The 141,987-nt window shown below is 48.8% G+C and overlaps 3 protein-coding genes and 1 non-coding gene across 4 annotated transcripts; all 4 read right to left on the bottom strand.

Annotated features, from left to right (window-relative positions):
* Positions 1-61: 61 nt before the first annotated feature.
* Positions 62-11,635, bottom strand: PSTK (phosphoseryl-tRNA kinase). The gene is given in 7 exon segments (XM_049764505.1): positions 62-233; positions 236-264; positions 3,135-3,228; positions 4,108-4,183; positions 6,310-6,508; positions 7,688-7,979; positions 11,377-11,635. Coding segments are annotated over 7 exon segments (1,077 nt in total). The 5' UTR covers positions 11,593-11,635; the 3' UTR covers position 62.
* An 11,635-nt stretch (positions 11,636-23,270) lies between these two features.
* Positions 23,271-33,148, bottom strand: C17H10orf88 (chromosome 17 C10orf88 homolog). The gene is made up of 7 exons (XM_049790450.1): positions 33,144-33,148; positions 30,741-31,037; positions 30,406-30,609; positions 28,464-28,536; positions 27,455-27,661; positions 26,045-26,433; positions 23,271-25,017 (listed from the first exon to the last, which is right to left on the bottom strand). The coding sequence occupies exons 1-7, from the start codon at positions 33,146-33,148 to the stop codon at positions 24,783-24,785; spliced, it is 1,410 nt and encodes a 469-aa protein (XP_049646407.1). The 3' UTR covers positions 23,271-24,782.
* Positions 33,149-42,425: 9,277 nt separating this feature from the next.
* LOC125995296 (U6 spliceosomal RNA) lies at positions 42,426-42,532 on the bottom strand. The gene has a single exon (XR_007490842.1). It is a non-coding gene; the product is annotated as a U6 spliceosomal RNA (small nuclear RNA).
* Positions 42,533-43,829: 1,297 nt separating this feature from the next.
* Positions 43,830-125,614, bottom strand: LOC126033477 (deleted in malignant brain tumors 1 protein-like). Its single transcript, XM_049790449.1, has 42 exons — positions 125,551-125,614; positions 120,304-120,433; positions 118,970-119,247; positions 114,762-114,926; positions 105,074-105,128; positions 103,538-104,247; positions 100,645-100,707; positions 99,728-100,048; positions 96,369-96,686; positions 96,229-96,258; positions 95,059-95,100; positions 93,427-93,574; positions 92,366-92,556; positions 91,291-91,320; positions 90,079-90,120; positions 89,214-89,531; positions 87,089-87,406; positions 84,166-84,216; positions 82,350-82,754; positions 81,011-81,053; positions 78,337-78,671; positions 76,586-76,612; positions 76,009-76,162; positions 73,717-73,775; positions 73,558-73,641; positions 72,385-72,696; positions 72,211-72,214; positions 71,222-71,328; positions 69,694-69,999; positions 64,490-64,573; positions 64,103-64,407; positions 62,974-63,049; positions 62,191-62,505; positions 57,589-57,672; positions 56,993-57,046; positions 55,972-56,076; positions 55,823-55,855; positions 55,679-55,717; positions 51,122-51,433; positions 48,394-48,569; positions 46,551-46,906; positions 43,830-44,109 (listed from the first exon to the last, which is right to left on the bottom strand). Exons 1-42 carry the CDS (start codon positions 125,612-125,614, stop codon positions 43,830-43,832), a joined length of 7,329 nt encoding a protein of 2,442 aa, XP_049646406.1.
* Between the last annotated feature and the right edge of the window lie 16,373 nt (positions 125,615-141,987).

Raw genomic sequence — 141,987 nt, 5'->3', positions numbered from 1 at the left:
TTAATACAAGTTTTCTTAATCTACAAAGTATCCCAAACCCAGCCATTTGGAGATTCTGAAGTTTAGTGATTCTTTGGAATATATTTGTGTACAATGTTATTTTTCTCATCACTAAAGCAGGAGATGAGGTTGGATGAAGGAGTAGTTAAAGGACAGCACAGGTATTTCTTATTTCCTTGTCTTAGATCTTCCAAAAACTCTGCTTTGAGCTTGTTAAGGTCTTCGGCCCAGAACACTTCAAGTTGGAAGGAGACACTTGTTCATCTGAAATGAAAAGATTAGTGACTAATGTTTGAGCGAGTCAAGTCAAGCTGAGCTGTCTAAGAACATCAGGAATGACTTCATAACTTCATGCAAACCAGCCACATCCTGTGAATCCCACCTGAGCAGCCAGCAGCTCTGTGGGAAGAAGTGACATGAGTGCGGACAAGCAAACGGCCGAGGCATTCTAATAACTGAACACAGGAAAGGTGGGAACAAAAGACAGGCCTGAAAGATGAACTTTCTGATCTTGAATCTATAATGAGGCCAAAAAATAATTCAAAATCACACTTGGGTTTTGCAGTGAGCCATGTCTAGAACTAACTACAGGCACAAGATCTGGCTTTTAAAAAGCTAATATGTAATTCACTTTCCATAAGCTTATTCCAACAAAACCATTAATCAGCTATTTTGGTCTACTGTGCAGTACATATGGCTGTCACCGCAGTCAATTTAAGGACACTGTCATGTCACCTGAACCCGTACCCAGCACACCCTCCTGTGCTAACCTTGGGTGATACCCTAGCCCTCAATGTTGAAATCCTGAAGGCTCCAAAATTCGTAGGTTTTTGTTTTGTTTTGGGGGCACACCCAATGGTGCTTAGGGGTTCCTCCTGGCTCTGTACTCAGGAATCACTCCTGGCAGGCTCCGGAGACCATATGGGATGCTGGGTATGGAACCTTGGTTGGCTGTGTGCCAGGCAAGTGCTTTCTTGCTGTACTATCGCTTTGGTTCAAACTGCAAAGTCTTAAGCCCCCGAACCCCCCAATCTTCAAAGAGAAAAGTTCTGGGAAAAAATTTTAAGACATTTATTTTGTGTTTGGGAGCCAAAAAAATTCTGCTATACAATTGCAAGGTCTGGAAAGATACAGTACAGCAGGCAGAGTGCTTGCCTGGCACATGGGTGACCTATATTCCATTCCTGCACCACATATGGTCCACCAAACACTGCCAGGAGTAAACCTGAGCACTGTGGGATGTGATCTGAGTCAACACCCCACCCCAACTTACATGTGAGTCAGCTTAAAAGCAGTTTGGTACACACTGTTTTCCTAATGTTCTGGGGGCTCTGTTAAGGTGCCAATTAGCACCAAACAGGGAGTGGGAAGCAGAGACTAGAATCAGGGAAACAGTCCTAGCAACACTGCACACCGAGATCCCAGCCTTTCAATTGATTTGGATAAAAATGTTACTTAATCTGTTCAGAAACTTTTTCCCCTTTTGTAAAATCACACTGAGTCAGAAACACAACAAAAGGGTTAAGACAACTGAGTTTGCATTCAGATGACCTTGGTTCTACCTCATGGTCCCTTAGCATCACCAGGAGTGAACCCTGAGCAGAGTCAGCTGTGGCTGCAAGCCCCTACCCCCATCTCCACACACCAAAAAAATAAAAGGTGGGGGTGGAGGAGGCCAGAGTGATAGTACAGCAGGAAGGGCATTTGCCTTGCACACAACCAACCCTGGTTGGACCCCTGGCGTTCCCTGAGCCCTCCAGGAATGATTCGTGAGTGCAGAGTCAGAAGTAACCCCTGTACATTGTGGGGTGTGGGCCAAAAACAAAATAAACATATCAAATATGTCCCCTAGAGCCTCAGCACTGCCCAAAGGGTTGCCCAGATAGATAACTGCCTGGCTTCATTCAATTTGATTTTTTTTGTTTGTTTTTTTTTTTTTGGGGGTCACACCTGGCTGTCTGCTCAGAAATAGCTCCTGGCGGGGCAGGGTGGTGGCGCTAGAGGTAAGGTGCCTGCCTTGCCTGCGCTAGCCTAGGATGGACCGCGGTTCGATTCCCCGGCATCCCATATCGTCCCCCAAGCCAGGAGCGACTTCTGAGCGCATAGCGAGGAGTAACCCCTGAGCGTCAAATGGGTGTGGCCCAAAAACCAAAAAAAAAAAAAAAAAAGAAATAGCTCCTGGCAGGCACGGGGGACCATATGGGACAGCGGGATTCCAATCAACCACCTTAGGTCCTGCAGGCAAACGCCGCTGTGCTATCTCTCCGGGCCCCCCGTCAATTTGATTTTTATTCCTTGTCTGCCTCTGCTGGAAACAGTGACTCCACTAAGTTTGACATGGCACTGCTCACCTAGAGGTGCTGAGGTGGCAGTGGGGGTGGGGGTGTGCAAGGCCACACCAGGTGGTACTGGCTGGCGGGGTCATACAGTGTCAGCGTTTGAGCCCAGGCCTCTAAACAATGTTCGTGTCCCTGAGTGCTAAGTCCCCAATTCCCCCACGCCCTTTTTTGGTTTTTGGTCTGGGCCACACCAGGCTATGCTCTGGGGTAACTCATGGCAGTGCCATGAGGGAATTCAAAGCCAGCTCAGCTGTGGCTAGCAAGACAAGCCCCATCCCCACTGTGTTCTCCGGCCGTTGGTCCCACTGACCCACACAGTCATCTTTCTCAAGAATAAGGCCCGAAAAATGAGAGCACAGCAGGTAGGGCATTTGCCTTGCATGTGGCCAGCCTGGGTTTGATCCCTGGCATTCCATATGGTCCCTGGAACCTGCCAGGAGTGATTTCTGAGTACTCTGACCAATGTGGCCCAATTCCTGCCCCCCCCCCTAAAAAAAAGCCCAGGACAGGATAGAAGTGTCTCTAACCACCTGAAGGGGTACCAGGAGCTCTCAGAACTATTCAATCTGTGGGCTCAGGCACCCAAGCTGCAACTTAACCACCTCATACCCAGTGCACTAAGGGTTTATTCCTGGCACTGCTCAGGAATGACTCCTGGCTCTGCACTCAAGGATCACTTCTGGTGGTGCTCAGAGGATCATATGTGGTACCAGGGACTGAATCCAGGTTAGCCCTATGCAAAGCAAATGCCCTACAAGTTGCATTATTTCTCAGGCCCCTCAACCCTGAATGTACCTTTTGCTGCCTTCATTGTCTGCGAGACAATCCTTCGGAGAATTTGATCAGTTTGATGGAAGACGTTGTTTGAACAAATGATTCTGTCTGTTTCCTAAACAATAAAGACATTTGTGACTGATGAGTTTAAAGGGAGGGAACATGTATTGAAGAAATAAAACGGAAAAGAATGGGGCAGAGCTATAGTATAGCAGAGAGGGTGTATGCCTTGCATGTGGCTGACCGGGTTCCATCCCCGGCATCCCATATGGTCCTCAGAGCCTGTGAAGGAAAAGGAAGGGAAGGGTAGGGTTGTGGTTTGTTTTGTTTTGTTTTTTTGGGTCAGACCCAGTGACACTTGGAACACTCCTGGTTCTGTGCTCATAAGTTGCTCCTGGCAGGCATAGGGGACCATATGGGATGCTGGGAATCGAACTACCATCTATCTGTTCCAATCAGCTGCGTGCAAGGCAAACGCCCTACCACCATACTATCTCTCCAGCCCCAAGAAAAGATTTTTATCCAGTTTTCCTCTATTACTCTGGAGAGCGTGATGGGGCCACGTGTGTAGTCCTGGGGTCCACCTGCATATGCACCTTTCAGGTCGCTCTCGGTAGAACTTGGAAGACCACGATACTTGGTTCCTGTATAAAAAGCATGCATCCAGGCTGCTCAGCACCCTGCCTGGCCACCTGAGGAGAATCTAAGTGTGATATACCCAGCTGTAAATTGGGGTTCATGGTAGTGGGGAGCTCCTGGAAAACAAAAGTCTCCTCAGTGTCTGCTGTTGCCATTCCAAGCTCTGCTACCTTCATGTTCACATGACAGCAATATGCTGCAGGTCTAGTGGGGGTTTCTCCTGCACCCCACTGCACCCCAGTCTGAGGCTGATGAGATATAGAGGCAGAGACAGTTTCTTGGTCCTCCTTCTGCCCATTTCTCATGTGGCTCCCCAGCAAGGATTTCCGGCTGTCCTCCGCTCTGCTGTACCCACCTTCTGTTCTGCTTGGTCGTCCATGGCCTTCACAGGATGGTCCAGGGTGTCGAGCAGGAACTCAGTCAGCCTCTGGCTTTAAGAGAAAGTGGCTCTGAGTGGAAGCTCACTGCAAAGAGCTGCTTCCACAGTGCTGGCGTATCTGGAATCCATCACTACAGGAGGGAATCTCAGTGCCCATATCTAAAAGAAGAACAGCTGGAACCCACCTCTGCTTGCAAAATCCAGATAAGTTATCAACAAGACAATCGTCGTCCACTGGGAAACTATAAGTTTCCCAAGACTCAAAATCTTTTGTTGTTTTGTTTTTTGGGAGACTGTACCCAGTAGTGCTCAGGAGCTACTCCAGATCAGTGCTCAGATGTTACTCAGCTTGGTGCCTGGAAGACTGTGCTCTCTCTTCAGCTCTCATAAGCTCTGAGAGGACACGTAGTCTTTACTTTTTTGTCTTCAATTCAGATACTGGACAGAAGTGGACAAAGTTCCTGACTGGTCAAGGGGCCTTGAGGGGTCAGAGACTCCTGGGCCTCTATCTAAAGAGATGTTTTGAGCAGCTTTTCTTTCTTTCTTTCTTTCTTTTCTTTTCTTTTTTCTTTCTTTTCTTTTCTTTTCTTTTCTTTTCTTTCTTTCTTTCTTTCTTTCTTTCTTTCTTTCTTTCTTTCTTTCTTTCTTTCTTCTTTTCTTTCTTTCTTTCTTTCTTTCTTTTCTTTCTTTCTTTCTTCTTTCTTCTTCTTCTTTCTTTCTTTCTTTCTTTCTTCTTTCTTTCTTTCTTTCTTCCTTCCTTCCTTCCTTCCCTTCCTTCCTTCCTTCCTTCCCTTCCTTCCTTCCTTCCTTCCTTCCCTTCCTTCCTTCCTTCCTTCCTTCCTTCCTTCCTTCCTTCCTTCCTTCCTTCCTTCCTTCCTTTCTTTCTTTCTTTCTTTCTTTCTTTCTCTCTCTCTTTCTTCTTTCTTCCTTCCTTCCTTCCTCCCTCCCTCCCTCCCTCCTCCCTCCTTTCTTTCTTTCTTTTCTTTCTTCTTTCTTTCTTTCTTTCTTTCTTTCTTCTTTCTTTCTTTCTTTCTTTCTTTCTTTCTTTCTTTCTTCTTTCTTTCTTTCTTTCTTTCTTTCTTTTCTTTCTTTCTTTCTTTCTTTCTTTCCTCCCCTCCCTCCCTCCCTCCCTCCCCCCCCCCTCCCTCCTCCCTCTCTTTCTTTCTTTCTTTCTTTCTTTTTTCTTTCTTTTTCTTCTTTCTCTTTCTTTCTTTCTTTTTCTTTCTTTCTTTCTTTCTTTCTTTCAGTGTGGTTTTTGGGCCACACCCTGTGACACTCAGGTGTTACTCCTAGCTATATGCTCAGAAATCGCTCCTGGCTTGGGGGACCAGGTGAGATGCCAGGGGATCGAACTGCAGTCTGTCCTAGGTCAGACGTGTGCAAGGAAACTCCTTGCCGCTGCGCCACTGCTCAAGCTTCTTTTTCTTTTGTTTCTGTTTTTGGACCACACCTTGCAATAGATGTTCAGGGCTGACTCCTGGCTCTGCACTCAGTTTATTCCTGGTGGAGCTCAGGGAACCATTTGAGATGCCAAAAATGGAACCTGGATCAGCAGTGTGCAAAGCAAATGTCCTCCTGGCAGGACTATCTCTCCGGGGCCCTCCTGGCACCTTTTTTTTCTATAAGAAAGTGACTTTTGGGGACAGAGATAACAGAGTAGGGAGGGTGTTTGCCTTATATGTGCCGACCTAGATTCGATCCCAGCTCCAATATGGTCACTGAGTCTGCCAGGTGTGATTACTAAGTGCAGAGCCAGGAGTAACCCCTGAGCACTGCCAGGTGTGGCCCAAAATAAAAAAAGAAAATAAAAAAGAAGAAAGTGAATTTTGTGGCCAGAGAGATAGCATGGTGGGGAGGGTGTTTGCCTTGCACGCAGCCAACCAGGTTTAGTCCCTGGCATCCTATATGGTTCCTGAGTCTGTGGCCCAAAAAACAAAAACAAGACAAAACAAAACAAAAAGGAATAAAGTGGCTTTCTTGGAGACATAAGAGATGGCTGGGCAGGTTGAGCATAGCCTTCACACTAGACAGGACTGGTTCGATCCCTGGCACCGCCTGATCCCCCTGAGCCCTACACAGGGAGTCACAAGTGGGAAGGAAACTTCCTATCCCTGGATCTGGTGAGCACTAGAAAGCCAGCATTGGGGTGGGGCACCAAGAGCACTGTGGAGTGAGTACCTGTCATAGGACGCACACATGGTGCTTGGGATCGTGAGGCTGTGATGCTCCCACGAGTTCTTCTCGGGATTGGGCTTCTCCAGCTTCTCTGCCATCTGGCTCAGGATTCCAGCAGGCACAGGCCGAGCTCTCCGTGCATTTCGTGCCAAGCACATGTCCAGGGGACAGTCGAAGAAGAGCTGGCAAAAGCCTAAGGAATCTGCATGCCAGGGGACAGGGAGACAGGTATCATCCCCCCACACACATACCATGAGCAGAGGGCAGAAGGTCCCAGCAGTGAAGAGATAAAAACAAAGCTACAAGGTCTGGGGAGCCAGAACAAGAACACAGCGGGGAGGGTATTTGCCTTGTATGTAGCCGACCCAGGTTCAATCCTTAGCATCCTTTTATTTATTTATTTTTATTGTTTTTTGTTTTTTGGGCCACACCAAGTGACGCTCAGGAGTTTCTCCTGTCTGTGCACTCAGAAATCACTCCTGGCTTGTGGGACATTGGGGATGCCAAGTATCAAACCAGGTCCGTCCTGGGTCAGCCGCGTGCAAGGCAAATGGCCTACCACTACACTGTCACTCTGGCCCGATCTATCCCCAGCATCTTATATGGTCCCCGAGCCTGCCAGAAGTGATTCCTGAGCACAGAGCCAAGAGTAACCCCTGAGCTCCACTGAATGTGACTCAAAAACCAAAACGCATCAGAGCAATAGCACAGAGATAGGGTGTGTGCTTTGCATGCAGCTGATCTGGGACAGACCCGGATTTGATCCCCAGCATCCCGTATGGTCCCCCAGCCTGCCAGGAGCTATTTCTGAGTGCAGAGCCAGTAGTAGCCCCTGAGCACCTCTGGGTGTGGCACAATTCCCCCCCCCCCAAAAAAAACCAAAACAACAAAAGCTGGGAATAATCCATATTTTGTGGGTTTTCCTGTTTGTCTTGGGGCCACACCTGGCATGTTCTGGGGTTACTATTACTCCAGTCCTTGTGGCTATCCAGCTTTGAGAATGAAGTAAATCCTGTATTCAGAGTGATAATACACCAGGAGGGGCATTTGCTTTAGTAAACATACAGCCATTGGCACCCCACATGGTCCTCCAACTTCAGCCCCACTAGGAGTAATACTTCAGCACAGCTAGGTTTGTAGCACATTAGGAGTCTCCTAACCCAATCAACTCTCCCTAGGAGACAGAAGTGATTTCGATCAGCAAATAGACATATCTATGTGTCAGGAAAATCAAGGGCATTGCTTGATATCTGAATTTGCTTTGGGGCCCATACCTGGTGGTAATTGGAGGGATAGGGCCAACCAAGGGGTGTAAGAATCAATGCTCCATCCCTCTGCCCCAGACCCCCAGCCCCGGGAAGAGAAGGAAAAGGCCCCTCACATCTCCGAGCCAGCTGGTAGATCTCATATCTCATGCTCTGGTAGTAGAAGTTGTCGTCTAGAATCAGCAACAAGGGGCCTGTCACAGCAGCTGGGGTGAAGGGCCAGCGGGTCGGGATGTCTGGCGTGGCAGCGGAAAGCAGGTCCTGAGTCTTTAAGCATGTGACAAACTTGCTCCACATGGTGTCAGTACTCTGGGGAGGGGCAGCCAATGGGGCCCCAGCAACAGCGGCGTCCAGGAGGGACTCCAGGTATGACAGCAGCTCCCGACGACACAGTTTCCACGGGGCTAGCTGCAGCATATAAAGCAGCAGGTCAACACAGGGCCCTGGGCAGTAGGGCCATCACATCACGACACCCCCCCCTACCCTTAACTATGTTCCTCCATAACATCGATCCATTGGGGTTTTGTTTGATTTTGCACCATACCTGGCTGTGCTAGCACTTACTCCTAGCTCAGGGATTGCTCCTGGAGGGCTTGGGGAATGCTGTGGGGTGCCATGGATGAAAGGTGGGCCTGCTGCAGGGGCCTGGAAGGCACTCTACCCACTGTACTCTTTCTCTGGCTCTAGCACTGATTCTTTGGTCTCTAAACATGACTCCTTTTATCTTGCCTCCATGTACTGAAATGTACTGCTTCCACTTCTCTTCCTTGGCGTATTCCTGCCTAACTTCACAGAAGCAGCTACTGAAGACTCTGCAAGATCCCCTGGGCCTCTCATGACCCCCTGTTTTCTCCACACAGGCCATTCACCCTGATCTAGTTCCAATCAGAGATCAGAGCAGGAGTTCATGCTACAGCTCACAATATGCCCCAAACATTCCAAGGGTCTAGTTTCTAAGAAGCTCCAGAAACAGACCTTCCTTTCATCCATGAATAAATGGCTAGAGAGGGGAGGAAACTAATCCTGACAAAAGAAAGAAGAAGCAAAAATCAATATCCCATCAAAACACAACAGAGCTAAGATATATGGGTGCTGGTTTCCTTGGAAATGGAGAAAAGGACTGGATCAGCCCAAAGGGAAAGAAGAAAGGACCTGAAGCTAACATGAGGGTTGGGAAGAAGAGAGGGAAGAGAAAGGGGAGGTGGATGTGGGAAAAGAAAAGCAACAGTTTTGCACACTGACAGTATCGTAGCCAATGAGGTTTATCTGAGACACCATTATTGCTAAAAGAAAAGCAACAGCTTGCACTGCTCAGCTGAATGCTGAGGGAACTCGGAGGGGAGACACAGGCAGGAAATCGTTCCCTCTCTTTCCTATCCACACATTACCAAGACACTGAGTAACATTCAACAAACACATCTGCTCACTCCAAGAAAAGAAAAAGTCCTACAGCTAACTCATGAGCAGGCCTTTGTTTGCAGGGAGAAAGTGAAAAAACTAACAATGAAAGTGGGAGAGAATGAGTTGTGGGGTGAGAGGGAGAAAGAAAGAGAACAGTAGGGAAGGTACTCATCTGAAATCCATCCACCCTGATTCTATTCTGGGCCCAAATAGGGTCCCGTGCCCTGCCCCATATGGTGTTGGTCCTCTGGGGAGGCAGCCAGAGTGGTCCCATTGGCAGCAGCATCCAGGAGGGACTCTAGGTGTGACAGCAGCTCCCAATGGCACAGCTTCCACAGGGCTGGCTGTGGCACACAGGGCAGTAGGTGAGCACCAACTGAACACAGTTGGCTGGGAGTCCCAAAGCAGAACCAAACAAACAAAAAAATGAGGCACTGAGCTGTGAGTACAATCATGTATCAGCAACTTTCAGTTTTTACCCAAGCGGGGAAACACTCTGACACAGATTAATCTGCAGCAACCCAGATCCTCGTGCTATATCTCACAACTGACCAAGGATGAGAAAAGTTGGGCCTTTACTGTCTAGACACAACACATTTTCTGCTATAGAAGACGCACCTGATCATTAGACTCATAGTTGTTGTTTTTTGACTTGGTTTTTGGGCCACACCCGGTGACACTCGGGTGTGTGACTAGCGCTCAGAAATTGCTCCTGGCTTGGGGAACCATATAGGATACTGGGGAATAGAACCACAATCCGTCCTAGGCTAGCGTGGGCAAGGCATACACACCTTGCCACTTGTGCCACTGCTCCGGCCCCTAGACGAACATAGTTTTTAGATGAGAAAAACAAGAGACATCAGGAGAGAGCGCCTGGGAACAACGAGCCTGCAAGGCTAAAGTATATATACAATATGCTTGTCCACAGCTGGTTAAACATTTATCAAACTTTTTTTTTACATCAGAAAATAAAAAACATTTCTTAAAATACTTTTTCATTTCGTAAATATATGAAAAAAAAGTCACAGCAGCAATCAAACAATAGCTCTATATGTGATGGTGAAAGTGCGTTAACCTGATTGCTCATACTATGTGGAAACGTGGTGGAGCTTGTAAATCCAGGTCAGCCATGAACAAGGCAAACCCTTTCTGCTGTACTATCTCTCCCAACTCTTCCCTTCTCTTCCTGTCCCTTCCCATTCCTCCCTTCCTCCTTTCTTTCCTTTCTTCCTTCCATTTTTGGGCCACACCCAGTGGCACTCAGGGATTACTCCTGGTTCTGTGCTCAGAAATCGCTCCTAGAGGCACTCAGGGGTTACTCCTAGCTCTGTGCTTAGAAATTGCTCCTGGAAGGTTCGAGGATGGAACCTGGGTCCACCCTGGGTCGGCAGCATGAAAAGCATGCAAGGCAAATGTGCTATCACTCTGGCCCCATGAATTTAACTTTTTTCTTAAAAATTTTTCTTGGGCTGGAGAGATAGCACGGAGGTAAGGCATTTGCTTTGCATGCAGAAGGACGGTGGTTTGAATCCTGGCATCCCATATGGATCCCCGAGCCTGCCGATGGGTGAAACTCCCCTAGTCCCTCCCCCCAAAAAAGTGTTCTCCAGGGGCCGGAGTGACAGCGGTAGAGCGTTTGCCTTGCACGCGGCTGACCCAGGACGGAACTGGGTTCAATCCCCGGGGTCCTATATGGTCCCCCAAAGCCAGGAACGATTTCTGAGCACAGAGCCAGGAGTAACCCCTGAGCGTCACTGGGTGTGGCCCAAAACAAAACAAAAAGAAATAAACAAAAAAGACGTAATACTCATGGGACTTGAGTGACAGCACAACGGTGGGGCATTTGCCTTGCACACAACTGACCAGGGTTCCATCTCCGGCACTCTGTAGTGCCCCGAGCCTGCCAGAGTGACCCCCTGAGCGAAGGGCCAGGAGTAAACACTGCCTGGTGGACCCCAAAACAACAACAAAGTGTTTTCCAAATTCTCACCAAAACCTGGGTTCTTTGGCGGCTTAATGTACAACCAGTTGCGTGGAAATTCTGGGGAACGTCCGTGCCTCTCCTAGCCCACCTGACACTCCCTTTACAGAATCGACAACACATTTGCCCCAACTAGACAGATCCCAGTTTTCATGGGTTCAGTGATATTTGTCTGTTTGGTTGGTTTTTGGGTCACACCAGCAGCGTTCAGGGATTCCCTCCTGGCTCTACGCTCAGAAATCGCTCCTGGCAGGCTCGGGGGACCATAAGGGATGCCGGGATTCGAACCACCGTCCTTCTGCATGCAAGACAAACGCCCCACCTCCGTGCTATTAGCTTTGCCTCTAGTCCCAGGGAGGAATTTCGCCCCCCAGGAGGGCGTGGCTTGTACCTTTCATCAGGTCCCGCCCCTTCCGCACTGACCAATGGCCGCGCGCCCTCCTCTTCCGGGAACGCGTCCGGCATGACGTCATCGTAGGCGACGACGCCGACGGCCCAGCCTAGCTCCTCCCGGAGCCGGTGGCCGAGGGCGCGCGCGCAAGTTGATTTTCCTGACGCGGGGAGGCCGCATAGGACGCAGAGCCCCAGCTTCCGCGGCTCCTCGCCGCGCACTCCTCTGCCATTCTCCCCGGATCGCATGCTGTCCAGCGAGGACCCAGGTCGCGCCGCCGGCCACTTGCCTATGGCGCCGTTGCCTGCCTGGCGCGCACGCGCACTCTTCCGGGCCCGCAGCGCCCCCTGGCGTCCCGAGGGAGAACTGGCGATGCCGAGGCCGTGCGGGCCGCTGGGGGTCTCCTTGGAGTCCAGATGTTGCGCGTTGTTGGCGCTGTCCAAGGTGGAGAGTTTATCTGTGGTTCATCACGCTCCTCCCCCAGGAACGCAATTGCCCGCCTTTGGAATTTGCAGCTGGGCTTTGTAACCCTGAAGTCCCTCCCGTCCCCGAAACAATCCCAGAAAAGACTTTTTTTTTTTTTAAACCCTAGCTGTCTAGCAGCTCCAGGAGGACAAAGGAGAGGATAAAGTTCACCTCTCTCCTCGCAGTACGAGATGGAGGGAGTTTAGTCAATACTAGGCGCACCCCAACACCTTTAGAGGTGTTGGCAGCAGGCGGGCAGAGATAAGGCCAGGAAGGAAACATCTTGTGCATGCTTCAGAGAACGGGAGAAATTGTGGGTTTTGTTTGTTTTGTTTTATTTTTTTGGATTTTGGGTCACACCCGGCAGCGCTCAGGAGTTACTCCTGGCTCTATGCTTAGAAATCATTCCTGGCAGGCTCGGGGGACCAAATGGGATGCTGGGATTCGAACCACGGTCCTTCTGCATGCAAGACAAATGCCTTATCTCCATGCTATCTCTCTGGCCCCGTTGTTATTTATAAAAGGGCCTGAGCGATAGTATAGTGGGGTCATTTGCCCTTGCACGCAGCTGACCCGAATTCGATTCCCAGCCCAGCGAGAAATGACTCCCTGAGCACTGACAGGCACTAAAGGACCCTAAAGTTAACCAAAAACCAAGTAAACTATTGACTTAGAGCAGGGGTCCTCAAACTTTTTAAACGGGATCAGTTCACTGCCTCTGGTTGTTGGAGGACCGGACTATCATAGTTTAAAAAAACAATCAATGAACAATAGATGATCCCTGTCTGAAACTGAGAGGGAGTTGTGCTACTGCGCACACCCCACACAGCCGCACTGCAGGCCAGGACTAGTTGGCGGCTAAGCAGGACAGGCAGCAGTGGCAAAAACACCTGCTTCTGATAAATGTCCTTGGTGGGCCGCATGTGGCTCGTGGGCCATAGTTTGAGGACACCTGATTTAGAATTTAGATGTCTGCATGGTTTTCATGTTTAGGTTCAGAGGTGATTTTGGGTGTCCTTCTGCAAACACCTACCCTTATGTTAGGGAGATTCTGTGGCCCAGAAAAAGACTCTACTGGGCCCGGAGAGATAGCACAGCGGTGTTTGCCTTGCAAGCAGCCGATCCAGAACCAAAGGTGGTTGGTTCAAATCCCGGTGTCCCATATGGTCCCCCGTGCCTGCCAGGGGCTATTTCTGAGCAGACAGCTAGGAGTAATCCCTGAGCACTGCCGGGTGTGGCTCAAAAACCAAAAAGAAAAAAGAAAAAGAAAAAGACTCTACTGTGATGGAGCAGTTACTGAATGTGGCTCTGAAATCCACTGGGTGGCAGCATAGAACATTGTTTAAGTTTCCTGAAACTATGGCCCTCAGATCATATGCGCATCGCCAAGGACACTTATCTGGCCTGCCTTGTGTTTTTGCTGCCACTGTCTGCCCTGCTTAGCAGTCAACTCACCCCCAGTCCACAGTGAGCATGTGTTGAATGTCACACTCTGACTCCCTGTCTCTTGACTCCTCCTCTCAGACTCAGGCAGGAGTCCTCAAACTACAGCCCAAGGGCCACTATTGTTTATTGGGCCACATTCTACGGCACTCAGGATTACTCCTGGCTCTGCGCTCAGAAATTGTTCCTGGCAGACTGGAGGGGGCCCAATATGGGATGCCGGGGTTAGAATCTGGGTTTGTCCCTGGTTGGCCATGTGCAAGGCAAACATCCTACCCCTGTGCTATTTCTCTGGCCCAGTTTTGTGTTTTAACTGTAGTCCGGCCCTCCAACAATCTGAGGGATAATGAACTGACTCCCTGCTTAAAAATTTTGAGGACTCCTGGTGTAGAGTACCAGAGTAAACATATTGGATACCTTGATCTAATAATAGAACCAGAGCACACTTGGGCATGTGAGCTTATATTTTGCTCCCTACATGCATTTCCCACCCTGTGTCAGAGCTCCCTACTTCAGCCTGCTGGAAAGACTACTCTTACTGTATTTACAGTGTCCCTCTTCCCACTTGGCACCCCAGAAATAACTATTTCACAGTGCACATCTGTCCAGTGTTCTGCTCTCCACAGGCTGCCTATTTATGCACATAGATGAGAGGAGGTGGGAAAAGTTCTCATAACTAGTCCTTTATCCCACCTGTCCTCAGTGTTTGAGGTAAAGTCAAAATCTTTGAGTCACATACATGTCAAAAATGGGTGATGGCAATGAGGGCAGAGGAGTGGGGTGGGGGGCACCAGTAGTAAGGGGAAAGAGTGGCCGGATAAAGGCAGAGGGATTGGGTGTATGAGGTCTGGGAAGACCCAGTGGCAGCAGGGCCTCACTGGGTTTGGACCTGGGCTGTAGGGCACTGCTATCTGAAGCCTCTCCTTTACCTCCACATCTAGTGCCTCTGAAATTCCTGTTTTTGCTGCCTTCACTCATTTCTGGACCTGACAAAGTCACTTTAATGAGAACAGCATCTAGGGGCTGGAGTGAAAGCACAGTGAGAGGGAGGGCACATACTGCATGGGATCAGCCTGGGTTTGATCCCTGGTATCCCATATGTTCCCCTGAGCCAGGAGAAGTGAGTTAGAGCTAGGAATCAGCCCTGAGCACCACTGGGTGTGATCCAACCCCCAGAAAGAACAGCTGCATCCATTGTTTTGAAATACAGAATTTCAGGTTTAATTTTATGTTTCACACCCTCGGTAGGGCCATTGAATATACAGTAATACCTAGGTACCCAAATACATTAATACTTGCTACCCAGATACATTAATATTTGGGGGATACACTGATTACTCCTGGCTCTGTGCTCAGGGTTCACTCTTTATGGGGCTCAGGGACCATACGTGGCGCTGGGGTTGAAGCAGGTGAGTGGCATGCAGGGCCAGTGCTACCTGCTGTGCTCCCACTCCGGTCCCAAGAGGAGCCCCGGGAGTGGTCCCTGGCACCATCATGAGTCATCCTGAGCACAAAGTCTTGAGTCACCCTCAGCATTTTTCGATATAGTCCTGATACACCTTTTCTCGGTCTTTGGTAGTAAAAACAAGTCGTTATTAGCAGATTGTCTTCGTGGATTTCTGTGGCCGAGGCTAATTTGGGACCAGTCGGGCATCTGTTGGTGTCTTTACTTACAGGGTAAAGCCTGATACCCTGATTTTATACCCCTGGGCTTGAGCCACCTTAGTCTGTTCAACATTTAGCCAGTTCCCAGCCTCTTCTTCTGGTACAGGTGTTGAAGCATGTTCTGGACAAACCCAGACTGTTTCCCTGTTGGGTTACACCTTATTTTACCTAAAATGAAGTTTATCCCTGGTTTCTTTGTATCTGTTTACAACTTGGTTTCACCCAAAACAAAGATTGACTTACTTGTAAACTTGGGTTTACAACTTGGGTTTTGTGTTTTAACTATAGTTCGGCCCTCCAACAATCTGAGGGATAATGAACTGACACCCTGTTTAAAAAATTTGAGGGGGGCTGGAGAGATAGCATGGAGGTAAGGCGTTTGCCTTTCATGCAAGAGGTCATCGGTTCGAATCCCAGCGTCCCATATGGTCCCCCGTGCCTGCCAGGAGCAATTTCTGAGCATGGAGCCAGGAGTAACCCCTGAGCACTGCCGGTTGTGACCCAAAAACCACAAAAAAAAAAAAAAAAAAAAAAAAAAAAAAAAAATTTGAGGACTCCTGGTGTAGAGTACCAGAGTAAACATATTGGATACCTTTGATCTAATAATAGAACCAGAGCACTTGGGCATGTGAACTTGTATTTTGCTCCCTACATGCATTTCCCACCCTGTGCCAGGGTGATCTCTGTACTCAATATAAACAGCAGTTCTGGCAGGCAAAGGATGCTCCATAATAGGGAGAAAACTGCCAGACTACACGTGTTTCACCCTCAGCTTGGTTTGGATTATTTCATGTCCACCCTGATTCAGACTCATTCACCTGGGCTTGGATATATGGTGTGTGGGGTGATTTTACATTTTCCCTTTGCCTCAAATGCTCACCACACTTGTTATTATCTAGTGACCTTGAGCCCATGTGTGACAATGACGGTGGAAAGAGACCTTAAGCCCTGCTCCTTCAGGTGCTCAGGGAAGAGCCTGGGTCGAGCCGAGGCCCAGGCCCAGGCCCACCAGTCCTGTCCAAAGTACCTGGCTCTATAACTCAGGGGGCTTGTGTGTCCAAGCACTGTGGGGGTGAGGGGGAAGGGCCACACCCAGACTTGAGACACATCTCGTGTGGGGCTGGCCCTCTTGGCCCCCAGGGCTGCCTTTGCCCTGACTTGGGTCACCACTACTTGCAGGGTGGAGCAGCAGCCTGGGAACACAATGACAGAGCTGGATTGACTCAGCCCAGTGAGTCCGAGGCCTATCCCCCCATTAGTGGAGACTTTTCTGGGGTGTGGGGATTGTGAGGTGCTCAGGACCCCCCCCCCCACATTTGAGCTGTGGAGATCAAGGGGGTTGTGGCTCCAAGTCTTCCAGAAACTATAGTTTCTGGTGATGGGCAAAATATTTGCATTTAAGTATAAAGGCCTCAACCTGCAGTGGGTTTAGCATTTGTCTTGCATGTGGCCAATCTGCTTTGATCCCGGGTTCCCCAGATTATCTCTCTAAAACTACCAGGAGTGACCAAAAAACAAAAGCCTTGTTTCTTGAACTATTAGAGCCGAAACTAATTTTTGTCAGTATTTAAGATGGAGAGGGACTTTTTTCGTACATTGACAGTTTTAGGGAGTTTTGTTCTAAAATAGGGACTCATGAGAGACCTTATGTTCATTGGTGAGTCACTTGGCAGCTGTGCAGGAGTTGGTGTGTATTCCCCAGCTCCTACCAGGTCCCTGAGCACCTCCTGGGCATGGTCCTGCTTGCAGCCAGGCCCTCTGGCAGTGGCCAGCTGTGGTCCAGAAGGCCCTCCTCATGAGCCCCCCCACTGTCCCCCATATCCCCAAAGTGACTGGTGAGTCACTACAGTGCTACAGTGAGCCTATAGCCTGGGTTTGCTCAGCTGAGATTGGGCTTCCTATTGGGATGTCTGAAAAGAGTTGGTGCTGGGGGGCAAAGGGGTGGCACCACGGGGTCCCTCTTCACAGAGTATAAAGCCAGCCCACTACCACCTGCCTCCTTTCTGACACCCGATGCCCTCATGCCATGGACCCCAGGTCAGGTCCCCAGGACTGCACAGGGTCCTCCAACAGGGAGTCTTCCAGCACCAGGAGTAAGCCTTGGGCTCTGGCAGATGTGCCACAGACCCTGCCACTAGGCACCCCAGAGAGGGGCTAGGGAATCGGTTCAGGCATCTGAGTGTAGGTTTCATGGGGGTCTTGCCCCAACACCTCAGGGAACTCTGAGCACTGTTGTAATGGAGCAACAAACTAGGAACATCTCTGAGCAGTGCCCGCCAGGCCTCAAACCCGAGATATCAACAACCGTAATACAAACATGTCACCAAAATCAGGAGGTTTGCCCATGGCTGAAGGGCTCTGAGAAGGTCCAGGCATCTGCTCTCCTCTGTTCTGACCCCCACACTCATGCATCTGTTGCCCCCAAGCCCCAAACACTTTTTCCCTTGCAACCTGGAGCTTGGCTACTCGCCCTTCTTGGGAAGGAGCAGCAATAGCAGACTCGGGGCCTGAGATTCAGCCCCAGTGAGACAGTCTGGGAGAGACAGGTGGCATCTGTGCCCCTGGACGTGCCTCTAAGGGACCAGGTGAAGGTCCTGAGCTCCCACTCTGCCAACCCTGCCAGGCAGTGAGCCAAAGGAGTTTGTGTCGATCTGAGAACTGGAGCTTCAGGCCACCGTCTGTTGTATCCTTCATTACTGAAACTGTGACTCGGCCTGAGACTGACAGGGCAGCTCGGGAACTTCTGACAGCAGCAGGGACCTGTGCTCTGATGTCACAATCTGGCCTGGAACTCAGAACTGGGACGGGCTGTTCCTGGGGAGTACGGCCATACCCCCTCCGCTTCCTCTCTCCAGCTTCCAGCTTGAGCTGACCTCTCTAACGCCTGTTCGTCACTGTGACAGCTGTGCAGATGGTCCTGGCTTGGCCTAGGTGAGTGGGTCCTAGCTCCAGTGGGCCCTGGGGTCCTGGGTTTGCTGGGGTAAATGGGTCCTGGGGTCTCGGCTCAATTGGAGAAGTGAGTCCTAGCTCGAGTAGGTCCTAGGGTCCTGGGTCAGCCCAAGTAAGTGTGTCCTGGGGTTCTAGGTTGGCCCAAGGGAATTGGCTCTGCCTCCCTTGCCTGGCTACACAGCCCCATTTCAGACCAGGCAATTTGAGGGACAAAGATTACATAGGCAACGAGCGGCAAGGCTTCCCAAGGAGCTGCACCACAAGTCTTGGCTCTTTACTTGTGATCTCTGAGCCCTGGGATTGGGCAGGATTGGCAGGATCCACTAGATATTTGATGTTGGGCCACACCCAGGGGTACTCAGGGGTGACTCCTGGTGAGTCTTTGGAGACCAGATGGGGTGCCAGGGATCAAGCCTGGGCTAACCATGTGCACAGCCAGCAGCTTCTCCACTTCTCTTTGGTCTCTCCAGCAGGTCTTCAAACAGGGAGAGATGATAACTGTTTTGAGGGAGAACTAGAAACTGTCCCTGAGAGACAGTCCAGGGATGAAAGCACTTGCTTTGGGATTGGAGCGATAGTACAGCAGGGAGGGCATGAAGCCAACCTGGCTTTGATCCCTGGCATCCATAGGGTTCCCCAAACCTGCCAGGAGTAATTTCTGAGCACAGAGCCTAGAGTAACCATTGAGCACCACTGAGTGTGGCCCCCAAACCAAGAAAACAAAAGTGCTTGTCTTGCCCATGGCCAACCCTTTTTCCACCCCAGTATCTCATACTGTCCCCTGAGCCCTACCAGTAGTGCCTCCTTGAGCACAAAGCCAGGGATAAGCCCTAATCACTGGCTGGACCATCCTTCCCCTCAAAAAGGGGAAATAAAAGCAGTCCTGGAATATCACAGAAGGGGTGTGCAGGTAAGTTGGGCTTTCTTTTGGACATTTCTCAAAAAAGCACATGAATTAGTGGGACTCAGTTCTGCCTTTGAGGATTTGATCCCTGGGGTTGAGCCTTTCCCTCGCCTCCAGGCCCCTTCCTGCTGGCCAAAGGGAACATTCTGGTTCTATTGGACTCCCTCGGTCCCATCCTCCACAAACATGGTAGGGGATGAAGGTAACCTGAGATGTGGGGGGTCCTTCCTCCACAGGTGTGTGTCACAATGCTGGACTTTAAGATCGTAATTGCCATCGGAGCATGCCTCCTCTTCGCCCTGTTTGCGCTGCTGCTCGTGGTCATCTGCCTTTACTGCAAAGTGTCCAGAGCACTGAGGTGAGTACCAGACCCCATGAATGGCCGCCTCCTGCCCCTCCCCCCACCGTGGGACTATGACAGGCCCCGACACTAGGGGGTGCTGAGTTGTGTGCAGGACTCAGACCACCTGCCATGGAGGGGTGAAGGTCAGACCAGAGTGAGAGAGATTTAGGGGAACAATCTTCCCTGAGGATGACAATTGTTGGGTTCTAGGACTGAGAACCTGAGTAGGAAGGTGAATCCCAGAAGCAGGGTCAGGCTTTCTGGGGCTCAGGAAGGGCTCAGCCTATCCCGTGATTCCCTGTCCCCGACTTGCCATCACATCCAGCCTTCTTGGGAGGGTCCGTGGGGACCTGGGGCCGGGCCCCACTTTCTGGGGTGTCCTTGTGGGACGGGGTGAAAGGCTGACAGTCCGCCTGTCTCATCAAGGCCGCCAGCGGAAGAGGCGATCCTGGCCCCCACCTGCTACCCCACGGCCTCCCTCCCGGACTGCAGCCTCCCCAACTGCAACCTCCCCAACTGCAACCTTCCCAACTGCAACCTTCCCAACTGCAACCTACCCACCTGCAACCTTCCCACCTGCGAACTTTCTACCTGCGAACTTTCTACCTGCGAACTTTCTACCTGCGACATTCCTGACTGTGACCTCCCAGACGGTGACCTACCGGACGGAGACCTACCGGACTGTGACCTTTCTACCTGCAACCTCCCGGATTGCAACCCTCCGGACTGCGACCTTTCCAACTGCGACCTCCCGGACTGTACTGTCCCCTGTACCGTCCCGGACTGCAATCCGTGTACCGTCCCGGACTGCAACCCGTGTACCATCCCGGACTGCAGCCCGTGTACCGTCCCAGACTGCAACCCGTGCACCGTCCCGGACTGCAACCCGTGTACCATCCCGGACTGCAACCCGTGCACCGTCCCGGACTGCAACCCTTGTACCGTTCCGGATTGCAACGCGTGTACTGTCCCGAACTACAGCGACTGCACCATCCCGACCTGCAACACGTGTGGCGTCCCGAACTGCACCGGGTGTAACGAGTGTACCGTCTACGGGGACATGGACCCGCTGCTGCCCTGCGTGTGCAATGCCAACGAAGGTCTCTGACCAGCCCGAGTTCCTGCCAGTGCCTGCCAGTTCCCGCGTGTCCTCATAGTCTCTGTTCCCCTGACCCTTTCCTGAGCAAGTGATGGTCTTAAGCACCCAGTGTTGTGGCTGCTGGCATGAGCGCTCAGGGATGGGGGTGTGCAGCACAGGGGTTGTGGGGTGCTCTACCAGACAGTCAACCTCATCTGTGGAGCTTGGTGCCAGGAGCTTCAACAGACACCCACAGAGGTGCCCAGCAGCAGGTGGGCCACTCAGGGATGGGGACAGAGAATAAAGATAGTTAAGAACTACTTTGGGACCCACCTCATTGGTACTGGGGCCACTGGGGGTTTGCAGGCGGGGGGCTCTTCCCTGCAGCCCAGTTTTGTCTGAATTTGGAGGGGCAGGGGGGTGGGGCTCACTTCTGGCTCTGTGCTCTCTGCCCATATGTAGTGCCAGGGATAGAGGACGGTTGTCCACTTTCGAGGTGAGCCTTGCAAGCATCTACCTCAACCCCTGGATCCTCAGGTGGAGAGGCAGACACTTTTGTTCAGTTTGGGGTCACAGGCTGTCTAACACCATATGGGCAGCCACTCTTCACCTGCTGGTTTCAACCAGGCCTTTGGGCTTCCAGATGAGTCTGAAGAGGAGGGACTCAGTGCTGGCTACCTCTACAGCTATTGGGGCCCCATGGGGAGCCCTGGATTCTCCACTGGCTGCAGTAGCTCTGTAGCATCCGTAGATAGGGAAGAGTGCATGTGAGCAGCTGAGCCCTGTGCACGTTTGCCCACCTCAGGGATGGACTGGCCTCTGCACCCCAGCACCAAATGAAACACCAATTTCTTCAAGTGCCCGTGGCTTCTCTGCAGAACACCCAGTTCCTAGCAGACACTCAATGGCTCAGAGTCGGGCCGGGGATTGGGAAAAAGGACATTTTCTCTACCTCCCCAAAGCTGGAGGCCAGGAGGGCCAGGACTCAGTGTAGGGTACAGCAGGTGGTCACTGAGCAAGGCCCAGAGCCTGCACTGTCCTAGCTGGAGAGTGAGTGTGGGTGTTGCCCATTGATTTGTTTCCCTGTTCTTCAGAAAAGTCCTGACTCAAAAAATGGATGCACTTCTGGGCATGGCGTGGGAGTGAGACTGGCAGCTGGTCGTGGGGGCTTGCGGGAGCACTGAGGGAGAGTTCACTGAAGGCTCAGACTTAGGGGTCTGGAGAACAACATTCCCACCCAAGTAGCTGACCCCTGCAAGGCTGCTGTGGGCCTGTGCCAACCTGTGTGGTTCTACATAGACCAACTGGGTCCATATGGGTCCATGTGGGTCTCTGTGGGCATATGCGAGCCCGTGTGGGCACTCAGGACAGACACAGTCACAATTTGCTCTTGGCTTGACTCTGGAGAAAGTTCTTGCTTGGCCTTTCAGACTTAACCAGACTGCAGTCAAGTTGGGGGTTGGGAGAAGATCTTGGCAAGCAGGATCCCCTGCCTTCCTCCTTCCCAGCAAATCCATCTTTGGTGCGAGGTCAACTCTTGAGGCCATACAGAGGGTGGGGATTCCTTCCAGGACAGCAAATTTCTGAACCAGCATCCCATAGGCCACTGTCCTTCAGAGGGACAGGGAGGAACTGGCATCCACAGGACCCAGGACCAAATGCTTGCGCTGGCTGGGAGGAAGGCAAGTGAAGGTAGTCACAGGCCTTGGGGCTGAGTTAAGAGCTCTCCCAGTTTTGTGGTTGGGCAGCTGCCAGATTGTTCTGAGCCTAAAGCACCAAACAGCGAGGGTCTGTTCCAGTTCATTTCCTTGAGCTGAACTCATCGCTTGTCATCAGACATCACAGCTCCTGTTTCTTAGACCTTTGGGCCTCGTTCCTTCACCTACTCTGGTTTTCAGGTCTTTGACCTGATTGTGGCCTCCTAGTGGGGCCACCTGGTCCTCAGGCCTCCTTCCTGTTCTCAGGCACCAGGTGGGCCAGGCTCAGCCTCAACCTCTGTAGAGACAAGCCTCTTTGCTGATCAAATGTACCCAGTTGGCCTGTTTCTCAATGAATAGGCTTTCATGAAAGTCTCTTGTGAACAGCAGCATTGTCAGTCATGTGGGACACTCTGGAGTACTTCCAGATCAAGAACAGCACTCCAGATCAAGAACAGCAGCTCAGGGAAGTGGGAGGCAGACTCAGTCTGGGGGACCCAGCCAAGGGCAAGGGAGACAGGGGAGATGTCTGGGCTGCAGTTTCCTGACTTCCCTTTGAGAAATGTTTCATTCCAAGCCCTGGTTCCTTGTCTATGAAAGGGATAATATGCACCCCTGGTGGGGGTAATGTTGGGGATGCATGATGGATGGAAAGGTGGTTATCCACTGTCACCCCAGGAACACTGCCATTTTTTGTTTGTTTGTTTGTTTCTGGACCACACCCAGCAGTGCACAGGGATTACTCCTGACAGGTTCAGAGGACCAGGTGGGATACCAGGGATCAAACCTGGGTCAGTTGCATGCAAGTGCCTTATCTGCTATGCTATTACTCCAGCCCCTCAAGCTTTTTTTCTTTAAAAAGTTGGAGAGGGGGTAAATCCAGTGGTCCTCAGGGCTTACTCCTGGCTCTGTATACATGGATAACTCCTGGCAAGGTTCAGGGTACCACTCAAGGTGCTGGGGATCACAATTGGTAACGTGTTTCTCCTAGGTGATCTTCTGTCTGCCTGCCTATCATCTCCCCAATTCTAAAGACCAGAAAGGGATAGAGAATCCTCAAGAACCAATGGCCAGCTTCCTGCACAGTCACCTTAGTAGTTTGACATGAGATGGACAGATTATTCTGAGCCTTCATTTGGAAGAATTCACTGGCATATTACGAGATTGAAACAAATGATTAAATAAAACATGTGAGGGGCTGGAGTGACAATATAGTGGATAGGGTGCTGGCCATGCACACAGCCAACACCATGAATAATTCTTGAATGCAGTCAGGAGTAACCCCTGAGCATCGCTGAGTATGGCCCCAAACACCCTCCCCACCAAAAAAAGTGATGCAATGATTAGAAAGTATAACATTTCTATTACCACAGAGTCCATGATTTCACTTTTGGTTTTTATTATTTTTTGGTGGCAGGATGTAGCTCAGGACCTCACACAGGCCAAGGCAAGTATCACATCTGCAACCCTCAGGCTTTCAGTTTTTGGCTTTGGGGTCACTTCTAGCAATGCTCAGAGTTTATCCCTATAAGGAATCACTTCTGGCATGACTTTGGGGGCCACAAATGGTATCAAGGATCAACCCTGATCAGCAGCATACCAGGCAAGCATCCTCCCCACTGTACTCTCTTTCTGGCCCATGAGGGTTTTATTTATTTTCTGGTTTTTTTCAGGGGGAGGGGGGGCCACACCCAGCAGTGCTCACAGGCTACTCCTAGTTCTGTGCTCAGAAATCGTGCCTGGCAGGCTCTGGAAACCATATAGGATGCCAGGTATAGAACCAGGGTTGGCCACATGCAAGGAAACATGTTTCCCACTGTGCTATCGCTCCAGTCCCAGATTTTATTTTTTTAAATGCATATCTTGCCTCTCTGAACCAGAGACATGGTACAGTGGGTGGGGTGCTTATTATGCATACGATCAATCCAGTTTGCTCCCCAGCCATCCCATACGGTTCCCCCAAGCCTTGCTAAGAGTCATTCCTGAGTGCAGAGCCAGGAGTAAGCTCTGAGAGCTGGTGGGTATGGACCCCATAAAACCGAACATGAAGAAACATCTCGCCTATCTAGCACAAACACCAGAGCTACTGTTTCTGGAAGATGCAGATGCACAACCCTCTTAATCTCCATGGCTCCAGTGTTGGGGGGAACTTGAGCACCTCACCCTCTCACACTGCAGAAAGGCTCCACCAAGGGGGGACAGGCCTCGGGCTCTCTGGGCTGAGTCAATTCAGCCCCATCATTCATTGCCGCATTCCCAGCAAATAACACAGGGGAAATGGTTACTCAAGAGGCTGGGATGGGGCGTGTCAGACTTTTCCTTTTGTGTCTTTGCTGCTGTACTGAAACAAAATGAATGCCCACAAAAAAAAGAGACTCAGTTCACACAACAAACACTGCTACTTAGTATGAAGATAAATACAAAACGTAAGTGATCTGACTGAAAAGTTTCAAGTTGTAAGAATCCAATTTCCAAAAACAATTAGCTAGAAAAATTGTCAAAGTTCCTAAACATTATTTTCCATACTCAGAAAAATATAGACCTTGGCATAAATTAAAAAAAATGTTCTTCTATCAAACATATGATACAAACTAATGAGATGCATCAGAAATCTTGAAAAAATTTTAAGACTCATGCAACCCAGGAGACAGAATTTCTGTTAAGAGTGAAAAATACTGCAAAAAAAAAAAAAAAGTAATAATTTATGGCCCTACATGTAAACCCTTAGTGTACAGTACTGAATCCAACTGAATCCAAATGCAATGACAGTGAAATCGGAGGTCACCTTATCTAAGAAAGAGAAGGGCCTCCGAGGACATTAAACACTGGTGGGAGGTGTTCTGGGGGTGATTGCAATAAACAGGTGCACAGCGCAGACCCCAAAGGCTGGGCCCTTATCTTTCCCCATTGGAAAGTTTCTCTGCTGAGTCCCAGTGTGGCAGCGGGCAGGCAGCAGGCGGGGAGCGGGGGCCCCGCAGTGAGTCCTGCAGTGCTGCCAGCTGCCGGTCCACATGTTCCTGCAGCTGCCATATGCGCTCATCCACATGGGCTCGCAGCTGTCGTCCCAGCAGCTCCAACTTCTGTGACAGCATCTGTTCCAGGTAGGCACACACAGGCTGCTGTTCCATCCTGCAAGTAGTGGGGATCTGACAGTCAGGGTAAAGGCAGCCCCGGGGAGCAAGAGGGCCAGCCCCACACAGGGTGTATCTCGGTCTGGGTGTAGCCTTTCACCACCCCCTGCAGTGCTCAGACACACAAGCCCCCAGAGTCACAGTGCTGGGCACCCAGGGACAGGGCTGGTGGGCCTGGGCCTGGACTCAGACCCTGACTTTTCCCTGAGCACCTGGAGCGGGGCTGGGGGGGGTCTCTTTCCCACCGTTATTGTCACACATGAGCTTGAGGTCACTGGACGATGTCAAGTGTGGTGAGCGGTTGGAGCAAAGAGGAAACAGAGTCTGGGTTTGTCCAGAACATGCTCCGACATCTATACTGGGGGAAGAGGGCAGGAACTGGCTAAATATTGAACAGACTACAGTGGCTCAAGCTCAGGGGTATAAAACCAGGATGTCAGGCTTTACCCTGTAAGTAACGACACCAATATATGCCTGACTAGTCCCACATTAGCCTCGGCCACAGAAATCCACAAAGACAATCTGCTAATGACGACCTGTTTCACTACCAGACTAAGACCGAGAAAAGGTGTGTCAGGGCTACACTGGAAGATGCTGAGGGCGACTCAAGACTCTGCTTGGGATGACTCCTGACGGTGCCAGGGACCACACCTGGGGCTCCTCTTGGGGCCAGACTGGTAGCACAGCAGGTTGCGCTGGCCCTGCACACCACTGACCTGGCTTCAACCCAACACCATGTGTGGTCCATGAGCCCCGTTAGGAGTGATCCCTGAGCACTGAAGGGTGTGGCCCCCAATCATGGGGCTCCTGCACTGAGACCAGACCTTGGCACCCACTGTGCATGTCTCTGACCCTCAATCCCTCCTTCAGAACAATGCTCCCCCGTCCCTGCGTGGTTCCTAGTGATTCCACTCATTCACTAGAGACAAGAAAAGTGCTCAGTAGAGCCACGTTTTCCGCAGAGCCCTGGAGACCATGCTGCCCTCCCAGTCCAATACCTAGCTCAGGCCCAGGGTGAGACTCACGTCAGCCCAGTAGCGCTGGCTGGGGCTGGGGCCATGGGCAGCTCCTTGCAAGGGGCCGTGGAGCTGGCTCGCAGGTGGCTGACCTGGCCGCACAGGTCCTGTAAGAGCGGCAGCAGACCGGAGCTGGGGCCGAGTGTGCGGACACTCGCCTTCTCGCGGGAGGGGTCGGAGTCTGGCAGGGTGGAGTGCTGGGGCACCTCAGGGTGGGGTCCTTCCGGGCCTGGAGCAGCGGTTTCCTTAGTGCTAGGTGAGTGTACAGGGGCCAGCCCCGTTCGAAAAGGAAAGGGTGTGCAGAGTGGCTTCTCGGGGGGTTGGAGGTCCGTGATGCATTGGTGCTTGGCAGTGTCCCCCAAAAGCGCCCGCAACTGCTCTCCGACAGGCAGGTGGTTCTGGGGCAGAGGAGGAAGCGTATAGAGCCCGTTTAAGACACCCCAATGGGAGGGAAGTCACTGATGTTCCTCAGGCATAGAAAACCGCATGAAAGACACGGGTTAGGGTGCAGGAGGGCTGGGCTGCGCTTCTGAGCCAGTTAATGCTGTTCCGAACCTGTGGAAACCCCATTCCAACTTGCCCACCCCCAGATCCATTCCCAGGCTAGTTTCACCATCTCCTTGGATCTGGGTCACACCTGCCCGACTCTCCTCTCACATCTCTTGCAGCCCCACGATCCCGCACTTCCAAGTTCACTTGCCTAATCCTCCCCATCTCTGGTAAAATGAAGCCTTGGTAAAATCCTCTGAATTTACTCGGCCCTTCCTGGTCTTCCTCTTCACTCCCCTTCCCATTTCTTCTGAGGCCCACCCAGCAATGCCTGTGATGGGACCTAAACCTGGGGCTCCCACTGACACATCACACTTTCATTTTCTCAGGTTCTCTCTCTCCTGCTACTCCGTTTCACTGCCTCAGTTGCCCAGTGGGGACCATAGTGCTCTTTAAAACAAAGCTCTGGAGGATGAAGTGACAGCACAGTGATAGGGTGTTTGCTTTGCACGCAGCCAACCTGGACGAACCTGGGCTAGATTCTCAGCATCCCATATGGTCCCGAGCCTGCCAAGAGTGATTTCTGAGCGCAGAGCCAGGAGTAACTCCTGAGCGCCACCAGGCGTGGCCAAAAAAATCCAAAATAAATAAGTAAAATCAGGCTTTAGAGGCTTGTGGAGCTCCAACCCTTCCACAATGCTCAGAATTGTGCCTCGCTGAAGAAAAGGAGGAACAGGCTCAGCGAGCAGAGGTTGCCATGAGAGATCAAAGACAGAGGCCAAAGAGCTTTGCCAGGGAGTGAATTTACCAAAACCTGGTATTAAAATGGTCAGTTCTGATCCGGTGCTCTGGATTTTTAAACACTGGAAGATGGAGCTGCATCCTCCCCATGCCGGCCAATGCTGGGGTGTATGGGGAGGCCACACCCACCTGCTGCTGGAGCTTTACCATGTCCATGAGCTGCCGTGCCCCGGGAGACAGCCTGGAGCCCACAGCCGCCATGAGGGTTTGCACACGCTCCAGGTCTATCCTGGACCCTAGAGCCTGGCAGCTGGGGGAGGCATTGGGCATAGCCGGCCTCAGGTGCACCCCGACAGTGCTGATGTAGACACACTGCTTGTCCCCGAATGAGAGCAGCTGCGGAAACACAAGCCAAGACCAGAAACAAGGTCTTTGATCAATCCTCAGTAAGGCCACTGGTCAGGATAACTGGTGCCAGGTGATAACCATATCGAGTATAAAGGCAACAGCCATGTTTTAATTGCTTTGTTGAAGGAATCTGGATTAACACACCAACATAAGACTGTCACACTCTGGAATGTGCTCTAATGTTAGTGACAACAAAACAGGTTTCTGAGGGAAAGATGTAAAGCCTTTATGGCAATCAATACTAAATAGTCAGTGGCTTAAAATCAAGACTTGATTCTAGGGTGTTAAGGTCCTTTCAAGGCTGACTAGTTTACCCAGAAAAGACATGAGCTCAGAAGAAGTTCCTCTTTGTTTTTGGACCAGACCCCTGGGTGCTGCTGGAGTCCTAGTGGTGATGCAGACATTTCCAACAAGACTAGCCACGAGGCAGGCAGAGTCTTGATGCCTGTGCTATCTCTCTAGCCCCAATGTTCATATAATCAACGAATTCTGATGATGACTTTTTTAGAAAAGAATTTTGGTTTTGCATGCTCACTGGTTTTGAATGAAAGCCAGGGGCCAGTTGGGCCAACAGCAAGATCAAACCAACAGAAAGCACAGCGCATAAACACAATTGCTGCTTTCAACCTCAGGAGTAGGGAGACAGCTGAAAGGGCTGGCATGGTGCCTGGCAAATGGAGGACACCAAGTTTGATCCCCAGCCCTGGTCCTCTTTGACCTCTTAAATGCTGCTGGGCATCACTGTAGTGTTCTTCCACTCCCCTCAAATGTAATCAAAATAGTGACTTACCTTTATTTTACAAGCACGTGTGGAGGACTCCAGTTTTAGATGTTTTTGGTACAAAGTAATCTTTTCATGCTCACTAAAAAGAAAAAGAATTCTTTTTTACAGTCATTCAACAGTCACTCTTCAACAGTTTACATCTAAAGTAGAAACTTGAGTGGCCAATACCCAAGCCCAAAGACTGGCTTTCCTTGTGTAGAACACTTTGGGAGCTTCCTACTGTGCCTGCTGGGAGGTGAAGAGGTTGAGTCTGGCCAGGCCTGTCCAATGGAAGGAGGGTGAAGCAGGTGAGAGGTGGGTAAGAGGTCCTGAGCCTATCATCTGATTTCCCAAATCATACATTCCTTCATGGCTCAGTGTTAGGGACAGGACTGAGGGCCGCAGATGTGAAGCACGAGCTCTGTCTCTGGGCGTCATTCCTGACACCAAAAAGCTATTCTGGATGTTGTTTATGTAAAGGAAAATATGCTGTTTGGTGTTCTGTCCCAAAGAACAGGACTGACTTCTGAGTTAAACATATGGAAATTAACACGATGTTTTAAGGCAATTAAAAGGGACTTGTGATTTCAATATTTCCAGGTATAAATTACATGTAAACTAATAACCCAGAAGAATCCCATTAGAACATAAAGAATTACTTGAACTACCCCAGCCACTCAATGCTAAAGATCACATGATTTACCTGATTTACCCAAGATTAGCTAATGTTAAAAAAAAAAAAAAGCTAAAGTTCTAGAAAAAATTTCCACTGAGGCTCTTCTTGTTATGGATAAAATATAACTTAAGAATATAATTTTGGGACTGGCAAGGTGGCGCTAGAGGTAAGGTGTTTGCCTTGCAAGCGCTAGCCAAGGAAAGATCACGACCGAGGTTCGATCCCCTGGCGTCCCAGATGGTCCCCCAAGCCAGGGGCAATTTCTGAACGCTTAGCCAGGAGTAACCCCTGAGCATCAAACGGGTGTGGCCCAAAAAAACCAAAAAGAATGTAATTTTGAGAGTGGAGGTGAGAGCAGGAGATCCAGGGTCTTCTGCCTGGCCGCCAAGTAAAACTGGGACATATAAATACAATTTTTAGTAATGGGTTTTAAGAAAGTCAGTGTTGGGGCCCGGAGAGATAGCACAGCGGTGTTTGCCTTGCAAGCAGCCGATCCAGGACCAAAGGTGGTTGGTTCGAATCCCGGTGTCCCATATGGTCCCCCGTGCCTGCCAGGAGCTATTTCTGAGCAGACAGCCAGGAGTAACCCCTGAGCACCGCCGGATGTGGCCCAAAAACAAAAACAAAAACAAACCAAAAAAAAAAAAAAAGAAATTAATAAAAGTGACAAAAGTCCAACACCTGGGTGGTGGAATAAACAGTCTGAGAGCCATTCTTGGGGGGGGCGCATTTGTGATGGGGATTCTCACTGGGGAAACACGCGCCACGAATTTGGGGGTGGGGAGGCAATTCTGAAAGCTGCAGCCCGACATGCAGGCACACGGGAAATCTGGAAAAAGTGCTCAGAGTAGTTCCTGGCATGGGTGAAACCCTCGCTTCCAGTCCCAGAAGCACCAAAAAAAAAAAAAAAAAAAAACCAAAACTGATTGCTGCTGCTTTCTGGCTTTAATTTACTGAGGCCACGCCCATCGTGCTTGGGGCTACTCCTGGGGTGCTGGAGGTCCCTGCAAATCCGGCGGCTGCAATGCATCATATATATTATTTATATAAAACCTGAGAAATCACCAAGCTGGTGCTAATCAGGGGTGCTTGCAAACCCGGGTGCAAAAGCCAAAGCCCTCTAAGCCCGATGCTCCAATTTCTCCTCTTTCCCCCAGACACCTGCCCACAAGTCAGAGGACAGTCTGCGTCTCACTGCCAGATCCACCTTCCTAGCGTCTCTGCATGGGGCCGGTCGTGCGGTCTTGCACGGGCAGAGGGGGCAGAGAGGCTGCAAGGGGGCCCCGCACGCACCTGAGCCCGGGCGCGGCGCCCACCGCGCGGCCCCGGCCGGTGCCGCAGTAGTCGTGGCCCAGGTACACCTCCATGTTGCGGGCCGAGCTCAGCACGCCCACGGCCACCAGCTCCTCCGCGGCGTCGGGCGCGCAGCGCAGGGCCAGGAAGCAGCCGGGCTGCTCGGCGCCCGGAGCGCCGCCCTGCAGCACCACCAGCTCGCGGCTGCCGGGGGCGGGAGCGGGCGCGGGTCAGGCCGGGCCCCGCGCTCCCCGCCCCGGCCCGCGCTCCCCGCCCGCCCGCCCGCAGCCCCGGCCCGGCCCGCCCGGCCCAGCCCCGCCGCGGGCCCCGCGCACCCCGGGCCCGGCGCCTCCAGCAGCTCCTCGCAGCCCACGTCCCGGGCGCCCCCGGCGGCCCGCCGCACTCGGAGGCTCCGCGCCAGGGACCCGCGGGCGGCGGCCCAGGAAGACGCCAGCGTCGGGCCGCGGCTCGGGCTCTCGCCCTCCGCCCCGCGCTCCATCCCGCCGCTGCAGCCCGGCCCGGCCCGGAACGCGTCTCGCGGCGCCCGAGTTTCCGCCCGGGCGGAGAGCACAGACGAGCCACTTCCGGGCGCCCGGCCCTTCGACTCCCGATTCGCGCGGCCCGACCGGCGCCTGCGCGGACCCGCCCCCCGTCGGGAAGCCAGGCTCGGCGCATGCGCGGTGCCGCGGAGGCGTGGCCGCGCTTAGGGGAGCTGTTTGCGCGCTGGAGGCTTCTGAGCCTCTCGCCCCTTCCCTCCCTCCCGCTCTCCCTCCTCCCTCCTCCTCACCCTCCCTCTCCCCCTCTTCCCATCCCCTCCTTTCTCCTCCCCATCCTCTCCCCCTCCTTCTCCCCCTCCTCTCCTCCTTTCTTCTCCTCCCCCCATCCCCCTCCCTCTCCCCTTCTCCTCCCTCTCCTCTTCTCCCTCTTCTCCCCTCCCTCTCTTCCCCTCCCTTCTTCTTCCCTCCTCTCCCCCTCCCTCTTCCCTCCCTCTCCCCCTCCTCCCCTCCTTGCTTCTCCTCCTCCCCCTCCCTCCCCCTTCTCCTCCTCCTCCCTCTCCCCTCCCTCTCTTCCCCTCCTTTCTTCCCCTCCCCTCCTCTCCCCCTCCCTCTTCCCTCCCTCTCCCCTTCCCCTCCCCTCCCTTTTCCTCCCCTCTTCCCCTCCCTCCCTTCTCTTCTCCTCTTTCCCCTACCCCTCCACCCCTCCCCTTTTTCCCTCTCCCTCCTCCCTCTCCTCCCCTCCCTCTCCCCCTTTCCCTCCTCTCCCTCTCCCCTCCCTCCTCTCCCTCCTTTCTTCCTCTCATCCCCTTCTCCTTCCCCTCCCTACCCCCATCTTCTCCCCCTCCCTCTCCCCTTCCTCTCCCCTCTTCTCCTCCCCTCCCTTCTCCTCCTCCCTCTCCCCTTCTCCCTCTCCCCCTCCCTTTTCCCTCCCTCTCCCCTCCCTTCTCTTCTCCTCTTTCCCCTCCCCCTTCTCCCCTCCCCTTTTTCCCTTCTCCCTCCTCCCTCACCTCCCCTTCCTCTCCCCCTCCCTCTACCCTTCCTCCTTTCCCTCCTTTCTTCCTCTCCTCCTCTCCTCCTTCTCCCCCCCTTCTCCTTCCCCTCCTCCCCCCCTGCCGTGGCCGGTTGCGGGGTGGGCGGGGACGGTGGGGACGCGGGCGGGTAGGTCGCGTTTTGGTGCGTTGCACTTGCTCTAGGGCCCAGTGGTCAGCAACGGGGCTCGAGAGCCACATGTGGCTCTTTCCACTTTCAATTGGGCTCTTCTGTGTGAGAGCCGGGCGGGCGGCCGCTCCAGGAGCCAGGACTCTGCTCCTAGCCTCAGTCAGTGCGCGCCCTGTGTGGCTCTCAAAACAAATTTCAATCGTGGTTTTGGCGAGATTTGGCTCCGTTGAAAAGAAGGTTGCCGACCACTGCCTAGGCCTTGACAGGTGTGGACGTGGGATGGGGCGCAGCGGCCTAACTAAGCTCTGCAGGTGCAGGGCCCTCCGCGAATCCCTAGCAGGGGAAGCTGAGCGGGCCCGGACCCTCTCTCTGAGTCTCTCAGCTGAGTCCTTGCGGTCCCAGTTTCCCCGCAAACGTGCGGAGTAGCGGCAGCCTAGACGTTGAGACAAGCGGGAAAGACCCGAGGTTCTGACACCTGAGCCCTGGCTCCACCTGACTCCAACTCGGACCCACGCTTCATGCTTCTGGGCAACACATTTCCTTCCGATTAGCTGGTGTTTGGGGCTGTCCGAGGCTTACTTACGCACTCCAGGGATCACTCCAGGTTGGGCTCAGGGGACCATGTGGGGGACCTTGGCCTGCAATGTTTGTAAAAGTCCAACCCGCTATCAGATAACTGCGATCCCTCGTTGGAGTGGTGTTAGGGTCCGTGGAAGCCCACCGCCTCAAATAAAGACTCCAAATTCAGCAGGAATGCAAACAGCAAGGGCAGGTTTATTAATTCTAGCTAGTTAGGGCATCTGGACAAAGGCCAGAGAGCCCTGGTCAAGGAAAAAGGGAAACTTTTATAGTTCAGGAAGGGGAGTCGGAGGGGGTACAGCATCTGGTACCAATTTTCCAATGCGGGCCAGAGAGATAGCATGAAGTAAGGCTTTTGCCTTGCATGCAGAAGGACGGTGGTTCGGATCCCGGCATCCCATATGCCCCCCTGAGCCTGTTGGGGGCGATTTCTGAGCGTAGAGCCAGGAGTAGCCCCTGAGCGCTGCCGGGTGTGACCCCCCCCCCAAAAAAAATTTCCAATACGTCATAGTGTTGGGCCACTCATCTTGTTGAAGGTCTTGTGGTGGTGAGCATCTCTTGTCCTTGAAGGGTTGCAATCCCCGGGGGCTTTATGGGGATTTAATCTTTGTTTAAAACAGCAAGGACAGGTTCTGCTTTTAACATGCATAGCAAAAAGCACATACCAAAAGCAGTTTGTCATACTGTTTTCCCAAGCGTATCCTTAGGCTTCACAGTGGTTTTACCAGGATTTCTGCCTCCCGGTGTAGGGCACTGTCACTTTCCTGGGCATCAATAGTAAAGAAACTCCAGGTATCCAGACCGTGGAATGTGGTTTTGCTGGGATTAAAAGAAATCCCCACCAGGCACTTGCCCTGGCCAGAATTCAGTGGAAAACCTCTTCCTTGAGGCCCAAGTGATAGCACAGCGGGAAGGGCCCTTGCCTTAAGTGTGGCTGATCTGGGCTTCCCAGCATTTCATAGAATCCGCCGAGTACTGCCAGGAGTGAGTTCTGAGTGTAGAGCCAGGAGGAACTCCCAAGTAACTGAACGTGAACCACAAACAAAACAAAACAAAGTACACAAGAAAACCCCTTTTCTTGTGAGGTCCTGGTGTGATGAAGCAGGGATAGGTGTTCCTGTCTTACACAATGGGGCTTGCTTTTTCATGGACCTGCAAGGATCAGTGTAAGGAGCTGTGTCCTGGAGGGGGGAGGACAGCTTGGTGTGTCTCTCCAGGTGAAGGTGAGATCTCTGGCCCTGGGGTTCAGGGGAATGTGTGGGGAGCAGCCTCCAATCAGGACTGTGTCACACATCCTAGAATGGAACATTTCCCTCCGTGCAGATGGCAGGAGAATTGGGAGCACAGTGGCAGTTGAGGATGAGTTTTGTCTCATTTCCTCTGGCTGTTGGGGCAGGGCCTTGGTGCTCCATAGCAGTGCTTGCACAGGCAAGACCAGGGTGGACCATTCCATGCTACTGATCTGTTGACCATTATCTTCTATGCCCCAGTGACTCTTGAGTTGTTTGTTTGTTTTGTGGCCACACCTGGTGGTGCTCAGGGATTACTCCTGTCTCAGCGCTCAGAAATCGTTCCTGGCAGGCTTGGAGGACCCTATGGAATGCGGGGGTATGGAACCTGGGTCCGTCCTGGGTCGGCTGCATGCAAGGCAAATACCCTACCACTGTGCTATTGCTCTTGCCCAATATTTGTTTTTTTGTCCTTTGCAAGGAGTCTTATTGCTGAGGAGCTGTGAAGTGGCAGAACCTGAGGGATACCTGACAAGGGGTACAGACAGACAACAAGTAGCGAATTTGGAGCTCCCCTTAATATGTGCCCTATGTTCTGGAGCAGAGGTGGTAGATGGGGTTCCTGTTTCTTGGGTACCCTGGAAGTTGGGAAAAATCCAATCCTGAGATACCAGGCTGGCTTTAAAGAATCCACCTTGGGGCCGAGAGATAGCACAGCGGTAAGGTGTTTGCCTTGCACGAAGCCAACTCAGGACAGACAGTGGTTTGAATCCCAGCATCCCATATGATCTTGAACCTCCCAAGAGTGATTTCTGGGGGCCGGGCGGTGGCGCTGGAGGTAAGGTGCCTGCCTTGCCTGCGCTAGCCTAGGACGGACCGCGGTTCGATCCCCCGGTGTCCCATATGGTCCCCCAAGAAGCCAGGAGCAACTTCTGAGCGCATAGCCAGGAGTAACCCCTGAGCGTCACAGGGTGTGGCCCAAAAAACAAAAAACAAAAAACAAAAAACAAACAAACAAAAAAAAAAAAAAAAAAAAAAAAAAAGAGTGATTTCTGAGCACAGAGCCAGGAGTAGTAACCCATGAGTGCCACTGGGTGTGACCCAAAAACAAAAAACAAAACAAAGAAGACTCTATCTTATCACATTTGGCGGATGTTCATCTGGCAGGTTAAGCAGCAAACCCCAGGGTTCAGGGCACAGTCAGTGGGGACATCCCTCTGACCCTTCCCCGAAGCCAATTCCTAAGGCGCCTCATGGGCCTGTGGTAACTGTGGGGACACTAGTGAAAATTAAGTGGGCATTCAGGATCAGGTCTGGAACTGTGCTCTTTGTAAAGTCATTAGACGAGCTAGAAAGACAGAATTTGATAAGAATCTTTAGGTACAAGAGAGGGGATCCCATTTTGAATGTCCCTAGTCTCATTGGACACAAGGAACCCATAACACAATTGCAACTATAATCAAAGCCCTAGGCTCCAAAACAAATAAGTGGTGAGATGCGAGTCTGGAAGCAAACATCGATTCAGGAAATAATCCACACAGTGAAAGGGTGCAAGCAAGAATTCCAACACTCAAGCCAGGAACCCTAGCACATAAGTCTTCTGCTTCTTAGAAGAAAAGCATCTTAGTGGAGGAAAACTGAAGAATGAGCCTCTGACTTCCTGAAACCCAGGCTTTTATTAGCAAAAATCAGGCAGATAGGGAGGAACTTAGTAATCCAATCACCGTATTATACCCTAGGGTGGAGTATGAGTACTGATTAAGGAAAATCATAATTCAACAGTAACAAAGGAATGAAATACATGGCTAAGGAGAAATCAGTGCAAGTCGTTGATAGAAAAAAAAATATGTTTGGTCTCAAGCATGAAAGAGGTTGAAAGTAGTCGAATCAAGGGGAAGATAGTGGTGGACCCAGAGCAAAGAGGCCTGCGGCCGGGGTGAGTATTGCTCTATCCCTACCCCTCAGGTGCTGCCTCTTATATTCTGTAGCTGCTCTGCTCTCCCTGACACTGTCCCATCTGAGTCCAGAGCAGGTGCATTTGGCTTGGAGCTGTCCTCAATAAATTTGCAGTGAAAACCAGTTCTGCATCTCCAGATTTTCTTTTTCACTTTGTGATAGCTGTTATTTTATTTTATTTTTTTTGGTTTTTGGACCATACCCAGTGGTGCTCAGAGCTTACTCTTGACCCTGTGCTCATGCTTACTGCTGTCTGTGCTCAGGGCTCACTTGGGCTCGAGGGGCTATAAGTGATCCTGGGAATCGAACCCAGATCAGCTTTGTGCAAGGTAAGCACCTTACCCACTGTACTCTTTCCAGCCGTTGTGTACTTTGATTTCTGTACTACTCTTTTTGGAATTTGAGGCAATCAGCTGGCAATATGCAATGGCAAAAAAAAAAAAAAAAAAAAAGGAACAGTAACAAAATAAAGGCTGGACCAGACTAGAGAGATTGGATAGGTGCTCTCACTGCATGTGGCTGACCCCACTTGGATCCCATAGGTGGTCCCCTGAGCACCTTTCTCTCAAGTAAAAACACAATGGCTTGCCTTGCATGTGCCCATCTTGGGTTCCATACCCAGCAGCACCCTCTATGGTGCCCTTAGCCTGCCAGGAGTGATCCCTGAGTTAGAGCTATAGCACAGCGGGTAGGGCATTCGTCCTGTATCCGGGTCACATAGGTTTGATCTCCAGTAGCCATCTAGTCCTCTTAGCTGGCAGGAGTGACTCCTGAGCACTGCCAGGTGCGGCCAAAAATCCTCCCAAAAAAGTGATTCCTGAGTGCATTGGCCTCCTAACAAAAACAAACCAAATAAAGCCTGGACATAATGAGGTCAATGGCTTGACCTTGGTGGCAAAGCAATGTGCATGCTGCTCCCAATAAATGAAATCAGGAGTTTTGGTCAGGGTTTATTGCTAGTTTGAACTCATCATCCTGATTGAATTCAGAACATCTGGAGGAACTTTCATAGACTGGCAGCGTTCACATGGGGGAGTCTAGGTGTGCCCTGAGTCAGCCCTGCTCCACCTCTACCTGGCATCTGAGGGATCAAACCCTCTTCATTCGAAGAGTCAGTTCATCTGTGTGAAGAAATGTTTCTTGGGCTGCTGCCACCTGATTCATTTCAAGGGCCAGAACAAGCTATTAGGGGCGCATTTTACCCCGTTTTATTTATTTGTTTTTGTGTGTTTTGGTTTTGGCTACACCTAGTGGTGCTCAGGGATTACTTCTGGCTCTGGGCTCAGAAATTGCTCCTGGAAGGCTCGCAGGATTGAACCAGGGTTAGTCCTGGATCAGTTGCATACAAGGCAAAAGCCCTACTGCGCTCAGGAATCACTGCTGGTGTGCTCCAGAGAGCCAGGGATTGAACCCAGGTCAGTCATGTGCAAGGCAAGCATCCTCTTCGCCGTACTAGTGAGCCCTTTGGCCTGATGTTTGAGGAGTTGTTCTGGAGGGGAGAATTTTCAGAAGTCTCATGCCACTGTTTTTGTGGCTCTTTACTGTTTGCACCCTGTCTTTCTCCAGTAATCTTGCCAGAGCATAAGGGCATAGCAACTCCTATAGTTTAGATGATTCCTCCAGGGGGACACACAGTTTGCTGGGGTGAGCTCTGGATACTTCGGGACCCCGATTTAGAGAAATTATCCTATGCAAGTCCTCTTGGGCAGCTTGTCTAAACTACAAAATCTGAAGCCAGTGACTAAAAAGAATTTTTATTTTGGGTCCACATCTGGTGATGCTTGGCTACTCCTGGTTCTGCACTTTGGAATCACTCCTGGCAGGCTCTGGGGAGTCGATGGAATACTGTGTGCAAGTTAAATACCCTTCCCACTGTGTTCTCTCTAAGGACCCCTGAAGCCAGAGTTTCAGAATCTGAATCCTGTCTGGGGCTATGACTGCAAAGGATTTCACTGGGTAGCAAAAATAAGATCTTCCCTGATTCTAGAACTTTCAGCAGGAGAGTGGTTATAGTCCCCACCCCCTCCCTCATGCCCCAGATGTCACAGAGATAATAACTGTCCTATGAACGAGCAACGCAGCCTCTGAGAGTTCTCTAAGGGAGCCTGAGAGAAACTGGCTTTTAATTGGGAGGCCCATTCCTGTGCCCCAGGGGCAGCATAGCCTGAGGTAGGAGAAGAATGTGGAACCTGGTGAGCGGTGTCATCCTGTGATGTCACACAGCCTGTGGGCCGAGAGGTCTGGCCGTCAGCTGGCGCTGATGGGGACTGTCCTCCCGCTCTTCAAACCCCGGGTCGTATCAGCAGGGCCGGTGCCTTTTCTTTCCCCCAGGTCCGGGACACTCTGCCAACGATGCAGCGGCCACTCCAGGTCCTTTACATTGTATTTTTATGTTACTCTCAATATTTATCAGCCCAAGATGACCTGGACGTTGGTAAGTTCACTCCAGCTCTCTGTGATGGTTTCTCTCCCGCTCCCCTTCTTCCTGGTTGGGACAAAACCAGTGGTTCCCTCTGGTTGATTGGATTTCAGGGGCGATCGATCGAGGGATAGGGAGGACAGGCTGTGAGTATTAGGGGCACAGATCCTTTGGAAATGGACCTGCAGGGGATACTAGGGGTGCTGTGGGCAGCAAGCAGGTTGCTCTTGTCCAGGTGATGTTTGTTATGACCCAGCCCGTGTGCCCTTGGGTGACTCCTGAAATTAGAAGGCAGGTACTATCCCTCCCTCTCACCCCCCTATTCTGCCTGTTCTCTGTATTTATTTATTTATTTATTTATTTATTATTTATTTTGCCATGCGAGTGGTTCCTTTTGGCTCCGTGCTTAGAAAGTACTCCTGGCAGGCTTGGGGGGCCCTATGGGATGGATGCTGGGGATCAAACCCGGCTCAGCCAATTTTGAAGCAAATGCCCTCCCCTTTTTGTTATCACTCTGGTCCCCTGTTTTCTGCATGTGAGACTTTTCTCAGCCACCCAGAAGCCAGTCCTGGGCCTGCAAAAGCCATTTGCCTCTCTGAGGAGACCCCCATGTGTGTATCTTGCAGAAAGGCAGGGATTGGGGTTTCCAGGGAGGCCAGAGATGGGGAAGTCCTCCCACTGCTCCCTACCCTTTTCTGCCCAGCCATGCCCAAGTCTCCCATGGATACCAGCACCATAATCATGCTCTGTATTGGTGGCGCCATCCTGTTAGCTGTGACCGTGTTGATGGTTGTGGTCACCTGCCTTTACCGCAAGTTGTCCAACGCGCTCAAGTGAGTCATGGGAGTGCACTGGGCAAGAATGGGGCCACCCTCCTGTGGGAAACTCTGCCATCAGCCTGAGCAGGCTCATGCCCTGCCCTGTGGGTGGCCCCTAGTAAAATGTAGCCAGTGGGTAACCAAGAGCAGGTTAATGGGGGTAACCTTGGCTGTTAGAGGGTGGCTTAAGGGGCATGTTCTGAACAATCTTAAGGGGCTACATCAATGCTGTGTGTGGGTCACTGCACCTCCTGAGCTGACCTCTGTGGGTAGATGGGGCACTCTGGTGGGACTCCCTAGTGAAGGCTGTGGGACAGGCCCTGACCCCTGCTCATATGAGGTCCAGAATGGCCGCCTACAGCCCTTTGCGTTGGCTCTGGGACTTTGAAGGTCCCTGGCACTAGGGGGCACTGAGTTATGTGCAGGGATCAGGTCCTGGAAGGGTGACAATCAGGCCAGTGTGAGTGAGATTTGGGGGAGAACCTTTCCTAGTGGTAACAATTGTTGGGGTCCAAGACTGAGAAACCTGAGCAGGAAGGCGAGTCCTTCCAAATAGGGTCAGGCTCCCTGCGGCTCTGGGAGGGCTCAGCCCTCCATGGTTCCTTGCCCAGACTTGTCCTCAAGTTTAGCCTTCTCAGGAGGGTCTTTGGGGAGCTCAGGCCAGGCCCTAATTTCTGGATTGTCCCCATGGGATGGAGGATAGGCCAGAGATTTGCCCCACCTCTCAAAGTGGCAGGCCCCGAGACAATGGCCCTGCCATAGTGTGGTGATCGTGTGACCCAACAGGTCCTGCGACTCGCTGACTCCCTGCTACTGCCAACCCGCCTGCGCTGAAGGCCTCTGACGCAACAACTCTGTACTTCCCATTGGTCACATTGTGTTTGCCCTGTCTTTGTGTGTGTGTGTGTGTGTGTCCTGTGTTGTATGTTTACGTACCTTGGAATAAAAGCAATATTGAGATGCGTAACCCCCATGTCTGGGTTGCTTCCAACTACACTTAGACCCAGCAGTCAGCCTGTCAATGGATATTGTCTCTCCAGGACATTAGAGTTGAACATAGAAATAAAAACCTGGTAACCAGGCTCAGCTGCACATCCCCAGCAGAAGAAGCTTGGTGCTGCTCCCTCCAGCTTCTCTGCAGTGTGGCTAGAGACTCAGGTCATGGGATTGGGAGGGGGGTCCTCCTTCCCCTCCTGTAGAATGGCAGCAGCTCGGGGGTATCAATCAGCTGAGCCCTGAACAGTGGTGCTGAACCCAGAGTCCTCTGGAAACGGTTGAGAAGCACCACCTCTGCTGGTCTCTGGTTGCTCACTTGGCTATGGGTGCCCAGCCACAAACGGGTCCCCCATCCAGCTCAGCCACAGTGGGCTCCATGAATACAGGCCGCCTGACCCCTCTCTAGCCACAGGCTCTGCACCTGGAACCACCATTGGCACTTGCTCTTGTGAACAAAACCCTGGCAATGTGAGTGCCCTGAACAGGAGCGAGTGAGCTGTGAAAGACTGGGAGACAGAGGGAGACTGTTGCTGGACCGGCTAGCAGGTTGGGAAGTGCCGATTTGGAGGAGGAGAACAAAGGACATATGGAGGATGAGGTAAGTTGGGTGTGAGTACAGGGATTAGGATGGGTATGAAGGATAGGTATGTAAAATGAATGTGGAGGAGACCCGAGCTATAATATAGCAGGTAGGGCGCTTGCCTTGCACATGGCTAACCCAGGTTTGATCCTTGGCACCCCATATGGTAGCCCAAGCCTTGCCAGGAGAGATCCCTGAGTACAGAATCAGGAAGGAGCAAGCCCAGAGCACTGCCAGGTGTGACCCTCCAAAAAAAAAAATAAAAATAAAAACCTAAAATAAAATAAATGGATGTTGCCAGTTTCTTATTGGAGGAAGTGGGATATTTTCATGATAGTCAGAAATATATCTATGGGTCTCTATTCCCATTTCTGGCCCAAACCCTTTGAACTTTTGGAACTTTAGAATTCTGTGGGTATCATTTGTCAAAATAATTCCTGAGCCAATGAAATGGTTCCTGAATGATAAAGGTGAAATGGTATATTCTTGGTTGCTGTGTATGTAAACATTTTTATGGGCTTATTATGTTACTGACCCTACCCTGATCGGTGATTGTGCCCTACCCTAGGGTGTGACCTGGCATTCTGCTCCCACCCTAAGGTGGTACCTGATTCTGGGGCATAAAAGCAAGGGTCTATGGAAGGTGAGGGTCTTTTTTCCTGGGGCCTATTCTTAGGCCTTTTGGCTTCGGCCTCTTCACAGAATAAAGAGCTGTTTTCTTCGGAAGCCTGACTGCCTGTTGGCTTTCTTCCCGCCGCATTCACCTCAGAACCGCCGGCTGAACAGGGTAACAGATGTGTGGTACGAGCTGGAGGAGAAAGGCCTCATCCTCCATCCCTCCATCAGTCGACCTCATCAGGGGCTGATTTGTAACACTTGGTTAGTACATGCCCTTTGCCACCTGCCTTGGTTTATACAAATGAAGGTGTCATTGGGAAACACCTGGGTGTTGAACTGGCTGTGGGGTGGCTTCCTAGAACCATCCGTGAAGAGGGGATTGAAACTTCTAGTTTTCCCCTCTGATTCCTAGGCAGGAAGTAGGACTGGAGATGGAACCAGTTTATTATGGTGGATGATTAAATTAGTTGTATCATGTCACAGAAATGGCAGGAAGGTAGGGCCCAGAGATTTTGTTGCTGGTGAACAGGTGAAGTTGCTGAATCAGATGATGTGCCTAGAGAGGGCCCAGAAGCTTCTAGACCTTTAATTAGCTTCTCTTCCATCTGGATAATATCTGTTCAAAGTAAATCAGTCAGTTAGAAAATACTTGGTCTGGGAGTTTTTTTGAACTGTTCCAGCAAAGTCATTGAGCCCCATGAGAGGTGGGCTCAATGAGAGGGGCCACACTCAGACGCTCAAGTGACAACCTGGATTTGTACCTGGGCTCAGAAGTGACCTGGGTCTGCCTTGAAGTACCGAGTCCTCCACCTGGGGGCTTGGATGCCACCTCTGGAGGAGAGTGTCAGAAGGAACTTCCTAGTAGGTTTTGGGGTCCTCTGGAGGGGATATCATCATATTTGCTTTACTGTAAAGTTGGTTCAGAAGCCATTTAATGTGACTCTTGTGTGCTTTTTGGGTTTCTCATGTTCTACCCAGTAGTGCTGGTGTCCACAGCAGGACAAGCCTTGGACTGACCAGCAGGTGAAGGTTCCTGTTTCACACTGTCTTATATGAACCCAAGAAACTGAGGCAGGCAGACAGACCGGTAGTGGTGATTTTGTGACTCAAAAGAGCCATTTTCACCCTAAGAAGAGCATGGTCCACACATTTTCTTTTTTATAATTTTTAAAATATATGGAACGCTTCACGAATTTGCTTGTCATCCTTGCGCAGGGGCCATGCTAATCTTCTCTGTATCGTTCCAATTTTAGTATATGTGCTGCCGAAGCGAGCATACATTTCTTTTATGAGCCTTACCACAACAGCAAAAACACCATAACAATGCAAAGATCACAATAGGAAAGCAATGCAGAACCCCATCATGATTAATGAATGAAGATGATAGTTCTGAAAGCCCAATTAGTATCAGCCACCTATATAGCCTCTCTGATAAAGACTTTAGAGAGGAAATGTTGAAGAAGTTCAGGAACTCATAGAAATTATAGAGTGGGGCCCGGAGAGATAGCAAAGTGGTGTTTGCCTTGCAAGCAGCCGATCCAGAACCAAAGGTGGTTGGTTCGAATCCTGGTGTCCCATATGGTCCCCTGTGCCTGCCAGGAGCTATTTCTGAGCAGACAGCCAGGAGTAACCCCTGAGCACCGCCGGGTGTGGGCCCCCCCTCCCAAAAAAAATCATAGAGTGGAGGTAGCCAATAAGACTCAAAAGGGTATGAGAGTAGAAATGAGAAAATTTCTAATAGAAATCACAGACCTTAAAAACTTGGTAGGCGAAATGAGACAACTCATTGGAAGGCCTCACCAGAAGAGTAACAGCTGCTGAAGACAAAATTGGTGAACTGAGAGATGTACTGCATAATTGTTTTTATTTTCAAGTTGAAGCCCAAGCCCAGCAAAGCTGTTGAATCCCACCTGTGATCTATTTTTTTATTTGTTTTTGTGTTTAAGCCACTCTTGGTAGTGTTCAAAGACTATTCCTGGCTTTGTGGTCAGAGTGACTTCTGGAGATGCTCAAGGGAGCAAGGATGCCCAAGATTTGAACCAGAGCAAATGCTTTCCCTTGTGAACAATCTCTCCAGTTGAAGATCTCTTTTTACCTGTTGAAAAATAAGGCTCATTTTGGAGGGGTAAAGAAAAGGGTCAGTGGATGAACCATTTGTGTTAAATGATTAAAGAACAGAGGTTTCCTGGCAGATACTTTTCCTTTAACTCATGGCAAGATTTGAAAACAAATTTACTCAGTACCAAAAGGGCAGATACAAAGGAATCTACTGGCATGGAAACAATAAGCAGTCAATGGAAAAAAAAAACACCTAAAATGTTACAATTAACTGTTCTTTCTAAGAGGTAACTACACATTAAGACAACATTCAAATTCCTTCTAGTAAAGGAAGAAGAAAACAGCATTTTTATAGGGTAAACAGAGTGATTGCCATCAGTGTTTAATTATCAGAGATTTATTTGGTAACAGACTCTAAGAGAGAACCTCTCTAGTTGTTTCTTGAAGCTGCCTCTGTGTGGACGACTTGGGCTTTCTCCAACTTTCTACTTGTTTCTAACATTCTCCTTTATCTCTCTAACTCTCCTCAAGCCCTTTCTGAATTTCCAGTGGTCCTATCATTTGGAAATGTGCAGTCTGTTCTTCTGTAGCCACTCTGGGGCCTGCTCCCCTCTTCTTCCGCCCTGCACAGCTCTGGGAGCAGTGGGGGGAGGAGTCCCCTACTTTGCACACAGCGATCTTACACTGCACATAGACCACATCATAGCTGTCGAGAAAGCTGAAGGCGTTGAACTTGAACTGGGCCGTGTTCTTCTGGTCGGAATGGAGGTGGACAAAGGTCTTATCTTTGATGCATCTGTTAGGGAGGAAAGTCCAAGGCAGAAAGATTTCAATGAAAAACTTGGTGTGAATTCACTCTGATTCAGCTGGACCAGACCTGTAGATTCCAAACCTAGCTCTTCCTATTGCTCACTCTCTCTGGCATGATAGAGGTAGGGATCACAAGCAATAGGTCATTCAAGGTCCTAAAAATGATCAGGTTTGACCTTAGTACATGAAAATAAAATAGATACCTGTTCCTCTAGTGTATGTCCCACAAAAGATGCTACAAATATGGCCCCTAAAAGAAACAAGTTTTTTTCTACCAGTTTTTTTTTTGTTTGTTTTTGTTTTTTCTTTTTTGGCCACACCCGGTAGTGCTCAGGAATTACTCCTGATTCTAAGCTCAGAAATTGCTCCTGGCATGCCAGGATTTAAACCACGGTCCTTCTGTATGCAAGGCAAACACCCTACCTCCATGCTATGTCTCTGGCCCCTCTACCCTGTTTTATACGGAAATTTTATCACACTATCATATTAGCAGAAAAACTCTTCTTCTCAGTTAGAACATCATGAAAACAAAGCAAAGGTGATTAACTTCTTACTAGAGCTGATCTTGAAGAAGGGAAAAAGGGGTGGGCCAAAGTGGTAAGTTGTGTTCTTTAAGTTGAGCTCATTTTGAAATATACACTGCAAGTCCTAGTACAACCACCAGAAAAGTAAGGGCCAGAGTGATAGTATGGCAGGTAAGGTGTTTTCCTTGTACACAGACAACCTGGGTTCAATCCCTACCACATATGGTTCCCTGATCACTGCCAGGAGTGATCCATGAACAGAGTCAGGGGTAATCCCTGAGCATGTCTGGGGTGTGATCCGAAAAGCAAAAACAAAAGTTAACATGTTGATAAGAAGAGAAATAAGGAGTCATGTAAAATTTTTAGTTAAAGCAGCATAAAGGGGGCCGGAGAGATAGTATGGAGGTAAAACGTTTGCCTTTCATGCAGAAGGACGGTGGTTCAAATCACGGCATCCATATGGTTCCCCAAACCTTCCAGGAGCGGTTTCTGAGTGTAGAGCCAGGAGTAACCCCTGAGCGCTGCCGGGTGTGGACCCCCCCCAAAAAAAAAAGGCAGCATAAAGAAGAGTGGGCAGGGCTGGGAAGGTGGCGCTACAGGTTAGGTGTCTGCCTTGCAAGTGGATGGACCGAGGTTCGATCCCCCGGTGTCTCATATCGTCCCCCCAAGCCAGGGGCGATTTCTGAGTGCATAACCAGGAGTAACCCCTGAGCGTCAAATGGGTGTGGCCCAAAAACAAAACAAAAAAAAAAAGAAGAGTGGGCAAGAAATTACAAACAAGGATCACAAATAGAAAACAGTTGCTAGAATGATAGATTTGAATTCATCTAGGTAAATTGAATCTTCAACTGTGAATGGCTTATTTAACATCAATTAATACATCAATTTATTTTTAATACACCAATTTAAATACAGATTCTGATAGAATAAGATAAAACCCAAGACCAACTACATGTTGTCTATATAAACACTATGTTTGGCCATATCCATCAGTGCTCAGTTTACTTCCAGCTCTGCACTTGGATCACTCCTAAAAGGCCTCAGCTATGGTGATGGGAATTGAACCTGGATCAGCTGCATGCAAGAACCTTACCCAATATATCATCACTACAGCTTCTAAATAAACCCACTTTAAAAACAGATGATATGTAAAAGGGATAGAGAAAGATTTCCCATGCTAAAACTTTTCAAAAGAAACCTGGGCTCACTATATTAATTTTGGACAAAAGAGACCAGAGACTGAATAGTGAGTGAGCAGTAATGATAAAGAGAACCCCACAAGTATCAGTACATTGTATATTTTCACTGCATCTGAAATACATCTACATTTGTCTTTAACCAATGGATTACTTAAGAAGCTTGCTTTTTTCATTTCTAAATATTTGGGAAATGTTTAGGATTCTCTGCTATTAATTTCTGCCAGTAAGAGAAGGGTCTTTAGTTTGGACCAGATGCCTATTGCCCACTGGTTGGCATTTTTCCCCAAGAGGGAACAAAGATGGTACACAGGCAACAGGTAACTTGCCTAGTTCCTAGCTTGGCCAATTCCCTGTGTGACAGAACCAAACCTATAGTAGCAGGCTTAACCCTAGCAGCGATCACTGAGGGTCTGAACCATAGAACAATAGAAATAATTAGACCAAAAGGGAAGAGGGGAGGTGCAAAGGGGCAGCAAAGTCCACTCCCCCCCAGGACCTTTCCCCCAACTCTAGGACTTAGGGGTGTTTAACCACGATCTCCCAAACTTAGTTCTCCCCAACAGGAACTAGAGGGATAAATATCCCCGTATTGCCTCTGGGAAAAATGACATCTCTGTCCAATGTTGTGATTTAGGACTATCAAGTGAGAAGACAGTGTGCTCTCTAAAGAGGAGACAACAGGAGAGAGTCTTCCCCTTTCTTACCCTTGTTGGATCAAGTCATATTTGACCGTTGTGAAATCTTGAGGATCTGGAGATGCCACACAAGTATCCACAAAGACCCTCAGTCTGGGGTCTGAGCTGTGCAGAGTTGCCTGGAGAAAGACCTCCTTGGCCTGGTTGCCCAGATACAGCCCGGTGCTCCCAAGCTTCTGAGCCATGGGCAGTTCAAGGAAAGAGAAGGACACGTCATAGCCAGTGCCCTCCCTGGAGTTTGATGGGGCGTTCACCTGGCAGGTGAACTTGAGCTGAGGCACTTTATGCCTCACGATGACTCGGCCAGGGCGGCCCCGGATTCTTCCTCTGATGGAGTTGGAGTAACTGTGAGAGCCAAGGTTTTCCTGGGAGAAGAAGAAGCGGGTTGGTGGCCAGCATCCTGCTTCCTGAGCAAAGAGCTCTGCTTCATGATCTTGGCTTGGTGGCCGGGGTGAATGACCTCTGTGCATCCATCCATCCATCCATCCATCCATCCATCCATCCATACATACATACATACATATATACATACATAATATATAATACATACATCCAGCCAGCCAGTCAGCCACTTATCCATCCCTCTATGTATAAACCATGTAACAAGTCATCCATATTTTAATCCATCCTCTGTCATCCCTTCATTCATTGGTTCACCTATCCATGCATCCATGTATTCATCCTTCCATCATCTATCCTTCATCATTCCATCATCTTTTTTTATTCCATCATCTTTCATTTCTTCATCCTTCCTTCTGTCATTCATCCATTCTTCCATCATCCATTTACCCATATTTTCATCATTAACCCATCCATAGCTTCATCTATCCATTCATCCATCAATTTACACACCCATCTATCTGTTCAACACTTGTTAAAATCTATTCTTTTGGGGCCAGTGAGGTGGCGCTAGAGGTAAGGTGTCTGCCTTGCAAGGGCTAGCCAAGGAAGGACTGCGGTTCGATCCCCCGGCGTCCCACATGGTCTCCCCAAGCCAGGGGCAATTTCTGAGCGCTTAGCCAGGAGTAACCCTTGAGCATCAAATGGGTGTGGTCAAAAAAAATCTATTCTTTTTTTTTTTTTTTTTTTTGGTTTTTGGTTTTTGGGTCACACCCAACAACCCTCGAATTACTCCTGGCTCTATGCTCGGAAATCACTCCTGGCAGGCTTAGGGGACTATATTGGATGCTGGATTGAACCACCGACCTTCTGCATGCAAAGCATGTGCTCTCTCTCTGGCCCCTAAAGTCTATTCTTAATTCAGTACAGATCCCACATTCCCCAAAGTTTCAGACATATTGCCGAGATGGCCCATGTCTTGGCAAACTGAACAAAATCACATCTTATGTCTCTTTTGTCTAAATCAGGGGTCTCAAACTCTCGGCCTACGGGCCGCAAATGGCTCTCCATACAACATTTTGTGGCCCTGCCTTAGAGGAATCTTTTTTTGTTTTATTTTAGTTGTTTGGGTCACACTCCCTCCCCCCAATGTTCAAGGCTTACTACTGACTTTGCACTCAAGGATCACCCTGACTTTGCCTCCTGAGGCCCCCAGGTAAATTGAGTTTGAGACCCCTAAACCCAAGTTTTTTTTTTTTTTTGGTTTTTGGGCCACACCCGGTGACGCTCAGGGGTTACTCCTGGCTATGCGCTCAGAAGTCGCTCCTGGCTTGGGGGACCATATGGGACGCCGGGGGATCGAACCGCGGTCCGTCTCCTAGGCTAGCGCAGGTAAGGCAGGCACCTTACCTCCAGCGCCACCGCCCGGCCCCAAAACCCAAGTTTTTAGTGATTTACTGAATTTTCTAAATCTCTCCCTGGTCTCCTGCCACAGAAAGTCTCGATTTCCTACCTGTCTGACAGTGCCACAGCGGCCATATGGGATGTTGAAGATCAGGTAGCGCCCTGTGATTTGGGGGCGGCACAGCTCGTCATTTAAGTGCATGTCCCAGGAGGAGTAACCCAGGCTCCGGAGGTAGCCCCGGTCAACGATGACTTGGAAGAGGTGAGGCAGGCAGGAGACCTGGGCTGCAAGGGGAGAGGGGAGTAGGGTCTTACAAAGAGCTTGTTGCATGGAGTGGAATCAGCATGGGCACACTTACTTCATACCATGGGCACTCCACTCTCGACTTGGTTTCCATAGACTTTACCTCCCCCCTTTTCTAGAAGTTACATCATGCCCTAGCATCACTTTCCTACCATCCCATAGGGTGGGCTGTAAGAATCGAAGGAAAAGCAAAGCAAAGCAAAGGGTGCAGGGAACATGGGTGCTAATTACATTTTTTCCCAAAGGTCCCCAAAGTGAGAAACCAGAGGGGCAATCCCAGTGAGAACCTATAAAGTGGCTCCCACACCACAAACTTTTCTTCTTTCCCTACACACCTTCTCCATTCCCCCATTTCTAGTCTCAGTGCCAAGAGGGAAGACTTTACCATTGTCCTGGGGTATAAGAGAGTCCTCTGGGCCTGAGGAGGGGAGAAGTATGGATTCCAGGTTAACTCCAGAACATTTATGAGGGCAAGAGACTGGGGTCAGTGTTGCATGGAGGGAAATGGGCTTTTGCTTTGGCCTCTAGAATTGGAGGACTTGGCCAAGCACCCTCCACGGGTGCAGGGAGTGGGACTGGCACATGGGGGTTAAGGGGTGTAAGAGTCCACAGCTATGTGGGATGACAATGCACCAAAGACATAACCCCTAAATGCCATTCCTTCCATGGCATACCATGCTTGTTTCCTCAAGCTGGAGACAACAGGTGTTTCTCAGTGTCCTCATAGCCAGAAACAGGCAGGGACAGGACTAAGTGCCAGACCTTGGCCAGGAAAGTGCCTTCCATAATCTTGGCCTCACATATTTGTGCCCTTGGACATTGTATGGAGGAATGGGATAGGCCCCAGTGGGTGAGCTGAACTCAGTCACTCACCTTGTAGGCTGGACTTCCCCACGGTGTATGAAAAGGCTGGCTCTGTGAACAGATAGTTAAAGTCAAGGCAAGGAAGTGAAGGACCCCTTTAACTCAAGCAGATCTCAGCAGTGGGGAGGGAGATGTTGGCTCTAAAGGGATCCAGAAGGTTTTTGGAGTCACACCAAAGCTCTAGTGAGGCAAAAAAGTGAAGGCAGTAGGGGCTGGAGCAGTGGTGCGGAGCAGTAAGGTGTTTGCCTTGCTGGTGCTAGCCTAGGATAGACTGCGGTTCAATCCCCCGGCCAGGAGCAATTTCTGAGCACATAGTCAGGAGTAACATCACCGGTGTGGCCCAAATAAAAAAAAAAAGTGGAGGCAGTAAAGAGCTTTGTTTGAGTCACTGTCAAACCCAAGTGTAGAACAATAGGTTGAGTCGTTTTTTGTGGGGAGGTGTATGTACCCAAGGCCACATCTTGTAGCATTGGCTACTTCAAGCTCAGGGGTATCTTCTGTGCTGCTCAAAGGAACATATGGTGCCATGGAACAAATCAGAGCTGGCTGGTTGCATGACCATCATGTTACCCCTGTGTCCTCTCTCCAGCCCCAAGACTGACTTGCTCACCATTTCTGGCATTGCAATATCTAAAACTTTGAGATCCACTTTGGGGAATGGTGAGACCATTCAGGACAATACAGAGAAGTATAAGGAGGAGTAAACCTCACATGTCAGAATGTTAAGCCATAGTTATGGCTATGGCACACAAAGTAACTCCAGGATGGAGAGACCAGTGTCCTTTAAGGAAAGGACACGGGCAGCAGGGCCCTGCTGCATCAGGGACAAGAAATTGCCAGGAACCCAGTCTTAATATAATGAAGGGACAGAAAGAGGCTCTGGGGTGGGGATAAACTGGCTCATTGGTGGCAGTAAGGGTGACATCCCTGGGGGGGGGCTCCTTCCTTGGACCTCACTGATGCTATCATTGGAGGGTAAACACCGCTGAACTGGGATTGGGGAAGTGGGTGAACTGTCTAAGCCTGCATGATCCATCCCTGGCCATAGCCCGTGCCCAGGACCCTCTGCTCTGTGACTCAAAAACTAACATTGGGGCCCGGAGAGATAGCACAGCAGCGTTTGCCTTGCAAGCAGCCGATCCAGGACCTCAGGTGGTTGGTTCAAATCCCGGTGTCCCATATGGTCCCCCGTGCCTGCCAGGAGCTATTTCTGAGCAGACAGCCAGGAGTATCCCCTGAGCACCGCCGGGTGTGGCCCAAAATAAAAAACAAACAAACAAACAAACAAACAAAAAAAACAACTAACATTGGGGCCATCCATAGATGATGCACTAAAATCTAAAAAGTTCTTGGGGCCATTAATCCTCAGGTATGAATTAATCTTCCAGTCTACTTTGGGGGAGACTGAACTATTTCTGTTGGTTGGTTTTTGGGCCACACTAGGCAATGCGTAGTTAGGGCTTGCTCCTGAGGCGTTGTGCTCAGGAATTATTCTTGGCTGTGCTAGAGGACCCTATGGGATGCCAGGAATGGATGGATCTAGGCTTGGCTACATGCAAGACAAATACCCTTCCCTGGAAGTTGGGAAATGGGACCTGATGGAGCAGGCAGAATAAAACACCCCACCCCCACCCCAGGTTGGGCAGGACAGGGTAGGGCAGCCCAGTACCTGCACACACCACACCCGCGTCTTCCCGGTGCTGGCAGTTGTGCTGAGCCCAACCAGCGTGGGTGCAGTGCTCCAGGGCGTCCTCGGTACCCACACACCTCACGTTGTCTAGCAGGATGGGGCCCCGACCAGGCCCGAAGCGGCTGCGGCCCGGGGCACTGAGGGCTCGGCCACAGCCCAGCAGGCGACACACGACGCGCGCGTTCTTGATGCTCCAGTGGTCATCGCACACGGTGCCCCATACACCTTGGTGCTGCACCTCCACGCGGCCCTCACAACGCCCTCGCCCGCCTGCCAGGCGCAGCTGCTGGTCTGTGGGGACAGGGACAAGGTCCTCGGTGTGGCCATGCAGTGCTACCCTGAGTTCCTGGCTGGCTCTGCGGGTCTTTCTCATCCTCACCCTCCTCTAGCCTGTTCCTTCTTTCTCTCCCACTTCCCTGTCCTCAGTTGGGCTGCAATTTCTAATCTCGGTGTTTTAGGGTACTGCTTCTAGGTCTGTGATTCCCCCCACTCCACCCCTATGATGCCAGAAATCAACTCCAAATTCCCAACATGCAAAGTCTCTTTTCTAGTATCTTTCACACTCTTTCTCCTTGTCTAGTTTGATGTTATGATGTGGACAAGCACCCAGACATTACCAGTAGAAGAGTCCATTTCTTCACCAACTGAAATTGTAACTGAAAAAGGGAAAAAACAAGTGTCAAAAGTATAGTCTTAAGCTTACATTTATTTACTTTCAAAGTTGAAAAAGAACTAAATGTTTTACTTTAGATGCTAATAGTTTTGTTTGAGTTTTTGCTTGGGAATAGGAGTAGAAATACTATTAGGTTTTCATGGCATCAAAATCTTTCTACTCTGCAGAAATTAAAACAATTTATAAAGTGATCACAAAAAAAGCTTTAGAAAAATGCAAATTTTTTTAATTAAAAATTTTTTTTAAAATTTGGGCCATAGCCAGTGGTGCTCAGGGGTCACTCCTGGTTTTTCTGGTTTTTTACTCAGAAATCTCTCCTGGCAGGCTCAGAGGACCATATGGGATGCCAGGAATTGAACCCATGTCCGTCCCAGGTTGGCTGCATGCAAGACAAATGCCTTACCGCTGTGCCATCATTCTGGCCCTAAATGCAGATTTTTTATTTTTATTTTATTTTTTATTTATTTATTTTTATTTATTTATTTATTTATTTGGTTTTAGGGCCACACCCGGCATTGCTCAGGGTTCCTCCTGGCTGTCTGCTCAGAAATAGCTCCTGGCAGGCACGGGGGCCCATATGGGACACCGGGATTCGAACCAACTACCTTTGGTCCTGGATTGGCTGCTTGCAAGGTAAACGCCACTGTGCTATCTCTCCGGGCCCGAAGAGTTTTTTAAAGGAAGAATCCGAAAGTAGTAGATTTTATAGGAGCAGCCGAGATATCCTATAATAGGTAGATCGCTCCTCTTGCATGTGGCTGACCTGGGTTCCTTCCCTGTGACCTATGTGGTCCCCTGAGCACTGCCAGGAGTGATATCTGAGTGCAGAGCCAGGAATAATAAATCTTGAACATGGCTGGATGCCACCCAAAAAAACCCCTAAATAAAGAGATTTTAAGTTTTTCTTGGCTGGTGGGCCAATATCTTTCCTTCCTGACAGAACTTGGCCTCACTCTGTGGACCCCATTGTCCAGTGTGTGTGGGTCAGACAGTGCTGGTGCCACCAAGGATATAGCCGTATCTAGTGCTGAATTGGGTATCAAGGCAGGAGGTGGTGTCAGGATCAAACTTGGGGAATTTTTTTCCTGTAAAGCATTTTCTCTAGCCCTGCGTATAATTCATTGGTGCCTAGAAAAAGAGTCTTGTAGGGATGAAAACAAAGTGGGATAAAATCAAACCAGAATGTCCAGAATTTTATTTTTTAATTTTGGGGCCAACTCAGGGATTCTCAGAGCTGACTCCTGGCTCAGTACTCAGAAACCATTCCTGGAAGGCTTGGGAAACCCGATGCCAGGGATCAAACCTGGGCTGGCTGTGTGCAAGGCCAATGCCCTCCCCTGTGCTAACACACTGCCCCCCTTAGACATATTTTAAGCAAGATTATCCTATCTTACAGGTATATTCCACATGGGTGTGAGGTAGTAAAAACTGGGCTTTATTATAAATAAAATTATGGTTCTATGATTTACTGTCAACCAGAGGGAAATAAGCCATTACCTGGTAATGGTGTCACTTTTGTTGACATCAGATCTGTGACTGACAAAATAATGATAAAGCATTAAAATTGGCCTTTGCTGCAGTAGAGATGGTCCCAACTCCTGGGGCAGAGTCACATAGTGAGCAGTTGACAAGAAGACTTCATTGACAATAGTCCCTGTTCTGTACTTCTGCCATGTCTCATCTACTTGGCATCTCTAAGCCTTGTGGGCCATGGTGCCAAGTCAGCAGCCTATCTCATCAAGACAAGGGAATAAAGACTCCAGATAGTTTTCCAGTCTTCCCAGTCACCCACAGGCCAGCTGCTATTTCCTTTTTCCAGATCCTAAGATGTGGAAGGGAACTTTCTCTTCCAGTTCAAAACCAGACTTTAGGGTCAGGAAAGTCATGACAATAGCTACCACATCTGCTCTCACCTTCCGAAGGGCTCTTCCCTCAGAATTGGGGAAGGATCCTAACTGTTGAGTGTTCCTAAGGGAGGAGAACATGTGAGTACCAGCTCTACTTGTTACCATTGACCAGGTCAACTGTGGAAAAATTCTCTACAGATGAAGAGAATCACCTGGGAAAGGCACAAATGCTGAATGCTTCCACCCAAGCCACTGAAGCCTGGTGGGCAGTGAGGTGGGAAGTGAGTGATGGTGGGAGGGAAGGAACCCAGAGTGCCACAATATTGCTCCAGTTTGGCAAGCAGGGCAGCCTACTTTGGATGAGATGCCTGTGGAACGAGCTGAAGGGATTCACACTAATGGTACTTCAGAATTGCACTAACAGGGTACTTCAGCATCTCAGGAGACACACTAACAGGTGCAGCAGTCACACTAATGGGTACCTCAGAATCGTAGAAGTCTCACTAATGGTACTCAATAGTACCCACTAATGGTAATAGTATCACAGGGGAAGAGAAAAAAGCCTCAGAAGGGTGGTGGCAGAGCCCATGTGTGGGCCTCAGGTCTCTGATATCTATAGATTACGTCTCCTCAGAATTCCTGTGTTGAAGCTTTTGGCCAGTAAGACACCCAGCTATTAGCCCAAGACAAAGGCATTCCCCCAGCTTCCTCTTTTCTTAAACCTCTACCTTTGATATGTAAGCCCACTGGATAGGTACTCTTGTCTCACTCTTGATCTTTCCCCTCTTGGTGGATGGGTATTGATATAATAAAGGAAAGTGCCCTCACCACACACATGTCACCCTGTGTGGTACCTCCATCTGGGACTTTGAGATTTTAGAGCTCTGAGCAAATAAACATCTATGTGGAAATCAGGATCTGTGTAGTAAGTTACAGACGCCTTAGTGTCTTGGACTAAGCCCTTCCTCACCTAGGCCTCCTTTATTACCACAGTGGTGGTGGTGGTGGTGGTGGTGGTGGCGGGACTTATGATTTCATTCTTGAATGTGGGCCATGTCCAGTTCTCTGAGCATCACCCAGTCTGTGAGAAATGCAGGTTCTTCCCAGAGCCAGGGAACCCACACCTTTTCTCTTCACTATTCACTAAAGAAGCAACTTGGAGGAGTCATTGTTGTGTAAATATGTATAAGGTTCCCTGTCAGGGATCTTGGATACTTTTGGGTCCAACTCATTCTGGCCCTGCAAACCTTCATTGTGTTTCTAATCCAAATACTGATAGGTGAGGGGTGGCCTATGGCTGCCTAACTTTCTCAGCCCCTCTTTTCTCTTCTTCCCAGGAGACAAGAATGTCAGTGGTTAGGTGTGTAAAACCAGGGGCTTCTCAGAAGGCCACTCTCCACAACAGAATTGTACCTGATGGAGAAGACTCTTCCTCTGCAGTGGAGGACACATCTGCAAATTAAGAAGAACCCAAATAAATCTTGTCAACAGAGAACGGAGCTTCCTGGTGTGGACAGTGAGAATAATCCAGAAAAACAAATAGGTGACTGATGGGTCAAATCATCCCTGAATCCTATACCCCACCAGCCATTGTGAACATCAGCCCTCACCTCCCTCAGCACACCCATGAAGGCACTAGAAGCCCAGAAGATGGAGGGACCCCTTGTGGAGGAACCACTCAGTCTCTGGCTGAATAAAGAGAATGAGTAGGTAGCTCCATCTCTGGACACATAGTAGGAGCTTCAGTCTGTCTGACCTTGGGGTTAGGCTGCAGGCCCAGTATCAGACACATACATGAATGTTTATTGAATGAAAGATGGCAGGGACTGGGGGAGAAAATCTTACCGGGGCCCATAGTCACTTCTGCTGAGGTGACTGTCACATCTGTGTGGGAATAAAGAGAATAAATGGGACCATCAGACATGGGAAAGGGAGCAGGCTGTGTGGCTTTTGTCATGTAGTGAAAATGGGCACATTTTATAGGATAAAAGAAGGTGGGTAAGGGTAAGTCATTACCTGATGGTGTGGCCATGGTGGCAGAAGCTGGGGAAAGATCTAGAAAGAGAAGACACAGTTGTTTCTGGCAGAAAACTCGGTACCCCACTGTCCCTGGGGGCCTACTTGCAGGCCAGTCACTGACTGGAGCATGTCTGAGCTTACCTGGTGTTGGGGTCCAGGTGGCTGGCTTGGGGACTGTCGAGAGACAAGGTTGTAGTGAGACAACCATCAGTGAATATGTGTTCAGAAGCTGTGGGAGCCACACAGGGGCTAATGGGATGGACAAGATGGGCCTGGTCTGTCTCCCTCACATCTAAACTCGACCTCTGACTGGGCCTTGACAGGCCCTGTCTTGACTCCATTTACCCTCTTGTCCTGAGGGCTGCATTTGGTCTTGTCTAACCATTTCTCTAGAACTGGGAAACAGCCATCAGTTACTACTTGTCCACTGTCTGGGCTGATGTTACAAAGACCCTGTGAAGGAGATATGTGCTTTCTCCAGTTTCCCAGCCTCTCTCAGGGGGGCAGCTGGGCCCCAGGAATCAGTGAGCTGCAGAGGGAACTTCCGGTTCCAGTCCAGACAAAGGTGGCTGGAGGTGCCTTCATCTTCTTCCCCAATAGCCCAAATTTAGGACTCTAAAAGGCCCAATTGTTCTGACTCTCATCTGAGTTTTTGTTCCTTTTTTCTTTTTGGCTGGTTAGCCATGCCTGGCTGTACTCAGGGGTTCGTCTTGTTTCTGTATTCAGGTATTATACCTGGCAGTCATTAGGGTGATCATAGGGGATGTGCCGAGATAGAATTCTTTTTGGCCACATGCAAGGCAAACATCCTATTTGTACTATTGCTTGGGCCCCTGAAATTTTACTCCTTCACTCTGTAGTCACAGTTAGGAAAAATCTTCTTTCTTAGCAGTAGCCCCCTGAAAGAAACCTCCCATCTTCTAGCTCCCATTCTCCAGCCTAAAGTCAAGTCACACCAGTGGGGGCTCAGGCCACTGTGCTCAGCATCATTCAGGGCCCAAGAGGAGGAAAGAGTTACTCTGCCTAATGCCCATCCACTGGTTGCAGAACTCCTCGTTTGATGAGGATGAATGCATGGCCAAACTCATCTCTCCCTGCCCCGTTCAGGGCTCTGGGTTCAATTCAGAACCCTTCCTGGCCAGCAAAGCACAACGGAGCCTAGCCCTGGTGAACCCTAGCACTGCTGGGGAGATTTCCCCAACAGAAACACTGAAACACTCTCAAGGACCAAATGATTGATTCGATCTGTCATAAACTGCTGTTTCATGAAGACATTGGACAAATCGAGGAAACACATGATATCAAAATTACCTGTTAACGTAGTTACATCCAAATGTAATGTAGTTACATCCAAATCCAAAGATTCTGGAAGAGAAGGCAGTTGGTGAAGACCTGCCCATTGACAAACAAATTATAGATTGTTTATTCCCCTCCCAGAAGCAAAGAGACCCCAGATTTTTTCATTAACAATCACATCTGTGGGAGTCCTTTCTGTGCCTGGCTCTTGCTTAGTCCATGAGGAACCCACAGCCAATCCATGAGGAGGTAGACAGATGACAAGAACAGAGAAAGAGGGAATGTGACAGTGCCCCCCAACCCCCTTCTCTCTCCCTGACCCTCAGCAGCAGGGGTCTCAAATTCGAGGCCCACGGGCCATTTGCAGCCCTCCGTACAACATTTTGTGGCCCTGCCCTAGAGGAATCTTTTTTTGTTTTGTTTTAGTTGTTTGCGTCACACACCCCAATGTTCAAGGCTTACTACTGACTTTGCACTCAAGGATCACCCCGACTTTGCCTCCTGCGGCCCCCAGGTAAATTGAGTCTGAGACCCCTGCTCAGCAGGCTCTGGTCCAGACCAGTCTCTTCTAGAAGACAGCAGTGAGCAGACCGCCAAGTTCCCAGGCTCACTGGTCCGATAACCAGCACACACAGAGAGAAACACTGGCAGAGGGAAGAGGGCAGAGTGCAGGGGGCAGGCAGTAGGCAGAGGGACTAGAGAGCAGAAGGCAGGTGGCAGGGGCATTACCAGGTGAAGATGTCACTTCTGCCAGAGTTGAAATCCTGCCCAAATCTAAAATACAGGAAGGACAGTTAGACAACCCACCAGAGAGTGTTTATTTGAAATTATTTTCTGGGATGGACTTGGGGAGATTGTACAAGGATCAGGGTGTAGGCATGACATGGTTACCACCTAATTTTACCCTGGCACCACATGGCATCCCCTGAGCATCACTGAGTGTGACTCTGGCGGCTCCCACCTCAACCTGCTGGTGTGGTCCTGGTGATCTCCAGTGATGCCAGTTTGGGCAGTGGCCTAACCTTGACCCTGGCATGGAAGCCACCCTGAGTTTCACTGGGAGTGATCCCTAAATTCTCTCTCTGAGCATTGCTTTGTAGCCCCCACTTTTATTCCAAAAGACTCTAGTTAGCAAATGATATTCATTGGAAAGTTCAGGAATGCGACTGAGTTACTTACCCACCTCTAGCCTAAGAATTTAGAGCACCCCACTTAGAAATGAAATCTTTCCAACATGAAATGCTTTCTTTTTTCTTTTTTCTTTTTTCTTTTTTCTGTTTTTGGGTCACACCCGGCAGCACTCAGGGGTAACTCCTGGCTCTATGCTCAGAAATCATTCCTGGCAGGCTCGGGGGACCATATGGGATGCCGGGATTCAAACCAACGTCTTTCTGCATGCAAGGCAAACGCCTTATCTCCATGCTATCTCTCCAGCCCCAAATGCTTTCCTTTTTGACAAAAGATGTTGATCACATTTTATTTATTTACCATGTTTGTTTGTTTTTTTTGTTCATGCCCAGTGGTGCTCAGGGCCATGTTTGGCAGTGCTCATGGAACCATATGCAGTGCTGAGCTTTGAACTAGGGTCATGGATGTAGGTGCCTGCCAGGCAAGTGACTCCAGAACATGAATTGTACCACCAAGGCAGAATTTTATCATGACAATGCCCCTTGAGGAACCAGTAAGAAAACAAATATGCAAAATTCCTGTTACCTGTAGTAAGGGCCGAATCTGCAGCTGAAGTCAAGGCTGGAGCTGTCAGAACAAGCACAAGTTCAAGGAAAATGTCAGTGAGAAGCCACTCTTGGCAGTCAAATACAGTGGCAAGAAAACCTTTCTCTATCATTCCCTGGCCATCCTAAGAGTTCATTATTTTTTTTTTTTTTTTTTTTGGTTTTTGGGCCACACCCGGTAACGCTCAGGGGTTACTCCTGGCTATGCGCTCAGAAGTTGCTCCTGGCTTGGGGGACCATATGGGACGCCGGGGGATCGAACCGCGGTCCATCCAAGGCCAGCGCAGGCAAGGCAGGCACCTTACCTCTTGCGCCACCGCCCGGCCCCAAGAGTTCATTATTGTACATTTTCCCATTTTTCTGTTCTTTGTGTAGGAAAAAAAGTAATACTGAGGTGGCAGCTGGGTGACTTCCAAGGATCTGGGTTCTACTCTCTATCTTTTTTGTCCTTGGCACGTGATCTTAAATGAGTCCCTATTCATTGGTACATGTCTGCTGAGGCCTTCTAAGGGCTGGTCCACAGAGTTTGGGCTTGCACATGGTTAAGCCTGCATGAATTTGTGCTCACATGGCTTTTTGCTTGCTTGGATGCCTTCCCTATGCAGAACAATCTTTATTCTGTTCTGCAGCTGAGGATATTGAGGCTCTAAGTAGGGCGCTTGCCTAGTACCACCAGATAGTTAAGGTGAGAACCTGAGTGAATCCCAATCTTTGACTCCGAGTCCCATGAGACCATATTTCCAAGAAGTGAGTAATTTGGAGCCACACTGGGTTAGATCAAGTTTGCCTCAACTACAGAGCCTTCAGAGGGTCACATGCAGTAGATATGAACCATTGGCCTACGGCTGTGAAAAAGCTGGGGACCACTGCTAATGAGGGTTACTAAGCTGCGAGTCTTCACAAAGGGACATCATGGGAAGATTTGCACATGGCTGGACTGGTGAGTTATCTTGGGAGGTGCCTGAGGGAGGTGGCATGTGTTTCTTAGTACTGAAAAGACACAGCATAGGAATAAACTTTGCTGAGCTACACGAGCCCTGAGTCTAACAAAACCCGCCATCCCCATCCTGGTTGAAACTCAGTTTCAGAGACATGGAGCAAGGGCCCAAACTGGACAAGTGAGCTGCCAATGTCTGTGCCACTGACGATTTCCTTCTATGGTCAGGGGCACCATCAATCATTTATCATGAGCACAATATTTAGTTTGACAGGTGGCATCAATGATCGCCCTAGCCCCATGCAATTTTAGAATGCAGTGGTTGGTAGAAAGCAGGAAAGTCAAGAAAATTACCAGCTGATGTCATTTTGGTGACTGATGCTAAAATTGGAAGGAAAAAAAAAAGGAAAAACAAGGTAAGATGAAGTTTAAACAAAAATCTCACAAGCAAACAGGACGTGACCCAAAAATTAAATAACATAAAAGAAGGTTCTTAGATCTTAGACTCAGGAAAAGGACCTTTTGGATCTGTCCACTATTTAGAAGATAGTGTCTTTGGTGGCTTTTTTTTTTTTTTAAATGTTTGTTTGGGAGGGCTACATCCAACAATGCTCAGGGATTACACTTGACTCTGTGTTAAGGGATCACTTCTGGTGGCACTTGGAGACCATATGGAATTCCAGGGATCGAGTCTGGGTCATTTGCATTCAAGGCAAGTACCCTACGCTCTGTGCTTTCTTTCCAGCCCTAGGAGATAGTGATTTAAAATTATTTGAATCTTGAGGGGCATTTTGGTGAAGGTGAGGTAAAGTCTCTGTACATATCAAGATAACAAATGTCCACCTCATTTAAAACATATCACCCTAACTATAATAAATAAAAAAAATAATAGGGTTGGGGCTGGAGAGATAGCACAGCAGTAAAGCGTTTGCCTTGTAAGCAGCCAATCCAGGATGAACAGTGGTTCAAATCCTGGCATCTCATATGGTCCCCTGTGCCTGCCAGGAGTTATTTCTAAGCGCAGAGCCAGGAGTAGCGCCGTCAGGTATGACCCAGAAATAAAAAAATAATAATAACAGGGGCTAGAGAGATAGTACAGTGGGTAAGGAGATTGCACTGCAAGTAGTCAACACAGGTTAGACCCCTGGCATACCATCTGGTCCTTAGAATATCACCAGGAGGGGCTGGTGAGGTGGCGCTAGAGATAAGGTGTCTGCCTTGCAAGCGCTAGCCAAGGAAGGACCGCGGTTCGATCCCCCAGTGTCCCATATGGTCCCCCCAAGCCAGGGGTGATTTCTGAGCGCTTAGCCAGGAGTAACCCCTGAGCATCAAAAAAATAAAATAAAATAAAATAAAAATATCTGCTTACTCCTGATACAAGACATGGAAAGCCATGTGAGTAGAGAAAGGAAAAGCCAGAAAAGTGTCTTTCTTTTTTGGAGGAGCAGAGTCTCGGCCATATGCAGCAAAGCAGTACTTGGGGATAGCACCCAGGGGAATGGGTGGTCCCAGGAATCAGCCCAGGGTTGGCCATATGCAAGGTGAGCACCTTAACTCATGTGTTCTTTCCTGGTGTGACTGAAAGGCCTTGAAGGGAGCCCAGATGTCCCGTCAGGGTGGGCTGATTCAGAAGGCCCTTTTTCTGATAAAGTCTAAGATCTAAGATCTTTCTTTTTCTCCTCCTTCCTTCCTTCCTTCCTTCCTTCCTTCCTTCCTTCCTTCCTTCCTTCCTTCCTTCCTTCCTTCCTTCCTTCCTTCCTTCCTTCCTTCCTTCCTTCCTTCCTTCCTTCCTTCCTTCCTTCCTTCCTTCCTTCCTTCCTTCCTTCCTTCCTTCCTTCCTTCCTTCCTTCCTTCCTTCTTCCTTCCATCACATCCGGCAGCTCTCGGGTTACTCCTGGCTCTACGCTCAAAAATCGCTCCTGGCAGGCTCGGGGGAGCATATGGGATGCCGGGATTCAAACCACCGTCCTTCTGCATGCAAGGCAAATGCTCTACCTCTTTGGCCCCTCTTTCTTTTTAAAAAAAATTTTTTTGGGGCCACATCTGGGGAACTCAGGTTATTCTGGCTCTGTGTTCAGAAATTACTCCTGACAGGCTGGGGGACCATATGGGATGCTGGGGATCAAACTTGGGTGGACTGCATGCAAAGCAAATGCCCTCCCCACTGTTCTAAGAACCTTCTTTGCCCTGAGCATTAGTATTGATCTCTAATAGACCCTGGGCAGATTCATGTTTTGTCCCATGCCAAGTTTCCTGGCTTTTCAGGGCTGTGGTTTCAGAGCCCCTAGGGTCAGGCACTGTGGTTCCCACAAAAGGTATGGAGTGTTCTGTGATGTACCCAAAAGCAACACCACAAGTCTGCTCCAAGAGTGTGCAGGGTGGTAGAGGCAGGGCAGGGAGATGCGAGAGAAGGTGGGGACCAGGGCTCCAAGGTGGACTTGGGTGCAGCTGAAAACCCACCCAGAGATGTCTTGGGACCAGCAGTGAGACTAGAGCTCGGGACTCATGCCACCTTCTTCCACCCCCCAGGAAGTAGGATCTACCTGAGCAGACCACTCCCGCGTCCTCATGGTGCCCGCAGTTGTGGATGAATAAGCCCAGGTGGCGACACCGGCCCAGGCTGGTCTCATGGCCACGGCACTGCACGTCGTCCAGCAGGATGGGCCCGGTGCCTTCTCCAAAGTGGCTGCTCCCCAGGGCCCCCAAGCCCTCCCCACAGCCCAGCTGCCGGCACACCACATGGGCAGCAGGGAGACCCCAGAGGTCATCACATACGGTCCCCCATGAGCCGTTGTGATATACTTCCAAGCGCCCTTGGCAGCGGTTCTGTCCATCCACCAGCCTGACTGTGGGCAAGTCTGTGGAGACACAGGATTAGTGTGAAGAAGACCCTCCACCAGTCCCCCAGATTTCACAGGGCTTCTTGTTCTAACCTCATGATGTCATGGCCAGACCCCAAATTCCAGAAAATCTGCCTCTTCCTGCTCTGAACTGTTGTGGTTGGGCAGCCTTTCCTGGTCATAATTTCTGCTTTTTTGGAATATATCTGATTCATAATTTTCAGCTCTGGGTTTGAACAATGTGCACCCAAAGGACAGGAACACACTTATCTCATGGGAAACTGAGTTACACTCAACTTTCTCTGGGTTCCTCTCGAGCCAAACCTGTCCACTGATTAGCTCAGTCACAGTGAATGAAATTCCAGGGATTGGACAAGTGAACAGCTCCACTTGTGCCTTTGCTTTAGCCATATGCTTTCTCGGTATTGGGGGAGATGAGATTCTCAGGGGCCACTGACATTCCTGCTGGGTCCCTGGTGAGGTTACCGCAGTGGATATTATGAGAGAAGAAGATTACCAATGGCAGGGATGGCTTCTGCTGCTCCTGGGGCAGCTTCTGTGGCTGAAAGAGAATCCCCAGAGTACCTGTGTTACAAAGGGGGAAGTTTATGAAGTTTGTTTGTTTTGTTTTGGGGCCACCCCAGGTAATGTTCAGGGGTTACTTCTGGCTCTGTGCTCAGGAATCACTCCTAGCTGTGCTCCAGGGAACTCTGGGATGCGGGATGTCGAACTAAGGTTAGCTTTGTGAAAGGCTAACACTTTGCTGTACCCAAATCCTGGGTAACAGTTGAGATGCTCATGGGACACAGGCATTGTCCCGTGTCCTGGATTGATTTTTGTGCCAGTAGGATGGTTTATAACATTTGCAGCTCCACTGCAGACAATGATATTTTGAAAGATCAGTACAAACCAGAAAGGGATCTCAGAGAGCCAATGGCTTCTGAAGACTAATCTCTCCTTTCTCTCTCCCCTCTCTTTCCCTCTCACTTTCTCTCTCTCTTCCTCTCCCACCCTCCCCGCTCTCTCTGTTTATTTCTGTATCTCGGTCTCTCTCCTTTTCCAGGTCCTCCCCATCCAGCACTGCTAGACAGCCCTGGTAGCCCACCACTTATCTGGGGAGGCCCTACCCCCAAAGATCCAAATTCTCCCCCCCCCAAATTCTTGATTACAAACTAGACCAGTAACACCCATAGGACTACTGGGGGACACCTGGGGTGGCTCCAGGCTGGGGTGGAGGCCCAGGTGTTTGCTGCCATTGCTTAGTGACCAAAATGACCAAAATAAAAGTGATGCCCCAGCTCTTTGGGGCTTCGTTGTGAAATCAACGAAGAAATCCCAAGACAGGCTCTCAGCCAATCAGACGCGGATCTGCTTCCAGAAGGAGTGTGACTGGGGCTATCCTACGGCTGGGCTTCATCATCTGGGATGCTCCTGTTTCCAGCTTGGGGACAGGCTATTGCATCCAGGACCGTGTCCTGGGGTGTCTGAGTTTTACTGGCTCCCGGGACCAGGGACTTGCAGGGAGGAACCTGGGTTGGGCTGAGCTGTTCACCGGTCGCATTTGAGGGTGATGTGTCTGCCTGTGGAGTCTAGAGGGGCTGGTACCTGAGCATACAGCGCCGGCATCCTCGTGGTGCCCACAGTTATGGATCGATACGCCCAAGTGGTGGCACCGCCCCAGGCTGGTCTCGTCGCCAACGCATTGCACGTTGTCCAAGAGGATGGGCCCCACGCCATCTCCGAACATGCTGTTCCGGGGGGCCGCTAGCGCTGGGCCACAGCCTAGTTGTCTGCACACGACTTGGGCGGCTGGCAGGTCCCAGAGGTCATCACACACTGTCCCCCATGTGCCGTCGTGACGCACCTCCACACGACCCTCGCATCTGCCACCGCCATCTGCCAGCCGCACCTCAGGCAGATCTGTGGGCAGAGCATGTGGGTGCAGGAGATTCTGGGCACCCCAAAACCCCTGGAGAGACCCTGCCGAATCTGCTGCCCTCACTGCCCAGATTCCCGGGAGTGAGACACCAGAGATCTGCCACCCCATTCCAGTCAAACTCTCCCTTCTTCCCCCACTGGATGGAGTCTATGGCACCATGCAGAGACACAAGCATGTAAGATAACCAAATCATCCTCTTTAGGAGCAACTTTTCATGCTTCTTTAAGTCAGAGAGTCCCCTATTGGTCCCTTTAAAAAGTCACTTAATGTTCCCCACTCCAGAATAATTTTTAGGGGGAGCAACCCGGTAGTGCTCAAGGACTACTCCTGGCTTTGCTCAGGAATCATTCCTGGTGATCCTCAGGAGATCTTATAACTGGTTGTAGAGGAGGTTGGCTGCATGCGAGGCAAGCACCCTGTACTATCTCTCCAGACCCCCAAATCTTCTTTAAGCAAACCAAATCTCCACAAATTACACCCAAGCCTTCCACCACTTCCTTGGATCCTGCCACAGAGGATTATGATTCTCTAAACCAGAGAAACATAGAGAAGGAGGTGACAGCCTTGTCACCACTTTGAGAAACACTGATCTAAGCCTTTAAAAAAATGGTTTTTGTTGGACCACCTTGGCGATGCTCAGGGTTTACTCCTGGCTCTGAGCTTAGGAATCATCCCTAGTGGCCTTGGGGGATGAACATAGAGGATGCTGGGATTAAACCCAAGTCCACTGTGTACAAGGCAAGTGCTTTATTGCTGCACTGTCATTGTTTTGGAACCTTGAGAACAAATCAGCTGGAAGCTGGGGTTCAGACTGTGGGCTCCAATTCGGATCTCTCAAAGAATTGCCTTAAATTCTCAAAATCAGTGAATTAATTTGAATCTTCAGACTATCAAATATATGTTGGGGAGTTATGGCAGGCATTGGGGGCTTGGAAAAGCATGAAGAAGGGATTGATTGGAGTAACAGCTCTAGAACCCAAACAAATCATGGTGACCCTTGGATTCTGAGCCCCAAGACTGGAGTGGATTCAGAACTGCCTGTTAGGAGGGTCCTGAGCAACACTCATGGCCATAAGGTCTGCATGCTGGCAAGGAATGATGCTTCCAAGGATGAGAATGTTGGACAGCTCCCCACAATTTAGGGAGTCTCCCTTGTTATCACAGGACCAGGTTGCAGAAATAATAATGCTGCTGACCACTTTGTGTGTGAGCTACAGATAAGTGGACCCTAGCCTTAGAGAAGTGGTTCCCAAGTGGAAGGGCAAGAAACATTACCTATTGGCTGGTAACCATGAGGTAAATCATCAGGTGTGGAAGACACTATAACATAAGAAGAAAAAGCCATCAGTGGGATTTAGAAATCCAGTAACCCCCCTCACATCCTGATTTGCTTCTAAAGCTTCATCAAAATGACTGTGAAAGTCCCCACCTGAGTCACCCACATACTTTCAGCCATGTCTGCACAGAGGTGGTTGCCAGCCCCACATTCCACATACCACACAAAGAATACTTTAGAAAAGGGTCAGATGTGGCCAGACTGGAAGAACATAAGATACTGGCTGTGATCTCAACATCACACAGCTCCAGAACACTGCTGGGGTGGCCCTGGTGGCCCCCAGGCACCAGTGAACCTGAGCGTTGAGCTATCAGGTTATTACTGCCAGATTAAGCAGTAGGGAGCCCCCCAAACCCCCCATGTGCATTGTGAGGTGGACAGAAGCCTTTAGAAGAAAGACCAAGATGGTAAGAGACATGACAAATGGTATTGGTGTGACCAAAGAGATAATACAATGAAGAGGGTGTTTGCCGTGCATGGGGTTGGATCCCCAGTATCCCACTGGGTCCATTGAGCCTTCCAGGAGTGATTCCTGAGTACAGATCCAGAATATGGCCCCCAAATAGGAACAACAGCAACAAAAATGGTGTTGGGATAATGCAGCCTTGTCAGAAGTAGCTGTGGGATCCTTCACCCTCGGGGTCACTGAGCCCAAGTCTCCAGGACCCTTGACCCCTCTGGCCCATCTAAGCTGCTTCTAGATGCCAGAGATGGGGTCTCAGAGTCCACTGGGATCACATTTGTCAAGCCCAGGAGGACGGCAACCATCTGCTCAGAAGCAGAGTGGGGCAGCAGAAAGGTGAGTTCAGAGAGGGCAGGGGCAATGTGGAAGTCCCAATGCAGGAGCAGTGCTGAAAGTTCTGCAGCTGGTGGTGAGTCACCCCCAGGCTGTGGGAATGGACGTTCATGAACTCCGATACCTGCTGGCCCGGTGATGGCAGTGGTGGCATCTGTGGAAAGATAAGCAACACGTGGCAGGATTATCTCTGCACCAGAATGGGGGAGACACTGTGGTACTTGGGGAAGAGGTACTTCAATGCCTGCTATTGGGGGTATGTACCTATCCACTGTCCACACAGCGGGGACAGTTCATGTGCTAAAGATGGAGCAGCAGTGTTGGGGGGATGTGCAAAAGGAGCTAGTGGGAATGAGAGCAAGTGCTCCCTATGGGAATCCTGTAGAAGATTCTTGTGGAATTCTGTGGGTACAGTGGGAACTCTCCCAGACACTGATTGAATGACATAAAAGCACTTTTGTGAAAAGACAGTGGGCATCCCAAATCCTTAACAGCTTTTTAGCAGTGATGGGGAGACCATCCTCCCTGGAATAAAAAACTACCATATAAAAGATGACAGCCTGCTTTGGGGGACTAAATGGACCTGGAGGTGATGCTTTGAGTGATAATGGTGAGGAAGTGACCTTCCTGGATGGTTCTTACACTTAAGAACTGTGAGTCACGTAACTCTAAAGCAAATCAACTTTTCCAACCTACAGACCTGGCCTCTAGACCCAGTGCAAACCATGATGCTTCCAAAGGGACTGGGAGTACAGTGAACAAAGAGGCGGAATTATTTTTTGCTGATAGTTGTCTAGAGCCTTGGGGGTGAGAGTAACCATGACTTATAGAGGTGTGAAGCAAAACCCGGAAATCCTATAGCACCATACACCAGTGATGGTTCAGAAATCAAGACACCAATAAAAATGCAAAGATTCGGTCTTAGCCTGAGAAATAGTGGATTGCTCCAAAGTATATGGCTCTATTCTGGGTTCCTCCTGGTTAGGAAGGAACCTCCTGGTCTGGCTGTGAGGCCAGGAGGTGACAGAATTTGTCATGGGAATGGAAGTACCATGGAAACAGCATTTTTATGCAGTTCTGGTGCATTGTGTGCTGGACTAAGTGTTGGAGGAGGTGGGTTGTTAACTTTAATCCTCCCTCAAATGTCTAAAGTACCATTGTATAGAGCTGGAGGGATAGTACAGTGGATAAAGCGCTTACCTTGCATTTGGCTGACCAGGGTTTGGTCCCCAGCATCTTATAGGGTCCCCTGAGCACCATCAGGAATGATTCCTGAGAGCAGAGTCAGGAGTAACCCCTGAGCACTGCAAGGTATGGTTCCAAAACAAACCACAAAAACCAAACAAACCCAACCCCCCCAAAATCAAAGTATCACTGTAATCAATCTATCTTTTTCTTTCTTTCTTCCTTTCTTTCTTTCTTTCTTTCTTTCTTTCTTTCTTTCTTTCTTTCTTTCTTTCTTTCTTTCTTTCTTTCTTTCTTTCTTTCTTTCTTTTTCTTTCTTTCTTTCTTTCTTTCTTTCTTTCTTTTTCTCTTTCTTTCTTCTTTCTTCCTTCCTTCCTTCTTCCTTTCTTTCTTTCTTTTTTTTTCTTTTTTTTTCTTTCTTCTTTCTTTCTTCTTTCTTTCTTTCTTTCTTTCTTCTTTCTCTTTTTTCTTTCTTTCTTTCTTTCTTTCTTTCTTTCTTTCTTTCTTTCTTTCTCTTTCTCTTTCTTTCTTTCTTTCTTTCTTTTCTTTTTTCTTCTTTCTTTCTTTCTTTCTTTCTTTCTTTCTTCTTTCTTTTCTTTCTTTCTTTCTTTCTTTCTTTCTTTCTTTCTTTTCTCTTTCTTTTCTTTCTTTCTTTCTTTCTTTCTTCTTTCCTCCTTTCTTTCTTCCTTTCCTTTCTTCCCTCCTTCCTTTCCTTCCTTCCTTTCCTCCTTCCTTCCTTCCTTCCTTCCTTCCTTCCTTCCTTCCTTCCTTCCTTCCTTCCTTCCTTCCTTCCTTCTTCCTTCCTTCTTTCTTTCTTTCTTTCTTTCTCTTTCTTTATCTTTCTTTCTTTCTTTCTTTCTTTCTTTCTTTCTTTCTTTCTTTCTTTCTTTCTTTCTTTCTTTCTTTCTTTCTTTCTTTCTTTCTTTCTTTCTTTCTTTCTTTCTTTCTTTCTTTCTTTCTTTCTTTCTTTTCTTTCTTTCTTTCTTCCTTCCTTCACACTCTGCAGCGCTCAGGAATTATTCCTGGCTTTGCATTCAGAAATCGCTCCTGGCAGGCTCGGGGGACCATATGGGATGCCAGGATTTGAACCACTGTCCTTCTGCATGCAAGGCAAACACCCTACATCTATGCTATTTTTCTGAGCCCATCACTATATTCTTATTTAAAAAAAGTTTGTTTCTTGGCCACCTCTAACAGTGCTCAGACTCAGGCTACTCCTGGCTCTGCTCTTGATGGAACACCTAGAGTGCTTGGGGTATCAGAGGTGGTGCTGAAAATCACACCTGAGTCAGCAGAGACACAAAAGCATCTTCCCCTCTAGGTTATCTCTCTGGTCCCACAGCTACATCTTCTCTCTTTCTGTCTCTGTCTTTCTCTCTGCCTGTCTCTCTGTCTCTCTCTGTCTCTCTGTCTCTCTCTCTCCCTCCCTCTCTCTTTCTCTCTTTTGGTTTTTGGCTAAATCCAGTGATACACAGGGGTTACTCCTGGCTCCATGCTTAGAAATTACTCCTGGTGGTGCTTGGTGGTCCCTATGGGATGCTGGGGATCGAACCTGGGTCAGTCGCATGCAAGGCAAACACACTCCCCACTGTGCTTTAATCTGGCCTCAACATTTTTTTTTTTTTTTGGTTTTTGGGCCATACCCAGAGGTGCTCAGGGGTTACTCCTAGCTCTTTGCTCAGAAATTGCTCCTGGTAGGTATAGGGGACCATCTGGGATGCCGGGATTCAAACCACTGTCAGTCATGGGTTGGCCTCTTGCAAGGCAAATGCCCTACCGCTGTGCTATCTCTCTGGCCCCTCCAACATTCTTTATTTTCTAGGCAATTGTCCTTTGTAGACACTCAAGTCCAGTGCTCTCTCATGGAATAAATAACTGTATTATTCCCCAGAGGGAGGTGGTTTCTAGCCTCTGCCTTCAGCCCCACCTACCCAGGAGCTCCATACCCACCTGAGCAGACAACACCGGCGTCTTCCTGATGCCCACAGTTGTGGTCGTTCCCGGCCCTGTGGGGACACTGGTCCAGCAAGGACTCGCTGCCAGTGCAGTTGACGTCATCCAGGGCAATGCTGCCTGTGCCTGGGTTGAAGTGGCCCCCCGGGAGGGCGGACACAGCCAGGCCGCAGCCTAGCTGCCTGCAGACCACGTGGGCATTCTCAATGGACCAGTGGTCATCACACACGGTGCCCCACATGTCGCCACGACGCACCTCCACACGGCCTTCGCACCGGCTCTGCCCGTCCACCAGCCGCAGGCCTGGATTGTGGGCACCGAGCAATGATCGTCAGGTGCCTGGTCTCTGTAGGCGTCATTGGCCCAGTTCCCCTTCTGCACAGGGTGTCATAAGAGCTTCAGTGGCAAGCCCAGGGTGCAGCCACTAATCTATTGGAGAGTATTCCCTTCTCTTGGATGCAGAGGGCCTGGGAGGAAGTCAGGTTTCTGGTGCTCAGAGGGTGTGTTGGCATTCTTATGAGAAACTGACATGGGTATGTGCGTGTACATATGTAAGGGACGGACACATGTGCGTGAGTATCAGAGTACATGTGTCCTCACACACATAAGTGGCCATCCATGCACAAAGGTATACACATGTGTAAGGGGAAACATACAAGTGCATGTGTAAAGGTACATGTATATGCACACATGCAAGGGGCACACTCTCTGTAAGGATGAAAGTGTACATGGATGTTTACACATGATGGGAACACATGTGCAGGGCAACACACATGTGCAACATGTACGTGACATAAACATAAGGCGCACATCACTTATTAGTTAGGTCATGCAGGTGTGCGTGTATGGAAGGACACAGATGTGTAACAGCACATGTGTGTATGCATGTGATGGCATAAATGTGCCCATGAGACACTATGGCAAGGGTGGCGAACAGGATTTTGACCCTCCCTCAAAATAGCAAAATGCAATATGTGTTTAATAGGTTATTGTTAAAATGAGATGCTTTCGTGTGAGTGTTTGTCTGTTTTGGCGGGTCACTGCGTGGTGTGGCTCTCTGACTCTCACAGTTGAAAATTTTGGTTCTTTGTTGTTGAACTTGTTCACCACCCCTGCACTATTGTGTAAGGGGCATGCATGAATACATACGTGTGAGAGCTTATGTGTGGGTCATTGGCGCATGTTGACTAGGAGCCCAAGGAGTGTCACTCCCTCTTTGGGTCCCTGGTCTCAGATAATGGTGCTGTGAGGGTAAGTGCTGAGTTGCTGGTACAGGAAGTGGTACAGGACTGGACTGCAGAGCTCAGGCATGGAGGGGACATGGGGTTTCTGATGCCCCCTCCCCCCCCACCTTCCAAGGCAGCCTCTCTCCTCCCTCAGGCTTTCTTTCCCTTTTCTTTCTTTTGTTTTTGTATTTGGGCCACACTCAGCTGTGCTTAGGGCTTAGAGAGTTTGGGACCATCTGAGATACTGGGGATCGAACCCAGGTTAGTCCTGTGCAAGGTCAGTGTCCTCCCCAGTGCACCATTGCTCTGGCCCTCGCCTGCCCCTAATTCATGGCAGCTGCTGTAAGGCTGGTCCAGACCTTTCAGGGCCACCTCCACCTCCTGCAGCAGGATGAGGGGACAGTTCCTGCAGGGACCCCAGGGTTTTGAGCTAAAAACCCCACAAGAGAAAGGCAAAGGTCACCTGCCTCGGGGCACCACCTACCTGGCTCCGTGGCCTTTATGGGAGATGCTGTGGACAGAGAGAAGTAGGAGTGAGAAGTTACCTGAAATCTTCCTCCTCCTCTTTCTCCTCTTCCTCCTCCTCTTCTTTCTCCTCTTCCTCCTCCTCTTCTTTCTCCTCATTCTTCTCTTCTTCATCTCCTCCTTCTTCTCTTCTTCATCTCCTCCTTCTCTTTTCTCTCCTCATTCCCCTCTTCCTCCTCCTCCTTTTCTTCTTCCTCCTCCTCCTCTTCTTCCTTCTCCTCTTTCTCTTTGTTCTCCCTCTCCCTCACTCTTCCCCCCTCCTTTTCTTATTCCTCCTCCTCCTCTCCATCCCTGACTGTAATTGTTGAAGCCAGAATAACAAATTGAGGAACTCTTGCCTCCATCTCACTGCCAATGTGACTTTGCCAAGGCAGACCACAGTGGCCCCTTCTGAACTGAGGATTTACCTGGCATTGGGGGACTCACAGCAACTGATGTGGAGTCTGGCAGGGAGTCTACAAGGTAAAATCAAAGTGAGGGGGTCATACATTTAATTTTCCCAGACCCGGTGAGGTATGTGGTTTTTTTGGGTGTGTGTGGCAAGGAGAGATTTTGGGCCACCCCTGATAATAATCAGGACCTGCTCCTGCCTCTGCACTCAGAAATTATTCTCGGTGGTGCTTGGGGAAACCATCTGGGGCTCAAGGGATTGAACCCAGTTGGGTCGCATGCAAGGCAAGTGCCCTCCCTGCTGTGCTATCACTTTAGCCATGAAATCACAATTCATTTTAATCTTGACACAGTTTGCTTAGGGCAAACTGACCTGGCTGTGGAGACGAAGTTTCTAGAGGAAGATTTAACTCCTCAGAGCGAGGTGGGGTAAGACATGGGCATGGCGTGGGACAGCTGGCATGACCGGTGGTGCAGGGCCCGATACCCAAAGACATGGTGGGGCACAACCCAGCCTCCCCAAGCACTGCAGCTGTCCTTGGCCCACCTGAGCAAACAACTCCGGCATCCTCATGGTGGCCGCAGTTGTGGGTGAACCAACCACTGTGTAGACACTGCCAGAGCCAGGACTCGGTGCCCGCACACTCCACATCGTCCAGAGCAATGGGGCCCAGGCCCCGTAGGAAGCGTGCCCGGCCTGGAGCTGCCACAGCATAACCACAGCCCAGCTGCCTGCATACCACCTGGGCCTCCCGCAGGTCCCAGCTGTCGTCACACACACTGCCCCAGCTGCCGTTGCGCCACAGCTCCACGCGGCCCTCGCAGGAGTGGCTGCCATCCATCAGGCGCAGGGCCACATCTGCCAGAGATATGCTGTCACCACATTGGGCCATGACCAGCTTCATGACGACTCTCACGAGGGTTCAAAGGGCCTTGGGGTCCCATCTCATGTTACATATCATGAGATCTTACTTTGGGGGGCTCTTTTTATTTATGGGCTATATCCAGGGGAGCTCAGGGCTTACTCCCAGCAGTTTTGAGGGATACCGGGGTTTGAAGCCAGGTGGGCTGCATGCAAGGCAAACACCCTCTCCTATATGCTTTCGCTCCAGCCCTTGGAGTTCTTTGTAGTGATGCTCTGAGGCCACTCATGGCAAATGCTCTGTCCACCAGGCCAAGCACTTCTATGTTGGGACACTGAGATGTGGGGTTGTGTGTGGCCTAAGGGGCATGAGACCACCCTATTTGGTGGTTGGGGGGTACCCATGGCTCTGCCCAGCAGTGCTTAGGGTGAGTGGGGCACAATCCATGACCAGAACTCAAAGTATAAGCACACGACCACTGAACCATCTCCACCAACAGCTTATATGGGATTGTCCCTGTGTGCAGGTAAAGATGAAAGATGACTCCCCAAAGTCATGAAGAAGGGGAAGGGTGCTAGACTCTGCTTTGCAGAGCCCCTCTTCTCCCGTGCCAGCAGATGAAAAGAAACTGTATATATAGTTTGGGTACAAAATAAATTTAAAAAGAGGGAGAAGTGGGGTGGGTGACAAGTCCTATTTGCCAGTACAAGAGGGTCTGAGTGTTAGAAGAGCTGTCTGAGGTCTCAGCCACCTTCTGAAGCTGGATCTTGGGGGCACCCCGGGAAGTACAGGGAGCCCCTAGCATGTCCCCAGCCTGCCAGGGGTCAACACAGGGGCAACGAGTCCCTGGAACTCACCTGTATTGTTCTCGTCTTGCACCAATGACTCATAGGTGGCATAGAAGCCGATGTTGGTGACGATGGCGTCACTGTGGAAGACGACTGCCAGCCGATTGGAAGAAGAGGTGAAAATGGGGGTGGCCCCGGAGCAGAATCGCCCCAGAGAGAAAGACTCACTTTGTGGACCATCAAAAATTTCAATAAAGTCATAGGGACAGCCATAGAAGTTTTCCATCCTGTGAAGAGAGGCTCATTCAGACTCGGGGAATCCCCAGCACCCTGAATGAATCCCCCAGAACACTGTCAGGGGGGATCCCTGAGCAAAGAGCCAGAAATGGCCCAAGAACCAAAAATCTAAAACATGAAAATAGGGGCTGGAGTGATAGTACAACAAGTAAGGCACTTGCCTTGCATGCAGCCGACCCAGGTTCAATCCCCAGGATTTCACATGGTTCCCTGAGCTCTGCCAGGAATAATTCCTGATGCAGGGCCAAGAGTAACCCCTGAGCACTTCTGGGTTTAACCCAAAACCCACAAAACAAAACAAAACAAACAAAACATCAAAACAGACTCAGGACTAGGGCTCTTTCTCAGCAAACAGTCTCAGCTAAGCACAGAATGATTTTGTAAAAACTCTTAAAATCCAAATCTCCCCTAGCAGTCTGGAGTCTCCTATGTCTGGAGACAATCTGTGTCCTCCTGGGTCTAAACATTTAGTCATTTCCCATCCGTCTGTGGTTCTGAATATGCTCAACCAGCACCAGAAAGAAGGTTTAGGAACCAAGTTAAAAACAGCTTCTTGGGCCCGGAGAGATAGCAAAGTGGTGTTTGCCTTGCAAGCAGCCGATCCAGGACCAAAGGTGGTTGGTTCAAATCCCAGTGTCCCATATGGTCCCCCGTGCCTGCCAGGAGCTATTTCTGAGCAGACAGCCAGGAGTAACCCCTGAGCACCGCCGGGCGTGACCCAAAAACCAAAAAAAAACAAAAAAACAAAAAAAAAACAAAACAGCTTCTTACCCTGTGGGCCCTGTCCCCATGTGGGGGGCTGGAGCGATAGCAAAGCGGTAAGGCCTTGCACAGGGTCAACACAGAATGGACCACAGTTCGAATCCTGGCATTCCATATGGTCCCCTGAGCCTGCCAGGAGCAACTTCTGAGCACAGAGCCAGGAGTAACCCCTGAGTGCCATCGTGTGTCACACAAACACCCACCCAACCCCCACAAAAAATATGTTCTGGCAGACAGTGTGGGGAAGATACGAGATAGAAGACTGCTAGACTATACCTATTATACACCTTCAGCCGGGTTTGGATTTTGTGCATGACCCTGATTCAAACTCTTTTCGTAGGGTGATTTTACAACTTGGAATGTCATTTTAGAATGTTCCTCTACTCCAGGGGTCTCAAACTCGCGGCCCGTGGGCTGCAAACGGCCCTCCATACAACATTTTGTGGCCCTGCCCTAGAGGAATCTTTTTTGTTTTGTTTTGTTTTAGTTGTTTGGGTCACACCCCCCAATGTTCAAAGCTTACTACTGACTTTGCACTCAAGGATCACCCCTACTTTGCCTCCTGTGGCCCCCAGGTAAATTGAGTTTGAGACCCCTGCTCTACTCCTTTTTGTTTTTGGATTTTGAGCCACATTCTTCAGTGCTCAGGTCTTATTCCTGACTTTGTGCTTAGAAATCACTCCCGCTGGACTCAGGGGACAGATGGGGTGCTAGGGATCAAATCCAGGTGGGGCAAGCACCTTACCTGCTAGACTATCACTCTGCCCTCTTCCCCTTATAGGGTCATGCTCAGCAGAGATAAAGGGCCATGTGTTGTTGGGAATTGAACTGACTTTCTTGCACATACTAGACCTCTGCTCCTGCCCTTGAACATGTTGGCCCAGTACTGGGTTTTTCAAGGGCCCTTTCCAAGGATCAGAATAGTCTCTTCTTAGTAAAAGAAAACAGACATGCCTACCAATAAAAATTATTTTGGCCCTGAGGGCTGGAGTAGGTAAGGCATTTGCCTTGTATGCAGCTGACCTGGTTCAACCCCCAGAATCCTAAATGGTTTCCCAAGTCTGTTAGGAGTAACATTTGAGTGCAGAGCCAGGAGTGACTCTTGAGTGTCTCCGGGTGTGACATTCAAATCAGAAAAATTATTTTGACCGATGTTCATTTTGTGGGGAGGTTTGAGCCACACCTGGTGATGTTCAGGGCTTATTCCTGGCTCTACCCTCAAGAATCATTTGTGATGGTGCTCTGGGGACTCTATGAGATGGCGAAGATTGAATGAGGGTCTATCATGTGTGAGGCAAGTGATCTCCTCACTGTGCTATGGCTCTGGTCTCTTGAGAAATAGCCTTAAATAGACCTATAATCTTTCCTCACACTGGGAATAAATAGGAAGCTGGGTTTTTGGGGGTGCACTGAGAATGGAGAGGGAGGGCAGTACACAGGGAAAGAGATGTGTCAACTCACTTCAACACATCAAAAGTAAGCTTGACGTGAGCTCTGCTGTCCACTTGTATGTCCCAGGCGCAGACCACATTGGTGGGGTACTTCTTAGGATACCAGGGGCTGGAGAAGGAGCCTGAGCTATTTGTGAGCAAACCTCCACACTGGAAGTTTTTGTCTGCAAGAAAGAGTAACGCAGTCCCATTGGAAGGGATACACTTTTCTCTGCTGTGGTTTATAGAGGGTCCATGGGACCAGAAGAATAACATGGGAATCCACAAGGGTGGCCTAGGAGACACTTTAGTGCCCAGAGCTCACAGGGTTGTCTCATTTGGCTGAGGAAAGATATGGAGGAGGCAATGGGCCCAGCCAAAGGTGACCCTCACTTGCATGGACATGTTCTTTCTTGGCCTAGATCCACAGATCCCCTGATTCTCTGCGGTCCAGGCCAGTGTTGCTGAGCGCTTCTGGGGAATGGGAGAGGGATTCCCCTTGTTTCAGGCCCCTCAGTGCCATGGGGCCTTGGGTTCAGAGACTCCCAGAGTGAGAAGGGACAGAGAAGAGAAGCATGCAGCGTCAGGCTGGAACTGAGCCGAGTTACCTTCCATGGGGCTGTCGCCACTCAGGTCTGTGGAAAAATCCAGAGAAAGTGACTGTGAGGGAGACCTAGGGCCTGGCTGGGTCTGTGAAGAGTTCAGAGTCCCAGTGGGTTCTGGTGGGTCCAGAGCCAGGTTGGCTCTTGCACAACCCTGCACACCTGTTCTCACTCGCAGAGCAGCCCCTGTGAAGGTGCTTTTCTTTTCATTTTTTTTTGTTTTTGTTTTTGGGTCACACCTGGTGATGCTTAGAGCTTACTGCTCAGGAATCACTCCTGGTAGGCTCAGGGATTCTATGGTATGCTGGGGATCGAACCCTAGTTGCCCACATGCAAGGCACATGCCATCTCTGCTGTGCTATGGCTCTGTCCTCCAAAATGCTCCCCTCCCATCAGTTCCCCTCCTATCACCTTCGCTCTCCACAATCAGGACGGGCCCCACTATAGGAGTCACAGCAGCCTGAGAACGGAGAGCAGTTGAAAGATGTGGGGAAGAGATGTACCTGAGAGTCCCAGGTTTGGACCGGCCTTGATGCCTGCTCAGAGACAGACAGACAGACAGAGACAGAGAGACATGGAGAGTTAGAAGCACACACAGTCATTATGGAAATCAGAAACTTTCAGAAGAACCAGAAATAAACTAAGCTGAAAGTGGGGAGATCAGTCCTGAGATTACCCACATTGGTGAGAGTGTAGCCCCCACTACCCCTACCCCCGCCCCCGCAGTCCCTGCCCACTGGGCTTCCCAACCAGGCCAGGGCCAGAGGTAACATGTGGGGAGCCTTCCTGTGGAGTAACCTGAGCCAGGGCTTTTCTGCCTTATCAAGGGAAGGAAGATGTGAATTTGTCATCATGTGGTCAGACACAGTCACAAGAGCATTTGGACAAGTTGCTTTGGGCCAAACCTAGCATAGGTTGAGCACACTTTGCTTTTTATTAATGCTTTTGGATTTGGGGGCCACACCCAGCTGCACTCAGGGATTACTCCTGGCTCTGAGTTCAGGAATCACTTCTGGCAGGTTTAGGGGACCCTATGGGATGCTGAGGATTTAACCCAGTTTAGCTGTGTGCAAGGTAAATGCCCTACTTGCTGTGTTTTTGCTCTGGTCCCTGCCCCCCCTTTAAAATAAAATTAATTCTATAATTGAATCACTGTGAGATACACAGTTACTAAGTTGTTCATGATTGAGTTTCAGTCATAGACTGTCCAACCCCCTTCACCAGGGCATATTTCCTGCCACCAATGTTCCCAGTTTCCCTCATGCTCTCCCCCCTGCCTGCTGCAGGGCTAACATTCTCTTTCTCTCTTCATTTAGACACTGTAGTTTTTCAGCTCCCTTCTCTGTCCTCGCTGCACTTTCAGGCTCTTTGTGTCAAGCTTCCTACCATGGATGGGTCCTCCTGACCATCATCACTATTGTTTCTGGAAGTCATTATCATGATATATATATATATATATTTGTTTTTTACTATCTTATGATCATTCTATCTGTGTCTATCTCTCTCCCTCTGACTCATTTCAACTGAGCACCCTTTAAACTCATCTCAGTCACCCAACCAGATGTCAGATGACACCCTCTACCTGGTCACCCACATAAGTCGGGGTCTCTCCACCCAAACTTAGGAGCAAGAACTGCAATCTCCTTTGCAGAAGTTTTTGAAAAGTTGGCTAGAAGCCAACTGGATTCTGCTGGCCTGGAGGGGTTCCCCCACGTCCCATCACTGACTGGGGATGCTGGGTTCTTCCCTCAGCTCACCGGAGCAAATGACACCCGCATCCTCATGGTGGCCACAGTTGTGAGAGAACCAGCCGCTGTGTAGACACTCCCACACCTTGGCCTCGCGGCCTAGGCACTGCACGTCATCCAGCATGATGTGGCCGGTTCCGCCCTGGAAGAAGCTCTGGGCAGGTGCCGACAGGGCCTGGCCACAGCCCAGCTGCCCACACACCACCCCTGCATCTGCTAGGTCCCAGCTGTCGTCACACACGGTGCCCCATGTGCCATTGTAGGCCACCTCTACCCGGCCCTCACAGCGGTGGCTGCCATTCACCAGCCTCAGGGCCATACCTGGGGGCAAAGCACAGCCTGAGCTGGGTCACACCCCTCATCCCCCCCTCTCAGGGTCTCCAGACTCTCTTGTTGCTTTGGGACTTCATAACTGCACATTGGTGGCAGGGGAGACCTAGGAATGGCTGTGACACTGCTGTGCCCCTCACCTCCCATCAGGGACCCCAGTGAATGTGTTTCCCACTACCCTCCGTGGAGCTTTGGAACATTCCCCAAAGCTTGCACAAATGCTAAGTGGCCTTCCTGGGTATCCCCAGAGACAGTCCCTTCGCTCTGACTTAGGTAACTGAATGGTGACTGTAACCTGAGCTGGTTTGTTCCCCAAGATTGGCCTCTTCTTAGGCAAGGGATTAACACAAACTCAAGAGAAGACTGAGTTACAATCAGCAGTTTTTTTGGAGGGGCAGAATCCTCCAAAAGTTTTTTTTTTTTTAGGGCCACATCCAGTGGTGCTCAAGGGTTCCTCCTGCCTCTCCCTCAGGAATCATTCCTGGCATGCTTGGAGAACTCTACAGGATACCAGGGATCGAACCTGGGTCAGCTACATATAAGGCAAAAGCTCTCCCTTTTGTGTTTTCACTCCATCTCCCTGATTCCTGGCCAAATTCTTGCCCCAAGAAGATTATGTGATTGGACCCAGAATTGTGAGGGCTATCTTATCTGGGTCACACTAGCAGTACTTGGAGGGACTCTGAGGCTGTGCCCAGAAATACTCAAAGTCCTCACCAAGGAGACTTTGTGGAGCTGGGAATGGAAATGAGGGGCTACAAGCAGGGCCAAGTCCTGCCCATTGTCCCTGCAGCCTCCAACCTTAACCTCCAGGCCAGCACCATTGGGGGCTATGTGTAGACTGTCAGAAGTAATGAGTGGGGTGATGGGGAGCTGCTGGGAGTAATCAAGATGCCCGGTGTGGGGCAGAGCCAGGGCCTCCTCCTCTCCCAGGAAGGTAGACAGGCACCCCCCTGCCTCTGCCCTTGCCTCTGTCCACCCACTCCCTCTCCCAGAGGGCCCCACCCACCACTGTCACGCTCATCCTGCTTCACGGTGTTGTAGAGCGCGTGGAAGCCCGTGTTGGTGATCATGGCATCGCTCCTGAAGACGGCAGTGATGAGGTTGGAGGACGAATAGAAGGTGAGCTCAGTGCCCGCACAAAACCTACCAAGGGACAGCGGTGCTGCCTGCCGCCCGTCGAACACCTCGAGGAAGTCATAAGGGCACCCGTAGATGTCCTCGAGTCTGGGGGGGGGGGGAGATAAGACCAGGTGGGTGGGAGCCAGGGAGAAAGCTCAGGGCACAGGGGCACTTGCTGAGCAGAGGCAGGTCCCAGCATGGCCCCCAGTGCCCGAAAAGCATTGCATTGCTCCCGGGCCTGAACCTCATAGGCCAGGGGGCACCGTGTGACAGGAATGAGTGAGGCAGCCAGGAGAGGGATGATTTCATTAAAAATCAGAAATATTTCAGGGTGGGAGTGATAACACAATGGTAGGGAGTTTGCTTTGCACACGGCCAACCTAAGATGGACCTGGGTTCAATTCCCGGCATCCCATATGGTTCCCTGAGCTTGCCAGGAGTGATTCAGAGTCAGAAATAACCCTTGAGTACTGCCTGGTGTAACCCCAAAAATCAAAAACAAAAAAGAAATATTTCAGGACTGGATAGCACAGCAAGGAGGACTTTTGTCTTGCACGTAGCCAACCTAGGTTCAAACCTCAGCAACCCATATGGTCCCTGAACCTGCTAGGAGTAATTTCTGAGCACAGAGAAGGAGTAACCCCTGAGCGCCACCGGGTGTGTCCCCCAAACAAAAGAACATTGTTGTGGGCTGAGCCATACATAGTACAGTGGGGAAGCCTATGTCAGACAGGGGTTCAATCCCAGCTTCTTATATGGTTTTCTGAGCACAGAGCCAGGAGTAACTCCTGAGGTCTGCCAACGAAACAAACAAATAAATCAAAATTTAAAAGCTAAATGTGGATTTTCCAGCCCCCTGGGGAGTCAAGCTGCTGCCGCCTGGGAACCTCTCAGAGACTCAGTCTCCAAGCAAGTTTCTCACTAAAATGCAGAAGGAATTGCCGGTCCTAAGATTTTCGGATTATCTACTGAATGTTGTGCCCCATTTCATATGGTGAAATCTCACCCCTGTGTATTGTTGGGTGGGGACTTTGGGAGATCAGGTCCCCTATGGGTGGCATCAGTGGCCCTTTAAAAAGACTAAGAAGGAGCAGGAAAGATAATACAGAGCTGAAGGTGCTTGCCTGGCATGTGGCTGACCCCAGTTGGGTCCCCAACACTGCATCTTGTTTAGGGGACCTGGTGTGTCCCTTGAGGAATAACATCTGAGCACTGCCACCCAAAAAGAGGCTGAGAATTCTCCCATTCACCATGTGTGTCTGGGGCAAATGTGGCTACCTCAGTGACTGTCTGCAGCCCCAAAGTCTCCAGAGCCCCAAGGAAGTTATTTGGTATCTCTTCCACTGCCTGATGCCCAGTGCCCAGGGGGACCCAGGGGAGAGGAGGGTGTGCTTGGCTCCTTCCCACCTGCACCTGGTGCTTCTTACTTCAGACTCGGGATCTTCAGCTCTATGTGGAACTTCTGGGCCACGTGTATCACCCACACACACTCCACATCAGTGGGGTAGTTTGCGGGGTACCACGGGCTGGAGAAGGAGCCTGAAAGGCTGGAAATGACGCCGCCGCAGGCGCTGCTTCCTCCTGGGGTGGGGGTGGGGGAGAGAGAGAGAGAGCAGACACAGTGGCTCTGGGTTCTCCTGGTGGAACAATCTAGAACTCTCTCAAGGGCAAAGACATGCGAGTGTGTGTGTGTGTGTGTGTGTGTGTGTGTGTGTGTGTGTGTGTGTGTGTGTGTGTGTGAATGTGTTTGAGTGTGTGAGTATGAGTGTGTATAAGGCAATCTAGCTGATACTGTGTTAACGCTCTCCTGACCTCCTCCCTGCAAATCAGTCCCATTCATATGTGGCCAATGTGCCCAGGGGAGAATCCCTCCTCCAATTCCTTCCCTATAGGCAGTAGAGGGAGCCCTTCATCCTTGATGTCCCCCAAACTGTTTCCATCCACCCAATGTGCTTGCAGCAGCAGTTACCTTGTGGAGGGGGGACCGGAGGAAGAAGGGCTGCGAAAAGGAAAGCACAGTTGGAAGGACAAGCTTAGAATGGGGGGGGGGTAGACACAGTGGGGGCAGACATAGATATATAGTCTATTCTCTCTCCTCCCCTTCCCTCTCCCCTCTCCACCCCTTCTCCCTTTCCCTCCTCATCTCTTTTCTCCTCCACTTTCCTTCTCTCCCCCATCTTCTTCTCTCCTCTCTGCTTTGCTCCCTAGGGGTTCTAGTCTGGGTCTCTGACCAGATGATTTTCTCACTTTGCAGAGGTTTGGGCAGGGAGCATCTGTCCTACCTGGGGGTGCAGAGGGCAGTTCTGGGGCCCATTCCCCAGCATCTGCATTCAGGGAAGAAGAATCAGAGTCAGAAAACAAACTACTGAAGACAAAGTAGTGACAGGATTATTGGTAGGTCCCAAGGCACACCAGGAGCAAGGTAGGCTGGACTCCTGACCAAGCCCAAGGTGTTGGGTGAGCAGGAACCGCACGACTCCCTATGGAGAGGGTCCTCACTGCTCTCAGGGCTGAAGGCATCTCACTGGGCTCCCAAGGCCATGTGTGCTCCCCACCACCACCACCACCACGAGGGGAGAATGTACCTGAGCAGATGACACCGGCGTCCTCATGGTGCCCGCAGTTGTGGTCAGACCAGCCTGAGCTGGGGCACTGACCCAGGTGGTTCTCATTCCCTGAGCACTGGATATTGTCCAGGACGATGTCCCCCGAGCCTGGGCCAAAGTGGGCCTTTCCGGGGGCGGCGATGGCCCAGCCACAGCCCAGCTGCCGACACACCACCTTGGCCTCGTTCAGGTCCCACAGGTCATCACACACAGTGCCCCAGGCCCCGTCGTGCAGCACCTCGATGCGGCCGGAGCAGCGCCCAGAGCCACCTACCAGTCGCAGTTCAGGCCCCATTTCTAAACAGAACAGAGGCCTGAGGGAGGAGCCCGTGTATTCACAGACAAGGCCGGGGAGGACTAGAGCTACGTCTGGGGTAACCACCAAGCAAAGTGGGGCTCGGGAGGGGACAACATGTGTGGGCTCCCATCTCTGCTCCCTTCTTCTTGAGCCCCCTCCCCTTTCATGGGTCATTTGTGTCACAGGACACCAAAAGGCATGGTGTCTCTGAGGGCCGGGTGATAGTGAGGGTGAGTATAAAGTGGGCACTCAGCACTCAGCACTGGACATGTCTGAAGAAGTGGAGCTAAGCCCAGCAAAGCTGGGGTGACTGGGAAAGTGGATTTTAGCTGCTGTGATTTTTGAATAAACGTAGACTTATCTGGTTGGGGGGCCACACCTAGTGGTGTTTAAGGGCTTACTCCTGGTTCTCTGCTCAGCACACAAAATCCCCCACCCCCCAAGCAGGGCAATTGCACCACCCAGAGCTACACAGTTCCCCAGCTCTGATTTTTCCAGTGGCTTCTAAGTGGGAACTAGCAGCAGCCAGGGAGGGCCAGCTGAGGAGGCCTCTGTGTGTGTGTGTGTGTGTGTGTGTGTGTGTGTGTGTGTGTGAATTTAGGTGTGTGTATGTAGGGGTTTGTGTATTTAGCTGTACTATGAGTGTAGGGGTATATATATAGGCTGTGTTATGAGTGGTTTTTATGTGTGTGAATTTAGGTGTGTATATACAGGGGTGTTTAGGTATATTAAATGTGTAGAGGTGTAGGTGGGGTGTGTGTGTGTCTGTGTCTGTGTAGGGGGGGGGGGCTACTGGGCCCGCACCCAGGCCTCTAGCATCAGTCACGGCTCTCTCCTGGCCCTACCGCAGTTCCAAGGCCTCTGCTCCCAGAGTCCTACCTGAAGAGGCCCCACTGCCAGCTGTGCCTACCTGGCTCCCCCTCACCCTGTGGGATGGCATTGAAGAGAGCTTGGAAGCCGGTGTTGGTGATCATGGAGTCGCTCCGGAACACCACGGTCATCATGTCTGAGGAGGAGAAGAACAGCACAGCCACCGAGGAGCAGAACTTCCCCATGGACAGCGCCGCGATCCTGGGGCCGTCGAAGATCTCAACCGAATCATAGGGGCACCCCAGGATGTCTTCCAGCCTGGGGGAGCCCATGTGGAACAGGGGCAGCAAGTTAGAACCTTCTTCTAGTCCAGAGCAGTGCTGGCACAGTCATGGGGACCCTCTCTGAATCCCCACAGGAATGCTCTTGGTGGCATATCAGAATTCTCATTCCTATAAGCATGTACGAGACTTGTGGTCATAGCGAGTAACCGAGATGGTCCAGTCACAATGGCTTTAGCCAATCACGGACAACAAAGAACACCATAAAGTACTAAAGACACATTTTCTTATTGGGGCTCCTAGTGGTGTCTGGGGGCTTTGGAGGGACACTCTAGAATCTACTTAGTCTAGCAGAGTGAGCTCAGCTACCAGGGCCATACCTGGAGGTGGCCAGGAGGCCACAGAATGTTCGGAGTTGGATTAGATGCCACACACAGCAATGCTTCTAGCATTTTCTCTGAGAGACGTGTTATGTCCTTACCTCAGATTGGGGATCAGGAGCTCGATGCGGAAGTTTTTGTCCACATGGATCTCCCACACACACTGCACATCAGTTGGGTAGCTCTCGGGGTACATGGGGCTGGTGAACGAGCCCGAGAAACTGGAGATGACCCCACCACAAGAAGTATTGCCTCCTGGAGCAACAGGGTAAGAGGACAGACAGTCCAGTGGCACTCCCTGTGTGACCCAGTGTCACGGTACAGGGTCAGCTGCAGTGCCCCAGGTAGACAAAGCTCCATCCACACAGAGCTTTAGTCTAAATAACTCATGAGAAAAAGAGCCATTGATTGGCTCAAGATTTTCAGGCCAGGCCACTGCCATCCCCAATAAGGAATGTGGTAATTGCCTTCAGTGCTTCCTTTTAACAGGAGAGAAGGCACCTTTGTGGGCTGGGAGAGACAGAGTGTACCCACTCAGGACCACTGGAGAGCTGGGGCACAGTGCAGGACTGAGAGCAAAAAAGGTCTTGAAAAATGGGGGCCCTAGGAATCAGGGGAAAAGGAAGGGAAGGAGACATTGGACTTTTAGGAGGTGGGGACCAGGTCAGCCCAGCGCACGGTCTCTGTCTGGTCTTTCTCAGGTTGACCCTTTCTACTGGGACCCCCTGAGTCCTGAAACTGACACTCAGTGGTTTGGGGTCTCAGATTTCACAGGTGAGGGAGATCTGTTCTCCCATGTTAATTTTGTCATGGGGACTCACAAAGATTCATTTCTACATATATCTGTGTTAGGCAGCATAGAAGCTGCGCTGCCAACCTGCTTTCAAGGGACCTTTGGTTACCTTAGCAGTCTTATCCCTGAGGAGGAAGTTGCTGTATTTCTTACTCGACTGCTCCCTGACTAACTTAGCTCCTTCAGCTTCCTTGGGATGAGGGTGGAGAGTCCCCTGATGTCTGTAGTGGGGAGTTGGCAGGTTATAAACAGGGACCAGCTCTGAAATCCTGAGGAGCTGGATTTCTCCACGTCTCTCCTCAGAAAAAGGGAGTGAGTGATTCTAGGGCAGGAGGCTTTACAGACTGACCTAGCGAGGGGTGGTCAGGGGACATTGACCTGACCTTTCTCTATCCCCACCTTATTCTGACTGGGAAGGCTGAGGATCTCTGTGAGGAAAGTTAGTGCCTTCAGGCCTGGGGAACCAGTATCATTGCCCTCAGCTGCTCCAGCTGGATTCCTGCCCCATTGCCCTCTCAAGAGAGCTCTCCATTCAGGCCTGACCATGTTTTGATCAATCCAGCATCTACAAGGTTCTCTAGCTGGCGAGTTGCCTTTCCCCCAGTAAAACAAGTGTCTACCTGTTACATGATCCTGAAGAGCTGTAGAAAGACCTAGAATAGAAAAGAGAGAAAAAGGAGACCATGATGCTCCGGGGAAGAAAAATTTAGGTTCAGCTATAGGCCATGGCTGTGCACAGTCTGCTGAGATATACTCAGGGCAAAGGCACCAAGGACAGGGACTGAATGAACTAAGGGCCCATCTTCGGAAACATGTTCCTAGGCCCCACCATGTATCCCTGAGACTGCACCATCCCAAGGATGAGGACTAGGGTTTCCTAGACATACACAGCCTTGGCAAGTGTCATTTATCAACAAGGCACCATAAGAGATAGACAGTAGCTGGTTGGAAAGGTTGTCCAGCGGGGAGGGTGTTTGACCTGCACACGGCTGAATTGACTTGATCCCTGGCATCCCATATGGTCCCCTGAGCTCTGTCTGGAGTGATCCCTGGAGAAAGCCTCAAGGACAGCTGGGTGTGGCCCCCAAACAAACATACACACACACAAAACGTGTACTTACTTGGAGGTGTTGAAGGGGGTAGATCTTCAGCATCTGAAGGTGAGAGAAAGGCCAAAGGTTATATTCTTTTTGACTGTGGTGCAGGGAGGGGTGGGGATAATGGGGTGCAGTTGAGCAATGATGGAGAAAGCACCCAAGTCTTCTCAAGGGACTCAGGGCATCATAATTTTTCTAGGGAACCCCAATCACTACTGTCAGGTCTAGTCTTGGGGGAGGGCATGCAGGATCCAGTGGGGGTCAACTTTGCACTCAGAATCCAGGCTAGACTAGTCTTGGATGGATGGTGCATAGGAGGTGGCTGGATGAACCAGGATAGATGGGCAGCTCAGTGGAAAGATGGATGGATTGAATAGAGAATAGATAGATGGAAGGAAAAATAGGTAATGGTATGAATGGATGAATAGGTGGCTGGATAAGCAAATGGTTGGATTAATGGATGGAGAAATGGATGCATGGATGAATGGATGTATGGATGTATGGATGGTGAAAAGAAGTATGAATGGATGAAAATATGGGTGGATGAATTGATGGTGGATAGATATAGCGGATGGAAGAATGGATAAAGAGATGAATGGATGATTCATTAAGGATGGATGAGTGGATAGACAAATGGAAAGATGAATAGATGATAGACAGATGAGTGGATGGATATTTGGAAAGATGGCTGAATGGGCAGATGGAGAGATGATAAAGTGATAGACAAATGAATAGATGGAGAGATGGATGGGTAGATAAAGAGAAGAATGAATAGCTGGACAGAAAGAGGGATGGGGAGAGATGGGTGGATGGACAGATGGATTGATAGAGAGATGGATGGGTAAATGGGCTGATGAAGAGGTGTATGGACAGATGGGCAGGCAGAGGGATGGAGGAAGAGATGGATGGTTGGAAAGTTAGATGAGTGGGTATAAATAGATGCCCAGAGTCTGGTGGACATGGGGATGGATGGACCATTGAGTGGTACTCTTTAGAGTTTCTCCCCCTAGCATCAAGACAATTGTTCTAGAGGGGACAGGCTACCTGAGCAAATGACACCTGCATCTTCGTGGTGTCCGCAGTTGTGCTCAGACCAGCCTGAGTGGGCACACTGGCCCAGGAAGTGCTCCAGCCCAGAGCACTGGAGGTTGTCCAGAAAGATGTCCCCAGAGCCTGGGCCAAAGTGGGCCTTCCCAAGGGCAGACATGGCCTGACCACAACCCAGCTGTCGACACACCACCTCAGCTTCATTCAGGTCCCACAGATCGTCACACACGGTGCCCCAGGCTCCTTCATAGAGGATCTCCACGCGCCCAGAGCACCGGCCTGAGCCACCCACTAGCCGCAGCTCTGGCCAGTCCCCTGCAGAAAGAGACATAGTGTGAATCCCAAAGAGGCTGGTGCCAGCCCTGCCTAGGGGTCAGCATGCACTAGGGTGGGCAGGCACTTTGCCCTCCACCTGGGGCCTGTTTCTCAGGCTTCTTTTGTTTCCTGAAATGAGGTAGGCCTGCAACCAGCGTCATTTCATTCTAAGCATATTTACAGTTGACCATCTATGCTCTTTGGATCATTCTGGGCCTGCTAGTTCTTGGGCACCCTGTAATGCCAGGGTTGAAATTCGTGATTGTCTTGGAGCAGCCCTTGGAACCCTCTCCCAAGCTCTCATGCACAAATATTCACCCAAATCCATGATTCAGAATATAGTATTCACACTCACATAAACACACACACACACACACACAAACACATATATACAACTGTCCCCACATGCACCAAAGCCAAAAGGTTCAATTCCAGCACCAGTGGGGTTGTCCAGAAGAGAAAAATGTTTTCTCCAGAAGCAGGTGTGTGGAAGAAAACTGGGAACATGGGTGGCGGGAAATAAGCACTGGTGAAGGGTGTTGGACATTGCATGACTGAAGCTCAATAATTAACAATCTTGTAACTATCTCATGGTGATTCAATTAAAAATTTATTTAAAAAATTAAAGTATAGTACATACAAAAAGGAATTTAATAAAGTAAGGGAGTGAAAGACAAAAATAAAAAGAATGGTCAATGTTGAAGATCCACCCAAACTCTAAATAAATAAACAAGTGAATAAATAAAGAAGTCACCTACCTGGGTTGATAATAAATGATTCTGGAGCCTCTGTGAGCAGAGAGAAAGAACAGACACATCAGTATTTACAGAAATCCTGGCTCTAGTGAGTGCAAACAAGGTTTTCCTTCTGTCCATACAAGAGCAGGTCTATTCGGGGTGGGAACCCAGCCCTTCACAGAACAGCAAGGCAGAGGTTGGGTCAACCCATGACTAAAGAAGAACCTTCTCAGGTGGTTGTGAACCCCAACATTTTGGACAAATGTGCTAGGGGCTTAGGGCACATTTGGGGCAGATAAATGTGTTTTGGAGAACCTCTCAGATTTAGCTTGTGATCCTCTGTTGGGTTAACTGGGTTTCATCCTATTCAGGATATGTTTGAAACTCATTGGTTGGAAGCATCTTTAAGTCGCTGCTTTAGACCACCTGTTCTCTACCCCAGGGTGTGTTGGGCACTTGCTAATAAAGACTTCGGGTCTCAGGGGGAAAACTGATTGTGGTTTTGGTTTTCCACCACTGAGCTATCTGCTTCTTAGAAGAAGCGTTTGGGAGTAACTGAGCCTGAGCCTGTTTTATCTTCCTCACCCTGTGGATTATTTCCTGTGTCAGCATTTGCCTCCAGACCTGCGTACCTCCAATCCTCTAGGATTGGGGCATGAGGCTTTTGCTACAATCCTCAGAAGTGTGAGGGTGATATGGCCCCCAAGGCTGTGGCTAAGTGAGATGGAGGTGGAACACACACACACACACACACACACACACACACACACACACACACACACACACACACACACACACACACACACACACACACACACACACACACCCTCTGGCTCCATCACTAAATGTTGATCTGTGATCTGGGCAGCACTTCAATGATCTTCAGTCCTGCATTAGCAAAAAAGCTGTTTTCACCCAGAAAATGTGGGCCTGGTCTTATCCTGCCAGAGAACCCACCAAGTTCCAACGCACCACATGTCAGGGGACCTGTCTTTGTCCCCAGCGACCTTGGAATTGTGATGCTTGTTCTAGAGTACCAGGGCCAGCCAAGATGCAGGAGAGGCACCTACCAGAGCAGATGACACCCGCATCCTCGTGGTGCCCGCAGTTATGCTCAGACCAGCCCGAGTGGGCACACTGGCCCAGGAAGCGCTCCATGCCTGCACACTGGAGGTTGTCCAGGAAGATGTCCCCAGAACCCGGACCGAAGTGGGCCTTCCCCAAGGCGGACGTGGCTCGGCCACAGCCCAGCTGCCGACACACCACCTCAGCCTCATTCAGGTCCCACAGGTCATCACACACAGTGCCCCAGGCCCCCTCGTGCTGCACCTCTACACGCCCAGAGCACCGTCCTGAGCCGCCCACCAGTCGTAGCTCTGGCCAGTTTCCTGAAGAAAAAAAAAAAAAACATATGCGGGAACTGAGCCGGGGGGGGGGGGGGTTCCTGCACATGTGGCAAAAGTTGCCTTGGTTCTCAGTCCCTACTGGCAGGTCAATGGTCAATCAACTCTAGGCCTTTCTCACTGGCCACTGGCATTGTCCAAAGAACACTCAGTCCCAGTGCATCTATTTTTTCTCTAGTTAGTGGGGCCAACATTTTTTTTTAGTTGTTGTTGTTGTTTATATGTATTTTGGGAGATTGGGCCACACCCTATGGTGCTCAGAGGTTACTCATGGCTCTGTATGCAGAAATCACTCCTGATAAGCTCAGGGTGCCCTATGGGAAGCCAAGGATTTAATTGGGTCCACCATATGCAAGGCAAAAGCCCTCCCTGCTGTGCAATCACTTGGACTCTTTGTTTGTTTTTTCCTTTGAAGCCACACCCAACAGCACTCAGAAATCACTCTGGCTGTGCTCAGGGGATCATATAGAATGCTGGTGAATTAACCCAGGTCGACTGCTGGGAATGCGGGTGCTGGGGAGAGAACACTTACCTGGCCTTGCTGTCACCTGCATGGGGATTCCTGTTGGGATGGCTGCGGAGACAAGGGGGTGTTTTAGAGAACAAGGGAGGATGTGACCAACCAGGGAGGCTGCATTCAAGACCCTGTCTGCTCAAGGCTGAGGCGCTGGCAGGTGTTCGTCCCTCAGCTTTCTAGCAAGTGACACCTCAAATCTGGCTCTCTTTACATGGTACATTCAAAGCTTCTTGGGTATGTATGAATCAAGAAGTAAGAATATTCCTGGTCGCTGAAGCAAGAGCACAGTGGGGAAGAGATTGCTTTGCATGCAGGCCAACTTGAGTTAGAAATCTGGCATCTCATAGGGTCCCCAGAGCCAAGGAGCTATTTCTGAGCACAGAACCAGGAGTAACCCCTGAGTTTCACTGATGTGCCTCCCCCAAAATTCCCTTCTTGTGTCCAGTTCCTTAGATCATGCTCTCGAAATTGTGCCAGCTTTGGTTTCTGTGAAATCAGGATCCTTGGTGGGGAAGGGCAGGAAGTAGGTTTTTTGTTTTTGTTTTTGAGTCACATGTGGCAGCACTCAGGGGTTCCTCCTGGCTCTATGCTCAAAAATTGCTCCTGGCAGGCTCAGGAGACCATATGAGATGCCCGGATTCAAACCACCAACCTTGTGCATGAAAGACAAACGCCTTACCTCCATGCTATTTCTCTGGCCCCAGGAAGTGTTTTTTAATTCTGGTTTCTTTTTTTTTTCTTTTCTTCTTTTTATTTTATCTTTTTTTTTTTAATTTAATTCTGGTTTCTAAGGTGCCTTAAGTGAGGAGTGTCTGATGAGGAACAACTCTCACTATCCTTTATTTTGTTTATTTGGGGGCCACACTGGGCAGCATTCAAGGGTTACTCCTGGCTCTGTGCTCAGAAATTACTCCTAGTAGGCTCAGGGGGATCATATAATATGCTGGGGATCCAACCCAGGCCAGTTACATGCCAGGCAAGTGCCCTCCTCACTGTGCTATTACTTTGGTCCCAGGACTTTCTATCTTTGGTTCAAACCAGGACTTAGGAAGTCCAGTCAGCTAGGGTGGATGAGCCATGACTGGTTGATCTGCCTCTGGGTCCAAGGTTAAGTGTATGCAGACAGATAGAACTCTGGGACACAAGAAATGAGGGTTCATGCGTGACATCACACCCGGAGAGAGGAGAGAGGGTGAAGATCAGGTAGCAGCACTGAGTGAAACTCACTGATTAGACGTGGGGTCTGCGAACTTGCAGCTGTGAAGAGAAGGAGAAAATCAGGTTGGAGCGCTGGCGAGTGGCCAGAAACCTTCTGCTTACTTGGGGCTACTCTTTACCATGCACCTTGTACAAAAGATGCATACCAGCTCTGCTCATCCAACCCTCACATCTGTGAAGCTCTCACCCTGTGTCTCTGCTCAGCTAAGAGCCAGGCAAAGGTCATCCTTAGGTTCCCGGCTGACCCTCACAACCTTGAGTCTACACCAAGTCTCTCTTCCAGCACAATTGGTTGGGAGGCTTGAGTCAGTTCAGTTGTGTCCACCTTGTTCTAGTATATTCCATGTGTCCCCTAGTTGTATTTTATTTTTGGTTTTGTTTTGATTTTTAGGCTACATCCAGAAATGCTCTGAGGGGTTACTTCTGTCTCTATGCTCAGAAATTATTCCTGGCAGTTCTTGGGGGACCTTATGAGATGTTGGGGATTGAACCTGGTTGGCAAAGTGCAAGGCAAACTCTCTCCCCGCTGTGCTATAACTCTGGTCCCAAGATATATGATTTATGTTCAGCTGTTGAGGCCCTCTTGGGCTGGGCTCGCCTTGCTCATCTCTGTAGGTGCAAACTCCTCACACCATCCTACCTCTAGTGCAGTGGTCGGCAACCTGCGGCTCGAGAGCCACATGTGGCTCTTTATACTTTTAAGTGGGCTCTTCTGTGTGCCGGGCGGCTGCTCCAGGAGTCAGGACTCTGCTCCTAGCCTCTGTCAGTGTGTGCCCTGTGTGGCTCTCAAAATAAATTTCAATCGTGGTTTTGGCGAGATTTGACTCAGTTGAATAAAAAGGTTGCTGACTACTGTGGATTTCTGACTTAGGAGAGCCTTATATGACACCGAATAGCCCATAATGGGCGTTTTGGTCCTGGCCTCAATCTCCTAGGTGCTTGACTAGCCCCAGCAGCTAACCCCCATCACCTAGCAAGAAAGGCAATTTTCTTCCCATCCTGGGGGCAGTGGTAGATACTGAAGGTCATGTCCAGGACCTGAGCTGGCCCCATGGTAGATAGACCCTGCTGTCCCGCACCTCACCTTTGGCTGTAGAATAATAGTAAGCGACAAAGTTTTTTCCAATGTTGTTGAAACTTCTGAAGTAGATGAGAGTTAAAGAGTTGGAGGCAGACGAGTAGGTGAGGTAGGAGCCCGCGCAGGTCTTCGCGATGGACTTGGTGGAGGATGGAGGCCCATCTAGGATTTCGAAGTATTCATTGGTGCAGTCAAGGCTGGGAGAGAAACATGGAGGGGGTGCTTCTGAGATCTAAGTGGATCTTAGGGGTGACCCACAGTTTTCTTGCATTGCTGGAAGGAGGCTGGGGAGCACCCAGAAGAAGGTGGGAAGCACCCAGATTGTGAATTCCTTTCAGACTGCATTTGCTTCCTGAAAACCAATGCTTGGAGGTGGGTGAGTTGGTTTTAGCTGGGAGAGGACAGAGGGGTGGAAGGGGGTTCTGGTGCTTCTGTTCAGGCCTTGGATAGCCAGTGATCACAGGCAAAGGGCCAAGGGCAGGACCATTGACCAAACATTCAGTGACTTTGTTCCAAGATCCAGCAATTGTCCATTTACAAGCATACCAGAGACATTTACAGCAGAGAAGTGAAAAACAGAGTCTATGAAAATACTGCTGCATGGGGCCACATAATCTGTCCTTAGATAAAGTCTGGAAGAAGCATCCTTGGTCCTTCAGGAGGAAGAATATGAACTCTGACCTCCACAAATGGGACAACTCTCAGCAATGAAGAAGGAGCGAACTATGGTCTCAAAGGCATTATGCTGAGTGCAAATTAAAAAATGTTCAAGAGGAAATAAAATATGTGATCTCATGGATATGAGTCTCAAAAATGACCAAAAATATAGAGAAGAGAGAATTGATAGTGAATGTAATGGTGTGTGTGTGTGTGTGTGTGTGTGTGTGTGTGTGTGTGTGTGTGTGTGTGTGTGTGTAACCTGGATTTCTCCATGTTTTTCCTGTTGCTCCCTCTGTGTTTAGAATAATTTCAAAACCAGCCTTTTAAGAGGCCAGGAGGACTCAGGTACTAAAGGCTTGATGAGTGACCTATGCATGACCCATGTCCCGAGCGATCACTGCCCTTACCTGAGGTAGGGAAAGGCCAGCAGGATGTGATCAGAAGCATTGGCCTTGATGTGCCACACACAGGTTATGTTGTCATGCATCTCATTCTTCGGGGGGTTTCTGATGGCACCCGACGAATTGGTGATTATGCCACCACATGGGAGCTTTCCTACTTACAGAAAAATCAGCAAAACCCCAGGTTTTCTCATGGTGCAGCTCTCCCCATTGTGTGAGTCACACTTATTTGCCCCCTTCCCTAGCTTTTATTGTCTAGCTTTTATTGGGCATTTCTTTTGTTGTTGTTGTTGTTGTTGTTATTGTTGTTTTGTTTTTGTTTTGGGACTACACCCAGCAATACTCAAGCTTTACTCATGGCTCTGGTCTCAGAAATCCCTCCTGGAAGGCTCAGGGAACCTTATGGGATGCTAGGGATTGAAACCAGGTCAACTGTGTGCAAGGCAAAGATCCTTTCTGCTGTGCTATTACTCTGGTCCCCTTATGGGCATTTCTAAGGGTGAATCAGAGATGAGACTCATCTAATAAATAAGTCTTGTAAATGAGGAAAATGGGGTCTAAAAAAGCCCCTGAATTTTAAGCTTTCCTAGAATTGGTGGAAGCTACATGTCCTCGGTTTGCTGGGAGGTCAGTCCCTCTGCTGATGCAGAAGTGGTGAGTTCTGTAGTTTGGAGGTTTGATAAATAAAGGTCATAACTGATTAAAAAAGAAACGTTCTGGTTTTCCCAATCAAGACTAAACTTGCGGAGGCTTCCGTGTGCACAATGGATTCCACCCAACTTCATTTGTACTTTATGAAGATGAACTATTTTTTTTTACTTTAACGAAGCTGTAAAATAATAGGAAATAAGGCTACAGAAACTTAGAGAACTGTAGAGAAAGGTAGGGGGAGAGAGAAGGGAGAAATGTGTGTTTGAAAGAGAACATGGGCTTGAGAGCAAGCTAATGTGACACTATTTAAAGTCATGACAATTTGGAGGGACATTTTTCTCTGGTCATCCACCCCCTCTGATACCAAGAGCATTTTCTGGGTCTGCTTGTCCCTCTGTCTGTTTCTGCATTGACTTGTTTCCTGTCTATGCACAGCTTGTCTGTCTATCTGTCTACCTGCCCAGGAATTCATCTGAACTGAAAGGCAAGTACCCAGCTTTGGCCTTTCTTGGTGGGACGATGTGGTAGTGGGAGACCTGGGCCCACTCTGGCCCCGTGTGTGCAGCCTGACTGTCCAGTCACCTAATTCTCTGACTCCAAATGCAGCTTAGATAAGTGATGGGGAACACTAGGAGGTATATAATAGAGGAGAAAAGAGTGAAGAAAGGGTGGTGAAGGTGAAGGAGGCCTGAGGTGTTGAGGAAGGAACAGAGTAAAGTACGTGTGATCATCTTGGTGGAAGATGTAGCACCCTCACAGTCACCCTGTCTTTTCTCTTTGTCTGTTTTAGGGCCCTACCTGGCAATGCTTAGAGTTCACTCTTAGTTCTGTGCTCAGAAATTACTCTTGGCAGATTCAGGGGACCATATGGGATGCCAGGGATTGTGTGTGTGTGACTCACACAGGAAAGCCCAGTGTTCTGGAGAAATCACTTCCTTGCCTGATCCCGGAGGTGATGAACAGGGCTATAAGGAAACTGAGTCTTACCTGCTCCTATTACTGTTCCTGCCTGGGCAGCCAGGGGGAGACCTGCCAAACACACAGACACATGGGTTTCAGCAGAGACCCCAAGAATTATCCTGGGTCCCCCAGTGCCACTAGACCCTGCAGTGAGGCAGTGGCATCAGGCAGCAGAGGGAAGGCAGTGGTGCCCAGAGTCAAGGTCCCTGTAGACTTCTGGGCTTTTATTTCTCACCAAACACACAGAGGAGAGTTGACAATTTGGTGTAGGGGGTAAGAAAAAAATGGATGGTCTGAAATTTGGGCTCGTGTAGCAATTCTGGGGATTCATGTTCTAGAGTTAAGAGAAAGAAGACCCAGATGTGGGACAGGAGGTCCAACTGGTGGGTTTCTCACCCAGTGCAGCTGGAGTAAGGAACAGGATACTATAGGTCCCTGCACCCCACATCTGTTTTCCCCAGACCTCTGAGCACCCTCTGAGCACCCTATTGTGTAGAAAACTGTCCTGGGGACGTGGAGGGGGAAGTGCCACGGAAACCCTAGACTGGATCCTTAAAGTTATTAAATTTATTATGACTCATGAGAGATCCAGAACCAGCCAAGGGCAGAGCTTCTGGGACCCTATGGGAGAGGGGGAACAGGGTGCTGACTTGGAAAACTCAGGGTGGAGCACAGCAGGGGATGCTCTGTGGGGTGGGGCTGTGCCAATCTGACTCAGGGCAGAAATGCCTGTCGCTGCTCTCAGGCCATAGACCAGCAGTTCTAGACCCTCTAATCTGGTTTCCTTCCTGTCCCCAACCCTATTCTACCAACTGGCCCCCAGGTATAGCTCATCCAGGGGGTCCCCACTCCTGGGATTTTGCTTGTGAATTCCTTTGGAATATCCTGGGAGCCCACAGGATGCCATTGTCCCTCCACTCCCAGCTAAGAAATGCTGCCTTAAAACATGCTCCACCCAGAAACCCTCCTCTTCTCAGAACAAGGTGCTTTGCAATAGGCTGAGAATTTAGAGTCGCTTCCTGTGGACTTAGGAGCAGGGAACATCTGAGGCCCCTTTGCCACTGCCACTGGGTCTTTAGGTGATTCCACAGCTCAGACCTGCCCTCTGGTCTGGTGCTCAGACACATGACTTCTGTCTGATGCAATGAACTCCCCGAAGTTTTGGTAAGTGAAACACGTTGGCATCTCTGTCCCTACCTGTGTCAGTGACTGTGGCATTCTCAGCACCTGTAAATATGCAGATAAAAGACACTGTCCCCAGAGCTCGTTCACACAGTGCTTTGAGACCTGAAAGGTCCAACCAGGTCCTGATGTGGGGTGCAGGGTCCCTGACCTACCTGAGCACATGACACCTGCATCTTCCGTGTGCCCACAGTTGTGGGAGAACCACCCAGCATGTGAGCACTGCTCCAGGCGCTGCTCGTCTCCCTCACAGTGCACGTTGTCCAGGAGGATCTTTCCAGAACCTTCTCCAAAATGCGCCTCTCCTGGGGCTGCCAGGGCCTGGCCACAACCCAGCTGCCGGCAGACAACAGTGGCTTCTGGCTGGTCCCAGAGGTCATCACACACTGTCCCCCACACTCCCTCATAGAAAAGCTCCACGCGGCCGGTGCATCTGCCGGGGCCACCGGTTAGCCTGAGAGGGACCCCAGCTCCTGGGGGGAAGCACAAGGGATGGGAGTAGGGGACAGGGTTGTTTGTTCTGTTTGTTGGGTTGTGCAGGCTCATGGCCACCCCTTTGAGATTCCCTTTTCTCCATGGTGTTGGTACTCTGCCTTTCTGCTTCCTGAGCAGGCTTGCCCCTCACTTCTCCTAAGAGCAACCCTGCATTGTTGCTCTTTTCACCTCTCACCCTTACATTTTGGGGTTTCTTTTTGGGTCACACTCGGTGAGGCTCAGGGGTTACTCCTGGCTCTACAATCAGGAGTAACTTCTGGTGGTGCTCAGAGAACACCTGCAGGGAATTGAACTCAGTTGATTAGTGTGTAAGGCAAACACCTTATTTGCTGTACTATCTTTCCAGAAATATTTCTTAATAACATTCAGCAACTTCCTTATAGGAAGAAATATAAACACACATTTATTTATTTATTTTGCTTTATTGTTTGGTCACACCCAGAAATATTACACTGCCATACCCAGCAGTGCTCAGGGGTTATTCCTGATTCTGTGCTCAGAAATTACTTCTGGCAGGTTTGAGGAACCATATAAAGGTGCTGGGGATCAAACTCAGGGCAGCTTCATGCAAGGCAAGCACCCTCCCTCTGTGCTATCACTCTGGCTCCCAGCCCCATATTTTTAAGACAGCCATCTGCAGCACACCCCCCTCTGAAGCCGCACTCATTCTTCTTTTTCTCCTCTCCCAGTCCTAAAACTGTGGCTCCTGCCAGCAGCTACTTATTTGTTTTCCTGGGACTCAGGCCTGTGGCTTGGGGTTTCTCCAGGCAATAAGATCACTCAGGAAAAGTGAGACATCAAGAGTCCTAAGTGACATCATTGTGCCCATGGGTGAAGGTGTCTGATCTGAGTTGCCAGGTGTAAACAAACTAGCAGCCCCACCACCTCAGGGAATAGCCATGGAATTGGAAGAAGGAATGAGATTCTTCTCAGCCACTTCGTTTCCAATGACCTTCAGGCTATATATGGACCAGAGAGTGGAACCAACCAACACCAGCCAAGTGGTTAGCTGAGTGCTACAACAAATGGTGTACTTAGTGCCTGAGGCATGGTGCTCTACGCCTAGTGACGTGTTTGAAAAAACCAAGTTGTCCAGAAGACACAAGACAACAATGTGCAGTCTTACCTGGAGGTGCAGGAGGATTTGACAATGAAGCTCCTGGCAGGACTGATGGAGTGGCCCGTGGGTCCTCAGGAACTGCAAGGGTAAGAGGGGCAGTTTGAACCAGGGCAGCTACACAGTATTTTCAGGACTGTGCCTGCCCTGGCATACATAAACTTAGGGGAACTCAGGAGCACACCAGATGCATCCCTAGATTTTTCTGGTGTGGAGTACTGAAATAATCCCCATGGGGCTCTTCAAAAGGCCTGCTGTGGATACCTATTCCCCTGCGTGGATAGTTGAGGAATTATCAAAGAGATAAATCTATGGTTGGTATTACATTTTTTTGTCATTATTTGTAAAATTTTAGGCAAAATTATGACCACTATCAAATAATTTGGCTCAGAATTCCAGCACCAAAGATTACTAAGAGAACCCAATATTTAGCACCTAAAAGCGAAGATAATATTTTTACTCTTTTTCAAATAAGTCCTTGCAGCTTCAGTTTCTGGTAACCAAGGTAATCTGCCAGAATGCAGATTCTGGGCTGTTGACTCTTCTCAGAAAAAGGGAACCACACGTTAGGGGATTTGGCTCCTTCCTTTACTTGACCTCTAAAACAATAGAGCCCAGCTCAGCGAAGACCATGTTCCTAGATATTTTCTACTCCCTAAGAATCCCTGATTTTGCATTTGAAGTAAGCTTGCAAAGCCTTGAGTTATAACCTTCTCTTTTGTAACTCAGAATCCTTATAGCTCACACCCATAGCTCCAGTATTGTTTACTGTTAAATTTTGCTTTGTGATTGTAAACATTCTTCTCTATACCTATGATGGGGGTTTCCCCTTATAAAGCCCCTGCTTAAAGATTAAACTTGTCACACTCCTGCCAGAAGATGTGTTGACCCTACATACTCTGTGTGTCGCACTCCTGCCAGAAGATGTGTTGACCCTACATACTCTGTGTGTGGTTTCATTATTTCATATTTCTTCACCAGTGCAACCCACTCTTCCTGAAGCGGATTCATTGAAATCCTACTGATGGCTGTAGGACAGAAGCTGCCTCCAGCACAAGCCTGCTTGTCCTTGGACTCAGTGACTCTAAAGCTGTTGCCATTTCTAGGTGGATTATTGGCCTTGTTTGCCCAAGTACTCCATTTAGTGTGCAGGCAGAATGTGGCTCAGATGCCACGACAAGCTGCCACCTCGTGGCCATCAGCATGATGTTCATGGCACCCTGGCAGGAAGGAGGGTCCCACTGCACTGTTTGGGGAAGAGTGGGGGGATGGATGTGGGCTTAGAATGGAAGCTATTCACTAGTTTGGCGGGTGATAGCACACACTTGTGAAACTGGACCTTTGTGCAGGTATTTTATGGCGTACGCATGTGCACACACAGTCAAGCCTATGTAGGACATCAGAAGGATGATTCAAGGATACATATGGACTCACAGACAAGTCACGGCTTAAGAAAGGACATTCTAGGGGGCTAAAGGGGTAGTACAGTGGGTAGAGCATTTGCCTTTCAACTGGCCAACCTGGGCTGTGTTTGGGTTTAATCCCTGACATCCCAGAGGGTCCTGGACACCACCAGGAGTAATTCCTGAGTGCAATGCCAGGAATAACCTCTGAGCCCTTCTAGATTGGTTCAAAACACAAAACAAAAACTCCTAACAACTTAAAAAGGACATTCTAGAGAGGAAAAGCTACAAAACACAGACTCAGAGCAGAAGATGGACACACCTGACCGAGTGGACTGTGGGGTGGCAAGTTCTGGCTCTGAGCTGAGAGTGGGACTCAGGGAAAAGTCAGCACCCGCAAGACGAAGAACGCCCCCAGGCTAAGTAAGGTCCAAGGTGCAAACAAGCTCAGTCCCCCGGAGGGCAGCCAGGGGGGAGCAGGGGCGGGCGTGGGGGTTACCTTCACCGGAGCAGACGGCTCCCGCGTCCTCCAGGTGCCCACAGTTGTGCCTGGAGCCCGCCCTGCTCCCGCACTGCCCCAGGTGGGCCTCGCTGCCCGCGCACTGCACATCATCCAGCAGGATCTTGCCGGAGCCTGGTCCAAAGTGGGCTCCCCGGGGAGCAGCCAGGGCCTGGCCACACCGTAGCTGGCGACACACCACGGAGGCCTCGGGCAGGTCCCAGAGGTCATCACACACGGTGCCCCAGGTTCCCTGGAGAAGCACCTCCACGCGGCCCTGGCACCGCCCAGAGCCATTCACCAGCCTCACGTCCAGCCAGGCTCCTGGGAAGGGTGAACACAGCAGGGCAGTCTCAGGTGACTGTCCCTCCTGTGTCTAGAGGGTTCCTTCATCCTCCCTCATTCCCTGTACTCAGGGAACAGTCTGGCTGGGATAGGGTTCGGGCTCAGCTCTCTTCCCATCAGGAATGAATATTGTTTGATGGCTCCTCTCAGACATTCCAGTTGCCCTAAAGGGCCCAGCTGGACCACTGCCCCAGTGCCAGGCAAGGAGAAAGTCTCTGAGGTGACCAGACTTGCCATCCTTAGCTACATTAGGTCCTTGAGGTACCCACGTGTGACTTCTGGTCTGACTCCCCAAGAGCCAGGTCTGAGGATGGGAACACAGGTTCAAGAAGATGTATTTGCTGCTGGCAAGCCTGGCCTAGAGCCTCAGGAACCAGCTTACTAGCAGCTACTCTTCCAGCCTCTCTACTCAGCCCATCCTGGGAACATGATTCTCTTCATTATGGGGGAAGAAACGGAGACTCTGAGCCTGCTTCCTGCAAGGATGATCCCACCTCCTTTTTAAGGCCAGGTGGGGGGCTTCTCACAACACTTTGGGGGGCTCTTCCTGGCTCAGGGTTTGCCCGGCCTACCTGCAGGTGAGGGCGAGGAAGCGGCGGGGACTGTGATCTCTGAGGGTCTTGAGGCACTGTCAGCTGGAAGGAACAACACAGCAGGTCACTGGTGCTCAGCAGCCCTGCAGGAAGGGCTGGAATGAGCCGCCATGGGACTGGTCTGTGGCTGCCTCTTGGGTCTTCCCAGGAAGCCGCATTATCCTCTTTGGAAGATGCTGCTTCACTGTGAGAGGACGATGCACTCGTGGCTTTGGTACCCTGGACCCCTCATCCTGGTACAGGTCAAACTTGAGAAAAGTGAAGGCAGAGGGCCCAGGAAAAGGCTGTGAATGTGGGTTTCCTGAGTTTGATCCACAGCACTGTGCAATTCCCCAACACAGCTGATGTTATCTCTGCACTTTCCTACTCATGGCCCCGGGTGGTCCCAGAAGTCCCTGAACTGCTGGACCCAAAGCAGCATCACATGGCAGGACCCAAGCCTTGAACTGTCTTATTATTTTCTTGGTTGTTTTGTTTTTGGGCCATACCCAGCAGTGCTCAAGGATTACTCCTGGTTCTGCACACAGGGAGCACTCCTGGAAGGCTTGGGGGACCCTATGGGATGCCAGGGATCAAACTTAGTCGGCCTTTTGCAAGGCAAATGCCCTTCCCACTGTGCTATCACTCTGGCCCAAACTGTAAAGTCTTGTTAGCTGAGAATTCTTGGGAGTGGCCCCTGGGTCTGAGCACTGTTTGGGAGCCCCTCCCCCAATATTATTGAATGTAAAGGAAGACAGCAAACCTGTGACTCAGTCAGAATGAAAACACAGTGATCGTGGTAGATTCTGAGAGAGTCAGCAGAGAAGGTATAAACAGAAACTGGACCAGGAGGGCTGCAGCAGAAGCATAAAGGAAAGATGAAAGAGGAAGGGGGGAAAAAAAGAAGGAAGGAAGAAGGTGGGATGATACTAGGTGTTGAGGGAGGCGACTTGCAGCTTAGGCCCGTAGGGATGAGGGGCTGTGTTTTGATTTCATCTGAACACTTGATAGTATGGGCCTTGCTCCCAAAGATCAGGGTTTCACAGTTGCCAAACTCTGATAAGATAAAAGGTTCTCAAGAGATGGGACTTGGGGGAAGGTGAGTGAGGCCAGGTGTATCTCAGGACCTGGTGGCAGGTGGTTTCTATAGGGCCTTTATCAGGTCAGGGTGGTGCTGAGATTTCCTGGGGTCTTGCAGAAAAGCAACCTGTTGAGTTTATTCATTATAGTGTTTCCTGAATTCAGATGAATACTGACCTGTGTGTGAAAGTATGTGCGAGTGTATATGTGTGTATAAGTGTGTGAATATGTGTATGTGTGTATGTGAGTCTATATGATTGTGTGTGTGTGTGTGTGTGTGCACTCAAGCTTAGCATCGTGTCTCACCAGCTGAGCTACTTTATCCCACAACCTCAAACACTGATCAGTGTCAGGCACCATAGCTGGTGCTTTTTGCATTTCTGTCCTTACTTCCAGAACTCTGCTGTAACGTGCAACTGAATAGATATAAACAAACAATCAAAAATCCTGTTTTTCTTGGTACCTGTTGCTGTTGGTTCGTCCATGGAGGTGCTAGAGGTCCATGATCTCTCTACAGCTATGTGGGAAAAGGCAGCAATCAGTTCAAATAGCATTTCAGTGAGAGAAAACCAATGAAAGTTAAGAGAAAGCCACCTGGCTTTCTATTGTCTCTTTGCAATAAAGTAGAAATTTGTTATACAGATCCAGAGAATGTTCAGCCTTTAGATAGGAGTATCATTTTTTTTTTTTTTTTTGGTTTTTGGGTCACACCCGGCAGTGCTCAGGGGTTACTCCTGGCTGTCTGCTCAGAAATAGCTCCTGGCAGGCACGGGGGACCATATGGGACACCGGGATTCGAACCAACCACCTTTGGTCCTGGATCGGCTGCTTGCAAGGCAAACGCCGCTGTGCTATCTCTCCGGGCCCTAGATAGGAGTATCATAACCTGTCAGCTTATCCCAACACATAATGCAAATAAGCATTCACTTCCTGACCCATACACCAGGAGTCAAGTATCATAATCAATAGGAAAGAAGCTTATAAATAAGGAGGGGAATGATTTGCAAATTATCATAATAGACTTAAGTCAGAAGTTTGTTTGTTTGTTTGTTTGTTTTTTGGTTTTTGGGCCACACCCGATGATGCTCAGGGGTTACTCCTGGCTGTCTGCTCAGAAATAGCTCCTGGCAGGCTTGGGGGACCATATAGGACACCGGGATTCGAACCAACCACCTTTGGTTTTGGATCGGCTGCTTGCAAGGCAAACGCCGCTGTGCTATCTCTCCGGGCCCTCAAGTCAGAAGTTTTAATGTAAACCAAAAAATAATGTTTTCTTTGTACCTGTTGGTGTTGGCATTTCCTGGGAGGTGGTAGAGGTCGCTGTTATTTCAGTCGCTACAGGGGGAAATGCATTGATTAATATAGAAAAAAACAACAACAGAGAAAGCCATCTGGCAATCACCAATTTTTAAGAGTCTCTTGTGAAAAAGGAAAAATAAGTTACAATGGTCCCAAGGATTTCCCACCTGAAACATGAGTTCTGTAACCTGTAGGCTTATTCTTGGTTTTTGGGTCACACCTGGCAGTGCTCAAGGGTTACTCCTGGCTCTTTGCTCAGAAATAACTCCTGGCAGGCTAAGGGGACCATACAGGATGCCAGGATTCGAACCACAGACCTTCCTCATGCAAGGCAAACATCTTTCCTCCATGCTATCTCTCCGGCCCCCTGTGGGCTGATTCTTAATCCACCAGACATTATGAAGAAACATCAATTTTCTGATCAGTAAACTGGAAGTCAAATGTGAGTTTAGCTCTGAATAAACATCGTTATAGAAAGTGCAAAGTTCAACTTACTAGATAAACTTGTTTTTACTGATAAAGATGATGGCAATGTGGGTGACAGTGTTGGCATTGATGATGATGATAATTGGGATGATGACAGTGGTGGTAATGAGGATGACAATGGTGATGAAGATAGTGATGGAGGCAACGATGACAAGGGAGGTGACAATGACAGTTGGGATGATGTTGTAGCTAAAGGTGAAAATGTTGATGACAATGGTTGTGATGATGATGGCAGCATTGATGATGATGATGGTAGTGATGGAGACAAGGATGACAAGGTAGGTGACAATGACAGTTGGGATGATGATGTAGCTAAAGGTGAAAATGTTGACGACAGTGGTTGTGATGATGGCAGCATTGATGATGATGATGGTAGTGATGGAGACAAGGATGACAATGGAGGTGACAATGACAGTTGGGACGATGATGTAGCTAAAGGTGAAAATGTTGATGACAATGGTTGTGATGATGATGGCAGCATTGATGATGATGATGATAGTGGTGATGACAATGATGAGGATGATGGTGACAATGATGACAATGATGGAGATGACAATAGGGAAGATGAAGATGGTGGCGGTGACAATGATGATGACAATGGCAGAGATGATAGTGAAGACGAAGATGGTGGTGACAATGACGATGACAATGAAGATGATGATGGGGGTGGTGACAATGATGATGACAATGGCAGGTATGTTGCAGATGAAGAAGACAGTGAAGCTGATATTAATTCTTCTATTTAGAAGAAAAGGAAGAATTTTGATAGTTGAAGGCAGAATTCCTAGAGTTTGGTCCCAGACCAGTACCTTCCTGGGTTTGTTAGAAATATAAACTTCAGGGCCCGGAGAGATAGCACAGCGGCGTTTGCCTTGCAAGCAGCCGATCCAGAACCAAAGGTGGTTGGTTCGAATCCCGGTGTCCCATATGGTCCCCCGAGCCTGCCAGGAGCTATTTCTGAGCAGACAGCCAGGAGTAACCCCTGAGCAAAGCTGGGTGTGGGCCCCCCCCCAAAAAAAAAAGAAATATAAACTCATGTCTATACCTAGTGAACCAGAAACTCTGGTGGCAGTGACCAGGAATGTGTGTTTAAATAGGCCCTCGGAATAAGCTCAGTAGTGTGCCAAAACCACTGCTTAAGAAAACATACAAATTATTGAAATAATCTCATGCTATTTCCTGGAGACAAAGGTATTATTTATTCTAAATCACTTAAATATGCAATTTCCCACCGACATCCTCTATGGCTAGAAAGATTAGATTCCCTCATCCAGTTGGACACTCAATGACCAAATCACCCTGGAAAGTGAAATGTGATTTTCCCTGTCAAATGAGGCATTTGTGATGATTTATATGTGTCTAAATGTAGCTGAAGACCAGCAGCTATTCATGATGGTCCATCAGTCTCCACCTCCCGTGGGTCCTGTCCTGCCTGCAGTGACCTGATGATTTAGTTCAGACCCGAGAAGTCTCTTGTTTCTGGGTGCCTAAGTAGTGGAGCTAATTCCGACCACTTTCTTGGCTGGAACTGCTGTTCTGTGTGGAGCCACTCGCCAAGCCTCACCTGACCTGGTGAAGATCTGCTCTCAGGAAACTGCTCTTAGAGAGACTGTTGATTCCTGGAGGAGGCATAAGTAGGAGCGATGTGGCACCTTAGTGCTGTAAGGTTCTTTCTGTTGCATATGTCTCTGCAATGGGATACCCTTTAGACTCAAGCAACACAAGTCACCCAAACCAGCTTCTGCAAAACTGATTCCAGCTTGACTTAACAGGGCCTGTTTCTGGGGCCGGAGCTATAGTACAGTGGGGAGGGCGTTTGCCTTGCACATGGTCGACCAGGGTTTGATCCCCAGCATCCCATAAGGTTTCCTGAGCCTGCCAGGAGTAATTTCTGAATGCAGAGCTAGGAGTAACCCCCAAGCTCCACTGGGTGTAACCAAAACCTATAACAAAACCAAATCAAACACAAAACCAGGGTCTGTTTCCTTCCCTTCTATCACCAAGTATATGTTAGTTAGCAAGACAAAAAAATGGATAAGTAGAGAAAGTATAGAAGGCACTGGGTCAGCCTGGACTGGAGGGAGAGACCAGTTATTGGAGAGCAGCAACCCTTATGGAGGAAGTTGCTGTCTGTCTGTCTATCTGTCTGACACACCCTCCCCCACCCCTGTCCTTAGGAGTCTTAGCACACAGGATCTCCTCACCTGAACAGTTGACACTGGCATCCTCTTTGTGGCCACAGTTGTGTGGGAACCAGGGGTCATGGTCGCACAGGGCCAAGTTACTTTCCTTACCACTACAGAACATATTGTCCAGCACAATCTTCCCACTCCCGGGGCCAAAGTGGGTGCCCAGAGGGGCAGATAGGGCCTTGCCACAGCCCAGCTGCCGACACACTCTTTACCTTTGCCTCTGCCAGGGTCCATCGTATACCAAGCCCCACATATCCTAGTGGAAAAAAATCCACCTGCCCAGAGCTTCTCCTGGACCCACCAGTCAGCCTCAAGGAGGGCAAGGAGTCTGCAAAGAGGAGGATGCAGCCTTCAGAGGAAGTCTTGGGCACTGAGCTGATATATATCTCCGATAGATAGATAGATAGATAGATAGATAGATAGATAGATAGATAGATAGATAGATAGATAGATAGATAGATAGAGAGTAGATACCTTTCTTGCATTGATAATTGTGGGCAGGCATGAAAAAAATAAAGAACATGGGTATGCATCAGGGCAGAAAATTCAAAAATAAAATGGTCTCACTCTAAGGATGAAAAGTGGAGTATAGCACTGGAGGGCTGGTGCACTGGGCTGAGCGCCACCAGCAGGGGGCATACCAGATTCAGTCCCCAGCACTATATTATGCATCACCAGGAGCAATCCCAAGCAGAGAGTCGGGGATAGCTGCTAAATTTTGGATGTGACCCCCAAAGTCAAAGAAAGAAAAGCAGAAAAAAGATACATATATGTATATTGCTATGGATAATGTAAAACTGAGTAAAAAACCTAAGGTACAGAATCATATAGAAAGAACAACAGGCCAGAGAGATAGCATGGAGGTCAGGCATTTGCCTTTCATGCAGAAGGTCATTGGTTCGAATACTGGCATCCCATATGGTCCCCCGAGCCTGCCAGGAGCAATTTCTGAGCATGGAGCCAGGAGTAACCCCTGAGTGCTGCCAGGTATGACCCAAAAACCAAACCAAACCAAACCAAACCAAACCAAAACAAAACAATAAAAAAAGAGAAGGAGTAACAATTTTACTGAAAGAAAAACACAAACAAATGTATCAGGGTGACCCTTAAGGCAGTAGGAGTTAGAACAGGGCATCCATAGGTGAGCAGATTTTCCTCTTTTAGAGGGGCACTCAGCCACAGGCATGCATTAATTGGGTCTGTGGGTGCAGAATCCACGAGGATGAAGGCCTACTGCAAGGGACTTGAGCTTCCCTAGTTTGGGGTGTCCTGGAGCCAAACTCCTGTGGATGCCAAGTGATCACTGTAGATAAGTGCTTGAGAGAGTCAAAACTTAAAAGAGTTTTGATAGTTGGACAGTAAGCAATCCTCTCCCTGGAGTTAATCAATGGCCAGTTATTATGGCGATGTTAGTATTTGTACCATTAACCACAAAATGAATTATAGATACAAACACCAATTCAAGGAAAGTCGGACAAAGGAATTTGGAGACCTTTGGGCTTATCAACAATTCTTTGCTTCGGGCCTGGAGAGATAGCACAGCAGCGTTTGCCTTGCAAGCAGCCCATCCAAGACCAAAGGTGGTTGGTTCGAATCCTGGTGTCCCATATGGTCCCCCGTGCCTGCCAGGAGCTATTTCTGAGCAGACAGCCAGGAGTAATCCCTGAGCACCGCCGGGTGTGGCCCAAAAACCAAAAAAAAAAAAAAACCAAAAAAACAAAAACCAAAAAAAAAAAAAAACCCACAATTCTTTACTTCACAATAATGACAGGAGTCCTTAAGAATAGGTATAAAACTTAGCTAAAAAGCAGGGCCTTGTAACAAACACATAGCTAAAATGCGGGACCTTGTGACAGGCACAGAACTTTGCTAAAAGCAGACAGCCTTGAGAATTGAATGTTAAACATTTAAGATTTAAGGGCAACAAACACAGAGCTATAATAAAAGCAGGTAGACTTGAGAATTAAATGTAAACATTTAGGATCTAAGGCTTCTTCAGAAACAAAAAAGGCACAGGACTTTGGTCCTGGGAAATGAAGTCTAATCTATAAGGTCCCCTTATCTGTACATCCTTGTTTCATTATCAGTACATCCCTGGCCTGATGAAGACAGATCTCATTATCTGCACATTCCATCTCATCTGCCAATGGGTTCTGTTATTTGTCCTGTTCAATATATCTACCTCTTATTGACCTATTTACGAGCAAAACTGTGCCACAAAAAAGTATATAAGCCGGGCCTTTCAATAAACGGAATTGGATTCGGATTTGGCTGGAATCCTTTTCCCACTTTTCTCTGTCTCTGTGTCTGTCTTTGTGTCTTTGTGCTTGTGCGATCTCTCTCCAAGAAAGAATAACCACATCTTAATTGGTGTCCCTGCAGGCTGGGGCACCCACACAATAAGACAAGAAAACTAAAAAAGAACTGCAAGAGTCAGTCCTAAGGAGTATGTATGTGTGTATAAGTATGTATTAGTGTGTAAATGAGCATGTATCTGAGTACATATGAAAGAGTGTGTATGTGTGTGAAAGTGAGTATGTGAATATGTCTATGTGTGTATGAGTATGTATATTGTTAGTATGTGTGAGAAAGTGTGTTTGTGTGTGAGTGTGTGTGTAATTATTTGCTTTCTAATCCTCATCATTTTCTAAACTTTCGAATGTTCTATGGAAGAGGAAGACTATGAAGATGATCTGGCCTCAAAGCAATTGGAGGCCTGGTTTGTGGGCCTGTCCTCCTTAGTGGCACTTTGTATTCCTCAAACCATGCATCTCCCCAGACCCCTTCTATGTGGTTCCTGCTGTTCCCCAGGGGTTCCTGGGCACCAGCTGATGCTTCCTGGGAAGAAGTTTTCTGACCTGGTGGGCCGAGCTGGGCAGGAAGTGATCTGCGTCCGGAGGCCACTGAGTGCACCATAGGGGGAACTAAAACAACATGGAAACCATGGTTAGGACCAAGCCCTGCTCCAAGGTAGATGCAGGGTCACATCAGCAAGGACTCATCAGGCCAAGAAGCTTCAACTTTTCCACCCCTGACCCAAACAGCAGCTCTGATACAAGCCAGTGGGCTGACCACATGCTCACAAAAATGGCTCATTTGCTAATGAGATTTGGGTCCAGTTCTAGAAAGTTCTAAGAGATAACCTTAGTGCCCCCAAAGACATCGCCCCCAATGTCTTGCCCCTTTCCCTTACTTCAGCTCCAGGTTCCACATAAGGATGCTTAGCAGTGGTCAAATGAGCCTTTGAGGAACATGGGTAAACATCATGTTGTTAGGATGTGGGTGTCTAGAAGACCCACAATGGGTCTAGGCAGTGAGATGAGCTGTGTAGTGTAGAAGCATCCAGATGCTAAGGCCGTGGATTGAGAATCTGAGTTATAGAAACATTGCTAGGCTGGGTATTGAGAATTATAGAAACATGCTTTACCTGGTGAAGGAGTTGGCAAGTTTCCTTTGTTTCCTGATCCTAAAAAAATCAAAATGTCTTAGAGAGATGTGGCACACATGGAAAATATAAGCATTTTTCTTTGAGGAGGGATAGTGATGTCAAGAGGGTCTTTGACTGTTTTCCAGAGCAGGGTCTGTCTCTGTCCTCATGATGGTTTGCTGGTGCTCTGCCTAGTGGAATTTTTCTTAGCTGAAGCCAAAATTTCTCAAGGAAGTGTTGGTTCATACTCTGAATTTAGGACTGCATGCACTTCCATGGACTCATCCAATAACTATTCAGTAGCTGTCCTTGTACTTATCAAAGCCCAACACTGAGAGGCGAGGGGGGAGCCTGAGGAACAAGACTGAGAAAACCCAGGCCTTGAGGCATGCATCATCTGAAGGTCACCTTGAGCTTCCCAAGCTCCCTAGAACTTGTACAGTGATCTCTCAGGCCTAAATTTCAGCTCATTTTTTCCCAAGGCCCCTCCAATCTATCAGTGAGAACTGCCAAGCCTTGCCCCCTGTTTCATTCATTGTTCATGACCTACCTGATGGTTGGGTGGTTGGATGGTTCCCAACTTTGGACATGGGGAAGGTTGCATGAGCTGTGGGGGGGAAAGCACAAAATATTGTAGAAAATGTTCCCACTGTCGAATGCTGAATAGGGAGGATAGGGCTTTCTTGTTCATTTGCTTCATGTTTCCAGGCAAAGAATTCAGAGAGCTGCTTTCTAGTTCAAACTATGCTGAGGTGGAACAAGCACCATGAAACTATGATGCCAGACACAGAAGGGCCACTGGCTGTGGGATGCCATTTCTGCACACTGGCCACAGAAATGGAGAACAGGTTGGTAAGTGCTGGCCTGATGGGAGGGTTTGATGTGGTCTGTCATGGCTGGGAGGCATATATGAGCTGTGAGTCAAGGCACAAAAACCTGCTCATCAGCCAGCTCAGCCATCACAAAGCAAACCATCTCCCCATGACAGATATTAAAAAAAAAATTGGGGGCCAGAATGATAGCACAGTGGTAGGGCTTTTGCTTTGCACTCTGCTGACCTGGACTTGATCCTTGACATCCCATATGGTCCCCTGAGCTTCCCAGGAGCAATTTCTGAGTACAGAGCCAGGAGTAATCTCTGAGCACCACTGGGTGTGGCCCAAAACCAAAAAATAAAATAAATAAATAAATAAATAAAAGATAAATGCGGGCCCAGAATTAGCTACCCTCATTCCGCAATGCACACCAGACTGTCCAGTTTAGAGATAAGAATGTGATAATTAATCTCCCTTTTCTCACAGAAGAACATGGAAACAGAAAAGATAAAGGAGATTGGTGGGAGCAAGGCTTAGGACTGTCAAAGAAATGCAACATGTCAATCAGAAGTCTAAAGGATCCTGGGTTTTGAGGCATGAACTTAAGGACATATTGCATGGAATTCTATGCAGCTGATGGAAAAATGTAATCATAAAGTTTTCTTAAACATGGATAATCAGAAGAGACAAAATGAGTCAGAGGGAGATAATAATCTCACTTATTTGTGGTATATAAAAAAAAGATAGTGTGGTAATACTATCCAGAGACAATAGTGATGAGGGCTAGGAGAACCCATCCATGGTAGGAAGCTTGTCACAAAGAGTGGGGGGGGCTAATTAGGGAAGAGAAGAGAGTACTGTTACAATGAGGCACCCCATGGCTCATTCTCTCACACCTAACTCTTCCCTCATCTCTTGATGGATCCTGAGTCTCTGAACAGGGCAGTGAACCCTGTTCATTCTTTTACACTTAATAGGGTCAGAATGTGATTCAGAGAGTCCAAAAAGGGGAGTAATGAAGCTCTAGAATTCTGGAGTCATATATTGTCTGTATTATCATCTCATTGACCTTGGCCTCTCTGAGCCTGAGTTTCCCCAACAAAAAATAGGTGTTATAGAAAGTACCATTATGGGGGCCGGGTGGTGGCGCTAAGAGGTAAGGTGCCTGCCTTGCCAGCGCTAGCCTAGGACGGACTGCGGTTCGATCCCCCGGTGTCCCATATGGTCCCCCAAGCCAGGAGCGACTTCTGAGCACATAGCCAGGAGTAACCCCTGAGCGTCACCTGGAGTGGCCCAAAAACCAAAAAAAAAAAAAAAAAAAAAAAAGAAAGTACCATTATTCGGCTGGTGGGAGGATTAGAGAAGACAATCCACTTTAGGCCATGGCCAAGGATTAACATGGCGTTTGGCTCTGCTTACCAGGAGAAAAAGATCGTGGACTCCAGAGGCAAGTTCAATGGTTCTGGTGCCCACGTTTCAAGGAGTCAAAAGAAACAGGTAAATGTAGTCACAAGAGTTCTTGAAGTTGGGGGCCGGAACAATAGCACAGCAGTAGGGCATTTACCTTGCACACAGCTTATCCAGGACAGACCTTGGTTTGATCCCCGGCACCCCATATGGTCCCGAGCCAGGAGCAATTTCTGAGCACATAGCCAGGAGTACCCCCTGAGCATAACAGGGTGCACCCCCCACAACAAGAGTTCTTTTTTTTTTTTTTTTTTTTTTTTTTTTTTATTTTATTTTATTTTATTTTATTTTTTTTTTTTTTTTTTTTTGGTTTTTGGGTCACACCCGGCAGTGCTCAGGGGTTATTCCTGGCTTCACGCTCAGAAATTGCTCCTGGCAGGCACAGGGGACCATATGGGACGCCGGGATTCGAACTGATGACCTCCTGCATGAAAGGCAAATGCCTTACCTCCATGCTATCTCTCCGGCCCCACAACAAGAGTTCTTGAAGTCGAAAGGAAACACCTACCTTGGGGTTTGAGTGTCAATGATTCTTCAGCTCTCTCTGCAGGAAGAAGGGTTGAATTAGTGAGGGTGATGCTGACATGGTCAACCCTACTGCCAGTCATAACCACCCCGCAGCATGGAAAGAAACTCCCTGAATTGTGCACAAGCTATATTTTGTCAAACATTCCCCTTCACTGGAGTAGAAATAAGGCTGGAAACAGAAGCTCCATTCAGAAGATAAAAAAAAAAGCCAAAAAATAGTTGGCAGTGTTCAGGATGGAAATAAAATTAAGCTAGGTATCAGTCTACACAATGGAATACTACACAGCTGTTAGGAAAAATGAAGTCATGAAATTTGCCTATACATGGTTGGACATGGAGACTATTATGCTGAGTGAAATGAATCAGAGGAAGAGAGGTAGACACAGAATAGTCTCATATGTGGGATTTAAGAAAAATAAAAGACAGTATGGTAATAATATCTAGAGACAACAGAGATGCCGGCCGAAAGGACCAGCTCATGCATGATATACAACAAAGTGCGGTTAGCACAGTTGAGCACTAACTGCACTTACAACTACCATCACAATGATAGTGAGAGAGAAATAGAATGCCTGTTCCTAAGACAGATGGGGTAGGGGAAGAGGAAAATGGAGAACACTGGTAGAAGGAAAAAAATTACGTTGGTGAAGGGTGGTGTCCATTTGATGACTGAAACCCAACTATGAACATTTTTGTAACTACAGTGCTTAAATAAAGAAATTATTATTTAAAAATAAACTAGGGGCCAGAGCAATAGCACAATGGGTAGGGCATTTGTCTTGTATGCAGCTGACCCTGGGTTCAATCCCAAGCATCACATTTGGTTCCCTTAAGCCTGCTAGTAATCATTCCTGAGCGCAAAGCCAGGAAGAACTTTTGAGTACCACTGGATGTGGCCCAACCCCTGATAAAATATTATAGCTAATGTCTATGGAAAGGACAGGCCAGCATGACATTAGACTTACTGGAACCCATCATAATGACTTAGGAAAGCATAAATGTGACTCAATTTTGTTCTGTAGCGTCTGATCCCTCCAACCACTTATTTCACCTTCCAATGGTGACCTATCTATGACCTGTCCATAGAATGAAAAATGTCAGAAGGATAAAGTAGAAAATCAGAAACTTACCCAACTCTGGCTTCAAATACTTTGTCTCTGTTAATATGTGGGGAAGAAAATATTTACTTAAGTAAAGAGTAATTGTTCTCGAGATGCATCCATTCCAAATTAACCTGAAGAGGAAGTCAAAGGTGTCTGGGAACTAGAAATCTAGTCCTTCCTGCTCTGGTTCAGAGCATTTTAATCATCTTTCCTGTTAAAAAGCAACTGGAAGATTTAACAGGGGACCAAGTGCCCTTCTCCAAATCAGAGGCCCCCAGACTTATTTTGCCTAGTGTTGTCCCCTTTTTAAAAACAGACAAACAAATAAACATCCCCCAATCACTCAATTCCCCTGCCCATAAAAATTTACCTATTAAAGCAGATAAACAAATAGAATATTTTAAACAAATAGAAATTGTATCTGAGGCTGCTCATATCCCTCCCACTCTGTGGGGGTGGGCGTTGGTATGACCTACTTTGGGAAAGAAACACTGCTTGTGATCCACTCAATAATAACCTCAGTTTCCCTTGTGTGTACCCATCTATGTCTATTTGCATAGGCAACGTATTGAATTGCTTTATGTGTCTAGCTGACTATGTGATATTTCTCAACTGCAGGTAAAGATCATGCCAGTGGCAGTAGGCCAGGCCACCAGGCAAGAGAGCTAACCATTGGAACAGGGGGCCCTCCAGAAGGAAGCCACAGTAGGCAAAGGTTTGAGAAATGCTGTCCAAGAGAGACCATTTGTTCTCTAAAGGTCAATCTGCCCCATCGCAAAAAGAGATCCATCGGTGCTTGAAGATATTTGGATTGTTAAAATTGATAGAAGCAAGAATACAGATAAGAGCCTACAAATGCCCCAGAACAAAGGATTCTAAGGCCCAAACTGTCATTGGTGCTCCATTTGCCAAAACCCTGACAATTATTAATTGGACAAAAATTAGTGACCATGGGGCCAAAAAGATAGCATAGTGTGGAGGGTGTTTGCTTTGCACATGGCCGACCACGATTTGATACCCAGCATTCCATAAGGTCCCCTAACCCACCAGGAGTGATTCATGAGCTCAGAGTCACTGCCAGTGTGACCCAAAAACAAATAAAATAACTATCAGTACTCACACTTTTAAAATGATTTACATTAACTAGCATCATTTTTCATTGTATAACTAAAATCACAGTCATTTAATTTAGAATTGACCCCTCCTTTTTATTCATTTGTCAAATGGTACTAGAAAAGTAACTGTTTTCTCATCTGTCTGCCAGACCATCATTTAAGTGGGATGAACCCAGAAAATAACCTCACATCACTGCTGGGTTATGCTATCTTCCCACCAGCCATTCTTAGAAGATTTTGGAAGACCACAGCAGCCACCTCTCACCATGAGCCTTTGGCTAAACTAAGACCCATGCCAACCTCTAGAGAGCAGAAAGTTCATGAGCTGAACTAGGTACTTGACTAAGTGCCCCCTCATGCTTAGAGAGAGCCACCCACGGTGTAGGGGAGACACCACTTGGTGCCAAGACCACCGAATGCCAAGATGCCACCCTGTAAGTGGAGTGGGCTGTTACCTGAGCAGATAACACTGGCATCTTCTCCAGAACCACAGTTATGGATGGACCAGTCTGTGTGCAGACACTGTCCCAGGAAACTCTCTCTTCCTGTGCAGTCCACATCATCCAGTAGAAACTTGCCTTCCCCTTCACCAAATCGAGCCTCACCAGGTGCCGCCAGTGCCTGCCCACAGTTCAACTGCTGGCACACCACTTCTGCTTCATTCATGTCCCAGTGGTCATCGCATATCCGGCCCCACTGTCCTTGATAGAAAATTTCTACACGTCCGGAACATCGGCCTGACCCATTCACGAGCCGCAGTTGTGGCCAGTCTTTCAAAGACACAGAAACATCACAGGTGAGGAGAAAGAATTTACTGTGTCTGGACCCCCTTTTGTTGGGTCAGTCCGCGAGTATGTGGGGGCTGAACCAGGGTTGGATCAGGGCAGAGAGGGTGGTGGACACCATGGTACAGAGCAGCCCCAGGTTTGTGCTGACTCAGAGTTGAGAGGTTAGGTGGAAGAGATGAGGGGAAAGAAAACCTGAGTTGGGCTGGAGCAATAGCACAGTGAGGAGGGAGCTTGCCTTGCATAAGGCTGTTCTGGGTCCATCCCAAGTAGCCCATAGATCCCCGTAAGCCTGACAGGAAACCCCTGAGCATCACCAGGTATGACTGACTCCAAAACCAAAACAAAACACTAAATAAACAACAACAACAAAACCCCGAGTTTCAATGGCAGCTCTTTTCAGTGCTAAGAAACAAAGGAAGAGATTTCAGCATGTTTGGGGTATATAGCCTGATAGGGGGAGGTCAGAAATCTCTGTTAAGGAGTCAGAAGCCAGAGCCTGAAGATGAATAGGAATAAGTAGACCAAGTGGGATGGGATGAAGGCAGAACCTTTTGAGGACATTGCACAAAGCCAACAGCTTATCAGTGAAATGGATCCTTTGGTGCCTCCCAACCCCTGTGGAAATGGTTGTGTTTAGTCATATTTGTGACTCGTGGCCTTCTGGGCCATTTAGAAGTATATGGGCCACCAGACCACAGCCAACCAGAGTCACCGAATTTAGTCTTACCCCCAGAAAATGGTGTCAGGGCTTCAGCATCTAAGAGTGAATAAAAAGAAATGAAGCATTAATTGAGATGCAAAGGGTGATGGCTCTGAGTGTCTTAGAAAGCACTGTGTGACTGTGGCAACCTTTGGAGGGCAGATACCATGGGATCCTGCTTGGGGGTGGGGCTTATTCAGTTGTTCCTTTTTGATCAGGGATTAGTGAGGATGGGATTGTGCCTTGGAACTACTCAGAATCTCTCTCTCTCTCTCTCTCTCTCTCTCTCTCTCTCTCTCTCTCTCTCTCTCTCTCTCTCTCTCATGATCCTGTTAAACTATGACATCTATCAGCAAGGTTTCCAGTGGTCTGGATCTCTGTGCTCCCCTGGCACTCAGAGGACTTCTGGGAAAGGCATGTGTAAAGGGTTAAGACAATCAGGAAAAGGTGTGAGTCTGTCCATCCATCTGGAATTTGTGTAATTATGATCCTGAGACTTCACACCATTACCCATACAAAGACATTGTTGTGAAACTAGCATTTCTTTGGATCCAATTGAGTCCAAAGACATCCTTGAATAATGGTTATGAACCATTCATAACCTCAGTCCAAAATTTTCTAAGAATGCATTGGACAACCAGACATAAGTTGGAGGAGAAAGTATCCCTTGTTTGGTGAAAAGACAGGGAAGCTACTTTTGTGTGCTAGTTCATTTTTTTTCCTCTGTTGAATCTCTTTTTGGTTAAATTCACTGGCTTCAGCCCCTACCCACCTGCTGCTATGGGCTGTGGTGATTAATACAATTGGTTGGGGTATTTGTCCAGGTTGGCCTAAAATTCTAGTAGACTGTGATGCTTACCCAGAGGTCTTAAAATGTCATAGTCATGTTCTACAAGAAAGAAGAGGAATTGACATTTAGAATTGACATTTTGGGGAGGGTTACAGACATTCTAGAAGGCTCAACATCTCTGTCATCAAGTTATATTGGAATTAAGGTTAAATAGGGTTGGAATCATGTTAAACAGTGTTAGTCCACAAGGGACTCATGGAAGAAAAAAATGCTGAGCCCTTTTCAATCATTATTCAAAGATGCAGCTCAGTCTGAACTCTGAACTAGGCAGAGCCCAGAACATTGACGTAAGGCTTGTTTCTCTAGGAGGTGGTAAGGACACCTATTAGTCCAACCCACACATTCATGAAGGAACTAATGTGTAATATATTTTTAAAAAATAATTTTAATATTAAAATAAATATAGCCTTAGTTTTCTGGAAGGAAAACTACATGTGTGGCTCTCCCCACCTTAGACAAAAGCATTTAATTTAATTTATTTATTTTGGGGGAGTTTGGGGGGCCATATGCAGCAGCGCTCAGGGGTTACTCCTGGCTCTGAGCTCAGAAATCGCTCCTGGCAGGCTCAGGGAACCATATGGGATGCAGGGAATTGAACCTGAGTCTATCCTAGGTTGGCCGGGTGCAAGGCAAATAAATGCCTTACCACTGTGCTACCTCTCCAGCCCCAACAAAAGCATTTTAGAGTGAGGGTGGGCTTAGAACAGACAACCCTGGGCTCTATTGTTTGGGATACTGTTTGAGAAACACCAGAGCTGATGGTGCCTTTAGCAACCTTTTTCTCAAGCATCCAGTCCATCACTCACTTCCCCAGTGAACATTCACAAACCTTCTCAGTATTATAGTGGTGGAACTGCCAGAAGTATGTAAGGAACTGGAATGAAGGTCACATGAATTTGTCTTATTTGTCTGGGGAGGAGGCAGGTCTGGAAGTTCCTGTTCCACTAAATTGGGATAGCTCAGTTGGGGCTTTTCTGCACTGGGGGCTTTCCAGAGTCAAGGGGTATATTAGGGAGTCTTATAGCAACTGAGAAGAGTGAGACTTTTGAGAAGAGCATAACTCCAGACAACTGCACATTTTAGATTCAGCCGATTGTTCTAGAATGCAGTAAGGTCAGGAAACAGAGCCCAGGTGAGAAAGAACTCTAGCGGTCTGTTCTTGCACCTGGAGTCCTGATTTGTAAAACTATGTGCATCTTATGGTCAAGTGTGTCTTATAGAGCAAAAAATAAGGTTAAAAGCTTACTATGATGTGCTAACTAGACGTTTGGACTCCTCCCTGCCCAGGTGTTGTCCAAGACAATCGCCACAGCCCCAGCTCTGAGTCTACCTAAGCTTTGGGGTTCCCAGATGAGGCAGAGATGACTTTCTCTCAGTCCTACCCTCACAGGAACTCCCAGGAGGATTTGGGAAAGCAGTTGAGACCAGGCTGGCCCCAGTGTGAGAAAAGAGAGATGTTCCAGAATTTTCCTTGACTTCTTTCAGCTGCTCTCAAGACAGACACTAAAGTGGGGAAGAGGCCAAAAGGGCAGGGCCGCTGGCATGTGTAAAGTTCTGGAAGTCAGTCACCAGGAGGGCCCAAAAGTGGAGTTCATGTTGGACCTCACCATCTATGAGTGAGTGAGGGTTTGGATCTTAGCCAACTGTGGGCTCCCCTAAGGGGTGAGGTGAGAATGAGGATGGGGTCACTCTCCACACCTGGGGCCTCCTCCTGCCTCACATGTTAGAGGCTGCCTTGCCTTTAGGGTCACATTTACTGACAAGCAGTCTGTGGGCCTTGTGTCTTGGATGACCTGATCCAAGCAGATTTGGGACAGGCTGGGAGGCACCAGTCCTGATATCCATCCACACAGCTCTTGTCACGATTTCTTTTGAGCATACAAAGGCCAAAAGATATGTGGCCAGCGAGGTGGCGCTAGAGGTAAGGTGTCTGCCTTGCAAGCGCTAGCCAAGGAAGGACCTCGGTTCGATCCCCCGGCATCCCATATAGTCCCCCCAAGCCAGGGGCAATTTCTGAGCGCTTAGCCAGGAGTAACCCCTGAGCATCAAAAGGGTGTGGCCCATAACAACAACAAAACAACAACAACAAAAATAACCCAAAAGATATGCTAAGACCCACAGAAAGAGTTGGGGGCATGGAGAGGGTTTTTTTGGGTGTCTGTGTCAGAACCAGGAACTCCCAGAGGTGCTTGTTTTAAGACCCTGCTCTCATGTCTTGAACGAATAATCCTTAACAAATCATGTATTCATTTTAATAATTATTTTAAAAAACCCAGGGCACCCCATGTTCAGTGTGTATGAAGACCCCCTAAGGACAGAATTGTCTAGATATTTTTCTCCCCCACCTGGGGTGTTTGTTTCTCTCCCAGGAGAGGGGCCAGATTGGAGAGGACCAGCTGTTTTGGGGTGGGGGTGGGGGACTGAGGAAACAGAGGGTATGGAAAAGTCAGCTCTCAGACACAAGGAGACATTTACCCGAGCAGATGACGCCTGCATCCTCCGTGTGCTCACAGTTGTGGGTGTACCAGCCGGCGTGGGAGCACTGACCCAGATAGGTCTCAGTGCCCGAGCACTGCACATTGTCCAGCAAGATGGGGCCGATGCCAGAGCCGAAGTGAGCATGTCCAGGCGCGGACACAGCTATCCCACAGCCCAACTGGAGACACACCACCTGCGCCTCCTTCTCGTCCCACATGTCGTCACACACCGTGCACCACTCGCCTTCAAAATATACCTCCACACGGCCCGAGCACCTTTCAGAACCGTTCAGGAGCCTCACAGGCAGCAAGTCTTTGAGAGAAAGGCAGTCCTCCAGTTCCCACCGAAGTGTGGGTGAGTGGAGACTTCAGCCCCCATTACTGTTAATCATGGGGCTCTCATTGGTCCAAGCCCAGGGATGTCTCCTGAAAGCCCCCTCCGATCCTTCTGCCTGACTGAGGTGTCTGACAAAGTGATGCCATAGCCCCTGCATTCCCACTCAGGGTTTTCTCATGGTAACATTGGCCCCCACATTTCAGTCTATCTTGGGGGTGGGGGGCTTTACTCTGTCATTAGGATCGCTTCCAGCAGAAACCACCATTTAGAAAAGCAGAGAACCAGAGTCCTTACAGTGAGAACTGTGAGGAATGGTAGGAATGAATTGGGTTCTTTGTGGTCAGTGCCAGGGCAGAGTTGAAGGAAATGCAAAATGGGAGTCCCTCACCAAGCTTCCACTACTCCCTCAGCTCTCTGAGTGCCTATGGGTTCACCCCAACGACCTCAGGATTAGGGAAAGCTCCTGGGATGGGGAGCCCCACGATCGACCAGTTCCCAATGTCCAAGGCACATTGACCACTGGGATTCCCTACTGCTGCATCCATAAAGGGGGGGGGGACAGAGACCAGGAGCTGCCACTCTGCATTTCCCACCTCACCAAGGGCCTTTGCTTCTGTGCCTCCTCACCATGGGGACCCTGGTGGGGCTGAGACCCCTTTTCCTGCCTCTGCTTAGGCCTTAGAGTTGGGGGGTGGCAAAGCCTGTACAGTCTCCCAGCATGTACCACAGGTAGAGGAATGGGTTTAGGATTAGGCTTATGCCCAAGCAGTTGAGTACTCATCTTACACTCCAATGTGAGACCACTTACAAGAGGCCCTTGAGCATATTATTAAAATGAAAGGGCTATGAAACCATGAAGGGACAAGTGGTACTTTTTCTTCCTTGACTCCAGGGATAAGGACTGTACTGCTCGGTGGGGACCCCTGATCCACCAGGGCTCTGTGTTCCCCTTACCCTGCCCCAGTGCCCCCTTTCTGATCTCCCCCTCCACCCACCTCACCAGGCCCCACGAGTTTGGGGGTCTCAACTCACCATCTCGTTGCTTGGCAGGACCTAATGCTGCCTTCATAAAGAGCTGAGGGTGCCCCTTGTGAGGCCTTTCTTTGTGGTGTTTCCTGGAGCAACCTGGGAGATATCGGCTATTAGAACTGGGGGCCTCTAACATAGGAGAGGAGACAGCCTCTTTAGAGAGTCCAAATAAGGCACAGTTCCAGCAGCCCCAGGTGCCTGGGATAGTAGGGGTTGATAATTCTGCTCCTGGCTTCACTGGGAAAACGCATCAAAATTTGGTACAGATTGACTAAAGATGCCGAATAAAATAAGTCTCCATGGTGAAACCAATTCCAACAAGCAGTTGTTGCACATCAAAGTCAACCACCTCCTAGACACTGAGTGTTGGAAATTGTTCCAGACTCAGTCCTTGCTCAGGGCCATGCTATCAGCCCAGTGCCGCCATGTGCCAGGGTGATGTTCTCCCCATTACATGATGTTCCCAGTTTCTAGAAAACTGGATGTTTTAAATGGTCCCTGAGACAATCTTTGGTCACTTCTCCTCTGGCTAGGCTCTCTATGTTATTGGGGGTTGTCTCCCCGATTGGGGAAACTTTCTGATGGCTGCTAAACTTGCATGTCTGGATTTGGTTTTTTTTTTTTTTTTTTTTGGTTTTTGGGTCACACCCGGCGGTGCTCAGGAGTTACTCCTGGCTGTCTGCTCAGAAATAGCTCCTGGCAGGCACGGGGGACCATATGGGACACCGGGATTCGAACCAACCACCTTTGGTCCTGGATCGGCTGCTTGCGAGGCAAACACCGCTGTGCTATCTCTCCGGGCCCTGGATTTGGTTTTTTAAGGTGGTTTTATTCATGGCTGAACCCTTGTGTGTGCCCCCCCTCATAAACATGCAAACCCATTGGCCCCTGCCCCCTTGGGTTAGGGGTGAGGACTTGGAGCCGATGGAAAAGTTGGAAAGATTCTACATCCATGTGCTCCAGTATTGTACACCTTTATAGAAGTGTCCCAGGGTGGGAAAGCACAAGCAAATGTTCTTCAATGTCCAAACCTCACCCCACCATAGACAAGGACTGCTGCTTGGCTAGGGTGTGAACCCCTCTGAACCCATCTGGAAATCTACCTTTTTCCTCATCCCTCCTCCTGCCTTCATCCTTCCTCCTTCCTCCACCTTCCCATGCCTCTCCTCACCCCTTCCAAAGGCTTGAGGTTGCTCTTGAACCCCAAGTCCCACACTCTCTGCAGTTAGTATCTTTTCCTAGGGGTCAGTGGGGCATGAAGAGCTTTGGTAGGTTGATACTGGAGAGAAGGTTGGGGAGAAGGTGTGAGACAAGGGAGGATGGTGTAGAGAGCCATGTGGGAGAGGCATGGCCTGGGAACATGTCTGTGGATGGATAGGAAAGCGCAGGGAAGGGGGGTGAACCCGGTTGGTGCTGAGTTCGTGATTGTGAGCATGGGCGTGTGAGTATAAGTGTGAATGTTTGAGAGTGTTCGTGTAGTAGTGTGAGTATATGAGTAGTGTGTGTGTGTGTGAATGTGTGTGTTAGTATTAGTGTATGTGAGTACAAACATGAATGTGTAAGTGCGTGAGTATATGAATGCTAGGGTGAGACTATTAGGGTCTATTAGACTATTAGACTAATAGGGTGAGACTATTAGTGTGAGTGTGTGTATGAGTGTGATGTGTGGGTCTCAGTGTGAGTATGTGAGTGTGAGTGCTTATGCAAGTATGAGTGACTATATGGATGTGAGTGTGAGTGTGTGAGTTTGAGTGTGCGAGGGTGGCAAGGGTGGTTCTCAGCATTGCCAGCTGGGCTGTGTCCCAGAGATGGTAGATGCAGTCAGCTGTGCTGTACTGTGCCCCTGCCCCGATGAAGGGCCAGGTCTGAGGAGAAGACCTGAGTCAGGCAAGGGGAACTGGTGCCCACAGGGGAGCACCAAATCCCACAACCAGATCTGTATCACAGGGATCTCAGGGACTCTTGGCCTGAACTGAACTCGGATTATGAGGATCAGATAAATCCAGCAGCAGGAAACAGTCTCACAGCACCAGGAATGATCCTTCCTTCTTCCCTGGCAACAACTGCCCTTTGTCTTCCCAACTCAACGACTCATGAGTCACCCAGTACCTGACCCCCCATGTATTTCAGGATCCCCAAATTCCCCTGGGATCAGTGAGCCTGTTTCCAGTTTCCACTGGACTCCTTATCAGGGATGTTCTTGTGCAAAGAGCTAAAAGGACCACCAAGGTGAATGTGTCATTAATCCCCATGGAAAATGATGGGACCCACATTTGTAGGGAGAGGGAGGCCAGAGGGTAGGTGTGGACTGAGAGCTTGGAGAGGGAGCTGGTATTTGTACATCAGTGTTAAGGTGACCGAGCTCAGATGGGGTGCAACTGCAGATGTCAGCCCTCGTTCTGGGGTTTTAAGGGTTTAAACCCCTGTCAGCGTGCGGGCCCCCTGTTCCTTGTTAATTTTCTGCCATTTATTCAGATCATTGATGAGGCCCTGGATGGTGCCAGGAGCAGTCAAATTGAATCTTAAATTCTCTCAGAAATTTCCAGAGCTTATTATCAATCCCATCCATTTTCAAATTCACTTGGAAGCGTTAGAATCTAGGCAGGGAACATGCCTGCAAAATCAGGTTAGACAAGAAGAAAGGAACTTCGAAATATAGTGCTTGAAACCTTTGTCCAGAATGGGGGCTGAAATAGGTTTCCTATTTCTATGCTCATAAATTGCTCCTGGCAGGCTCTGGGGACCATATGGGATGCCAGGATTCGAACCACCATCCCTCTGCATACAAGGCAAACGATCTACCTCCATGCTATCTCTCTGGCCCCAATTGGAATCATCTGAATCTGATCATGTATAATTCTTTCCATCTCTTCTTGGTTTAAAATGTACAGTTTTTTATGAGTCTTATTGGTAATAGTTTTAATAAGATAACTCATAGATTATGCAATTTCACCTAATTAAATCCCTCGATATAATGGGTTTAACCATTGTCACCATCAATTTTACATTTTTATTATGCCCCCAAAGAAACCCAAGATAGTTCAATGGGAGAGCATATGCTTTGCATGAGGGCAGCCTGGATTTGAACCCTAAGCATCATCAGGAGTGACTCCCCCAAGACCGGCGAGGTGGCACTAGAGGTAAGGTGTCTGCCTTGCAAGCGCTAGCCAAGGAAGGATTGTGGTTTGATCCCCTGGCATCCCATATGGTCCCCCCAAGCCAGGGGCAATTTCTGAGCATGTAGCCAGGAGTAACCCCTGAGCATCAAACGAGTGTGGCCCTAAAAACCAAAAAAAAAAAAAAAAAAGTAGTGACTCCCCCAAGCACTGAGCCAGGAGTAACCCCTAAGTACCACTGGTGTAACCCAAATCTACCAACTCTCAATCCTTTCATTCTCCCACCAACCATAGAAACCACTAAAACATAATGTTTTAGTTTAGTTTTAGTTTAGGTTTGCTTATTTGATGCATATGATAAAACTGGCATTAGACAAACCCAGAATATACAGCTTTTGTGTAGAGTAAACCTTAACAGAGCATATTCTAAGCCTGAGGCCCTCCTTCAAGTAAATTACAAGTATGTTTTCACTAGATTTCTCCAATTATTCAACCAATCACCCCCTTTGACCTGAGGGAAAAGAGCAACACGAAGAAATATAGACTTTCCTGAGCTCACCTACCCTTATTTATTACTCTATTTATTTATTACTCTACCCTTATTTTGGTGTCCCTAAAGTCATGCTATTGGACTCATATATCAATATGCAAGAATCACACACATATTTAAAAAAAAGACAAGAACTTTTCAATCCTAGCTCCATATTGAAATAAATACACCTTCAGAGCAGACACAACCACATCTACATAATTATTTGCATAATATGAAAAAGTTTGAGTAGAAATGACAAACATTGTTGCTAGGATTGGAGAGTGATGCCTTAAAATGATTTTAAATTTCCTTGTTGATGAAGACTATTTCCAGGTTTTCCTTTGTTAGTGTTAGCAGGAAACTCAGTGAAAATAGATTTGAATATTTTCATCAAATTGATGAGAAAATCATTGAAGGAATAGAGATACCTTTAGTGACAAATTAAAGAGGGTTAATGTGGAATATAGATTTAGATCAAGAAGATCAATTTAATGAAGCTCTTTTTAAAGAAACATACACATTGTCAGACTAGACAACTTTATGAACTTAGCCCAGATAATTTTATGTCAAGTCAAATCATTTAGGCCAAAATATGCTTTTTTCCTGTGCACAATAAAACTTTAGCAGGCAGCAATGAAGAATAAGAATAGTGCCAGAGGGGCCGGCACGATGGCGCTAGAGGTAAGGTGTCTGCCTTGCCAGCACTAGCCTAGGATGGACCGCGGTTCGATCCTCTTGCGTCCCATATGCCCCCCCAAGCCAGGAGCGACTTCTGAGCGCATAGCCAGGAGCAACCCCTGAGCGTCACCGGGTGTGGCCCAAAAATCATAAAAAAAAAAAAGAAAGAATATCTCCAGAGAGATAGTACAGGGGTTAAGGTACAAAATGGATACTCAGAACCTATCTCATAAGATCTCCCTGTCACAGCCAGGTGTGATTTCTGAGCATAGAGCCAGGAGTAAGTGCCCAGGATCACTGCAAGATGTGACCCCCCCCAAACAAAAAGCCAAACAAAAACAAAAATTGAGAACCATCATACTATTTTAATAAAGGTAGTGTTAGATATTGATATAAAAGCCAGAGAACATTTTCAAATTCTTCCTTTTCTTAACCTGTAGCCAAGAAATCTTCCTTTATTCACCTCTCTCTGAAATGCTAAACAAAAGCAATGTTTTTAGAAAGTAACACATCAGGGCCAGAAAGATAATACAGCAGTTATGCTTTGGCCAACCCTCTTTTGATCCCTGGCACTGCAAATGGACTCCTGAGCACTGAGAAGAGTTATCCTTGAGCACAGAGCTAGGAGCAAACCCTAGGTCCTTCCAGGTATAGCCCAATAAATAAAGGAAACAAAAAACAATAGCAGTAATTTGGCTCAAGCTATGTTTAGGGACCCAGCTTCCCTACAGAGACACTGATTATGAATCTGATGGTGGTCAGAGCTGCACCATAGTCAATGCAGTGCAAGTTCTCTGCACCTGCACTCTGAACTGTTCAATTCTACTTGCTCATGTTCTGCTTTACAGCAAAAAGAAAAATGGCCCTGGGGCCTCAGTAGCCTGTACCTGCTTCATGGAGAAGGACGCCGTGGAAGAGCATGAGCCCAAAGAGGAGGGCTTGGCCGCCCATGTTGGGAAGCTTCCAGCAGCCTGAAAATACAGAGTTCCAGCTTTATATGCTCCCCAGGGCTTTAGGGGCGGGAATCTGCAACCTGATGCCCCTTTAGGGCTTGGATGGGAAGTAGGAATTCAGAGCAAAGGACATTGGGCATTGCTAGGTCCGTTGGCTATGGGGAGAGGTGGTGGTTTTACCAACTAGAGGCTGTGGGAGAGGAGGGACAGATGGTGGGCAGACACTTGGCCAGGTAAGTGGAATCACTGTATCCCTTAGGAAAGGAGAGAAGCCACCAGTCCTCTGAACCAGTCCCCAGGTGTGCATCCCTGGGTGTGCCCCACCTTCCCAAATAAGTAACTAAATGTGCAGACTTTCAGGCAACCAGATAAGAAGTAAGAGGTCAGATCTTTGTGGTTGGAGAATAGAATTCAAGATACCCTTATTTATAGTCTTTATAGCTTGTCACCAGAAAAAGTATCTAAGGTCATTCTGAAGACACAGACAATCTCAAAACAAAAACAAACCACAAAATGCTGAATTTAAACAACAGCAATAAACAGGAAAAATGAACTGAAGTCAAGAGTACGTGCCGGATGCATGAAAATGAAAGGGAAGAAGAAACTAGCACAGAGAAGGTCTCAGTTCTGAGAATCAAGTAAAACTTGGTCACATAAGGCCTCTGGAAGCCTTCTTATTGCTCTGAGACTGTCTACTCTAAAGTTTCATTTGAATCCTCTCAATAATGCTGTGAGAGAGTAGACCCAACACTAAGATTTTACAGATGGGGAAACTGAATCATCCAGAAGTGAACCACCAGAAATGGAAAGCTCCAATCCATGCCTGTATCTTTTCATCCCCATTCTTTTCTTTTTGTGCCACACCCTGTATTGTTCAGGCATTACTCCTGGCTCTGCTCTCCGAAATCGCTCCTGGCTCAGGGGACCATATGGGATGCCAGGGGATTGAACCTGCGACCTTCCTGGGTCAGCCACATGCAAGGCAAATGTCCTACCATTGTGCTACCATTCTAGTCCCTCATTTTTTCTTGTTATCGCCTCATTTCTCTTCCTGAATCCTTAGTCTTGGGGACACGGAGGATCATCAGGCACATGAATGTCATTAACCACTTCAATACAGACCCATTTCTTTTGTCATCAGTTCCGAACAGCATGTTGGGAACCTTCCTCATAAAGGCTTCATGACTCATTGGCCTCTGTGGTTGAATGTGTTCACTTTTCAACACCCGTTGGTCAGAATGAAAGACTAAGAAACTGCACTCCCTCACCAACAATGGCCAACTTGGAGATGCTGGAAATCAAAGACCATTAGGACTGCAACAACTTTGCTGAGATTGAAATCAAATCTGAAGCCAGAAAGAGATCATAGACCCACAGTCTGAGCAGTGATGAAAACTTCAGCAACAGAAAACTGTGAAACCCAAGTTAGCCTCATTGAACAAGGATCACAACTTTATCCATGGGCCATAAGCTAAAATCATGGAACATAAGCAAAAAACATCCTGTGTGCCCCAGGTGCCTTTACTCTTCCAAAGATAGATGCATATTGCAAACAATCCACTAGAAAGGTCTAAAAGTTGTATTTCCTAAGCAACGCAGAATCATCTGGAGGGAATTGGAAGTATGAAAGTTTTCTCTCCCCATGAGGGCACATTGATCACGTCATTCATGCTTTGTGTTAGCAGGGCTGGGGGTTTTGGATTTGGGAGAGTGCTGGGTCTCCAGGTTACTATTGAGGGCCCTTTGGCTCATGAACCTAAAATCAAAAAAGCCACCTGCAGTCCTTGAACAGGGCACAACTCTTGTGATCTGGGTTGTTCAGTGCCAGCCTCATGGCTGCTCCCAGGTCTAAATTTCCTTAGTTTTGTTTATGTTTCCTTTTCTTTCCAGAAAACATCACCTCTGAGGAATATTGGAGGCTGTAGCAGATGCTGATAGGACCACCATGATGTTGAGGGCTCCCATGAGCAATAACACTGAGTGTTGGTGGCTTGAAGAGAGCCAGCTCCAAGAATCATAGGCCTTTTCTGCAGAGGCCACTAAAGAGGGGGGCGAGCAGTACTGTTAAGTTATATTCCCATTTATGGAGCCAGTGACCCTCTTGGATAAAAAAGACTCAAAACACCATACAACCACCCCCACTCCCAACTCCCCACCAGCTTGGCCACCATGTTGAATTTCTCCAGCACTGACCATGTAGGATTCAGCCTAGGAGTCTGCATCGATTCACAGTGGACAGAGGGAAATGGACTCTCTGGGGGTTAGATCGCAAGTGAGATAGACCGTCACCCACTCCTTTTCCCCCAGGAGCGCCAGAAAGGGTTTTAAGATAAGGTGGTTTCATGTTTGTATACCATGACTCACCCAATCTTTTTATGCATGCTCAGATGGGTTTAGCCTTCTCAAACAAACATAACTTCCCCAGTAGTCCCAGATCGGGTATAGGGTCAATGGAGGCTGTTTGGGGGCAGAAACCAGTTCTAGACCATCTTCTCCTGATACAGAAACAAATCCAGGTTCTTAAAAAGTTACCATTGAGCTTGACCTCATGTGTAGAAAAGGCCAGAATCTCCCCTACAGACATTTACAAACTCACTAAAGGAAGCAGAATCCTTCCTAGAAAATATATCCCACATGCAGAGAGAAAAAAAATTTTTTTCGCCCCCAGGGCCCGGGCAGGGTGTTCCACCCTTCATTTTATGAAACTTATGCACGATCAATAACAGAACTGGTGAGATTTTCTGGTAAAATGGAAAGACGAACAAAACTAAATGAATGCAGGTCTGAGAGCAGCCATGAGGCTGACATTGAAAAGTCCAGATCACTAGAGTTGTGCCCTGTTCAAGAACTGCAAGATGGCTTTCTGCAATGGTTCATGATCCCAAGTGCCCTCAGTAGTAAACTGGAGACCCAGAACCCTCCTGAGCCCAGAACTTCATCCCTGTCAACACAAAGCATGAACGCACTGTACATGTACTTCTCGTCATGGAGAGAGAATGGCTTCCACACTTCCAATTCCCTCCATATCATTCTGCTTTGTTTTGGAAACAGATGCCTTCTAGGCCTTTCTAGTGGATTGTTTGAAATATGTACGTATCTTCAGAAGAGAAAAGGCATGGGAGGAACACAGGATGATTTTTGCTTGTGCTCCATGGCCCATGGATAGAGTCTTTGTCCCTGTTCACTGTGGCTGCCTTGAGTTGTTGAAGTGCCACCACTGCTCAACTATGGGTCTGTGTTTTGCTGGGGGCCTCTCCCTGGCTTCAGATTCCATTTCAATCTCCTTATCAGGGCGATTTGCAGCCCTGCAGACAACATCATTTCCGGGGTGAGGGGTGGGACATCGAGCCTCAGATTATATGGAGATTTGGTGGTTTGGGGGTTTGCTTTGCTTTTTTTCTAAAGAGTGTGACCTTGGGCAGATCAGGGAGACTCAGACTCAGTGTTGTACACAGGCTTCTTTGTCTGCCAACTCCAACAAGGAGTTTGCCTCCTGAGAGGCAATAAGAAGGGGAGGCAGGAATCTGGGACATAACCCAGGGACAGCCCTAGGCAAAGATGGCTTCTGAGGGTCCTCTCTTTCTGCCTTCCAGATTCTCCTGGAACTTTCTGGAAACAACGATTCTAGAAATGCAGGGTCACTCTGACGTGTGATTTCTCCTTTCTGCGTGGTTTCTCTTGAATCCTTTCTTTTTATTTTATTTTTTTAAAACAGGGTCTCCATCTGTCCCTCCTTGGTATCCTGCAACAAACTGTTGACCGTGGCCTCCAGACTCACAATCAGAACAGGCACTTAGAGGGTGTAGGTTCCAAAAGCAAAAAGGCCAGACCTCGGCCCTTCTTCCTCCCTCACTGAGTTCCTCTGGTTGGGTCATGGACTGTGTGACAGGATTCTGAGCAGACCTGCCAGAGTCTTGGATCCTCAGTAATATGGATCCTCACTTGCTGGGCATAGTGCCTCTGCAAGAGCCACAATGACTTACTTTTCTGATTTGCACTAGTGTTAATCACCTTTATAAAAAGCTAGTTTGTGTCTTTGTGTTTGGACTGTGGAAGAGATAACATCTATTCTCACTTCCTGGAATACTATATCTTAATTACATGCTGGAGCAAAGTAGGTAGAGAGCTTACTGGAAGAATGGTTTATTCTGTAGAATAATGTAGCCAGTCTTAGCAGAACAGGGCAAAATTCTCTATCCCAGGAGTTTCTGTGACAATTTCTGTTAGCTTCCCCTTTGGCTGATTTCTAGCTTCCTGTTTTCCATTGGGTTTGAACAACAGGTGCCACGTCAAATTCATACTATTGGCATTTTAAATTTCATTGAAAAGTCAAGAATTCAAAAGACAGATTTCCACTGTAGAAACTTTTTCTGAAGGGTTATCAGAATGAGATCCATGTAACCAGAGAGGGGGAAGTTTCCTGAGTCTATGTCCTTAGCGAGTCATCCTGAGGGTCTGTAGATTTAGTTGCAATGAATTTTTGAACATGAAGACCCAGACCAAAAAGTGTACAGGAAGTGGCTTCAATAAAAGAGTTGGGCACCGTGTTACACTGTCTTACTAACAGAGCCCTCCAAGAAGCCAGGGGCAGAACTGCTCTCTGTGACTCTAGGATGAGTCCATGGAAGGTGTTGGGAAAATCTCAAGAACAGCTGAAGAGAGTGAACACCAGAGGAAAGTGAATGCCTGAAGAGAGTGAACGCCTGAGGAGAGTAACCACCTGAGGAGAGTGAATGCCTGAAGAGAGTGAAGACTTGAAGAGAGTGAATGTCAACTCAATATCAGTCAGTAGTTTGCTTTTGTTGGTGACATGGCGAACCTCAGCTCCCCTGTTGACTGATCTGACAGACCAGCCTTACAACAGAGAATGAATTAAAGAGATTCTTTCTGATTCTTTGTCTACAGGCCCAACAGCCCTGGCAAGCCAGGAAAGAGCTGAGCTGGAAGCATGAATGGGCACAGGGTGAGCTTAGGACACAAATGTGCATTTTGTGTTAATCCTGTTTCCATTTTGGTTTACACTAGATGGAATTGAATAGGATAAGTGAAATGTGAGGGGCCCATGCTTTGTTTTGGGGCCACACCTGTCTGCCAAGGCTTACTCCTTGCTCTTTGAGCTCAGGGATCACTCCTGGCAGGTTCAGGTGACCATATGTGGTGCTGGAGATCCAACTTGAGTCAGCTGTGTGCAAGGCCAAGGCCTTATCTGCTGTATTATCTCTCTGGCCCCTTGACTTAAATATTTATATGCTGTTTTAGTTGGAGGCTTTTCTTTGTCACTTACTTTTGGCTTTAATCTTCAACCTATTAATTTCTATTTTAATAATATGCACTCTACTAACCCTTCTGGGGTGGGGTACGTATGGACTGCTGGAGATTGAACTTGCATCAGGTGAGTCAAAGCAAGTGCCTTCCCTACTATACTATCACTCTGGCTCCAAAACTAAATTACTAAATTTCCTTCCTTCCTTCCTTCCTTCCTTCCTTCCTTCCTTCCTTCCTTCCTTCCTTCCTTCCTTCCTTCCTTCCTTCCTTGTCTCCTTCCTCCCTTCCTTCTTTGTCTCCTTCCTTCCTTCCTTTCTTCCTTGTCTCCTTCCTCCCTTCCTTCCTTGTCTCCTTCCTTCCTTGTATCCTTCCTCCCTTCCTTCCTTGTCTCCTTCCTTCCTTGTCTCCTTCCTCTTTCTTTCTTTCTTTCTTTCTTTCTTTCTTTCTTTCTTTCTTTCTTTCTTTCTTTCTTTCTTTCTTTCTTTCTTTCTTTCTTTCTTTCTTTCTTTCTTTCTTTCTTTCTTTCTTTCTTTCTTTCTTTCTTTCTTTCTTTCTTTCTTTCTTTCTTCTTTCCCTCCCTTTGTTTTATCATCACACTAGTCACCAAGTTTCCAGAATTTTAAACTAATAATCCACAATTATAAATATAGTTATTTTTTCCTCAAAGCACTTCTCTAAATTATGTTTTTTCTATTACCAAGCAAACTTTACCTGAACACATGAGTTTCAGGGAAAGGTCACACACCTAAATGATTTTTAGGGAAAGTCATGCTGGAATGACCGATGGTTAGTTTAACAAATTTACAATGACACCACCCATGGAAAGATTCTTTATAGGAAGCTCTTGGATCCAGACTAAAGGGCTGTCGATGCAAATTTAACACAGCTTAAAAAATAAAAAACGAGAGAAAAAAAAGAGATTGCTATATAATACATATATATATATATATATATATATATATATATATATATATATATATATACTATACACTTTCCAAGCAATGTTCATAAGCTTGGGGGCCACTTGGAGTAGCACTTCTGCTGATACTCATACTAGCTATAAGCTCCTGATAGGGCTGGATGGAGCCTATGCTTCTCACACCAGCATCCTGGGTATGATCCCTAAAAACTCATGGTCCCCTGAACCTACTGGGAGTGGTCTTAAGGCATCATTATATATTCACTACCCACAAAAAGGGAAAAGTATTTAATATCTCAACTTTGTAAAAAGAAATTTTAACACATGCACACCTAAAATACTATATCAAATGCCAATGGTTATTATCTCTGAGTGGTGACACATGAGTGATTCAAATTTTCTTCCTTAATTTTTATAAATTTCCTAAGTAAACATAAGCCATATTTATAAACAGAAAACATTTAAAAAACAATAATCTTCTTAACCAGATTTTCAGTTTCACAAAGGCCTTTGTGTAATTAAATACATTATTCATTGCATCATAACTCTCACAGAGTTCAGGCCCAATATGATTTTTTTTGTTTGTTTTTCGGGCCACACCCGTTTGATGCTCAGGGGTTACTCCTGGCTAAGCACTCAAAAATCACCCCCTGTCTTGGGGGGACCATATGGGACACTGGGAGATCGAACCGCGGTCCTTCCTTGGCTAGCGCTTGCAAGGCAGACACCTTACCTCTAGCGCCACCTCGCCGGCCCCAATATGATTTTTTTTAACTGAAACACAACTACAGAGAAGTTTATAATCACGGTGCTTAAACAGAGACACTATTCTTTTTTTTTTTTTTTGTGGTTTTTGGGTCACACCCAGCAGTGCTCAGGGGTTTTTCCTGACTCCATGCTCAGAAATTGCTCCTGGCATGCACGGGGGACCATATGGGACGCCGGGATTCAAACCGATGACCTTCTGCATGAAAGGTAAATGCCTTACCTCCATGCTATCTCTCTGGCCCCCAGAGACACTATTCTAAAAAAAGAAATTAAAAATAAATCTTCAGTCCATTTTCCTTTTTTTTTCTTTTTCTTCTTTCTCTTATTCTTCCTCCTCTTCTTCCTCTTCTTCCGCCTCCTCTTCTACTTCTTCCTCTTCTTTTTCTTTCTCCTCCTCTTCTTTATTTTATTCTTCCTCTTCTTCCTTGTCTTCTTTGTTCCTCTCTGCTTTTCCTTCTTCCTCTTTTCCTTTTCCTCTTCTTTTTTCCTCTTCTTCCTTTATTCTTTTTATTCTTCTTCCTCTTCCTCCTCCTTCTCTTCTTCTTCTTCTTTGTCCTCTTCTTCTTACTCCTCTTCCTCTTCTCACACTTCCTCTAACTCTTCTTAATATTCTCTTCCCAAGTCTCTGGGACTCCAATGATTCCTACATTCTTTCTGTTGAGTTTATCAACGACTTCTATTTTCATCTGTTCACATTTTTTGAATAGTTTATTCATTGTCTGATCATTTGCTTTTAAGGTTCTTTTCTAATCTCTTCTGCTGTATGGAGTTGTTCTGCTTCTCATCCTCTGGCTCAATGACCCCATGCTCAGCTGCTGTTACTCCCTAGGAAAGGCTTTCCATTGAGGTTTTCATTTCATCTACTGAGGTTTTCCAGACCTGTTGTTTGAGTTTGGAGTTTTCTGAGTTTTATTATAGTGATCTGTTCAGCTTGAGCTATGCTTGCTTTGAGTTCTTTGAGCATCCTCCATATTAATACTCTAAACTCTTTATCTGAGAGGTTTTTCCGGTCATCCTCATTATCTATGCATGGTGTTGTCATGCATCATTTCTCCATTGCAACACTTGTATAGTGGTTTTTACTATGTGCTGAGCTGGGGTTTGTGAGTTAGAATATGCATGTAGCCGTAGAGCAAAGCAAAGCTGCCCCGCTCCTCTGGCTCTATCTTATTGGGTGGGGCCCTTACCAAGTTTGGGCCCTGGAGATTGTGTTTGATGGCATCTTCTTGGCTGTCTTGTGCAGAAAAGCAGACAGGGAGCAAGGCAGCAGTCCTTTATAATGGCTCTTCTTATTGGGTGGGACCTTTACCATGTTTGGGCCCAGGAGATTGTGTTTGATGGTGTCTTCTTGGCTGTCAGATTTGGGCCCTGAAGATTGTGTTCAATGGCATCTTCTTGATTGTCTTGTGCAGAAAAGCAGTGAAATCAAAACTTCAATTTATGGCCAGAGAGATCATACAGAAGGTTAATAAACCTGCCTTACAGAGACCCAACCTGGGTTCAATTCCTAGCACTTCATATGGAACTCCCTAAACAAATACTAGCAGGAGTGATCCCTGAGTATAAAGCCAGAAATTAGGCCTGAGTACAACTAAGTGTGGCCAAAAAATAACAACAGCAACAAACACAACACTTCAGTCTGTTCAAATTAAACTACAATCTACTGTCAGCTAACGTGTAATTATAAAATGGAGAGTGGTTTGCAGTTTTATTAATAGAGGATCTTTATTTATTTATTTATTTATTTTGTGCCACACCTGGCAGTGGTCTGCACTCAGAAATTGCTCCTGGCAGATTCAAGGGACCATATGTGATTCTGAGGATCAAACCCAGGTCTATCCCAGGTTGGCAGCATGCAGGGTAGATGGCCTACTGCTGTGCTATCGCTCAGGCCCTAGTTTGCACTTTTTGAGGTGTTAAATAACCCAACTGATGTAATAGTATTCAATAATTCACCTTAACCCGAGCAAGAGTCAAATCTCGTGCAAGTAAAAGGATACTAACTTCCTTGGAAATGAAACTCTCTTAGGAGGAAGAAGAAAAAGAAAATTGTTTTCTTTTGAAATAAAAACCAAACTAGACAGTAGTAAATGCTATGGAGGAAATATTAAATCAACATGTAATCAAGATAGCCCATCATCACCACATGCAGATTAGATTGGGAATTCGAGGTGAGTTTCACATTTGAAAAACAATCTGTGTAATCCATCATGCTCATGCTTTGGGAGAAAGGACATTGGCTCATATTAATAGATAGAAAAAAATATTCCTCAAAATCCAACAGCTATTTATCACATAAGGAAGTTCTATTTCCCAAAAGGCAAAATGCTAAATATTGTCTCTAAGCTTGGGCAGGAGATTTATTTTTAGCATTTTATTGAAGTCCTGGTCCTTGTGATCAAGTAAGAAAAATAAGTAAAAAGCCAGCAGATTGGGGTCAGAGATGCAGGGGGTAAGGTGCCGACTTTGCCTGAGGCTGATCCAGGTTCAATCCCAGGCACTGCAAATGACCCCTGAATACCACCAGGGGTCGCTCCTGAGCACAGACCAGGGATGGAGCCCAACCAGTTGGATCTCTTCCTCTCTGGTAACTCAGGAAAGAGAGGGCAGACAAACACTTTTGTTTTTGTTTTTGGGGGGTGTCACACCCGGCAGCGCTCAGGGGTTATTCCTGGCTCTACACTCAGAATCACTCCTGGCAGGCTCGGGGGACCATATGGGATGCTGGGATTCAAACCACCATCCTTCTGCATACAAGGCAAACACCCCACCTCCATGCTATATCTCTGGCCCTGGACAAACACTTCTTGAAATGAGTTTTTAAAAGTTGAGTTTTATGGTACACAAAGTGAAATATTTTTCAGTAAACTTTTTGTTTGTTTTGGTTTGGGGCCACACCTGTTGGTGCTCAGGGCTAACTCTTGGCCCTGTGCTCAAGAATCATTTCTGCTAGGACTGCACTGTGGGCAGAGGGGAAATCAAACACACTCCAATTTCCTGTGTACTTGGCAACTTGGCATGTGCCTTCCTCACTGTCCTCTCTTTCTGGAGTCTTTAAGGTTGCTCTAAGGAAGGAGCAAAGAGCCGAAGAATGTGGTGGACCCCAGGCCATCATTTTCAGTTCTGAGGGCTAGAGTGAGCGCAGGAAGTTGGGCAGAGTGGCTTTCTTCACCCCTACACCCATGACAGCTCTTTTCCAAGCATGTACACAAACGGGGACATCGTTGCTTCCGCTCTGAGACAGGGCAGGTCACATGACTGGTAACATGACAATTTTCATGAGTGTTGGGATTTGAATAGGAGGGCCCACCTCTCCCCAGCAGCATGCCAGGTACTGGACCCAAGAACAGTTATAAATGAACACAGCAAATGTTACATCAGCACCCCAAGAGCCAACCTGGGGATGGAGGTAAGCAGTGATGTACGAGACACCCAGTGAGATGGAACTTTTCAGTCCAAAGAAAATTCCCTGGAGTAAGTCAATATAGTAGTCAAATTTAATGGGGTATCTTGTAGTTGCACTTGCTAACTCTGGCCTCTGTGGACTGACCAGCATGCCTCGTCAGAGGCCATATGCCTCCTAATATGATGTTCTAGTCCAAAGCCAACATTTGATCAAACCCCAATAGGAATGTCAACTAGCCAATGAGGACCTTTACATCGGGACTTCACAGGACCACATTTCTAAAGAGGAAATTGTGTCACAGAAAGACAAATAGGAAACCCTTTGGTTCTGCATGCCCAGTGACACCTTCTGTGGAAAGGCAACTGTGTGAGTTCTCCAAGTCTAGTGCTCCTACTCTGTGATGGATTCTAACAATACCTGCTTCCCTTGAGCCTCCACATTCCTAGAATGAGAATGTGCAGGTAGACAAAGGCTTTGCATCTATTCAAAAAAAGGCCATGAGAGTGTGGGTGAGAGAAAGATGAGGGTTTTTTTTTGTTTTTTTGTTTGTTTGTTTTTGTAGGGGGGGGTGGCTCCTGATGCTCCTGCACAGAACTCAGCAGAAATTCTGGGAGAGAAAAGGGAAACAGGGGATGGGGAGAAAATTCAACAGGCTCAGCTTGTGCTTGGTCTACTAGAGGTCCCAGCTGCATCCCCTCATATGATCCCCTGAGCACCATCAGGGGAGAAAGAAAAAGAGAAAAATGCTCGTGGTTTAGGAATATGGGCATCCTAGCCCAAGTTCTAAGCGTGGTGTTGTTTTGGGACCTGACCTTCCCCCTTCTTACTCTGGGACCTGTCATCAGAGCTTCCCTACCCCTGTGCTGCCATCTGAGTGAGGCTCTCTAAGGGGCACACACAGCTCACCCAGGTCTTGACAGCTACTTGGTGCTGCTCTGCTTGAACCAGAGCCCCCAGTGCTGGTGCAAAGGAGAATCTGCTTTGGAAACAGGCTGGTGCAGGGCATGGGGTGCTCCCCACTTGCTCTGTGGGGAGGCTGAGTGCAGTGAGGGGCTCTCTGGCTCCTTAGAGAGGCCTTAGGCTTTCCCAAGCCTACAACTCTTTCCTGGCATCCTCTGCCAGCACATGGCCACGAAGGGTCAGCTGAAACTTCTCCACACAGGAGGAGCCACAAGCTGTCTCTGGCAATGCGCTTTCTCCTGGACCAGCTACACCAGATGCTCTGGGGACTTAAAGGGGCTGAACAGAGGTTGGAGCCACAGTTCACCTCCCTTGTACTTGGCTGGCTTGGGTTTGATCCCCTGCTACTCTATATGGTCTCCTGAGTGTCATCAGGAGTAATCCCAGAGCACAGATCCAGGAGTCAGGCCCAAGCACTATTTTGTATGGCCCAGTTAAAGGGGGATAAACATTAGGTTCTCCTTTAAACCCACTGGCTCAGACTGTGCATTGTACCAGGGTGTTTAGACATTTTTACATGGCTTCGAGAATATTAACTTTGCACATTCATGGTGGAGAGTGGGTGTCGGCGAGCTGGTGATTTTATAGCTGCGACTATGATTTTAAAGTCTATGGCTTCTGAATAAAGATCAGAGAACACGCTGGGTTGGAAGGAAAACACTTTCCCATAAATCTAGGGGTCCAGTATGAAGTGAATCCCTCTCCCAAACTCCAAGGTGGACAGTGAGCCTGCAGTGGGAGGCAATAGCCAGCAGAGGGAGCCAGAGCCTGGAACACAGCTGCAGGACCATTTCCCAGACACACTTGTTTGCACACACTACCGCACACACATGGATTCATATGCATACGCTCATACATTCACATATACACACATATTTAAACACTTATTCACATACACACACTTATCCCCACACATGTATACCCTCAGACTCACATTCATACACACATTCACACATACGCTCCGTATTGTTAGATTGTCCCCTGCAAAATAGAGAGAAGCACAGAGAGGACAATATAAGGATAGATTTGCTCAGAGTCAGAGTGGAGGGTTTGTAAGCCAGAGAGACTTAGAGCCCAAGCATGGCATTGATACACACAATTGATGAAGTTTCAATCCAATCGATACCATTTCCATGCCAATTGATACAGTTTGAACGGGTGTGTTCAAGGCACCTATAGGGGTTCTTAACCTTTATCTAAGCTAAGGACATATATAGGGAAGCAGATCTAGTAGTGAGGGCATTCTAACCTCATGTTTTTCTAGCTCCACTGGCCTTTTACTGCTTGGTCCCTGCCCTTCCAGAGACTTGGAGTTGGGTCGAGAGGTTTCCTAATCTTATTCCAAGCATTGGGTAGGCTTGGTCTTCATTGTGTTTTCTTATGTACAGGCCCAAATTGTAATGGCATCACTCTGGTTCACAATATACACACACACACAAAAAAATCAACAAAAACTTGAAGCAAAAAAGAGATGCAAATTGACTTCATAGAAAAGTTGAAAACCCGAGGGTAGGAAACAAGGGTTGGCACCTTGAGACTGGCCCCCCAGAGGGGGTGTGGCCCCCTTACTCACACCCTCTGTCAACTGAAGCTGGTATCAAAAGAGGCTTTGCAGACATGACAGGGCAGTTTTGGCAGCAAGAGAGGGTGTGGCCAGATCGAGATAGGAGTCTGCAGTCCTGTAGGGACCCGTGAAGATTCTCTCAGCTCAGCCAATGGGAGCCAAGATCAGGGTGGTGGCCGGCAGGTAGGGCACAGAGAGGGTTCAGCTGAATGACTCTTCACCCCAACAAAGCCTGGGTGGCCAAATCATCTTCCAGTTATATTGTGTGCCCCTCCTCTCCTTGGGACCCCAAACAACTTTGTCCTGATAGGTGTCCCCTTTGCACCCCACCCTGGGTGGAGTTACCTCAGCCAGGCAGACAGACCTCACAATAGCTCCTGGTTACCTGGCATAACACAGAGAGAGTTGATGTGTGATTTGGGGTCCCTACAACCACCCTGGCCCACCAGCTCCTAGCCTCTCCTGCCTGCAGAGCATGAGCAGAACATGGAGGCTCTGATGTCAGCCATGTGGGCATCAGGAGGGCAGAAACTCGGGGGACCGGGTGGGATGGAGCAGATCGCGGAGCCTGCCAGAGTCTTTGATCCTAACTATTATCTGCAGAAGCACAGTCAGCATTCCTGGGAGCATTCTGAGTCCCCACTGTCCCCATTTACACCCGGGTGAGTGCAGCCCAGATTGTCAGGCCGAGTCCCCAGGCACTATCAAGGCCCCACTACTCTGGACCCCCTGCAAGAGGGAAGGTAGACCTCATTTTTCTTGGGTCTTTGTCTCTCTTGTTCTCTGTTCTGCTCCAGGGATTGGGACAAGTTCGGCAGTGCAGATCTGCATAGCTCTCTGAGGAAATTCTCCCCCTTGGAGAAAGAGATACTGGTGAGTGCCAGGGCTTCTTCTGGGGGAGACTTTAGGGGTGCTGGCAGTTCATCTAGGGATGCTAAGGTCTCAAAAGACCAACAGCAGGCTTGGAGGTGTCAAGGGAATTATAACCCTCCTATTCCCAAGTTTCCAGAAGGAATCTAAGTGGCCCCAAATGACTGAAGATTTTCCTTGCATTTTGAGAGAGGGGTTTGGGGGTCACAACAGTGGTTTCCAGATCTTATTTTTGCCTCTGAGCACAGGAATCAGTCCTGATGGACTCAGGAGACCCCCCTGGGGATTGAAGCAGGGTCAGTCATATTTGTGAGACAGGTTCCCTACCCCTGAGTCCAGTCACCAAAAGCCAGACTCTCCTGCCCCCAGACCCACCCTTGACCCATTCTAAGGCTCCAGAGAGGGACAAGATGCTGCTAGCTCATCCTGTTTGGCAGGGTTGCCCTTGCCTTCATTCCATCGTGTTGGTGACATGATCATTCCTGGCCACACACCCCCTCCATGTTCCAGCAATTAGGAGTAGCCCAGAGTGTGAACACACGGCGGTTTCTGGCTCAGAAGCAAAGAGAGGAAGAGAAGCAGTTTCAAGGACCGCAGCCACTGACAGGGGGCTCAGAGCTTGTCCCGAGGCTCAGGCGGCCACACTGGCCCATGAACCAGAAGATCTGGTCAGCCAGAGTGCGGCTGCTGCCCAGGGAGTGCCAGCTGCCCCCACGTGAGCTGGTCACGGTCTCCAGGCACGTGCAGAGAATGCAGCTGGGCCACGAGTTACAGAGCCAGAAGCAGTCAGGGCCAGGCTCCAAGCATCCCAAAGGTGTTCAGCCAAGGGTCAGGAGGGATCCCTCAGCCAGAGACCAGCGCCAGGAAGAAGGGACAGAGAAGGCGGGGACTGTTGAGGCTGTGGCCAGCACCCCAAGAAAGCCAAGGACCCAGAAACATGTAGCCTTCAAGAATGAGAAACCGCTTAAGTGCCCACAGGTCGGTCCCCAAGAGAGCGAGTTTCATCTCACCCGGGAAAAAGCACAGCCAAGTCGCCTGCCCCAGAGCTCTGGCTGTGCTAAAGCCAACCGAAGTCACCACCTAGCACTGGCCAACTTCCCCGGGGACCTGCTACTGATGGGTCAGAACTTCACAGAGGGGGTGAATGTCCCCAGGGCACCCTGACAGCTTGGGAACTGTGGGAGGAGCTGGCCCTGGGGCCCCCAGGTTATTAAAGTGACTGATGCTTTCAGGGACCCTGGGCTGGTATGACTCACTTCCACACAGCTGCCCCCACCTCGATCTCGTGGGTCCTGGAGAGACCCCACTTATGAGACTCCCTTCTGCCCCACCTACCCCAAGACTCCGTTGTCCATAACCAGGCTCCCTAACCCACCCTAGGCCTGCAGGATTCCCGGGTCAGGCTCTGCCTGGCTCTGCCCCTCTGGTTTTATTGACCAATAAGACTGGACAGGCCCATTAGGAGAGCCCAGGCCCCGCCACCTTGTCCCCCCACAGCGGGTGGGAGCAGTAATAGTCACTGTGGATTTGTCAACAGTTTTCCAACTCAGGCCTTTTCATGGGGCACTTTCCTTTCATCAGCCTTCCCATCTTTTCAGCCCACCCACTGCCTGTTGGAGAGACACTCTCAGAGCTTGAAAGAAAGCCCCAGAGTGATAGCCAAAGCAATACAGCGTGTAGGGTGTTTGCCTTGCATGCAGCTGACCCAGAAATGTTCCTGGTTCAATCCCCCAAGCCTGCCAGGAGTGATTTCTGAGCCCAGAGCCAGGAATAACCTCTGAGAACCGTCAGGTTAGCCCCCCCCCCAAACAAAAACAAATAAAAGAAAGTTCCAGCTGGGGGAGTTCTGGTGTGGGGCCTGTTCTTGTGGGTTAGAGTTGGGTGTTGGAACCCAGGACTGGCCACATGAAATCAGCTCCAAGGCTGGGGGGAGTCACCTGAAAACCCAGTTTGGGTCTTTAGAGGTCAAAGTTCAGAAGTACCAAACTTCCTTCCTGTGGGTCATGGGTGGGAGCCAGATTGGAGACCTGAGCTTAGGGCCAACCCTGCAGGCAGAGCAAAGCATGCATGAGCGGCTGTGGAGGCTGTGTTTCCTAGAGGGATGTCTTCGGTGCTCTGACCAGCACCAAGGCAGGGAAGGGGAGCACTGATCTTTGAGTTTCAGGGTCAAAGCCCAGCTCTGAGGGGCCCAAAGCAGCCCAAGGTTGGCCCTGGACCAAGCTTGGCTGTTCGAAATGCTGCCAAGAGCAGAAAGCCTTGTGCCCAGGACTCCTGAGACTGAGAGCTGCTTCTCCTGAATCATGGGACCCTACAGGGAACTTGATCTTCCAAGACGATTAACTGAACCTCCCCTTGGTTGGGGAGGGACAGCAGGGGGGCTGCAGCCCCATCCTCCGAAAGGATCAATTTCCACCTCTTTGTGGCCCAAGCCCCTCATAAGCTGTCCACTTGTGTTCAAAGACCTTGTTCAAAGGCGCTTTTGCAAAGATTTTTTTTTGCGGGGAGGTCCCTTCCCCATCCCAACGGACCTGTGTGTAGGCTGAATAGAAACACACCAGGGTCTAACGAGAGTGTGGTGTGGAGTCTGGAAAGTTCCAGCAACAGAACTTCCCCTCCCTG

The sequence above is a fragment of the Suncus etruscus genome, chromosome 17 (assembly GCF_024139225.1).
Source record: "Suncus etruscus isolate mSunEtr1 chromosome 17, mSunEtr1.pri.cur, whole genome shotgun sequence".
Classification (NCBI taxonomy): Eukaryota; Metazoa; Chordata; class Mammalia; order Eulipotyphla; family Soricidae; genus Suncus; species Suncus etruscus.
The sequence above is the reverse complement of the archived record's forward strand: the minus strand, read 5'-3'. Positions and strand labels throughout refer to the sequence as shown.

What these genes read in the sequence shown, in the direction of transcription:
- C17H10orf88 (XM_049790450.1), bottom strand. An exon ending in CTGGAGGCGCCGGGCCCGGG is followed by an intron (nt 30,610 to 30,740) that starts GTGCGCGGGGCC and finishes CGCCCCCGGCAG; the next exon opens with CCGCGAGCTGGTGGTGCTGC. An exon ending in GGCGCCGCGCCCGGGCTCAG is followed by an intron (nt 28,537 to 30,405) that starts GTGCGTGCGGGG and finishes TTTTCTTTTTAG; the next exon opens with TGAGCATGAAAAGATTACTT.
- LOC126033477 (XM_049790449.1), bottom strand. Translation starts at nt 125,614, where the DNA reads ATGGGCGGCCAAGCCCTCCTCTTTGGGCTCATGCTCTTCCACGGCGTC. An exon ending in TGCGGGTGTCATCTGCTCTG is followed by an intron (nt 87,407 to 89,213) that starts GTAGGTGCCTCT and finishes CTCTTTCTGCAG; the next exon opens with GGGACTGGCCAGAGCTGCGG. An exon ending in CGCGGGAGTGGTCTGCTCAG is followed by an intron (nt 57,673 to 62,190) that starts GTAGATCCTACT and finishes TCTGCTCTCTAG; the next exon opens with TCCCTCTGCCTACTGCCTGC.